Genomic DNA, 144,179 nt, shown 5'->3' on the forward strand with positions numbered 1-144,179 from the left:
GAGATGCTCCTAGAAGATCTTGGGTAATGCTAAAAGGAGTGAGAATATTTCTCAGCTAAAAATTCATCCACTTCCTTAATCTTATGGATAAGATTGATGTTTAAGAGCTCTAATGATGTAATTAGAAGTGCTAATGAGCTAGTGAAAGCTAGAGAGGATTACCTAGTCTTGCAAATGATGAGAGGCAATGGTATAGAGATTTGGCAATGCCAAGCTTGGAAATCTTCCACCACTAATGAAGTGAGTGGATAAGCCTTACTAATGAGGTGGGATTGGTGCTAATACAAAATGATTAAACCAATGCAAGCTAATGATAATGTCAAGATTGGAGAAGCTCATGGGAAGAGGGGTGGCCTTGATACCATGTTAAGAATCATGGTGCCATAAGAAATGGCTATGGTGATTAGTACTAATCCTACATTGATCTAGTGATTAATCTAATCTAAGGTGGGTAATGGCTAAGCATAGACATGATGATTAAATGCTAAACTAATTAAGCTTAGCCTCAAGCACAATTAGGTTACAAGATTAGACTTGTACTCATAAAGAGGCTTGAGAACTTGCTTTCTATTTCATTGCTTGAAATGACTCCCTTTTATATGAGGAGGTACACCCTTGGGCTTGTACATCAATGTGGGATAATTCATGCTTTCTCATGTGGTAGTTCACTGTACTTTGCTCTTGCTTGGGCTACTCAAACTTCCTCCCTACCTTCCTTGTGCTCCATGGCACCACATTTCTCAACAAGATGGATGGCTAAATTTTCTAATATTCTCTTCTCTTCTGTACAACCAACATGAAGAGCTAAGAGTTCTTACTATAAGGGAAAGTACTCTCCTACTACTATAACATACAAAGTTTGATCCATAGTGTGAACTTGGTCGACTACATGAGCTGGTGCTATAACTATGCCATAAGTCTAGTACATCAAAGTGAATGTTACACAACCAGTAAACCACTGGTAGCATATCCCCCATAATCTCACCAACCTAGCTACTGGAATAAGTATGAAAATTATCGCCCATGTAAGTCATGAATGTTAGTAGCACTAGTTGGGCTCAATGTCTCAACACTTCAACTCGAGCTCAACTCCACACACACTACACTCCAAGTAAAATCCTAAACTTGCAGAGCTTCTCTGCACGCACTACCCAATGCCTTCATGAAGATGTCAGCCACTTGATCCTCTATGCTGACATATACCAAATCCAAATCAATGTTAAAGCACCTCAATGTACTTTGTCCGCAACATGATAGTCTAGGTCCCTTTTTTCTCTATAAGGGGGTAGTGTAGACCCATCCACCACTAATAAGCCTCCTCCGTTTAAAACCTTTCATGATGTTCGTTTCATTAATGATGGTAGGAATGGTTTCTTGGGCTATTACACAAGGCTCAACCACCACGTGCATATTTCTCATTAACATTGAGCCCATGTTGAAATGATGATGGGAATATATAACCAAGCCATTCAAGGGCTTGGTAAGACAATTGATTTTCTACAAGAAAAAACCCACCACAAGAAGATGGATGCTCTATGTTCACTCTTTCAATCATCTCAAGAAGAGGTGAATCACTTGAGAGAAAAAAACAAGAAGTGGGAGAAGGAATATTCTTAAGAAAATTTAGCCACCTCAAAAGCACTCCCCTTGGGCTAAGGATGTGGTGTAAAAAATGAAGAATGTTGGCAACTTGGTAGAGAGAGGGGGTGCTAGGAAGAAAAGGATGGAGCTAGCTCGAGGTTATCTTGAAAAATTTATAGGGTTTGACGTTCAAGAACGTAGTGATAGAATCATCATGGTCAAGTACTCAATCAATAAGCATGATGTGATTGAGATGCTTAAGCTTCTAGAGTGTTTTGACCTTTGTAGAATGGTTACTAAAGAAGTCTTGCATGATCTTTATGATTCGGTGAAGCTAATAGAGGAAGTGGTGGAGGCTTGTGATTAAGTTGGAATAAGTAGGAAGGGATATCATCATGCTATCTCAAAGCTATGGTTCAAAGGTCTTAAACTAGGCTATCGTGTACACTGAGAAATAGAACTTTGGTGAACTTTGTTAGATAAGTTCAGTTTAGGTCCTAAATGAGAGCTATGAGACTCTCAAATGGTTATTCTCGCACACTGAAATCCCCTCGATTGCTCAAAATAATGGGGACCTTCTTTGTATGGAGGATGTTGGGGGAGCTTCACAGTAGTGTGGCATATGAGTGCATATTTGAAGGTATTGAAACGCACGTAGTATGGAATAAGTGGATCTATAAACACCACAAATCCATTCTTGTATTGTATGGCAAGCATGAACACAACCAATTGGTGCCGCTATGCAATGACTCTAGGTAGATCTCCAACTGGAGATAGAATGAAGCAAATGGAGTCATAGGAAAAGAAGCCCATATGCAAAGAGAAGTTGAGAAAGATGGAGCAACTTCCTCAATCACAAGCATAACTTGTCCCCAAGGATCCTAATTTAGATCCAATATTACCTATATGCCTAGAGAGATGCATATTTGTGCACTGCATGCAGAGATAAGGATACTTGATAAGGTATTGTGGCTTCATATTGATTACCCTTAATCTACTAGGCCACTATAACTATGAGATGCATGCATTGAATAATGTGAAAGTTTATACTCTAGAATGGGGTTTCCATAAAGGACATGTACATCTTAACAAGAATGAGAAGAAATCATGAAGCACACAGGGCATGTCCTAGTAGCAGATGTATCAATGGGATGAGGGAAATCTAGAAGGTCAACCCATGATGATGATAAGAAAGTGACAACAATGGGGGCACACAACCAATTAAGCAACCTATCCAAAGATGGTTAATCTATGCTTATGATAAGCAAGTGACAACAATGTGGGAATGTTGGAAAGCTGTATGCAAGCACACAACCAATCAAGCAAGCCATCCAAAGATGGTTTATCTATGATTGAAACCTCGTCAAACTCTTGAGACAAACAAGAGCTCAACGAAACTACGGATGATTACACGATGGCCCCATCAAGAAGCTTATAAAGGCTATTGTGGATGCATGGGGAGAAAAAGACATAACATATTATTTGGTATGGGTAAGAATGCCTTACAATAATTTGATTAAAATGATAAAAGGTCACTAATTCACCTTTTTTTTTGCATATGAAGCACATTTTCTATGTACATGGACCATATTTTGTTAGAGAACATGGACCATATTTCATCAGAGAACATTGACCCTTGTTTGTATGGAACACCCAAGGCATGGAGAAATCACACTATTAAGCACGAACTAACTACTTCCGAACTACATGCCGTGGGTGTGGAAAAACAAGAAGCAACTCTATTCGTGAACTATTCAATTGGTTTTCTAGACATGCCAACTATAAAGGATCAAGAGACATGCCAAGAAATTAAAGCACAAAGGTTTGAATAAGTGTTTTTTAATTTTTTTATTTGAATATTCAAATTTGAATATTTAGAAATTATGATTATTTGCTAAAAATAGTAATTTCTATTATTATAAAAGGGTTATCCATCCTCATTTTTTAACTTGTTAAATATCTAAGATAAAAGATACAACAAGGAACACCGGCAGGCATGGAGGCCTTGTGCATCTACAAGCTTTGCAGAGGGATAAGGTAGTCGAGAATTCTAGGTTCAAGGAGGAGGGGGTGGTAGAATTATAAAGGCATCAATCATGGCTGAAGAGCACACGGTGAGTGGGATAGGCCCAAACCCCCCACCAGAAGGTGGCCACATGGATTCCTCAAAACGAACCCATATAATAGGAGATCAAAGCCCATATACACTACTTGTGTCACAAGGGTATACCTTTGATGTTGAGATATCAAGCTCAACTAGTGCTGCAGACGTAGTGACCCACCTGGGTGTGATAGCTTCCCCACTTAAACCACTGGCTGGGTTCATGAGATTATGGCGAGTGGTTAATAGGCTGTGTGACATCTAATTTGGTGTACTAGAGTTATGGCATAGTTATAGCACCAACTCATGTAGCTGGGTTCACACTATGGCCTGACCTTTATATATTATAGTAGGAGAGTACTTTCCCTTGTAGTAAGTACTCTTATCTCTTTATGTTATTGTTGTATAGAAGAGAAGAGAATATGAAAAAATCTAGCCATCCATCACCCTTTTGTGCTTGTCTAGCAGTGCTTTTTCATGAGAACTCCTCCATGTGTAGCATATTCCTTGTCTAACATCAAGTTGATATGATGCCTCTTCTTTTGAGAGAGAGAGAGAGAGAGAGAGAGAGAGAGAGAGAGAAGAAAGCTATAAATTTATCAGGAAAGAGGGGAGAGAAAGAAATTTATGATGGTCTGCAACATTGTTGAGTCCTACAGAGAGAAAGCTATGAAGAAAGGAGAGGGAATGGTGTCGATGGTGTCGGGAATAAAAGAGGAGAGAGAGAGAGAGAGATCCATGGTGGTATGTACCACGGTTGAGTTCTAGAGAGAGAAAGCTAAGAAGGAGAGAGAGAGAGAGAGAGAGAGAGAGAGAGAGAGAGAGAGAGAGAGAGAGAGAAACCTATGAAGAAAGGAGAGAGGGAGGGAAACCTATGAAGAAAGGAGAGAGGGAGGGAAAGAGAAGATGGTGGGAGAGAGAGAGAGAGAGAGAGAGAGAGGGGGGCGGGGGGCGGGGGGCATAATTTGAATTTTCCCCCAAAAAAGGTTGTTTTTTAAAATGGCCCAATTTTAAAAAAGCAAAAAAAAGTCAAAAATTAGGGGGACTACCCTCTAACTATAGTAGGGGGGACACTTTTTATACACTAGCCCCCAATATAGGGGAGAAAGTGGCTAGCTACCTCCCTTTTCACCCTTGATTAATTAACTGTCACTTCCTAATCCTTACCTTACATGGCCCATTTTTCCTCCTTTTGTACCTAATGGAATGATAAACATGTATTGTGCTCGAAGTCAACTATTTGTTGCTTTATCTCTTTTATTATAATTTACTTACCACGCTTTATTTTACAAATTTCAAAATGCTCAAGTGTTTATATGTGTATTTGAGCATGCTTATGTAATCCATATTTGAATTGCAACTTGTGCAATGTGGTCAAAATGATCCTTATCCATGTGATATTTCCTTTACATATTTGACGCTTTTTTTGTATAGCCTTTGCTTTATTTGACCACACTACATCCTTCAAAGTGCACTCTTCAATGTATCGCTTTATGCCTCAATGCTTTTTATTGTGTTTTCACTGTATTAAATTTGTGTCTCAATGTTATTTATGTGTTTCATTGATATAAGTTTGTGAATTCTCAATGTTTGTGTATGTTTCATTGTGCTAACGAAGTCCACATTTGAGATAATACTTGTGCAATAATGTGGTCATGGTGGTCCTTATTCTTACGGTATTTCCTTTGAGCATGCTTATGTGATCCATATTTGAATTGCAACTTGTGCAATGTGGTCAAAATGATCCTTATCCATGTGATATTTCCTTTACATATTTGACGCTTTTTTTGTATAGCCTTTGCTAATTATTTGACCACACTACACCCTTCAAAGTGCACTCTTCAATGTATCACTTTATGTCTCAATGCTTTGTATTGTGTTTTCACTGTAGTAAATTTGTGTCTCAATGTTATTTATGTGTTTCATTGATGTAAGTTTGGGAACTCTCAAGTGTTTGTGTATGTTTCATTGTGCTAACAAAGTCCACATTTGATATAATACTTGTGCAATAATGTGGTCATGGTGTGGTCCTTATTCTTACAGTATTTCATTTGAATAATTGTTTACCACCCATGTTGTATCAAAAATTTGATATCACTTTGCAAAGTTTTTCATAATTATTTGATCATTCTACATCCTTCTCAATGTGCACTCTAACGTATTTCTTTGTGTCTTTATGCTTTATATATTGCGTTTCACTTAAGCAAGTTTGTGAATGCTCAAGTGTTTCCAACCTGTTCTTGGATGACTGTCATCATCCCACTTCATTCCCGAAGCCCCTCTGTCATCCATCCAACTCTGGCAAACCCTTTTCTCTGAAAACCTGGCCCGGTCTCCAAAACCACTCTATCTCAGAATAAGATCTATGCATCTGTTCCATCTAGTCCCAAATCCATTCCTGCCCTGACTCTGAACATTGTCTTGGTCTTCATTCCTGAGAAATGAGTCTGGTACTCTCACGTCACCCCTTGGAGAATACACCTCCCTTGGGACCGTTGCCCGAGAGCCTATCTGGCTCACAAGACTGCCATCCCCTTTGGCTTTGTGGAACACCACCAACAAACCTCCCGAGAGCTCTTCCCGATTCTGCGTTCCTTGCCTTGGGCTTTGTACTCGTCGTGTATTTTCATGTACCTTGGACCTGTACACCATCATATGGGACTAAATCAGTGTATAGCTTTGCTGAGCCTGATGCTACACGCAAAACCTCTGGGGTCTTCTTTCAGCCCTAAAAAAATGCAAACAGAAGAGAGAGAGAGAGAGAGAGAGAGAGAGAGAGAGAGAGAGAGAGAGAGAGAGAGAGAGAGAGAAATGCTCAAAATTCAATATATTAATATGGTACAAAAAGGTACCCCTAATCTACAGCCATAGGCTGCCTTCTTGGAAAACATGAACATCACCAAAATCTAGTCCTAAAGCTGGACCCTAAGGACCCAACTCCTAGAGAGTTGAATGATCTAACACAATGAGCACCTTGGCCTTTTATAGTCTCTTGGACTTCTTGGAGTGCTGGCCGACCAGCAATCGGCCAGCCTACTAGACACAATAATTCATAAAATCCATAACTATAAATGCGCCTGCAGGCAGCCGCCTCAACCGACAACTCCTGGATTCTTATCTGGCTCAACCGACAGCTCCTCCTGGATCCTTATATGGCTCAGCCCGACAGCATCCCATGCCTTCCATGCCCTTGCTCCAAGTCCAAACTAGTCACTTCTATATCTTGTGCTCCAACTTTGGTTCTTATGCTCTTTTTCTGGTTGCCTCTTTTGGATGAGCTTCTGAGAATGTCCATGGCATTTTCATGCACATGACACCATCGGGACGGTAGTCTATCTCTGCTTATCCTCACCATCAACACTTATCAGGTACGCAGCACCCTTGTCACCAAAGCTTGCACCACTCGAAACGGTAGCCCTCTTTGCTCCTCAGCACCCTTCATGTATGCAGCACCCTTGTCACCAAAGCCTGCACCCTTCAAGTACGCAGCACCCTTGTCACCAGAGCTTGCACCACTCCAGACGGCAACCCTCTCTGCTCCTCACCACCCTTCAGGTACGTAGCACCCTTGTCACCATAGCCTGCACCCTTCAGGTACGCACCACCCTTGTCACCAGAGCCTATGCCCTTCAGCTCTTGCAGCACCCTTGTCATCACACCTTGCACCACTACACCACTCGGGACAGCAATCTTCTCTACTCTTCATCTACCACCTCAGGTACCCGAGCACCCTGCATCACCTCATCTTCTGCTGCCACTACCACCTCGGAGTGCCTCTACATCCACCGACATGAGCCTTCAACACCGACCACCTTTCAGAGTGCTTTGCCTCAAATGGACGCAAGCCTTCCTCACCGAACGTGCTGCAACTCCAACATCATCTTTGCTTCTGCAATGGTCTTTCTACTCACAGTCACGTCACATGAGAGGGCTCTTGTACATATGTTCACTCACCATTATATATAGACTCACTCACATATTTCATGCTATGTTGTTTTGCTCTGATCTCTCGTACATATGGTCCTTTCGTCCTTTTGCCCTCACATCAAAGGGCTTTTGTACATATGATCACTCACCATTATATATACACTCACTCACATATTTCATCCGATGTTGTTTTGCTCTGATCTCTCGTACATATCCCGTACCATTTGCTGTTGTTGCTACTTCTACACCACATTGCTTCATCATAATCACTTGACAGGACAGCACCTTAACGTTTTTCATCTGGCCACATCCCGCGACAACAGCCCTCTCTGCTACAAGCCACACTATGTGACAACAGCTCTCTCTGCTACATTCAACGCTTACATCAGTGTTTACATCAGTGTTTAAATCAGCATATCATCAGCGCTTACATCAGCATTTATATCGCCGTTTACATAGCATTCACATCAGCATATCATCAGTGCTTACGGCAGCACTTCATCAGCTTTTACATCGGCGTTTACATCAGCATATCATTAGCGTTTTACTACAGCTCATGGGACAGCAGCCCTCTCTGCTACATGCAGCACTTCAGTATTTTTACTCAGCTCTCACCATCAGGACAGCAGCCCACTCTCTGCTACATCACACCATCGGGACGGCAGCCCACTCTTTGCTTATCTTCACCATCGACACCCCCATCACCAGAGCTTGCATCACTCAGGTGCTATACGTACGCAACACCCTTGTCACTAGAGCCTGCACCCTTGTCACCAGAGCCTGCACCCTTCAGGTTTTGCAGCACCCTTGTCATCAGAGCTTGCACCACTACACCACTCGGGACGGCAGCCCTCTCTGCTCTTCACCTACCACCTTAGGTACCGCAGCACCCTTGTCACCAGAGCCTGCATCCACCGACGCAAGCCTTGCACCTCAGCGTTTTACTATCTGGCCACATCTCAGGACAGCAGCCTACTCTCTGCTACAGGCCACACCGTGGGACAGCAGCCCTCTCTGCTACGTTGATTACATAAGCATACCATCAGCACTTACATCAGCGTTTACATCAGCATATCATCAGTGTTTACATCAGTGTTTACATCAGCATTTACATCAGCATATCATCAGCGCATCATATACCTCTTCACTGTAAAGTGCGTACAGCTCATTCAAAACCGTAATTACTCAAGTTGATCCAATAGGAAGTCCAGGACATGACAAGTAGTCAAATTTCAAGCGAACATTCTCAAGGAAAGCAGAATAATAAGCAAAGCGGCCGCAGTTAGATTTTAAATAACATTTGAGACTGCTGACCAACTTCATGAATCATTCACTGCCTTCCTGGTAAGAGTGTTTTGCTGCAAGGTAATGAAGAGCAGAACCTCATATACATGACCAGTGAAGGCAGAGAAGAACGCTTACCTTATGTAATTGAGAGTTGAGAAGTATTCCTCAAAAGCTGGAACTCTCAATAAAAGAAAAGCACAGGATGTGACATCATTATTATGACACATATTGAGGCCAGGCCAGTATACATCAACTTTTTTTATCCCAAATTGAAAGTCTTTACAGCTTTGGTTCTTGCCTTTGAAAGCTCGAGGGCGATTCAAGGCCCCACTAATCCTACAAAAATCCCCTTGATATGCCCTGAGAAGTTTCAAGCCAGTATCAGAAGAAGAAAACTCCGTCATGCATCAATATAGCTACTGCGAGAAGTCTCATACTTATTTCAAGATTTCCTGTTGTAAATGTCCAGCAATGTGTATGACCTGTTTCTCATGCAGCAGCCACACTTCTGCAGTTTCAAGTATGCTGATGCTGCTCTCTTCTCCACTATGCCTTTCAGAAAGCTCTTACAATATGGCAGCCTGCCACTTTTCACAACTCTTAAATAGCAGTTCTGACTTTAAGGCCATAAAACTCAGTTTCCCTGCTCCAAGGACAGATCTTGGGGATAAATCTGCGTATTACTGGTAAACTTTAAAAACAACACAAAAAAATTTTTAATATCCATCAAATTGTACAAGCTCTTTTAGACTTGAGAGCCCCAAAAACACTTCCACAAGTTGTAGCTTCCAGATCAAGTTTTCCAAAGAGCCTGTGTCAACATACATATTTTGAACATGTCTGCAAAGTAATCAAGTCTGTGCACTAAAGCCTGTGATCGAATCAAGTCCTTCAACAGCCTTCTTGCTGGCTTCACTGAGATGAACTACAACTTCACACGCATTCCTTTGTGTATGAATTCTCCTCTGAGAACTTAAGGAGCCTCATTTTGAACTGAATCGATGGACATGTTCATCCTAGTCCACAAATGAGCCCACACAAGAACACTTTTCATGGATACAAATCTGCACAGCAAGTAACAGGTAAGGGCTGTGCTTGCATAGCCTGCAATAGCCCAATCTATGCTCATTGCAGTCTATTTTTCAAGGAGCATGGTGCCCTGTAAAACAGTCTCTTGGAATCTCTTGAAATCTCATCTCGATACTTGCAGTTTTCAGTTGTCCTCAGCTTCTGAAATTCTTGAACTAGTTTGCTACGCTCATTCAGTTTCCTCTGCTTTGAAACATTGCACTAGTAATATCCAAAAAACAAAGCAAAACAAATATCTTCCAGAGTAGCTGTAGATAAAAATAGATCCATGGCTTGGCCTCCTGCACCATACTTGAATATAAATTTCCTCTTCATCAGGACTAGAATGAGTGATTCACCTAGATAAGGTTCACAAGTAATTACTTCAAAACACCCCACCATCACAGTAAGACCCATGAAGGCACAATACGTTTCCTCCCTTGCATTCTCCAAAAGCAGTTCAACAAGCAAATCCTTAGATTGCCTCCTAAACTACATCATCTGGGTATTACTGTATGTACAATCCACAAACCCCTCCACAACAACCTATATTTCAACAGGCATGTTCTTTGACTGCACGGTGCACCCAACAAACGCACACCATTAGGGTGATATTTTAGTATCAGAAAAAAAAAACATTCTAATGAAATCTTTGTACCCATCATGTTGACATGGTTCTTAACACTGAATTTTCATGGAAAACCTTTGAGCACTAAAACCCATTAAAAGGCATACTTCATCTGGGTATTACTGTATGTACAATCCACAAACCCCTCCACAACAACCTATATTTCAACAGGCATGTTCTTTGACTGCACGGTGCACCCAACAAACGCACACCATTAGGGTGATAAAAAAAACATTCTAATGAAATCTTTGTACCCATCATGTTAACATGGTTCTTAACACTGAATTTTCATGGAAAACCTTTGAGCACTAAAACCCATTAAAAGGCATACTTCAACCAAGCACCAAAAATGCATTACAGTCAGCTGGTTGCCCAAAAAGAACAAGATCCAAAATCTGGAACAAAATAACAATTATGAAACATCCTTTCAGACTTGATTACAACCTGTGATGTGCCAATGGAGATTGTAGGTAGAAATTTGAGGGGATTACTTTGAATCTAGATTTAACTTCTCCAAAACACCCGATGGGTCTATGAAACATGTGTTACAAAAGTTCCATGTGTAGACTGTGAACATGGAAACATAAAAGTATTGAAAATGAGATGTATAGAAAACTTGTGTACAACACGGGCCTCCCATATACATGTAGTACTGAAAATCTTGAATCAAGATGGCCAGAAATACTCCAGGAATGTGTCCCAGATCTCCTCATCCAAAGATAATTCCATCCTCCTCAATAATCAAGCGTAGAGCTGTGAAGGCATCCCCTGCCCATGGAGTGGCATCTCCATGGTGGCGAAGAATGTCCTGGTTCTACAACTGACAGGTGAAAGGCCTGTATCTTGGGATGCGAGGGCATCTGGCTCTCGGGAGGTATCGACTCTACTAGTGATGCCACAGATGCATGGACCAAAAGATCCTGTCAGTAGGTTGGGTATATTCTATGACCTGTACGATCCCTCGTACCCTGTAAAGCCTGGTACTGTCTGGCATAGGCAGAAAGAAGAGAGAGAGAGAGATGCTGAGGCAATGTCTACATAGATCACAATTTTAGGAGGAAGGGGAGGTTTTGATTGAAAAAAGAAGCTACCAAGACTACATGGGATAAAACTACAGAAGTGGCTAACTTACCATTGTTTAGGCACCTTAATGCCAAATAGTGAAGTCGGTCCTAAAACTATTATGAAGTTCCACTCTCGCATTGAAACCCAGATCAAGAGACATGTTCTGTTTATTCAAAAAAGCAAACATGACACTCGCCAAAATGTTGACACTTAAGGCATGCCATTAGCAAGGCATATCAAATAGACCAAAGAGAAGCACCAAAGCATACAAAAAGCAAAGCTGGCCAATGATCCAAAAAGTCCAGCCGCGATGAACTCCTCAGTAAGTGCCCAAAATAATGTTCGTATGTGCTTGTATATCACAAAAAGACACTTTTACTGTTGATTGTGGTCAAAAGCAACTGCTTTAACAACAGAGAAGATGACTGCACAGCGCATTGATATAGCCTTTTACATTATTAAAGGCACCATCCATGAATCAAAAAGGGGAGCCCGAATTGATGACTCAAAGCCTCTACTCTATGCTTAAAAGGCCAGTGCAGCATCATGACAAAATTGCTGCTCAGATCTGCCAAACAGAAGTGCCTACTTGCAAAAGTAAACAGTAGAAGAGGGGCACCTGTCTACCAAAAACCCCTGCGTTGAAGAAGGATCAAGCTACTATTTTGTCAAATCCTGACCCAAATACATGATTGCCTTTAACTTTTAGGATGGGTTACCTGCACATCACGTTATCAACTTGTTAAAAAAACATCACCTAAGAAAAACCTTTCATCCCTGGTAAAAATGCACCAACCATGCATGTATTTTGACATACTCCGTGTTCATTTCAGCCAAGAGAACTCATATGCATGTATATGACAAGATCCATATACATGCAACAGCCATTCGTTATGCATGGTTGCTGATGAAAGCAAAGGAAAACAAAGTAACACACCTCAGTTTCAGTTGACTCCGAAGGAGTATCATCATTCGTAGAAGTCTCACCAAACTGAAGCTCTCTATCACCTGAACTTGCATTCTGCTGATCTGCAGTTGAGTTACCAGAGCCACAGCCATCCATTTTTGTTTCATGTAGGGACTCCACCTCCTCGTCCTCCATGGGTGCCCCATATTGTTCTCCTCGCTTTGAGCCACGGCCACTTTTCTTAAAAACCCGACACAGCACGAAATTATTCTGCAGCCAAGAGCTCTTGTGAGTATGAATATTTACACTCCAGGAAAGCTCAGCTAACTTCCTGAACAGAAAGTATGATACTGAATTCATTAGTTCAATAACAAAGCCTCCACCAACCAACTCTGTAACTAATAGGGGTGCTTTTATTGGGGGCTTAAGAGCATAATCATGACCTAGTCGAGAACTAGATATAGGGCTTTAATGGTATAGTACTCTAGGGTCTGGCATAGTAACATCACTTGTTTATTAACGAGTTGAGTCTAGCCTCACGCTTGGAGCTTGGGGGTTGCTTTAGATGAGGCTATGGTTGGGTGGTGAGCTAGTTGGTTACTTGAATTTGTGGATAACATGTAGTACATTGCAATGGCTGATGTAAGAAAGTGGGACATGTGGAGGCATGAACCTATTTAAATCATCAATAATGACACAATAATCTCACTGCGTTCAAGCATTCCAAAGAGATAATGCTAAATTGTGCTAGACTAAGAATTTCTAGTTAATTACAATTATGCCACCACACAATTTATTCCTTCGTAAGAAAGTCATCACCCTCATAATATTGATATAATCAGCCAAATTTCATATGCCTAGGTTGCGATCAGTTCTTGCAAAAAGCAAAGATCCCTAGATTATGCACTGTAGCGGGAGCTGGAGTAAACTTAGTGACAGCTATGTCAGCAAGTCTCGACACAATTGAGTCTTGTCTAATTTTTCTGTGTACCTTTTGCAAAAAATATGACAAATCACTTATGATGGTCAACATGGCATGTGTGTTCAATGAGCACAAAGAGCACTAGCTTGTTTCATTCTACACAAATGGCATCCATATTAATTAGAATTAAATGTAAAATTTAATAGAAATATAATTGCAAGAGTTTGACCAAGACTAACAATGTGGGAACTACATGAGCTTGTGGAGATGTCATTCTATGAAAAGATTGAGCTTGTCATTAACAAAGACTCACAATATTTGCAAGCTCTCACAAGTTATACAGTAGGTCATGTACACAAGAGCAATATAATGAGGTTGCTATCAATTTAGTGTATTACATATCATCTGAAAGCAAGCACTAAAGAGCAAAGCCGACCAATTATTATGGAATTTTCACTCCGCTTAAGCAGCAGTAAGAATAAAAAAAGGCATCTTTGAAGGGAAGCTGCCCTTGTGTGGCTGGAATGGGGGTGGGCATTCAAGCTGTTGGAGGGTGGACAGTTGTGCTTGTCTAGGCCTCTCTAGAGAGAGAGAGAGAGAGAGAGAGAGATTAATGCCTACACAAACGCAAAGGGTCTATGAGTACAAAAGTAGTACATGAAACTCATGAGAGAGAGAGAGAGAGAGAGATGTACAAAAAGTTGTGACACCACATAGTCGAGGGGCTAACTAAGTACGGAGATCATCATCACCTGAACTTCCAAGTAAGAAAAGTAACCACCTGCTTTGCTTTTAATCTCTGACTTTCTTCATCGTTGAGCCGGAACTCATGCATAACCCAATCAGTCCTCTCTTCTTTCTTGGCCTGCCTATCGTAGTATATCAAGCATTTCCTTGTTCCCACAAAACGAGAGCCAGATGATACTGCCCTGTCTTTTCCGGAAGGTTTCCACCGTCCAATTGGGGTGGCCCTATTTTCACGATTGCCCTTCGGATACTTTCTCACTTTGGGGCAAAAGAAGTACCATTCCAAATCTTTTGTCTGGAGACAGGAGACCTCTGCAAGCCCAGAAAAATGAAGTGAATCATAGTACAAAAAGCTAAACCTCACAGAGATAAGCAAAGAACCCCCCCCCCCGCGGCCCAAAAAAAAAACAAAAACAAAAAAAAACCTTGGGTCCATGTATTAATTATCCTGACATTTCTGGCAGCACTCATGTCTTCATCTTATGTCAATTATATTCACACATGATGTCACGTATCTGTTTTGGACAAACTTTTCTTAGTATGTCAATCAATTTTGAAAATCAGGTTGAATAGTTTCTTTTTTGCCAAAAGACTGGCAGGTAATATACAGCTAGGATAATATTTAAATATTTTCTTGATTACTTAAAAAATTTCTTGATTTAAACATTTTATTGCTTACTTGAATATTTTATTAACTACTTACAAACGCATATGCAAATTGTAAACATATGTATACATGCATAGATACAATTAGACTTCTAATATATAATTTTTTTTAAGTGGAAAACCCATGTTGATGACCCACAGCCACACAAAGCATTACAGGTATGTAAATGTTTACATATACCTTTGACAAATGAGAATCCTATACCATAAATTACGAACTAATGTAATACAAGAACATAATAAAAAATTTGAGAGGAAAAAACAATATTATCTTATCTTCTACATTAAAGGAGATGACTGTTAGCTCCCTATGGGTGTGGCAGACATGACATGGCCTCTGTCTTTTCATGTTACCCCTAGGTACTACTCTCCCCTTTTATCCCCCTCCCTTTCCAGGTTCTCTTCCCTTCTTTGCTTTGTTTCATCTTGCAACTGAATTGCAAGTGACTGCTTTCCTCAGCCATGAGCACTTCAGTGCTGCTAATCTAGGTAATGACCCCCTGTTATGGAGGATCTTAGGTTGCAACCTGGGGAGGAAAATCCCTCTTCACCAAGGACTTGCTAACCTTGCCCTTATATTGAAGGTTGATGGCAGAAAGCCATACCAAAAAGATTGGACATGAGGTGGAAAGACAGAAGCAAAGCAAACCTTCACCAAGGACTTGCTAACTTTGCCCTCATATTGAAGGTTCGTGGCAGAAAGCCATCTCCAAAAGATTGGGCAACCTGAGGAGGCAAATCCCTCTTCACCAAGGACTTGCTAACCTTGCCCTCATATTAAAGGTTGATAAAGATTGGGCATGGGGTGCAAAGACAGATGCAAGCACACCCCCCCTGGAGAACGCTGAATGAGTGCTCTTCTTGCAGGGCTGTATTTTTATAACGATGCAAGTTAGGGTGATCCCTTGAATTCCCCACTTCAATCCTGTCCAGCCGCCTGCCTTTAGGCACTCTGTTATTGCTCAAAATGCTCATCTTTCCAAAAAATGTAGGACTCAGCAGACCTCGAGAAAACTGGGAAGAGTTTGGGCAATGTCCCTAAGGCCAGCTTGTTCTCATAGACAACCCAAAACTGTTAGAAATTGTGAATCTCAGTGTTATGGGGCTTTCTCTATTTTATGGGTTTTATCCTAGGTCATGAGGCTGTCCGCCTGTTCCTACGGGCAGTCGGACGGTTCCCTTCCTCACTATATAAGGCAGCTCCTCATAATCACTTTCTTCAATCCAATCCAAGCGCTTTGTACAGCTACCCTTACTGGCTATTGCCATATTATAAAGCTTCATGCTATTATAAAAGGTTATCTTGTCCACAAGCTCTCTATCTCCTTTGCTCTGTCAAATCCCCACGGATCCCCTCGTGATCGATCTTGGTTCGAAACTCGAATCCTGCAAACAAACGAACAACAAACAACAAAGGGGGTGCAGGCCTGACTCACCTCCCAACCATGACAGCCGTGGGCAAGCCCACAGTCTTGGCTGTCCCCACCGAGCCACGAGCTCAGCTAACTAGGTTGACGTACCGACCAATCTCCTCCTCGCGACGTCCCATACCGCCACGAAGCTGCCCTCGCGGGCCTCGAGATTGCTGTCGACCTCGGTTGCATAAAGCAGGTGCACGTCTACACTAGATCCAGGCTCTAAGACCATAGAGCTCTCACAAACTCGCGAGACTCTCTATGATCAATAACTAACCTTGGCCACCCTTTTATAGGCTCTTGGCCGGTCATCGGGCGTCCACACTTGGCCGCCCGCCCGTCCATACTTGGGTGCCCGCCCGTTAGTATTTCCCTAACTCAACTCGTCAATCAGCCTGCCTAGTTCCAAGCTTCCCCAAGCCTCGAAACTAGTCTTGCATGCGTATAGCACACGGTAGATACACACTCTGCACATGACATACTCTCCTTCCTCTAAGAGCTCACTCCTGAGCTCACTAAAAAGCCAGGGTAATCTATCTGAAGACAAGTCAATGTCTCCCATGTAGCGTCCTCCTCAACACGATCCTTCCACTTGATCTTGTATTCCGTGATAAGCGTATGACGCAATCTTCGTTCACGAAAGCCAAGAATCTTTTCAGGTTCGTGCGGAACAAATGTCATGTCCTGGACATCTATAATTTCTTGAGGAGTAACTAACTGATCTGCTCCACCCAGTACTTCCTTAAGTCTACTGACATGAAATACAGGATGAACTTTCACATTAGAAGGCAAATCCAATTCATATGCAACTGAACCAATCCGTCCTCGTGAAACACGAAATGGTCCACAGTATCTAGGGGATAATTTCGGAGATCTACCTGTCCGTAAAGTCTCGGAATCTTTCGGAACTCGCAAATACACCATCGTTCCTTCAGAGAACTCTCTAGGTGAACGATGTCTATTAGAATAAAACCTGTCTCGGTCTTGAGCACTTCTAATAGATTCCTTGGCAACTTGTAACATTTCCTGCATATCTTGCAAAAAATTACGTGCTGCATCATGCTGAAGTCCTGAGAATCCTACTGTAACAGGTGATCTTGGTTGAAAACCATACATAAGCATGAAAGGACTAAACCCTGTACTCGTATGCTTAGTACTGTTATATGCATATTCTAACATAGGAAGATAATCCTCCCATGAACTCTGTCTTTTGGATACATATGCTCGAAGCATATCTTCCAAAATCTGATTCACTCTTTCAGTCTGGCCATCAGATTGAGGATGATCAAAGGAACTCAAATTCAAAGTTATTTCCAACTTCTCAAAAACAAGTTTCCAAAAGTCACTCGTAAACTTAGAGTCCCTATCACTGACTATGTCCTGCGGTAACCCGTACAGTCTAAACAATTGCTCGATAAACTGCCGAGCTAATTGCGTAGCTGTAATAGTCTTCCGGGTTGGTAAAAATCTAGCCATTTTTGTCAAGCAATCTACCACAACCCAAATAGAATCGTGGCCTTGATGTGTTCTTGGCAATCCGGTAATAAAATCCATGGAGATACTTTCCCATTTATTACCTAGGATTTGCAAAGGATGCAACAACCCAGCCTGTCTAAAGCGTTCAGCTTTATTTGCCTGACAAATCTGACACTTGAGAACATAATCTTCTACATACCCTTTCATCTTCGGCCAATAAAAAGTGTGTTTCACTAATGATAGTGTCCTGTGTACCCCAGGGTGTCCAGCAAAAGGGGCGTTGTGACACTCCTAATGTCCGAGATCTGTGGTACACAAATTTTGTCATTACGGAATAGTAAACCATTCCGAATCATCCACTGACCTCCTGCAGCCTGAATAGTAGACTGCTCAGTCACCGAGTCTTGGTCAAGAGCTCCCGTCCTGGATCTTCTGCCAAAATGGACCAAAATAACTATCAGTCCTGCAAAGCCCTCTCAATGACTGAAATAAGTCAGTAGAAATCTCGGTGAACGACAAAGAATTCACCTCTCTAATCCGACTAAGCGCATCTGCAATACTATTCATGGACCCTTCCCGATAACGGATCTCAAAATCAAAATCTTGCATTAACTCTGCCCAACGAGCTTTCCTGCCTCTCAAATCATCCGCATCACACACATACTTGATTGACTGATGATCAGTCAATATCACAAACTTGGAGCCATATAAAAAATGTCTCCAAACCTTGAGAGCATGAATCATAGCATAAAGCTCCTTCTCAAGGGTTGGCCAACGAGATTGAGTGTCGTCTAGCTTTTTACTTTCAAAAGCAACCGGTCTACCATCTTGAAATAAAGCAGCCCCGATAGCATAGTCACTGGCATCAGTTTCAAGAACATAAGGCCGACTAGGATCAGGCAATGCTAAGATAGGTGCTTCCTTGACTTTATCTTTCAAAAGTCTGAAGGCCATATCCAAATCGTTATTCCAAGTGATAGGCTGATTGGACTTACGTCCGCGACCTTTCAATAAGTCGGTCATCGGTAGTGTGAGCTGAGAGTACTCCCGTACAGATTTCCGAAGAAATACAACAAAACCGAGAAAAGAACGAACTTGTTTCACTGTTCGTGGTATAGGCCAGTCTAAAACCTTCTGAACTCGGTCATAGTCAATGCTCAATCCATCTCTAGTGATCTTGTGTCCCAAGTAAATAATGTCGGTCATAAAGAACTCACATTTACTTAACTTAGCATATAGTCGATTCTGTCTTAAAATAGATAAGACAATCGTGAGATGTCTGACATGATCCTCGATAGTACGACTATAAATCAAAATATCATCCAGGAACACCACCACAAATTTTCCCAAATGTTCACGAAAAAGATCGTTCATCATTTGTTAAAAAGTGGCTGGAGCATTGGTTAACCCAAAAGGTAATACAAGAAACTCGTAATGGCCATACCTAGTCCGAAAGGCGGTTCTTTCGACATGCCTTTCATGAATACGTATCTGGTGATAGCCAATACGTAAATCTATCTTCGTGAAATATTTCGCTCCTGCTAACCGGTCAATCAGGTCATCGGATCTAGGGAGAGGATAACGGTTCTTAATTGTCAGCTTATTCAATCTCTTGTAATCTATACACATTCTCCAAGTATTGTCCTTCTTTCTCCTAAGCAACACAGGTGCACCCCAAGGTGATTTACTTGGACGGATCTGACCCATCCTCAAATAATCTGCGAGTTGTTTAGCCAACTCATCTTCCTCAGCTTGGCTCATTCTATAAGGTGGAATACTCACAGGATGAGCACCAGGGATCAAGTCAATACGATGATCTACTGCCCGTTCAGGAGGTAAACCCGATGGCAATTCCTTAGGAAATACGTCTTGAAACGAATCAAGTATCTTCTGTAATTCTTTGCTCTCAAACACACTTAATTCATTCACATCCAACGAAGGGATGAGAAAAGAAGAAAGTGGAATCAAGACACAATGGAAAGCGGTATACAAAGAAGAATCCATTATATTTCCAAAATCAATTGTATTTACAAGAGGTCCCTGGGAGGGATGAATATAATCACCTAAAATACTATACTTGGTGTCCCTATGCTGAAAAGAAAAAATATGACTAGACCAATCTATCTGGACTTCAAGAGTCTTAAACCACACAATCCTTAATAACAAGTCTACATTTTCCAGATGCATAACATAGCATTCCAGAGTATCTTTGTAGTCCTGAATCTGGATTGGAAGCATCTCCACCTTGTGATCCCAAACTTGTCTGCCCGCAGGTAGACGTACCTCATAGGTATGGTCACTGAGTGTCGTATCAAGACTCAATTTCAGCACAAGTTTGTAGTTAACAAAGTTATGCAAACTAACAGAATGTGAATTTTATGGCTATTCACTTCTCCATAAACTCAGGGAAGATCATGCATGCCAAATACTTTAGAATTGAACAGACAATCAGAACAAGTACTAGGGCGAGAAAGTACAGTAATTGACGTACCTAACAAAGACAACTGGTTAGCTGCCTTTGGCTTGGGTCCTGCGTTTGACTTGGTACCCTTTTGCTTCGGGCACTCATTACGCATGTGTCCTTTTTCTTCGCAGATAAAACAACGTCCTTCCTTCTTGAGCTTCAAAGCCCTAAGGAGTCGTTTCTTCTTCGCTGGTGTCGAACTTGAATTCTTCGAAGGTTGGTCCGAAGACTTGCCTTCAGTCGTGTTAGCCATAAGTGCGGAGAACTTTCTTATATGCTTGTTCCCCTGCTCGGTAACGGGTTTCGACTTGGAAGAGACCATCGTATCATCATAGATACGAGCTGAATGAATGGCCTCGTCCAATGTTTTACATTTGTTATTTTTAACCTGTAATCGGTACGAGTCTGGTAAACCAGCTACGAAAAACCCCAAAAGAGTAGTGGGATCCATCTTTGTAGCCTTTATCTGCAAGTCACGAAACTTCTGGAGGTAGACCTCATAAGTGAGGTGCTGCGAGGTCATGGTCAAAGCTGAGAACCGGGCAACAACATCATAATCATCCTCTTTCTTGAGGAATTCTTTCTTGAAGACTTCTTCAAATTGTGCCCAAGTCGTTGGCTTTGGGTTCAGTTCCTTCCACCAAAGCAAAGCTTTGCCGGACAGGAAACCTGCTGCTAACTGTATCTTCTTTCCATCATCATATGGATGAAACTGAAAGTGAACTTGCCACTTGTGTAGCCACGTGTCCACGATCTTCTTGGTTCGCTGCTTTTGCTCACTCCCGAACGGTTCCGGAGTAATGTTGGGACCTAAAGCTGAAGCCAAGGTATCCATACCCGAGAAAGTAGAGAGGGTAGTGGTCAAGAGAGCGATGGAGTTCTGCAAAGCTTGCATCTGGGCTGCGATTTGTGCCTGACGTTCCGTCGAAGAAGCTTCGAGAGCTACTTTGAACTCTTGGAAATCTGATTTTGACACAAAATCGTCAAAAAGATCGGCATCGGTACCTTCCGTAGCCGGCAAGCCTTCGCGTTCCACGAGGGGCTCCAACTCCGATTCTTGGGTCGACATCGTGAAGACGATACGTGGAGAGAAAATTCGATCTTTGCACAATGAAAGTGCGAGCGAACTTGAGAGCTTGAGAGCTTGAAAACTTGAGAACTTGAGAGATGTGTGGCAAGAAGCCCACTTCAGGGGATTTATAAAGGTTTCCCAAAAGCCAAAAATCTTCAAAAGCTAAGCTTAGCTTTTGCTTTAGCTTTTGTGTTTTTTTTTCTTGAATATATATATATATATATATATATATATATATATATATATATATATATATATATATATATATATATATATATGGATATATATATTCTTTTTCTTTAAAAAATAAAAATAAACACCTTTAAACTTTGGAGGAGGATCTTTTAAAACTTAGAAAATTTTAAACTCTTAAAAAAAACGAAAGCTAAAAAAGAACGTAAGCTTTTCTTGGTTTGTTTTTTTTTTTTCTCCTCCTGGATTAACCCGACGCTGTCTGCTGACGTGGAGGCTGCCGGCTGCTTTCTTGTCGTCGCCTGCACCTTCGCTCGAGTGCCTGCGCCAACTTGTCCGCCAGCGTTCTCACCAACCATCGCCTGCGCGACAGCCCCATGTAGGCATGGCCATATAGCCACGTGGGCCTGGGTGCTGCCTGCGTTGGCTGCGTAAGCCTGGCCTAGGCGCTGCCTGGCTGGCTGCGCTGCCTGGCTGCCTATACGGCCTAGGCCGCCTGGCTACACACCTGCTCGCCTGCAACACGTCAACAAGATTCCCGCCTACCAACCCACTCGTCAGCGATTAAGTGATCCAGCACTTCTCTTGCTCTCTCTCTCTCGTTCAATCAACGAAAAGCAAACTTGCTTTTTCGTTTTTCTGTTTCTCTCCCTGCAGTTTATGTGACTGCACACACAAACATGCTTCTTCTTTGCAAAAGCAATCAACCCTATTACACTACCATCTCCCATCAACATGGGGTTCTTTGATGAAGAAAAACCAAATCTGAAAACTGCAGTATGTACAGAAAAAAACAGCAAGTTTTTTAACACATACCGTACTTCGACCTCTTCTTCTCTACCTACCGACTTGCTCGTTCACGAGGTATGCTCTGATACCACTGTCAAATCCCCACGGATCCCCTCGTGATCGATCTTGGTTCGAAACTCGAATCCTACAAACAAACGAACAACAAACAACAAAGGGGGTGCAGGCCTGACTCACCTCCCAACCATGACAGCCGTGGGCAAGCCCACAGTCTTGGTTGTCCCCACCGAGCCACGAGCTGAGCTAACTAGGTTGACGTACCGACCAATCTTCTCCTCGCGACGTCCCATACCGCCACGAAGCTGCCCTCGCGGGCCTCGAGATTGCTGTCGGCCTCGGCTGCATAAAGCAGGTGCACGTCTGCACTAGATCCAGGCTCCAAGACCATAGAGCTCTCACAAACTCGCGAGACTCTCTATGATCAATAACTAACCTTGGCCACCCTTTTATAGGCTCTTGGCCGGTCATCGGGCGTCCACACTTGGCCGCCCGCCCGTCCATACTTGGGTGCCCGCCCGTTAGTATTTCCCTAACTCAGCTCGTCAATCAGCCTGCCTAGTTCCAAGCTTCCCCAAGCCTCGAAACTAGTCTTGCATGCGTATAGCACACGGTAGATACACAATGTGCACATGACATGCTCTCTCTCCCTTTTCTTGTCTATGCTTCCGCCTGTGCATACTCCAACATGGTATCAGTCACTTAAGTACGCCGCTGCCTTCTACATTGCGATTTTGATCCTTCCCTCTGCTGCGTTTTCTGGCAATCAGAACAGTGGCTGTGTTTTCTCATCATAGCTGCATTTTCTTTCTCCCGGAGGCTTCTCACATCTGCGTTTTCCTCTTCAGACTGCCCTGCTCCTGTGCTTGGTTACCAAGCATCAAGTTGCAAGCTTCTGTTGGCTGCGTTTTTGCTTCTAAATGCATTTACAGCAGTAGTGTGAGGTGTGGAGGCTGTTTCTTACAGTGTTGACTGCAGTGGAAGGTCTTTCTTCGCGTGTGGTGCATCCCGACAAGCGGCCCCGACATCTCTGCTTCTTCTCGGGCTTCCCCTCCCTCCGGTTGGGTGTTTCTAGTGTGTTTTGGTGGACTGTTTTGCTGTTGTCCACCTATTTCTCTCTCAGATTTGAGAGGGGGCTGATTGGTCTTGGTGCCTCGCTTCCTTGGAAAGTGCTCGAGAGGAGTCTTGAAGTGCTGAGATTCGTGTACTGTTGCTCTGGATATGGCTCCCCCCTGGACGAACAAGGATGACAAATTGGACGGAACCAACTATGCCCATTCGGAGCGTGAATATGCGGATCTGGTTCATCCATGAGGGTTTACGGGAGATGTTCAGGTCAATGAGAAGAAGCCTGAGCGTTCTCAAAACTCCACGAGGTGGAGTCTGGACCCAAGTTCAAGAGGATGAATTCCTTGCGGAATTACAAGACTGGGAGAATCGTGATTCGAAGGCGCATTCAGTGCTTGTGTGGACCATTATAAAGGAGGTCTCACCAACCGTTTAAACTCTTACTAGTGCACATCAAGTATGGTCCAAGTTGGAGGATCTCTTTGCTCTAGATTCTTCGAATGCGGGCAGTCACTTTGTAAGGGCAACTCTACGGTCTATTATTTCCTGCTGGCAGTTCTATGCAGTCGTTTCTCATGAAGGCCAAAGTTATCCATGACCAGTTAACTGGCTGTCACCATTTGGTCCATCTCCATGTCTAAAGCCACTCTTCTGGGATTGTTACTCCATAGGGCGGCCAGATTTGTGCCGTGTTCACATGGGGCTAGGCTAGTGTCCCATGTGAATGTCACATGCACTCTGCACTCAGTGCAAGGTGACAAACTGGCTCATCATCAGCAGTGCAACATTTGTATATTATTAGAACCTAGTAGGATGATATTTGTCATACGCCGTGACCCCATTGTATATCCTCAGTCCAAGATAAGTCAGGCACGAGCTACGTAGGTCATTCCTCAGCCTTAGCGGGTCAGTCAGTCAATCAAGTCCCTTAACCTACTTGGAGAGAATCATGCATGAGTGTCAGTAGAAGCCTTAGGGTTTGCATCAGAAAGCACTCTACATCCTATATAATATGCATTCATATGCCTGTGCATCATTTAGAACATCCCAGAAGCCTTAGTTACTAGGATTTATCTGGTATTTTCCCCATATTTTATGGTATTTATTTAGCATTTATTGTCATTTATAAACATAAACTTTATTAAATAAATGACCAGCCACCTTGACCAGCCCCTAGTTAGTATAAATAGGCTTGCATAGGGCTTAGACATTCATTCAGTCTACAGTGAGCTAGGCGCCTTCATCCTCAGCACTAGGAGCATTCCCCGCCTTCAGCCTAGACTAGTCGTGCCTTTGGGGCTTGTGTTTGTGCTTTCAGCCTTCCTTGCAGCTTAACGCGGCCCCTTCATGCAGTCCATTCAGTAGCCAGTTACACAGTCTCTAACGCAGCAGTTCAGTCCATCTGTACCCTAAACGCGGCAATTCAGACCATCAGCCCTTAGGCGCCTACATACAGTACCCTGCCAGGCCCCAGGACAGCAGTTTACCCTCTGCGTTTGAGCTTATATCACCACCAGTAGCCATTCCGTCCACTCCAGTCCTGCGTTTGCAGATCTACAGCAGTTTCCAGCATTGTGTTTCAATCCTACAGCAGTTAACCCGCCTTCTATGCATCATCCATACATGCAACAGTCATCTAGTGAAGGTAACATATCATTCATAAGCATTTACAGCATAGTTACATAGCTTAGAACAGTCCACCGCAGTCCTTTCTCAGCCTCAAGTGTGCAGCCCTTCCTCATGCCCTTGGGAAGAGTGCATAGGCTCGAGATCAGTTCATTGAGGTGTTTCTACAGCCGTGTACAGTTCAATCAGGCTTCCAATCCTCCGTGATCTTGCGTTTGGGCTTATCTACAGTCCACAGTCATTCTCTCTAAAGTAATAAAGCAAATACTATCTCGTTATCGGGATAGGGGGCCCTTCAGTGGGTAATTCGGGACCCAATCTGGTGTACAGTTTTCATATATCTCTCTCTCATCTCTTTAGAGTTTGAAGTATTAAAGTGGATTGCTAAACTCACGAAACACAAGATACAGAAGACGGTGTGAGCATTTGTGTGACAGGATCTTCCAATACAAAGACTTCCGCTGCATATTACAGAAAGGGCCACTCTTTTGGTGTCACATGGATGGGAGCCAGATTCGTGCCACCCGTGTGTGACCAGTACTGCGTCACATGGACGGGAACCAATTTTGTGCCACCCATGTGACCTGCTTCGTGCTGTATTATGGATGGAAGCCTGTTGGTGCCACCCGTGTATGGCCAGGATGGCATCTTACCTATGGGATTGTCACTCCATAGAAAGAGGAGGACATACATTCTTATTTCTATCGCGCCAGTTTTGTGCCCAACAGGAACTTTTTGTACAAGTTTCATGAAAGGGAGATTTCGTCCATTACATGTGCACATGCATTTATGACTGCATGCATAAACTTATTTTCGCATGATTTGTTTGCGTGTGTTTGCTTGTTTTGCCGTGTGCCAGTACACTGGACGGGGACGCCCCCAATGTACCGTGGAAGTGCTCCTTGTTAAGACATTGGTGTGGCGTGTAAACAGGTGGTAAGTATTACCATTTTGGCCCTCTAAAGTGTAAAATTCATATAAACATTAGTTAACTTAAATGTTTATAAGTAAATGTGTTCACACACATTTTTTTTAAAAAGGGCTGGACATTTATTTTCTAGTGTGGGTGCCCATGAGCTAAACTTTGATTAAAAGTTTAATAATATTTAAAACAACTATTGCATGGGCAGAGTTGATTTTTGGGGAGTTTGATTGCACCCGCCTGCTATACCTACCTGCAAACTGCACCCGACTGCATCTGTTGTACCCGTCTCTATCCAGCACCTTGTACCCTACCGCATCTACTGTACCCACCTCTGCCCATCACCTTGTACCCGACTGCACCAAGTTGTACCTGATGTACCAAATTGTACCCGGCTATACTTGTTGTACTAGCCTGTACCAGATTGTACCTTGCTGCACCTATTATAACTAGTGACTGCACGTGCTGAACCAGAAGATTGTACCTATTGTACCCGATTTGTACTTGTACCAAGCATGTACTTCTTGTACCAAAACATGTACTTGCTGTACCAAGACCTGTACCTGCTGCTGTTGCTCGTGTTGTACCTGCAGCACCCGTGGTTTTACTAGGTAGACTTGACTGCATGGTAAAAGGAATGCATCTCCATTGACTCCTGCTACAAGCTATACCAAGTGCCTTGTATTTCTTATTTGTGTAAAACTAAAATTTTCTAAATTGAGTTCAAAGATTTCTTTAAGTTTTGTGTAGAGCAAGAACAAAGCATGTTTATGCCATACTCAAGAAACTTTCCTAGTTTGGTTTGTTTTTTCCCTGAGTGGTAGTGCTAACCGCGCCCTCAGAATTCTGAGAGCCAGTGAAGGTTAGAAACACTAGGGAGTTCGGGAGCAAAGCTTATCTGGGAGAACCAGGTAATGTTCCCTCCGCGGTGTATCCCTTTGCCTATGCTAGTACGGGCGTGCCTGTTGGTGCACGGTCCCGGAAGAGCAGTGGAAGGCAGGTGTACACCCAATGAAAGTGGGAGTGTGCCTGTGACTTAGGACTTCTTCGACTGTCCATACTTCATCGACAAGTACCCAATTGTTTGAGTTGTATTCACTCCATGTGAGGAGAAATCTGGCCTATTGGCCCGTGACACTTGTACATATAAATACTCCAAGAAATACAAATGTATTGAGGGGGGGGGGGGGGGGGGCGGCCCTTTCCGGCCCCAGTGTTGGTGTCAAGTGTTCTTGGTCATTTTTTATTTTAATGTTGTTAATAATGTCCATTGTTGGAATTAGTTAAGTGATCTAAAAATGTGTATTGTCTTCCGATTTGTAGACCTCCTATAAGGAGCGGTACACTGGCAATGGGTGTTGCTTTGTCCTCTGCTAAGTTGGCTGCACTTATCCTCACCAACCTTTCCCCGGAGTATGATGTGGTTTCTCGAGCTTTGCGGTGCCAAGTTACAACCACTCAATCAGATTTTGATGACCTTAGCTTCCTTCTCTTGGAAGAAGAGTCTGTCCTCGTTTCTCAGGGTAAGATCAAGGTGTCTCTTAACAGTTTAGATCAAGCACTTACTTCAGTTCAGAAGAAAGGTTGGAGTCATTGCTTCTCATGTAGGAAGAAAGGACATCTATCTAAGGATTGTTTGTCTAAGAAGAAGACAAGACCAAGAGCAAGTCTTCATCTCAGAAGAAGGCCAAAGAAACAACACATGACACTGATACAGATACTTCTAGTAACACATCTAGGGCTCCCAGGGCGCTTCGGGCTCGAGAAGACCAAGATGGTGTACTTCTCTAGTATACATATGCAGTTTCCCCCATGTGCTTCCAGCTAGAGAAGGCTTGTGGGCGAGAGAGAGCTAGTAGCAGCTCCATTTTCTGGTACATGGGAACCAGGAGTCGGAGTTCCAAGCATTAAAAATCTAGCAAAACAAGGTCATCTTTGGTGTAGTAGAGATTATGGACTAGTTGAATTCCAAGTTCATTGTTCGAGGCTTTTGGGAAGTGATGTGTTCACAATCCACCGTTGGGGGATAATGGGCGTGGTGTGTGCAACAACTCATTATCTTATTCTTGGAGTTCACTGCACACTTGCATGGGAATTCGGAGCCAAGCAAAGTTCCTTGTTGTTCGTGGTGGCATTTTGTTTCGAGGAAACACGTTGGCGGGTGCTCTCTCCGATGTGATTACAATATCTGCAGTACTAGAGGGTCTATGGTTGCATCTTCATCAACTTATCTTCTTCAAACTCTTGCACACACTGAGCTGCAGAGGGGGTGTTAGAAATTGTCAAATCCCCACGGATCCCCTCGTGATCGATCTTGGTTCGAAACTCGAATCCTGCAACAAACGAACAAACAAACAACAAAGGGGGTGCAAGCCTGACTCACCTCCCAACCATGACAGCCATGGGCGAGCCCACAGTCTTGGCTGTCCCCACCGAGTCACGAGCTGAGCTAACTAGGATGACGTACCGACCAATCTCCTCCTCGAGACGTCCCATACCGCCACGAGACTGCTCTCGCGGGCCTCGAGATCGCTGCCGGCCTTGGCTGCATAAAGCAGGTGCACGTCTGCACTAGATCCACGCTCCAAGACCATAGAGCTCTCACAAACTCGCGAGACTCTCTATGTTCAATAACTAACCTTGGCCACCCTTTTATAGGCTCTTGGCCGGTCATCGGGCGTCCACACTTGGCCGCCCGCCCGTCCATACTTGGGTGCCCGCCCGTCCATACTTGCCTAACTCAGCTCGTCAATCAGCCTGCCTAGTTCCAAGCTTCCCCAAGCCTCGAAACTAGTCTTGCATGCATATAGCACACGGTAGATACCCACTGTGCACATGACATACTCCCCTTCCTCTAAGAGCTCACTCCTGAGCTCACTAAAAAGCCAGGGTAATCTCTATGAAGACAAGTCAATGTCTCCCATGTAGCGTCCTCCTCAACACGATCCTTCCACTTGATCTTGTATTCCGTGATAAGCGTATGACGCAATCTTCGTTCACGAAAGCCAAGAATCTTTTCAGGTTCGTGCGGAACAAATGTCATGTCTGGGACATCTATAATTTCTTGAGGAGTAGCTAACTGATCTGCTCCACCCAGTACTTCCTTAAGTCTACTGACATGAAATACAAGATGAACTTTCACATGAGAAGGCAAATCCAATTCATATGCAACTGAACCAATCCGTCGTGTAATACGAAATGGTCCACAGTATCTAGGGGACCGTTCCTTCAGAGAACTCTCTAGATAAACGATGTCTATTAGAATAAAACTTGTCTCGGTCTTGAGCACTTCTAATAGATTCCTTTGCAACTTGTAACATTTCCTGCATATCTTGCAAAAAATTACATGCTGCATCATGCTGAAGTCCTGAGAATCCTACTGTAACAGGTGATCTTGGTTGAAAACCATACATAAGCATGAAAGGACTAAACCCTGTACTCGTATGCTTAGTACTGTTATATACAAATTCTAACATAGGAAGATAATCCTCCCATGAACTCTGTCTTTTGGGGATACATATGCTCGAAGCATATCCTCCAAAATCTGATTCACTCTTTCAGTCTGGCCATCAGATTGAGGATGATCTGAGGAACTCAAATTCAAAGTTGTTTCCAACTTCTCAAAAACAAGTTTCCAAAATTCACTCGTAAACTTAGAGTCCCTATAACTGACTATGTCCTACGGTAACCCGTACAGTCTAAACAATTGCTCAATAAACTGCCGAGCTAATTGCGTAGCTATAATAGTCTTCCGGGTCGGTAAAAATCTAGCCATCTTTGTCAAGCGATCTACCACAATCCAAATAGAATCGTGGCCTTGATGTGTTCTTGGCAATCCGGTAATAAAATCCATGGAAATACTTTCCCATTTATTACCTGGGATTTGCAAAGGATGCAATAACCCAGCCTGTCTAAAGCGTTCAGCTTTATTTGCCTGACAAATCTGACGCTTGAGAACATAATCTTCTACATACCCTTTCATTTTCGGCCAATAAAAAGTGTGTTTCACTAATGATAGTGTCCTGTGTACCCCAGGGTGTCGATCAGAAGGGGCGTCGTGACACTCCCTCAGAATCTTGGACCTAATATCCGGGATCTGTGGTACACAAATTTTGTCATTACGGAATAGTAAACCATTCCGAATCATCCACTGACCTCCTGCAGCCTGAATGGTAGACTGCTCAGTCACCGAGTCTTGGTCAATCAATGAGCTCCCGTCCTGGATCTTCTGCCAAAATGGACCAAAATAACTATCAGTCCTGCAAAGCCCATCAATGACTGAAATAAGTCAGTAGAAATCTCGGTGAACGACAAAATATTCACCTCTCTAATCCGACTAAGCGCATCTGCAATATCATTCATGGACCCTTTCTGATAACGGATCTCAAAATCAAAATCTTGCATTAACTCTGCCCAACGAGCTTTCCTGCCTCTCAAATCATCCGCATCACACACATACTTGATTGACTGATGATCAGTCAATACCACAAACTTGGAGCCATATAAATAATGTCTCCAAACCTTGAGAGCATGAATCATAGCATAAAGCTCCTTCTCAAGGATTGGCCAACGAGATTGAGTGTCGTTTAGCTTTTTACTTTCAAAAGCAACCGGTCTACCATCTTGAAATAAAGCAGCCCCGATAGCATAGTCACTGGCAATACTAAGATAGGTGCTTCCTTGACTTTATCTTTCAAAAGTCTGAAGGCCATATCCAAATCGTTATTCCAAGTGATAGGCTGATTGGACTTACATCCACGACCTTTCAATAAGTCGGTCATCGGTAGTGTGAGCTGAGAGTACTCCCGTACAGATTTCCGAAGAAAAACAACAAAACCGAGAAAAGAACGAAATTGTTTCACTGTTCGCGGTATAGGCCAGTCCAAAACCTTCTGAACTCGGTCATAGTCAATGCTCAATCCATCTCTAGTGATCTTGTGTCCCAAGTAAATGATGTCGGTCATAAAGAACTCACATTTACTCAATTTAGCATATAGTCGATTCTGTCTTAAAATAGATAAGACAATCGTGAGGTGTTTACTCAATTTAGCATATAGTCGATTCTGTCTTAAAATAGATAAGACAATCGTGAGGTGTCTGACATGATCCTCAAGAGTACGACTATAAATCAAAATATCATCCAGGAACACCACCACAAATTTCCCCAAATGTTCACGAAAAAGATCGTTCATCATTTGCTAGAAAGTGGCTGGAGCATTGGTTAACCCAAAAGGTAATACAAGAAACTCGTAATGGCCATACCTAGTCCGAAAGGCGGTTCTTTCGACATGCCTTTCATGAATACGTATCTGGTGATAGCCAGTACGTAAATCGATCTTCGTGAAATATTTCGCTCCTGCTAACCGCTCAATTAGGTCATCTGATCTAGGGAGTCAGTTTGTTCAATCTCTTGTAATCTATACACATTCTCCAAGTATTGTCCTTCTTTCTCCTAAGCAACACAGGTGCACCCCAAGGTGATTTACTTGGACGGATCTGACCCATCCTCAAATAATCTGCGAGTTGTTTAGCCAACTCATCTTCCTCAACTTGGCTCATTCTATAAGGTGGAATACTCACAGGATGAGCACCAGGGATCAAGTCAATACGATGATCTACTGCCCGTTCAGGAGGTAAACCCGATGGCAATTCCTTAGGAAATACGTCTTGAAACGAATCAAGTATCTTCTGTAATTCTTTGCTCTCAAACACACTTAATTCATTCACATCCAACGAAGGGATGAGAAAAGAAGAAAGTGGAATCAAGACACAATGGAAAGCGGTATACAAAGAAGAATCCATTATATTTCCAAAATCAATTGTATTTACAAGAGGTCCCTGAGAGGGATGAATACAATCACCTAAAATACTATACTTGGTGTCCCTATGCTGAAAAGAAAAAATATGACTAGACCAATCTATCTGGACGTCAAGAGTCTTAAACCACTCAATCCCTAATAACAAGTCTACATTTTCCAGATGCATAACATAGCATTCCAGAGTATCTTTGTAGTCCTGAATCTGGATTGGAAGCATCTCCACCTTGCGATCCCAAACTTGTCTGCCCGCAGGTAGACGTACCTCATAGGTATGGTCGCTGAGTATCGTATCAAGACTCAATTTCTGCACAAGTTTGTAGTTAACAAAGTTATGCGAACTGCCAGGGTCTAACAGAATGTGAATTTTATGGCCATTCACTTCTCCATAAACTCGGAGAAGATCATGCATGCCAAATACCTTAGAATTGAACAGACAATCAGAACAAGTACTAGGGCGAGAAAGTACAGTAATTGACGTACCTAACAAAGACAACTGGTTAGCTGCCTTTGGCTTGGGTCCTACGTTTGACTTGGTACCCTTTTGCTTTGGGCACTCATTACGCATGTGTCATTTTTCTTCGCAGATAAAACAACGTCCTTCCTTCTTGAGCTTCAAAGCCCTAAGGAGTCGTTTCTTCTTCGCTGGTGTCGAACTTGTATTCTTCGAAGGTTGGTCCGAAGACTTGCCTTCTGTCTTGTTAGCCATAGGTGCGGAGAACTTTCTTTTATGCTTGTTTCCCTGCTCGGTAACGGGTTTCGACTTGGAAGAGACCATCGTATCATCATAGATACGAGCTGAATGAATGGCCTCGTCCAATGTTTTACATTTGTTATTTTTAACCTGTAATCGGTACGAGTCTGGTAAACCAGCTACGAAAAACCCCAAAAGAGTAGTGGGATCCATCTTTGTAGCCTTCATCTGCAAGTCACGAAACTTCTGGAGGTAGACCTCATAAGTGAGGTGCTGCGAGGTCATGGTCAAAGCTGAAAACCGGGCAACAACATCGTAGTCATCCTCTTTCTTGAGGAATTCTTTCTTGAAAATATCTTCAAATTGTGCCCAAGTCGTTGGCTTAGGGTTCAGTTCCTTCCACCAAAGCAAAGCTTTGCCGGACAGGAAACCTGCTGCTAACTGTATCTTCTTTCCATCATCATATGGATGAAACTGAAAGTGAACTTGCCACTTATGTAGCCAAGTGTCCACGATCTCCTTGGTTCGCTGCTTTTGCTCGCCCCCGAACGGTTCCGGAGTAATGTTAGGGCCTAAAGCTGAAGCCAAGGTATCCATACCCGAGAAAGTAGAGAGGGTAGTGGTCAAGAGAGCGATGGAGTTCTGCAAAGCCTGCATCTGGGCTGCAATTTGTGCCTGACGTTCCGACGAAGAAGCTTCGAGAGCTACTTTGAACTCTTGGAAATCTGATTTTGACACAAAATCGTCAAAAAGATCGGCATCGGTTCCTTCCGTAGCCGGCAAGCCTTCGCGTTCCACGAGGGGCTCCAACTCTGATTCTTGGGTCGACATCGTGAAGAGGGTACGTAGAGAGAAAATTCGATCTTTGCACAATGAAAGTGCGAGCGAACTTGAGAGCTTGAGAGCTTGAAAACTCGAGAACTTGAGAACTCGAGAGATGTGTGGCAAGAAGCCCACTTGAGGGGGTTTATAAAGGTTTCCCAAAAGCCAAAAAAAAAACTCGAAAAGCTAGGCTTAGCTTTTGCTTTAGCTTTTGTTTTTGTTTTTTTTCCTCTTGAATAAATATATATATATATATATATATATATATATATATATATATATATTAATATATATATATATATGGATATATATATTCTCGTCTTAAAAAAAATAAAAATCTTGGAAACCTTTTGAACCTTGGAGATTTCTTTTAAAACTTTGAAAGTTTTAAATTCTAAAAAAAACGAAAGCTAAGAAAAAAACGTGCTTTCCTTATGTTTTTTTTTTCCCTCTAGGACAAATCTGCCGGCGCTGCGCCTGGATTAGACCTCCGGTGAGCTGACGTCGCCATGCTGCTTTCTGGCCATCGCTGCACGCTTGCCCGTCGGCTGCTGGAAACCGGCGCCTGCACGCCTGCCCGTCGACTACTGGAACCCCGTCGGCTGCTGGAAACCTGCGCTGGTCGCCTACAAGGCATGGCTGGGCGCCTGCGTAGGCCTGGGCGTTGCCCGCCTGGCCTGTGCGCCGGCCTGGCCTGGGCACCAGCCCACCGTGCCTAGCCTGGGCGCCTACATGGCTTGGCTGCCTGGCTGCCTGGCTTGGCAGGCCTAGCCTGGTTGCTTGGCCGCCTAGCTTTAGGCGCCTTCAGCCGCCGGTAGCCAACGCCTACAACTTGCCAACGCACTAATCCGCCAGCCCGCCAGTGCCTCCGCCAGCCGCCAGTGCCACCGTCTCACAACCACTCTCGCTCTCTCTCTCTCATGCGCCAAAAAACAACGAAAAGCATTATGCTTTTTTTTCTGTTTCTCTCCCTGCAGATTATACAACTGCACAACAAACATGCCTCTTCTTTGCAAAAGCAATCAACCCTATTACACTACCACCTCCCATCAACATGGGATTCTTTGATGAAGAAAAAACACATACTAATCTGAAAACTGCAGTATGCACAGAAAAACAGCAAGTTTTTTTTTAACACATACCGTTCTTCGACCTCTTCTTCTCTACCTACCGACTTGCTTGTTCACGAGGTATGCTCTGATACCACTGTCAAATCCCCACGGATCCCCTCGTGATCGATCTTGGTTCGAAACTCGAATCCTGCAACAAACGAACAAACGAACAAGCAAGGGGGTGCAGGCCTGACTCACCTCCCAACCATGACAACCGTGGGCGAGCCCACAGTCTTGGCTGTCCCTACCGAGCCACGAGCTGAGCTAACCAGGATGACGTACCGACCAATCTCCTCCTCGAGACGTCCCATACCGCCACGAGGCTGCTCTCGCGGGCCTCGAGATCGCTCCCGGCCTCGGCTGCATAAGGCAGGTGCACGTCTGCACTAGATCCACGCTCCTAGACCATAGAGCTCTCACAAACTCGCGAGACTCTCTATGTTCAATAACTAACCTTGGCCACCGTTTTATAGGCTCTTGGCCGGTCATCGGGCGTCCACACTTGGGTGCCCGCCCGTTAGTATTTCCCTAACTCAGCTCATCAATCAGCCTGCCTAGTTCCAAGCTTCCCCAAGCCTCGAAACTAGTCTTGCATGCGTATAGCACACGGTAGATACCCACTGTGCACATGACAGAAATTGTGCAACTCAATGTTATGGGACTTTCTCTATTTTTTGGATTTTATCCTATTTTTTCCTTCTTTCGTAGATCGTGAGGTTGTCGGCCTGTTCCTATGGGCAATCGGCCAGTTTCCTTCCTCACTATATAAGACAACTCCTCATAATCACTTTCTTCAATCCAATCCAAGCACACAGCAGGTACAGTGGCTGGTACAGCAAGTACAATGGCTGGTGCAACATGTACGATGGTTGGTACAGCAAGTACAAATGTTGGTACAGCATGTGCAGAGACTAGTACAACAAGTACAGTGGCTGGTACAACAAGTACAGAAGCAGATACAACCGGTACAATGGGTGGTTCAGTAAGTATAACAAGTACAAGGACTAGTACAGCCAGTAAAATGGCTGGTACAACAAGTACAAAGGCTGATACAACAAGTACAATGGCTAGAAATCATAATAAATGATTAAATACCCTTGCCTTTAGTATTTCTTCGCGATGGAAGCCTCCAAAACAGTCCCCAACAGCCGGTATTCTTCATGGGCAGCCTTCAAGAAAGAGAGAAAGAGAGTAGCCATCATTAGGGCAGCCTGTAACGGTGGTAGAGGCTAGTGTGTAGCAAGAGCCTCTATTAATGAAGAGAGAGGGCTCCAATTTATAGATTTGAGCCTCCCATGAGCTAAAATGGCAAGAGAAGGCTACAATGACAAGTGGAGAGCCACACAATAGCTGAAGTGACAAGTGTGAGGCCACTTGTCTCACTTTGATCCACTTTCTAACAAGTGTCAAGCCACTTGTCTCACTTTGGTCCACTTTCTTGCCCCATGTCCCAATCTAAGAGATGGGTCGTCCTTCCATAAACTTTATCTCTAAAAATATCCCAACTAGTAGACATTCTGTCATAGGCACTTTGCCAACTCTTGATATCTGCTCAATTCCATATGTAATGACGCGAACAGAATTTCCATCGGAGTTGGGCCAAAAATAGCAACTCTCCTAGATTTTAGGAGTGTGGTCCTTTGTATTCTCCCCATTCCCAAAGCTTGTACTTTCCAAATATTTAGACATCCTAGAGTCCACCAGACCCCTTTCATACTGGGAAATGTCCAGGCTGGTGACAATTGCCATTGTAAAGCTTCATGTATTATAAAAGATGATCTTGTCCACACGCTCTCCATCCCCTTTGCTCTCTCTCTTTTTTTGTCTATGCTTCCGCCAGTGCATACTCCAACAAAAACGTCCCCCTGCCATCTCTATTAAGGTTCCCTCAATTAAAAGGAATACCTCATTCACTGCCAAATGCCATGGACTTGGCCTTGCTCGACAAAGCCCCTACCAATGCTAAGAACAGTAAACCCCTTATAACCTTGCGTCAACAACTAAAAATGGATGCCCTCGTTGCTCCCCAACCTAGTATGCTTCTTACTCATTTGAGCGAGTCGTTGATCATGGCACCTCCTCCACATTAAGTAGCATCTATTGTGCCAAAGACTATTGTCGAGGAACCGATGGGGTTGAATAAAGATTCATTTTCTAGAAACAGAAGAAACCCATGCTCAAGGTACCTACATCGACAGATGGGCGTCCACGCCTCTAGTCAACCCAGAAAACCTTCCCATCAAACCACCAAACCCTCAAGCCATGGCCAATCCAATGGGAGAACCTCCTAGCAACAAGCGCTAAAAGCCCTATCCTGCAATTAGCTTTATTGACATTGAGATAGAGACCCAAGGGAAGTGCAAGACGCAAAGCAATATGCCATCCCCCCATGAGGGCAAAAGGATGAAAGGACCAGATGTACGAGAGATCAAAGAAAATCAACCAGGGTTGTTTCCGTACGGCATACGACGCCTTGTCATACAGAATACCGTACGGATTTTAAAAAAAATATTTTTTCTCCAAAAAAAAAAATTTAGGGAGGTAATGGTCTTTTTTTAACTTATCTATGGCTGTTTGAGCTTCCTCTGTACTATGATGCTTCCCTCCTTTCTAAAATACTCCATATCTGGACTTGGAAATACCTAAGTTTATAAGTTTTTTTTTAAAACACCGTATTTTATCGTACGATAAGAAAAAAAATTATATCGTACCGTATTTTCTCGTACAGTATCGTACCTGACAACTATGAAATCAACACAACATGAAATGGGTGAACGAGTGTATGTATGATGGTGAATGAGTGTATGTATGTATGATGGTGGATGAAATCCAGTACAAGAGGCCTTCTAATGTGAGGTGACTCTGAGTAGAAAACCAACAAAGAAGCAAAGACCAAGTCGGAGCTGAAGCACGGTCGGTAATGAAGGCTCGCGTCGATGTGAGGCAAAGGCACTCCATAAGGTGGACAATGTCGAATGGCTCGCATCGGTGGATGCAGAGGCACTCCGAGGTGGTAGATATCTGTAGTGAGCAGTGGAAGGTGAGGTGGTGCAGGCTTTGGTGACAAGGGTGCTGCGGTACTTGAGGGGTGGAGAATAGCAGAGACGACCGCCATCCCGAGTGGCGCAGGCTCTCTGGTGACAAGGGTGCCCTGAGGAGTGGGAAAGATGAGCAGAGAGGGCTGCTGTCCCGATGTCGAATGAAGATCAACAGAGAGGGCTGTTGTCCCGACGATGTGAACTGATGAGCAGAAAGGGCTACTATCCCAACAATGTAATGTTGATGATGCGGAGAGAGCTGCTATCCCAACGATGTCGAATGAAGATAAGCACATAGGGCTGCTATCCCAAGGTGAGCTATAGGAGAAAAAACGCTGAAGTGATGGAGTAGAGAGTGGGCTAATTTCCCCGATATGCCGCAATAAGGAAACATTGATATGATGGAGCCCCAAGCTATTGCGGAGGAAGGCCGACAGCAGCTGTTGCCATATATATAGGCAGTGATATGTGTGAACACACTTAGGACTGCCGGGGCACTTTTTCCCTCTTTAGGAGGTTTTTTCCCCCGGCTTGTATATACACCCATCATTCTAGGGCTTACTCATCTTTTGTACATTGACACAAAATACTTTGTGTGTTGTGTGCATTCTTGCTTCTCTCCAAGCTTTGTGTGTGCTTTCCTGCAACCCTAATTCCAACAATTGGTATCACAGTAGGCATCGGCTCCCAGGGCTACGCCGCTAGCACCCTCCGACTCACGTTCTCCGATTGAGGTAAGCTTTCACGAGCGCTTGCAGGTCCCTATACTCTGCAGATAAGCCCGTGGGGCTTGGCATTCTTAGAAATTGCATCTGAGGTTGTTTCGGGCTCCGTTTTTGCATTTCAAGTTCTGCACAGATATTTTCGTCATTTTGTGCAAAAATTTCGACAGTGTAGTTTTCTGCAAAAACAGGCATACGTATTCTATTGTGGACCGTGCTACATAGCACGAGTTGTTTTCTATTCAGTCTTTGCTTCATTACAGGTAGCTTCTGCATCAGTTTCAGTCAGTGGCCATGGCTGATAACAGCAATGATGTATTTCGCATGTTGTCTGCTGATGACAAATTGGATGGAGACGGCAACTACCCACTTTGGGCATATATGATGCAGCATGTTTTGGATGCAAAAGGAGTGTGGAACATTGTGCAGGGTATGGATGTACGTCCAGGTTCTGTGGATGTAGGATCTGTTGAGGATGTTGCAAGTTCTAGCAGCTCTACTGTTACTGCTGTTTTACCCACTGCTGAACAAGCTCGTTGGGATGGTAAAGATGCGCAAGCTCATGCCTTGATTGCACTTTCTGTCAAACGTAACATCACCCCACATATTCGTTCAGCTAAAACAGCAAAACAGGCTTTGGGATACTCTAGCTGGTTTGTATGCAGGTCGTAACGAGGCAAAAATCTCTTATCTACGTAAAGAGCTAGAATCGAAGATTATGCAGGAAGATGATGACATGAATGTTTTTCTTGCTGAGATTAAAGATCTCAAGAAACAGTTGATTTCTGCAAGTGAGATTATTCCTGATCATTCTCTTGTGCAGACTGTTCTTGATGCTTTACCTGAGTCATATCAGACTTTTGCTTCTATGTGAAGACTTGTTACTGAGAACAGACCTGATGTTGTCAAGTATGATACTTTAGTCAACAAGCTCTTGCAAGAAGCGCAGTCCAGGCAAAACAGGGCTAGGCAGCGTGCAGTTGATCAAGCATTTGTTACTGCCCGGCAGAGAAGTGGTAAGGCAGCCCCTTCCACTGTTTCTTCTCCTATTAGTAGGTCTGCAACTTCTTCTCCTTCCACACGTAGCAACAATAGGTCTGAGAAGGCTCTTGATAAAGGCAAGAAAAAAATGAGGTGTAACTATTGTAAGGCAACTGATCATGTCATTAAGAATTGCCCTAAGCTAAAGGCTAAAGAGGCAAAGAAGAAAGAGTCAAATGCAGCCACAATAGCGGATGCTTCTACAAATGCAGATTCTGCAAATGTTGTGCAAGACACAGAATGGGCGTTTAGCGTGTATTGCCAGTATGATCCATCTGTACATGACGCATGTTTGGCAGGTTCTGTTGACTCTCATGTATGGTATTCTGACAGTGGTGCTACAAAGCACATTACCTCACATCGTGATATATTCACTTGTCTTGAGGCTGTCCCTAATGGGAATACTGTCACATGTGCCAATAATGCTTCTTACCCAGTGAAGGGCATTGGTAAAATTATACTTACTGCTGCAAATGGCAGCGCTTTCACACTTTCAAATGCTTTATATGTGCCAGGGATAAAGAAGAATCTATTGTCTGTCTCTGCGCTTGCTAGACTTGGACTTGTAGTCAAATTTGTGGATGACAGATGTACTGTTCATGATTTGACTTCTGGTGATACGATTATTGTATCTGGCACCTTGTTTCGTAGGCTGTATAGGCTCAATTCTTATGACAAGTGTGTGGAAGAGTCAACAAATGCAGTTTCTGATGAAAAGGCAGTTTCAGATGCAAAACTATGGCATGCTCGTTTTGGTCATCTGAACTTTGCTAGTTTGCTGCGTTTGCAAAAATTTGATATGGTTGCTTCTTTGCCCCCTCTTGAGGCACCATTGAAACATGTTTGTGAAGGCTGTATTTTGGACAAAATGCAGCGTTCTGCATTTCCAAAAGATGATTCTGTGCGGGCCAATCGCAAATTGCAACTTGTACATATAGTGATATATGTGGGCCTATGCAAACTCCGTCACTTGGTAAACACTTGTACTTCGTGACTTTCATTGATGATTACTCAAGGCATGCATGGGTATATCCACTGAAGGCAAAGTCCGAAGTGTTTTTGTGCTTCAAACAGTTTTTACTTATGGTTGAAAATGTATCCAAATGTACTGTGGACACCCTCCGTTCTGATCGAGGGGGAGAGTACATGTCTAAAGAGTTTAATGCATTTCTGACTGGTCGTGGAATAAAACACCAATGTACAGTGCCGTATACCTCTCAGCAAAATGGTGTTGCTGAGAGAAAAAACAGGTCACTTATGGAGATGGCACGATGTATGGTCAAGAGCCAAGCTTTGCCACATGCGTTTTGGCTTGAGGCTGTCGTGTGTGCTGCATATGTACTCAACAGGTGTCCCACTAAGGCCTTGCAGTCTGTTACTCCATACGAAGCTTGGCATGGCAGGAAGCCTTCTATTGGTCAATTGCGTGTCTTTGGTTGCTTGGCCTATGCTTTAATGCCTATGCAACAACGTAGAAAATTGGATGATAAGGCTGTCAAAGGCATTTTTATTGGTTACGGTGCTGAGAGCAAGGGTTACAGATTGTATCATCCGCAATCAAAGCGTATCTTGATTAGTCGAGATGTTTTTGTGGAAGATGTTGTGCAACCTTTGTTATCATGTACCAAAGAGACAGGTGTGAGCTCACGGAATGTATTTGATACGTTGTTGCCTCTGTTTACAGGTGGGAATTCAAATGTAAGTCCTAATGAGGTAAATATTCAACCTATGCAGATTTCAAACGACATCATAGATCAGCCTATTTCTGATGCAGATTTACAGGATGTAATTTATGAGGATAGAGCTGAAAATGAGCAAGCTAGAGGTATGCCTAAATGGCTGGTGCAAACCTTGCGTGATAGTAAAATTGATGCACCTATGTCTAGTCGTACTCGTTCAGGTTTTCAGCATGCCTCTTATGCATCAGATTGTTATGCTTTGGCTGTGTCTAGTATGTGTGAAGAGGAAGAATCTCTTTCATTTGATGAGACAAATCAGAAAATTGGTTGGCTGCAATGCAAAGTGAATATGATGCTATAATGAATGGTAAGCAGGTTTATGCATAGTCCAGGGTCTCAACATTGGAAGGCAGTTAAACGCATCTTTCGCTACTTGAGTGGCACCATACATCTTGGGTTGTTTTATTCCAAGGGGGGATCGTTGCCGCCAGATTTACATGCTTTTTCAGACTCAGATTGGGCTGGTTGACACAAGAGTGTCCACAAGTGGTTTTTGTTTCATGCTCGGTAGCTCATGCATATCTTGGTAGAGCAAGAAGCAACCTACTGTGGCCACTTCTAGTTGTGAAGCTGAGTACAGGGCAGCTTTCACAGCTACGGTTGAGTGTGTGTGGCTCAGACGGCTTATGGTGGCTGACTTGGGTGTTGGACAGAAGTCTGCCACCTCTATCTACACTGACAGTCAGAGCGCATTGACAGTTGTGAGAAACCCAGTTTTTCATGCTCGCACAAAGCACATTGAGGTGCATTATCACTATGTCAGGGAGAGACTCTCAGCAAGAGAGATCAGCTTGGCCTATGTGCCAACACAGAACAACCTCGCCGATCTTTTCACAAAGGCGCTTCCTCGTGAGACGTTCGAAGCTTTCCGCAAAGCTTTGGCTTGCTCCCCTTTGTGGACTGATCTACTTCGGGCATGGCATTTCCCTATACGTGAGTGCCAGCTCTCGTTCACACCATCACTCCCAGGAGAGATTTGTTGCCATATATATAAGCAGTGATGTGTCTGAACACACTTAGGACCGCCGGGACACTTTTTCCCTCTGAAACCGATCCCGTCAAGTGGGAAAGACTCCGTTGGACACCCACACGCTTAATAGCACAACTTTAAAACCACAAATTTGAAATGGACAACTTAAAACAACTTGAAATTAAATGAAATGAAATGGAAAGATGGACACCAGCACTGGGGCCGGAACGGGCCGACCCCCCCCTCAATATATGATATATTTATTAGGAGTATTTAATAAATACAATGCTCCATGGGTTCCAAGAACCAGATAATGTCCATGTACATATGAAAACAGTACCAAACAAATAGGCTCGAATTTCGATGTAGAAGCTCGAAGCAGAACGACCACTAGTGTGGTTCAATCGCTACGGTCCTGTGCTTTCACTGGACTCCGCGGAGAGCGCCTCACTGGTGTTCCGAGACCACGCACAAACAGGCGCTCTCGTACTAACGCCTGGCTCTCCCGATCTCAGCACCTTTGGACCGAGGTTTGCCAATATAGCTTGGACAACCCGGCACCGAACGGGTGTTGGCCGAGCGGGATGAATCCTTTATCAGATTTAAACATAAAATACTTTACTCAAATCTGAAAATCACTTACTTGAAGATGATTGATAGAAGACCAAAACTTGTGGTGTTTGTGTAGACTTTGATACCACCCAAGAGATGTGAAGACTTCTTGTAGCCGCCAATGGAAAAGAAGTACAACCTTTAACCAAAAAGAAGATGGAGCTGCCGCCTTAGGAGAGGTAAAGTCCTCTTGTAGGAACACACCTACCAACAGAAGCAGCTACGCATGAAGATACAGCCACCTGAGTAGCTGGAGCGTGGCCTGCTGGTGATGGAACAACAGCCCGGCTGCAGAGGGCAGCGTGTTGGAAAAGTATGTTCACGATCGGCTGGTGATGGTCACACAGCTGGTTGCTGTAGTATGCTGCTGAAGATGGCCTACGTCTGCCTGCAGAGGAACTAGGCAGCACAGCCTGTGGGTAGACAGCAGCCTAAAGCATAGGGGCCGCCTAGCTGATGTGCTCAACCACCTGGCTGCAGAGTCTGTTGAAGGTGGCCCCACGACTGTGTGTAGAAGAAGAAAACAGCGCAGCCTTCAAGTTTGCAGCCGCCTGTAGGAGCAGAAAGTACAGCCTGTGGGTAAACAGCAGCCTGCGCAGCCACCTGGATGAGAGTATGCGCAGCAGTATGGAGATAGATGGCGGCCACCTGCAGTGCAGATTGCAGCCAGCCGCCTGGGGACAGGTACGTGCAGTAATATAGGGAGCCGCCTGCAGCAAGCTAGTCGCCAGCAGAAAGAGATGGGAAGAGTCGCCGGTTGGTGAAATCAACGCCAGAGAGAAGCGATGGATGTTAACGCTTGAAGGAGAGAAAACGATTGATGCCTTTTTTAATAAAATTAAAGTGAAGATACAACTAGAGATTTCCCACGCATGCATGAAGGGGGACTAGTGGGGGTTGGTGACCATGCCCACCCCCACACTCACTTAAAAGTGGGGCTCCCCACCTTGGCCCCTAAGTGGGTGCCCAAAGGGGGTGCCCACTTTTAAATAAATGTGAACACCTAACCTTATAAAACAAAGGGGTTAGAATCAAATATTAAAAGCTACATGTGCAACATACTTACCACCTGTTCACATGCACTAAAACTCGTCAGAATACAGAGCAGACTTCACGACTCACTGGCAGGCGTCCCCGCTCAGTAAGTAACACGTCAAGCAGGCAAACACACAAATACATGTCATGCGAAAACAGTTTCAAGCATGCAAATCATGTGTGCATGTGCAAATAGTAACATGGACATATCTCCCGTTCATGGAACAAGTACAAAATATCTGTCGGCACAAAACTGGCACGACATTAAAACATAAAATCCTGGTCTTCCTATGGAGTGACAGTCCCATAGGTAAGACACAGTTCCAGGCACGAGTCTCCCTATGGTGTGACAGTCCCATAGGCAAAACACGGCACGAATACTAGCTCTTCCGTGGCGTGACAATCCCATGGATCGAACACAGTCCAGGTCATACACGGGTGGCACTGGTCTGGCTCCCGTCCATACGACACCATCCTGCTAACACACGGGTGGCACCAGTCTGGCTCCCGTCCATGTCAGCAAAATACTGGCCTCTTCACATGAGACACCGGCCTGGCCTCAAGTGAACGAGACGCAAAAACTGGAGATGGACCAAATGGTCGGCCAATTGGTGACATCCCCCCGGGCTTCTAAAGAGTTGACCTCAACTGAAAAGCCTCAAGATATGCCTGCAACAATTGCGGGTAATCTGCAAAATAATCCTCATTTACCCATTTGGCATCAATAGGCAAATAATTCTTAAACTTCACAAGGTATCTCCTGGAAAGCTTTCCTGCAGGTAGCTTTCTCTCCTTGTGAAAAACAATCTGTTCTGGCTGGAGGATCTCCTCAAGCTCTTCAATCTCTGGCGGATCTTCTGTGACAGGCTCATCAAGATCTGGCCCCACATATTTCCGAAATAGACTCACATGAAAAGCATTGTGAATCTTCCAATGACTAGGTAAAGCAAGCCTATATGACACTTCATTGATCTTGTGAATCACCTTGAAGGGTCCATAATAGCGAGGAGAAAGCTTAGGATATGATCCTTCTCGACCTGGCCTCTTTCGAAGCCTAGCCTTCTCAAATTTCAGCAATACCCAATCACCTTCTTTGACTTCCATGTCCCTTCTATGCTTGTCAGCAGCCATTTTATGCTTATCCTGAGATCTTGCAATGGCTGTCCGCACCTGACCAAAGGCAACATCCAAGTCACGAACATATTCATCAGCTGCAAATATCTCATCCTTTGTTCGAAGGATGGGTGGCAAGACCACTCTGCCATAAATAATCTCAAACGGAGCCTTTCCTGTGGAAGCATGGATTGTATTGTTGTAGGCAAACTCAACAAGTGGAAGATACTTCTCCCATGCACTCTTTTGATCTGCTACATAGCATTTCAATAAATCCAACACGGCTGAATTTGCAGCTTCACTTTGGCCATCCGTTTGGGGATGATAAGCTGATGAAAACTCAAGCTTAGTACCCATATTATCAAACAAAGCCCTCCAAAATAGGCTTGTAGTCCTGGGATCTCTATCCCCAACAATGGATTTAGGCATGCCATGATGCTTGAAAATATTAGCAAGAAAAAGCTTTACCATATGATCAGCTTTGATGGTTTTCTTGACGGGCAAGAAGTGAGCTTGCTTGCTAAATCTGTCCACAATAGTCCAAATAGCATCATTCCCATGCTGGGATCTAGGCAAATCCATAATAAAATCCATCGTGATACTTTCCCAAGGTTGCGAGGGAATAGGTAATGGCTGAAGCAAACCTGGAGGCTTTTGCCTGTCAAATTTCACCTTTTGGCAAGTAATACATGCACGCACATAAGCCTCAATGTCTTTACGCATGCTTGGCCAAAAGAAATATCTCTGAATCATGCGAGTAGTAGGCATAATACCTCGATGACCAGCATATGGTGGAGCGTGACATTCGTCCATAACCTTTGGACGCAAATCCTTCACCACACATAGGCAATTATCCTTCATTAGATAACCCTCGTTGATAACATAAGAGGCATGAGAATGACCAGCCATCAAATCAGTCCATATATGGCAAAAATCAGCATCCAAATGATACAAATCTCTCATAGCAGATAGATCTCCATGAGAGGCCACTGAAACTGCAGCAACATAAGGCCTCCTAGATAGTGCATCGGCCACCACATTTTTCTTTCCTGGAGTATGCACAATCTGAAAATGAAACATGGAAAGAAAATTTGCCATTCTCATCTGCTTCTCTGAAAGCTTAGTTTGAGATAGAAAGTATCTCAAGCTTTGATGATCTGTCTTGACTACAAATTCAGCCCCAAGAAGATAGTGTTTCCAAATCTTTAAGGCGTGAATTACAGCCAAGAACTCTTTCTCATAGATATCCATATGAAGCTCAGCATCATGCAAACGACGGCTCTCGTATGCAACTGCATGCCCTTCTTGATTTAGGACAGCTCCTATGCAATCGCCACAAGCATCACATTCAACCACGAATGACTTGTGCAAGTCAGGAACAATCAATACTGGACCACATATGATTGCATGCTTGAGCTGCAAGAAAGCATCCTGTTCCTTTGAAGTCCATTTGAAAGCAGTTTTCTTCTTCGTGAGATCATGTAGAGGAGTGGCAATCATAGCAAAATGCCTTATGAAACGCCTGTAGTACGAACATAATCCCAGAAAACTACGTACTTGATGTACGTTTTGCAATTCGGACCAATTCCGAATGGTCTCTATCTTTGCAGGATCCATTGTAACTCCATCCTTGGATACAATATGTCCCAGATAATGAATTTCAGAAAGGAAAAACTCACTTTTCTTGGCATTGACGAAAAGTTTATGCTTCCGCAACTCTTCGAACACTGTGACCAAATGAGTTCTGTGTTCCTGCTCATTCTTGGAGAAAACCAAGATATCATCAAAGAAGACTCCTGTAAACTTGCGATGGGGTCGGAATATCCTATCCATCATACGATTAAAAGTAGCAGGAGCATTGGTGAGACCAAAAGGCATTACCAAGAATTCATATAATCCGAAGGCTGTCCTGAATGCAGTCTTATGGACATCTTGTGGCACCACGCGTATCTGGTGATAACCACTCTTCAAATCAAGTCTGCTAAAGCAAGCTGAGCCATCAAGCTTATCCAAGATATCATCAATACGTGGAATTGGAAATCTATTCTTGATGGTAAGCTTGTTCAAAGCTCTATAGTCCACACACATACGGAATGATCCGTCCTTCTTTTGAACAAGAAGCACAGGAGAGCAGTAAGGTGAGGAACTGGGCTGAACCAAACCTTTTTCTAAAAGCTCGTTTACCTGCTTCATGATTTCTTCTTGTTGTGCAGCACTCACTCGGTATGCGGGTTTGTTAGGAGGAGAACTACCTGGCACAAGATCTATGCGGTGATCTTCAGGCCTTTGGGGAGGTAATTCACCTGGCAACGAGTCAGCAAAACAGTCGTTGAATGCATTAAGAAAATTCAGCCTATCATTAGACATAGCATCCATATTTTGATGATTTGGCACGAGACTATCACGCACAAAAACCAAGTACGCTGAAAGACTCTTTTTCATTGCTTTATTAATTTGGATGTGTGATACAACTGGGATGGAATCCCCTTCTTTGCCAGCATCAATAAAATGCATGCGGCCTTTATGCATAAAGGAAATCATATTAGACTTGTAGTCTTTGCGGGACTCAAGCCTATGGTGCCACGGCTTGCCCAACAATACATCACATCCATTCAGTGGAGCAACTAAGAAATGCTCATTATCAAGATAGCCCTGTATATGGATACGCAACTTCCCTATCAAAGGGGTAACCTGCACCTCTTTACCAATAAATGCAGCTTCGGCTTCAATCTGAGATCCCATATTTTCAACCTCAATACCCAATGCAGCTGCCATTTGCATAGAGATGAAATTGTCAGTTGCACAGTCATCAAACATGAAGAGTGCGGGCTGATCCTTGATTTGCCCCCAAGCCTTGCAAACCATACGCTCTTTTGCATCATGACCTGTATTACCTTACACATCAGGAACTGCATGAACATTTGCTTTGGTGTGCTTGTCCTCGTGCTTTGATTTGCGATCTGGGCATTGCCGAAACATGTGGTCTTTGCTACCACAAGAAAAGCATTTTCCATCCTTGGCATATTGCTCTCTTTGCTCCGGGGTTAATCCAAATTTGTTCTTCCTTGGGCCCTGTTCTTTAGATGTGTTATTTTCAGCTTTACCACCCTTGTAAGGCTCTCGGAAGTTCTTTTTAGGTGGTTGTCCACCCTTTTGCTGATTTGGGACAGCCTTGTCCTTCCCCTTGGAACCTCCTTGATCCTGCTTGATCTTGAGCACCAATTGCTCCATAGCAGAAGCTGTAAGTTGTTGCAACGTATGTTTTGGGTGCAATTCAATACCCGATCTATATGCAGGTTGCAATCCAGAACGAAACTTCCTCTTTCTTTCATCCTCTGTGATTTGCATGAAGGGTGTCACTTCCAACAACACTTTCCAAAATTTGTTAACATACTGTTGCACACTCTCATTATCTTTTTGTTCCAGCCTGTCCCACTTTTGAGTGAGAGTTTGCTCTGCATTGGGTGGCAAGAACTGAGAATAAAATCTGTCTTTGAATTCCTTCCAAGTAGAGATGGGATCCTTGGTGATCTTTTCGGTGATCCACCAATGGGCAGCAGTGCCTTTCAGAAACATGCTAGCATGGCGCACCTTCGACTTTTCTGTAAAGTCCCCATCACTAAAAGCAATGTCAAACTGTGCCACAAACGCTAACACCTTAGAAGCATCATGTTCACCATGAAAGACATCAAATTTGACAGATTTATCACCTGCTTTGAATTCCTTGAGCTTCCTGGCATGAGGCTCATGGTCTTCTCTTTTTCTTTTCCCCTTATCCAACAGGGTAGCCCTGTCTGCATGGGCTCCATGGGCCGTCATAGAAGCTTCATGGGACACGGTGGCATGTGCTCCACGAACTCGTAACTCAGATGCATGTGACTTACCTGCATATGGCATGGTCTCTCCATGAGACAACTCAGAAGGCAAAATTTTTCTGGAAGTAGACCTGTCACCATGAGATACATATCTTGCATGCATGTGACTTTCATGCTCTCCATGAGCACTGGCATACATATATCTATCAGGCTTTGTGCCTTGTGGAGAGGATGCATGACGAGAGGTGACAGTCACCTCTTCCTTTTGCATAAAAGATTTCAGCCTCTGGGATGCGGGATCTCCATGCTTCAAACGAGGTGGATTTCTGAATTTCAGCTCTCCGTCATCCCCCTCTTTGATATCACCTTTGCGAAGGAGATAGGCAAGTGCCAACTCCCTTGGTTTCTTGCCCACTTCACGAGCCATTGATTCAAAAGTTACATCAACCATAGCATCAGCCTTCCTGGCTTCAATAGCACTTTGTAGATGGGGATCTTCATGCAAAAACTTTAATTCTTGCTCTTGAGCCTGCAAAAGTTTTCTCATATGTTCCATTTCAGCCCTCATAGCATCAGGCTCTTGTTCAAGCATAACTGTCTTTCCTGGAGACAGTTGTCCCTTGGATTCACTATCCAGAACCCTTTCAAGGGGCTTGTGCCTTCCACGCAGGGCATCAGACCCACGAGAAGCACTAGATGGACCCCTCGAATTTGGTACTTCCAAAGGGTTGCCTTGGCTGTCCATTGTGTTTTAAGTTTGCTAAAAGCGGGATGCCCAGTACACAGGTTCGTTTCCCCACTAGGAAGAGGGAAACAACCGTGCTCTGATACCAATGAAACCGATCCCGTCAAGTGGGAAAGACTCCGTTGGACACCCACACGCTTAATAGCACAACTTTAAAACCACAAATTTGAAATGGACAACTTAAAACAACTTGAAATTAAATGAAATGAAATGAAAAGATGGACACCAGCACTGGGGCCGGAACGGGCCGACCCCTCCCTCAATATATGATATATTTATTGGGAGTATTTAATAAATACAATGCTCCATGGGTTCCAAGAACCAGATAATGTCCATGTACATATGAAAACAGTACCAAACAAATAGGCTCGAATTTCGATGTAGAAGCTCGAAGCAGAACGACCACTAGTGTGGTCCAATCGCTACGGTCCTGTGCTTTCACTGGACTCCGCGGAGAGAGCCTCACTGGTGTTCCGAGACCACGCACAAACAGGCGCTCTCGTACTAACGCTTGGCTCTCCCGATCTCAGCACCTTTGGACCGAGGTTTGCCAATATAGCTTGGACAACCCGGCACCGAACGGGTGTTGGCCGAGCGGGATGAATCCTTTATCAGATTTAAACATAAAATACTTTACTCAAATCTGAAAATCACTTACTTGAAGATGATTGATAGAAGACCAAAACTTGTGGTGTTTGTGTAGACTTTGATACCACCCAAGAGATGTGAAGACTTCTTGTAGCCGCCAATGGAAAAGAAGTACAACCTTTAACCAAAAAGAAGATGGAGCTGCCGCCTTAGGAGAGGTAAAGTCCTCTTGTAGGAACACACCTACCAACAGAAGCAGCTACGCATGAAGATACAGCCACCTGAGTAGCTGGAGCGTGGCCTGCTGGTGATGGAACAACAGCCCGGCTGCAGAGGGCAGCGTGTTGGAAAAGTATGTTCACGATCGGCTGGTGATGGTCACACAGCTGGTTGCTGTAGTATGCTGCTGAAGATGGCCTACGTCTGCCTGCAGAGGAACTAGGCAGCACAGCCTGTGGGTAGACAGCAGCCTAAAGCATAGGGGCCGCCTAGCTGATGTGCTCAACCACCTGGCTGCAGAGTCTGTTGAAGGTGGCCCCACGACTGTGTGTAGAAGAAGAAAACAGCGCAGCCTTCAAGTTTGCAGCCGCCTGTAGGAGCAGAAAGTACAGCCTGTGGGTAAACAGCAGCCTGCGCAGCCACCTGGATGAGAGTATGCGCAGCAGTATGGAGATAGATGGCGGCCACCTGCAGTGCAGATTGCAGCCAGCCGCCTGGGGACAGGTACGTGCAGTAATATAGGGAGCCGCCTGCAGCAAGCTAGTCGCCAGCAGAAAGAGATGGGAAGAGTCGCCGGTTGGTGAAATCAACGCCAGAGAGAAGCGATGGATGTTAACGCTTGAAGGAGAGAAAACGATTGATGCCTTTTTTAATAAAATTAAAGTGAAGATACAACTAGAGATTTCCCACGCATGCATGAAGGGGGACTAGTGGGGGTTGGTGACCATGCCCACCCCCACACTCACTTAAAAGTGGGGCTCCCCACCTTGGCCCCTAAGTGGGTGCCCAAAGGGGGTGCCCACTTTTAAATAAATGTGAACACCTAACCTTATAAAACAAAGGGGTTAGAATCAAATATTAAAAGCTACATGTGCAACATACTTACCACCTGTTCACATGCACTAAAACTCGTCAGAATACAGAGCAGACTTCACGACTCACTGGCAGGCGTCCCCGCTCAGTAAGTAACACGTCAAGCAGGCAAACACACAAATACATGTCATGCGAAAACAGTTTCAAGCATGCAAATCATGTGTGCATGTGCAAATAGTAACATGGACATATCTCCCGTTCATGGAACAAGTACAAAATATCTGTCGGCACAAAACTGGCACGACATTAAAACATAAAATCCTGGTCTTCCTATGGAGTGACAGTCCCATAGGTAAGACACAGTTCCAGGCACGAGTCTCCCTATGGTGTGACAGTCCCATAGGCAAAACACGGCACGAATACTAGCTCTTCCGTGGCGTGACAATCCCATGGATCGAACACAGTCCAGGTCATACACGGGTGGCACTGGTCTGGCTCCCGTCCATACGACACCATCCTGCTAACACACGGGTGGCACCAGTCTGGCTCCCGTCCATGTCAGCAAAATACTGGCCTCTTCACATGAGACACCGGCCTGGCCTCAAGTGAACGAGACGCAAAAACTGGAGATGGACCAAATGGTCGGCCAATTGGTGACATCCCCCCGGGCTTCTAAAGAGTTGACCTCAACTGAAAAGCCTCAAGATATGCCTGCAACAATTGCGGGTAATCTGCAAAATAATCCTCATTTACCCATTTGGCATCAATAGGCAAATAATTCTTAAACTTCACAAGGTATCTCCTGGAAAGCTTTCCTGCAGGTAGCTTTCTCTCCTTGTGAAAAACAATCTGTTCTGGCTGGAGGATCTCCTCAAGCTCTTCAATCTCTGGCGGATCTTCTGTGACAGGCTCATCAAGATCTGGCCCCACATATTTCCGAAATAGACTCACATGAAAAGCATTGTGAATCTTCCAATGACACTTCATTGATCTTGTGAATCACCTTGAAGGGTCCATAATAGCGAGGAGAAAGCTTAGGATATGATCCTTCTCGACCTGGCCTCTTTCGAAGCCTAGCCTTCTCAAATTTCAGCAATACCCAATCACCTTCTTTGACTTCCATGTCCCTTCTATGCTTGTCAGCAGCCATTTTATGCTTATCCTGAGATCTTGCAATGGCTGTCCGCACCTGACCAAAGGCAACATCCAAGTCACGAACATATTCATCAGCTGCAAATATCTCATCCTTTGTTCGAAGGATGGGTGGCAAGACCACTCTGCCATAAATAATCTCAAACGGAGCCTTTCCTGTGGAAGCATGGATTGTATTGTTGTAGGCAAACTCAACAAGTGGAAGATACTTCTCCCATGCACTCTTTTGATCTGCTACATAGCATTTCAATAAATCCAACACGGCTGAATTTGCAGCTTCACTTTGGCCATCCGTTTGGGGATGATAAGCTGATGAAAACTCAAGCTTAGTACCCATATTATCAAACAAAGCCCTCCAAAATAGGCTTGTAGTCCTGGGATCTCTATCCCCAACAATGGATTTAGGCATGCCATGATGCTTGAAAATATTAGCAAGAAAAAGCTTTACCATATGATCAGCTTTGATGGTTTTCTTGACGGGCAAGAAGTGAGGTTGCTTGCTAAATCTGTCCACAATAGTCCAAATAGCATCATTCCCATGCTGGGATCTAGGCAAATCCATAATAAAATCCATCGTGATACTTTCCCAAGGTTGCGAGGGAATAGGTAATGGCTGAAGCAAACCTGGAGGCTTTTGCCTGTCAAATTTCACCTTTTGGCAAGTAATACATGCACGCACATAAGCCTCAATGTCTTTACGCATGCTTGGCCAAAAGAAATATCTCTGAATCATGCGAGTAGTAGGCATAATACCTCGATGACCAGCATATGGTGGAGCGTGACATTCGTCCATAACCTTTGGACGCAAATCCTTCACCACACATAGGCAATTATCCTTCATTAGATAACCCTCGTTGATAACATAAGAGGCATGAGAATGACCAGCCATCAAATCAGTCCATATATGGCAAAAATCAGCATCCAAATGATACAAATCTCTCATAGCAGATAGATCTCCATGAGAGGCCACTGAAACTGCAGCAACATAAGGCCTCCTAGATAGTGCATCGGCCACCACATTTTTCTTTCCTGGAGTATGCACAATCTGAAAATGAAACATGGAAAGAAAATTTGCCATTCTCATCTGCTTCTCTGAAAGCTTAGTTTGAGATAGAAAGTATCTCAAGCTTTGATGATCTGTCTTGACTACAAATTCAGCCCCAAGAAGATAGTGTTTCCAAATCTTTAAGGCGTGAATTACAGCCAAGAACTCTTTCTCATAGATATCCATATGAAGCTCAGCATCATGCAAACGACGGCTCTCGTATGCAACTGCATGCCCTTCTTGATTTAGGACAGCTCCTATGCAATCGCCACAAGCATCACATTCAACCACGAATGACTTGTGCAAGTCAGGAACAATCAATACTGGACCACATATGATTGCATGCTTGAGCTGCAAGAAAGCATCCTGTTCCTTTGAAGTCCATTTGAAAGCAGTTTTCTTCTTCGTGAGATCATGTAGAGGAGTGGCAATCATAGCAAAATGCCTTATGAAACGCCTGTAGTACGAACATAATCCCAGAAAACTACGTACTTGATGTACGTTTTGCAATTCGGGCCAATTCCGAATGGTCTCTATCTTTGCAGGATCCATTGTAACTCCATCCTTGGATACAATATGTCCCAGATAATGAATTTCAGAAAGGAAAAACTCACTTTTCTTGGCATTGACGAAAAGTTTATGCTTCCGCAACTCTTCGAACACTGTGACCAAATGAGTTCTGTGTTCCTGCTCATTCTTGGAGAAAACCAAGATATCATCAAAGAAGACTCCTGTAAACTTGCGATGGGGTCGGAATATCCTATCCATCATACGATTAAAAGTAGCAGGAGCATTGGTGAGACCAAAAGGCATTACCAAGAATTCATATAATCCGAAGGCTGTCCTGAATGCAGTCTTATGGACATCTTGTGGCACCACGCGTATCTGGTGATAACCACTCTTCAAATCAAGTCTGCTAAAGCAAGCTGAGCCATCAAGCTTATCCAAGATATCATCAATACGTGGAATTGGAAATCTATTCTTGATGGTAAGCTTGTTCAAAGCTCTATAGTCCACACACATACGGAATGATCCGTCCTTCTTTTGAACAAGAAGCACAGGAGAGCAGTAAGGTGAGGAACTGGGCTGAACCAAACCTTTTTCTAAAAGCTCGTTTACCTGCTTCATGATTTCTTCTTGTTGTGCAGCACTCACTCGGTATGCGGGTTTGTTAGGAGGAGAACTACCTGGCACAAGATCTATGCGGTGATCTTCAGGCCTTTGGGGAGGTAATTCACCTGGCAACGAGTCAGCAAAACAGTCGTTGAATGCATTAAGAAAATTCAGCCTATCATTAGACATAGCATCCATATTTTGATGATTTGGCACGAGACTATCACGCACAAAAACCAAGTACGCTGAAAGACTCTTTTTCATTGCTTTATTAATTTGGATGTGTGATACAACTGGGATGGAATCCCCTTCTTTGCCAGCATCAATAAAATGCATGCGGCCTTTATGCATAAAGGAAATCATATTAGACTTGTAGTCTTTGCGGGACTCAAGCCTATGGTGCCACGGCTTGCCCAACAATACATCACATCCATTCAGTGGAGCAACTAAGAAATGCTCATTATCAAGATAGCCCTGTATATGGATACGCAACTTCCCTATCAAAGGGGTAACCTGCACCTCTTTACCAATAAATGCAGCTTCGGCTTCAATCTGAGGTTCCATATTTTCAACCTCAATACCCAATGCAGCTGCCATTTGCATAGAGATGAAATTGTCAGTTGCACAGTCATCAAACATGAAGAGTGCGGGCTGATCCTTGATTTGCCCCCAAGCCTTGCAAACCATACGCTCTTTTGCATCATGACCTGTATTACCTTACACATCAGGAACTGCATGAACATTTGCTTTGGTGTGCTTGTCCTCGTGCTTTGATTTGCGATCTGGGCATTGCCGAAACATGTGGTCTTTGCTACCACAAGAAAAGCATTTTCCATCCTTGGCATATTGCTCTCTTTGCTCCGGGGTTAATCCAAATTTGTTCTTCCTTGGGCCCTGTTCTTTAGATGTGTTATTTTCAGCTTTACCACCCTTGTAAGGCTCTCGGAAGTTCTTTTTAGGTGGTTGTCCACCCTTTTGCTGATTTGGGACAGCCTTGTCCTTCCCCTTGGAACCTCCTTGATCCTGCTTGATCTTGAGCACCAATTGCTCCGTAAGCAAGAGCAGAAGCTGTAAGTTGTTGCAACGTATGTTTTGGGTGCAATTCAATACCCGATCTATATGCAGGTTGCAATCCAGAACGAAACTTCCTCTTTCTTTCATCCTCTGTGATTTGCATGAAGGGTGTCACTTCCAACAACACTTTCCAAAATTTGTTAACATACTGTTGCACACTCTCATTATCTTTTTGTTCCAGCCTGTCCCACTTTTGAGTGAGAGTTTGCTCTGCATTGGGTGGCAAGAACTGAGCATAAAATCTGTCTTTGAATTCCTTCCAAGTAGAGATGGGATCCTTGGTGATCTTTTCGGTGATCCACCAATGGGCAGCAGTGCCTTTCAGAAACATGCTAGCATGGCGCACCTTCGACTTTTCTGTAAAGTCCTCATCACTAAAAGCAATGTCGAACTGTGCCACAAACGCTAACACCTTAGAAGCATCATGTTCACCATGAAAGACATCAAATTTGACAGATTTATCACCTGCTTTGAATTCCTTGAGCTTCCTGGCATGAGGCTCATGGTCTTCTCTTTTTCTTTTCCCCTTATCCAACAGGGTAGCCCTGTCTGCATGGGCTCCATGGGCCGTCATAGAAGCTTCATGGGGCACGGTGGCATGTGCTCCACGAACTCGAAACTCAGATGCATGTGACTTACTTGCATATGGCATGGTCTCTCCATGAGACAACTCAGAAGGCAAAATTTTTCTGGAAGTAGACCTGTCACCATGAGATACATATCTTGCATGCATGTGACTTTCATGCTCTCCATGAGCACTGGCATACATATATCTATCAGGCTTTGTGCCTTGTGGAGAGGATGCATGACGAGAGGTGACAGTCACCTCTTCCTTTCGCATAAAAGATTTCAGCCTCTGGGATGCGGGATCTCCATGCTTCAAACGAGGTGGATTTCTGAATTTCAGCTCTCCGTCATCCCCCTCTTTGATATCACCTTTGCGAAGGAGATAGGCAAGTGCCAACTCCCTTGGTTTCTTGCCCACTTCACGAGCCATTGATTCAAAAGTTACATCAACCATAGCATCAGCCTTCCTGGCTTCAATAGCACTTTGTAGATGGGGATCTTCATGCAAAAACTTTAATTCTTGCTCTTGAGCCTGCAAAAGTTTTCTCATATGTTCCATTTCAGCCCTCATAGCATCAGGCTCTTGTTCAAGCATAACTGTCTTTCCTGGAGACAGTTGTCCCTTGGACTCACTATCCAGAACCCTTTCAAGGGGCTTGTGCCTTCCACGCAGGGCATCAGACCCACGAGAAGCACTAGATGGACCCCTCGAATTTGGTACTTCCAAAGGGTTGCCTTGGCTGTCCATTGTGTTTTAAGTTTGCTAAAAGCGGGATGCCCAGTACACAGGTTCGTTTCCCCACTAGGAAGAGGGAAACAACCGTGCTCTGATACCAATGAAACCGATCCCGTCAAGTGGGAAAGACTCCGTTGGACACCCACACGCTTAATAGCACAACTTTAAAACCACAAATTTGAAATGGACAACTTAAAACAACTTGAAATTAAATGAAATGAAATGGAAAGATGGACACCAGCACTGGGGCCGGAACGGGCCGACCCCCCCCCTCAATATATGATATATTTATTGGGAGTATTTAATAAATACAATGCTCCATGGGTTCCAAGAACCAGATAATGTCCATGTACATATGAAAACAGTACCAAACAAATAGGCTCGAATTTCGATGTAGAAGCTCGAAGCAAAACGACCACTAGTGTGGTTCAATCGCTACGGTCCTGTGCTTTCACTGGACTCCGCGGAGAGCGCCTCACTGGTGTTCCGAGACCACGCACAAACAGGCGCTCTCGTACTAACGCCTGGCTCTCCCGATCTCAGCACCTTTGGACCGAGGTTTGCCAATATAGCTTGGACAACCCGGCACCGAACGGGTGTTGGCCGAGCGGGATGAATCCTTTATCAGATTTAAACATAAAATACTTTACTCAAATCTGAAAATCACTTACTTGAAGATGATTGATAGAAGACCAAAACTTGTGGTGTTTGTGTAGACTTTGATACCACCCAAGAGATGTGAAGACTTCTTGTAGCCGCCAATGGAAAAGAAGTACAACCTTTAACCAAAAAGAAGATGGAGCTGCCGCCTTAGGAGAGGTAAAGTCCTCTTGTAGGAACACACCTACCAACAGAAGCAGCTACGCATGAAGATACAGCCACCTGAGTAGCTGGAGCGTGGCCTGCTGGTGATGGAACAACAGCCCGGCTGCAGAGGGCAGCGTGTTGGAAAAGTATGTTCACGATCGGCTGGTGATGGTCACACAGCTGGTTGCTGTAGTATGCTGCTGAAGATGGCCTACGTCTGCCTGCAGAGGAACTAGGCAGCACAGCCTGTGGGTAGACAGCAGCCTAAAGCATAGGGGCCGCCTAGCTGATGTGCTCAACCACCTGGCTGCAGAGTCTGTTGAAGGTGGCCCCACGACTGTGTGTAGAAGAAGAAAACAGCGCAGCCTTCAAGTTTGCAGCCGCCTGTAGGAGCAGAAAGTACAGCCTGTGGGTAAACAGCAGCCTGCGCAGCCACCTGGATGAGAGTATGCGCAGCAGTATGGAGATAGATGGCGGCCACCTGCAGTGCAGATTGCAGCCAGCCGCCTGGGGACAGGTACGTGCAGTAATATAGGGAGCCGCCTGCAGCAAGCTAGTCGCCAGCAGAAAGAGATGGGAAGAGTCGCCGGTTGGTGAAATCAACGCCAGAGAGAAGCGATGGATGTTAACGCTTGAAGGAGAGAAAACGATTGATGCCTTTTTTAATAAAATTAAAGTGAAGATACAACTAGAGATTTCCCACGCATGCATGAAGGGGGACTAGTGGGGGTTGGTGACCATGCCCACCCCCACACTCACTTAAAAGTGGGGCTCCCCACCTTGGCCCCTAAGTGGGTGCCCAAAGGGGGTGCCCACTTTTAAATAAATGTGAACACCTAACCTTATAAAACAAAGGGGTTAGAATCAAATATTAAAAGCTACATGTGCAACATACTTACCACCTGTTCACATGCACTAAAACTCGTCAGAATACAGAGCAGACTTCACGACTCACTGGCAGGCGTCCCCGCTCAGTAAGTAACACGTCAAGCAGGCAAACACACAAATACATGTCATGCGAAAACAGTTTCAAGCATGCAAATCATGTGTGCATGTGCAAATAGTAACATGGACATATCTCCCGTTCATGGAACAAGTACAAAATATCTGTCGGCACAAAACTGGCACGACATTAAAACATAAAATCCTGGTCTTCCTATGGAGTGACAGTCCCATAGGTAAGACACAGTTCCAGGCACGAGTCTCCCTATGGTGTGACAGTCCCATAGGCAAAACACGGCACGAATACTAGCTCTTCCGTGGCGTGACAATCCCATGGATCGAACACAGTCCAGGTCATACACGGGTGGCACTGGTCTGGCTCCCGTCCATACGACACCATCCTGCTAACACACGGGTGGCACCAGTCTGGCTCCCGTCCATGTCAGCAAAATACTCGCCTCTTCACATGAGACACCGGCCTGGCCTCAAGTGAACGAGACGCAAAAACTGGAGATGGACCAAATGGTCGGCCAATTGGTGACATCCCCCCGGGCTTCTAAAGAGTTGACCTCAACTGAAAAGCCTCAAGATATGCCTGCAACAATTGCGGGTAATCTGCAAAATAATCCTCATTTACCCATTTGGCATCAATAGGCAAATAATTCTTAAACTTCACAAGGTATCTCCTGGAAAGCTTTCCTGCAGGTAGCTTTCTCTCCTTGTGAAAAACAATCTGTTCTGGCTGGAGGATCTCCTCAAGCTCTTCAATCTCTGGCGGATCTTCTGTGACAGGCTCATCAAGATCTGGCCCCACATATTTCCGAAATAGACTCACATGAAAAGCATTGTGAATCTTCCAATGACTAGGTAAAGCAAGCCTATATGACACTTCATTGATCTTGTGAATCACCTTGAAGGGTCCATAATAGCGAGGAGAAAGCTTAGGATATGATCCTTCTCGACCTGGCCTCTTTCGAAGCCTAGCCTTCTCAAATTTCAGCAATACCCAATCACCTTCTTTGACTTCCATGTCCCTTCTATGCTTGTCAGCAGCCATTTTATGCTTATCCTGAGATCTTGCAATGGCTGTCCGCACCTGACCAAAGGCAACATCCAAGTCACGAACATATTCATCAGCTGCAAATATCTCATCCTTTGTTCGAAGGATGGGTGGCAAGACCACTCTGCCATAAATAATCTCAAACGGAGCCTTTCCTGTGGAAGCATGGATTGTATTGTTGTAGGCAAACTCAACAAGTGGAAGATACTTCTCCCATGCACTCTTTTGATCTGCTACATAGCATTTCAATAAATCCAACACGGCTGAATTTGCAGCTTCACTTTGGCCATCCGTTTGGGGATGATAAGCTGATGAAAACTCAAGCTTAGTACCCATATTATCAAACAAAGCCCTCCAAAATAGGCTTGTAGTCCTGGGATCTCTATCCCCAACAATGGATTTAGGCATGCCATGATGCTTGAAAATATTAGCAAGAAAAAGCTTTACCATATGATCAGCTTTGATGGTTTTCTTGACGGGCAAGAAGTGAGCTTGCTTGCTAAATCTGTCCACAATAGTCCAAATAGCATCATTCCCATGCTGGGATCTAGGCAAATCCATAATAAAATCCATCGTGATACTTTCCCAAGGTTGCGAGGGAATAGGTAATGGCTGAAGCAAACCTGGAGGCTTTTGCCTGTCAAATTTCACCTTTTGGCAAGTAATACATGCACGCACATAAGCCTCAATGTCTTTACGCATGCTTGGCCAAAAGAAATATCTCTGAATCATGCGAGTAGTAGGCATAATACCTCGATGACCAGCATATGGTGGAGCGTGACATTCGTCCATAACCTTTGGACGCAAATCCTTCACCACACATAGGCAATTATCCTTCATTAGATAACCCTCGTTGATAACATAAGAGGCATGAGAATGACCAGCCATCAAATCAGTCCATATATGGCAAAAATCAGCATCCAAATGATACAAATCTCTCATAGCAGATAGATCTCCATGAGAGGCCACTGAAACTGCAGCAACATAAGGCCTCCTAGATAGTGCATCGGCCACCACATTTTTCTTTCCTGGAGTATGCACAATCTGAAAATGAAACATGGAAAGAAAATTTGCCATTCTCATCTGCTTCTCTGAAAGCTTAGTTTGAGATAGAAAGTATCTCAAGCTTTGATGATCTGTCTTGACTACAAATTCAGCCCCAAGAAGATAGTGTTTCCAAATCTTTAAGGCGTGAATTACAGCCAAGAACTCTTTCTCATAGATATCCATATGAAGCTCAGCATCATGCAAACGACGGCTCTCGTATGCAACTGCATGCCCTTCTTGATTTAGGACAGCTCCTATGCAATCGCCACAAGCATCACATTCAACCACGAATGACTTGTGCAAGTCAAGAACAATCAATACTGGACCACATATGATTGCATGCTTGAGCTGCAAGAAAGCATCCTGTTCCTTTGAAGTCCATTTGAAAGCAGTTTTCTTCTTCGTGAGATCATGTAGAGGAGTGGCAATCATAGCAAAATGCCTTATGAAACGCCTGTAGTACGAACATAATCCCAGAAAACTACGTACTTGATGTACGTTTTGCAATTCGGGCCAATTCCGAATGGTCTCTATCTTTGCAGGATCCATTGTAACTCCATCCTTGGATACAATATGTCCCAGATAATGAATTTCAGAAAGGAAAAACTCACTTTTCTTGGCATTGACGAAAAGTTTATGCTTCCGCAACTCTTCGAACACTGTGACCAAATGAGTTCTGTGTTCCTGCTCATTCTTGGAGAAAACCAAGATATCATCAAAGAAGACTCCTGTAAACTTGCGATGGGGTCGGAATATCCTATCCATCATACGATTAAAAGTAGCAGGAGCATTGGTGAGACCAAAAGGCATTACCAAGAATTCATATAATCCGAAGGCTGTCCTGAATGCAGTCTTATGGACATCTTGTGGCACCACGCGTATCTGGTGATAACCACTCTTCAAATCAAGTCTGCTAAAGCAAGCTGAGCCATCAAGCTTATCCAAGATATCATCAATACGTGGAATTGGAAATCTATTCTTGATGGTAAGCTTGTTCAAAGCTCTATAGTCCACACACATACGGAATGATCCGTCCTTCTTTTGAACAAGAAGCACAGGAGAGCAGTAAGGTGAGGAACTGGGCTGAACCAAACCTTTTTCTAAAAGCTCGTTTACCTGCTTCATGATTTCTTCTTGTTGTGCAGCACTCACTCGGTATGCGGGTTTGTTAGGAGGAGAACTACCTGGCACAAGATCTATGCGGTGATCTTCAGGCCTTTGGGGAGGTAATTCACCTGGCAACGAGTCAGCAAAACAGTCGTTGAATGCATTAAGAAAATTCAGCCTATCATTAGACATAGCATCCATATTTTGATGATTTGGCACGAGACTATCACGCACAAAAACCAAGTACGCTGAAAGACTCTTTTTCATTGCTTTATTAATTTGGATGTGTGATACAACTGGGATGGAATCCCCTTCTTTGCCAGCATCAATAAAATGCATGCGGCCTTTATGCATAAAGGAAATCATATTAGACTTGTAGTCTTTGCGGGACTCAAGCCTATGGTGCCACGGCTTGCCCAACAATACATCACATCCATTCAGTGGAGCAACTAAGAAATGCTCATTATCAAGATAGCCCTGTATATGGATACGCAACTTCCCTATCAAAGGGGTAACCTGCACCTCTTTACCAATAAATGCAGCTTCGGCTTCAATCTGAGGTCCCATATTTTCAACCTCAATACCCAATGCAGCTGCCATTTGCATAGAGATGAAATTGTCAGTTGCACAGTCATCAAACATGAAGAGTGCGGGCTGATCCTTGATTTGCCCCCAAGCCTTGCAAACCATACGCTCTTTTGCATCATGACCTGTATTACCTTACACATCAGGAACTGCATGAACATTTGCTTTGGTGTGCTTGTCCTCGTGCTTTGATTTGCGATCTGGGCATTGCCGAAACATGTGGTCTTTGCTACCACAAGAAAAGCATTTTCCATCCTTGGCATATTGCTCTCTTTGCTCCGGGGTTAATCCAAATTTGTTCTTCCTTGGGCCCTGTTCTTTAGATGTGTTATTTTCAGCTTTACCACCCTTGTAAGGCTCTCGGAAGTTCTTTTTAGGTGGTTGTCCACCCTTTTGCTGATTTGGGACAGCCTTGTCCTTCCCCTTGGAACCTCCTTGATCCTGCTTGATCTTGAGCACCAATTGCTCCGTAAGCAAGAGCAGAAGCTGTAAGTTGTTGCAACGTATGTTTTGGGTGCAATTCAATACCCGATCTATATGCAGGTTGCAATCCAGAACGAAACTTCCTCTTTCTTTCATCCTCTGTGATTTGCATGAAGGGTGTCACTTCCAACAACACTTTCCAAAATTTGTTAACATACTGTTGCACACTCTCATTATCTTTTTGTTCCAGCCTGTCCCACTTTTGAGTGAGAGTTTGCTCTGCATTGGGTGGCAAGAACTGAGCATAAAATCTGTCTTTGAATTCCTTCCAAGTAGAGATGGGATCCTTGGTGATCTTTTCGGTGATCCACCAATGGGCAGCAGTGCCTTTCAGAAACATGCTAGCATGGCGCACCTTCGACTTTTCTGTAAAGTCCTCATCACTAAAAGCAATGTCGAACTGTGCCACAAACGCTAACACCTTAGAAGCATCATGTTCACCATGAAAGACATCAAATTTGACAGATTTATCACCTGCTTTGAATTCCTTGAGCTTCCTGGCATGAGGCTCATGGTCTTCTCTTTTTCTTTTCCCCTTATCCAACAGGGTAGCCCTGTCTGCATGGGCTCCATGGGCCGTCATAGAAGCTTCATGGGGCACGGTGGCATGTGCTCCACGAACTCGAAACTCAGATGCATGTGACTTACTTGCATATGGCATGGTCTCTCCATGAGACAACTCAGAAGGCAAAATTTTTCTGGAAGTAGACCTGTCACCATGAGATACATATCTTGCATGCATGTGACTTTCATGCTCTCCATGAGCACTGGCATACATATATCTATCAGGCTTTGTGCCTTGTGGAGAGGATGCATGACGAGAGGTGACAGTCACCTCTTCCTTTCGCATAAAAGATTTCAGCCTCTGGGATGCGGGATCTCCATGCTTCAAACGAGGTGGATTTCTGAATTTCAGCTCTCCGTCATCCCCCTCTTTGATATCACCTTTGCGAAGGAGATAGGCAAGTGCCAACTCCCTTGGTTTCTTGCCCACTTCACGAGCCATTGATTCAAAAGTTACATCAACCATAGCATCAGCCTTCCTGGCTTCAATAGCACTTTGTAGATGGGGATCTTCATGCAAAAACTTTAATTCTTGCTCTTGAGCCTGCAAAAGTTTTCTCATATGTTCCATTTCAGCCCTCATAGCATCAGGCTCTTGTTCAAGCATAACTGTCTTTCCTGGAGACAGTTGTCCCTTGGACTCACTATCCAGAACCCTTTCAAGGGGCTTGTGCCTTCCACGCAGGGCATCAGACCCACGAGAAGCACTAGATGGACCCCTCGAATTTGGTACTTCCAAAGGGTTGCCTTGGCTGTCCATTGTGTTTTAAGTTTGCTAAAAGCGGGATGCCCAGTACACAGGTTCGTTTCCCCACTAGGAAGAGGGAAACAACCGTGCTCTGATACCAATGAAACCGATCCCGTCAAGTGGGAAAGACTCCGTTGGACACCCACACGCTTAATAGCACAACTTTAAAACCACAAATTTGAAATGGACAACTTAAAACAACTTGAAATTAAATGAAATGAAATGGAAAGATGGACACCAGCACTGGGGCCGGAACGGGCCGACCCCCCCCTCAATATATGATATATTTATTGGGAGTATTTAATAAATACAATGCTCCATGGGTTCCAAGAACCAGATAATGTCCATGTACATATGAAAACAGTACCAAACAAATAGGCTCGAATTTCGATGTAGAAGCTCGAAGCAAAACGACCACTAGTGTGGTTCAATCGCTACGGTCCTGTGCTTTCACTGGACTCCGCGGAGAGCGCCTCACTGGTGTTCCGAGACCACGCACAAACAGGCGCTCTCGTACTAACGCCTGGCTCTCCCGATCTCAGCACCTTTGGACCGAGGTTTGCCAATATAGCTTGGACAACCCGGCACCGAACGGGTGTTGGCCGAGCGGGATGAATCCTTTATCAGATTTAAACATAAAATACTTTACTCAAATCTGAAAATCACTTACTTGAAGATGATTGATAGAAGACCAAAACTTGTGGTGTTTGTGTAGACTTTGATACCACCCAAGAGATGTGAAGACTTCTTGTAGCCGCCAATGGAAAAGAAGTACAACCTTTAACCAAAAAGAAGATGGAGCTGCCGCCTTAGGAGAGGTAAAGTCCTCTTGTAGGAACACACCTACCAACAGAAGCAGCTACGCATGAAGATACAGCCACCTGAGTAGCTGGAGCGTGGCCTGCTGGTGATGGAACAACAGCCCGGCTGCAGAGGGCAGCGTGTTGGAAAAGTATGTTCACGATCGGCTGGTGATGGTCACACAGCTGGTTGCTATAGTATGCTGCTGAAGATGGCCTACGTCTGCCTGCAGAGGAACTAGGCAGCACAGCCTGTGGGTAGACAGCAGCCTAAAGCATAGGGGCCGCCTAGCTGATGTGCTCAACCACCTGGCTGCAGAGTCTGTTGAAGGTGGCCCCACGACTGTGTGTAGAAGAAGAAAACAGCGCAGCCTTCAAGTTTGCAGCCGCCTGTAGGAGCAGAAAGTACAGCCTGTGGGTAAACAGCAGCCTGCGCAGCCACCTGGATGAGAGTATGCGCAGCAGTATGGAGATAGATGGCGGCCACCTGCAGTGCAGATTGCAGCCAGCCGCCTGGGGACAGGTACGTGCAGTAATATAGGGAGCCGCCTGCAGCAAGCTAGTCGCCAGCAGAAAGAGATGGGAAGAGTCGCCGGTTGGTGAAATCAACGCCAGAGAGAAGCGATGGATGTTAACGCTTGAAGGAGAGAAAACGATTGATGCCTTTTTTAATAAAATTAAAGTGAAGATACAACTAGAGATTTCCCACGCATGCATGAAGGGGGACTAGTGGGGGTTGGTGACCATGCCCACCCCCACACTCACTTAAAAGTGGGGCTCCCCACCTTGGCCCCTAAGTGGGTGCCCAAAGGGGGTGCCCACTTTTAAATAAATGTGAACACCTAACCTTATAAAACAAAGGGGTTAGAATCAAATATTAAAAGCTACATGTGCAACATACTTACCACCTGTTCACATGCACTAAAACTCGTCAGAATACAGAGCAGACTTCACGACTCACTGGCAGGCGTCCCCGCTCAGTAAGTAACACGTCAAGCAGGCAAACACACAAATACATGTCATGCGAAAACAGTTTCAAGCATGCAAATCATGTGTGCATGTGCAAATAGTAACATGGACATATCTCCCGTTCATGGAACAAGTACAAAATATCTGTCGGCACAAAACTGGCACGACATTAAAACATAAAATCCTGGTCTTCCTATGGAGTGACAGTCCCATAGGTAAGACACAGTTCTAGGCACGAGTCTCCCTATGGTGTGACAGTCCCATAGGCAAAACACGGCACGAATACTAGCTCTTCCGTGGCGTGACAATCCCATGGATCGAACACAGTCCAGGTCATACACGGGTGGCACTGGTCTGGCTCCCGTCCATACGACACCATCCTGCTAACACACGGGTGGCACCAGTCTGGCTCCCGTCCATGTCAGCAAAATACTCGCCTCTTCACATGAGACACCGGCCTGGCCTCAAGTGAACGAGACGTAAAAACTGGAGATGGACCAAATGGTCGGCCAATTGGTGACATCCCCCCGGGCTTCTAAAGAGTTGACCTCAACTGAAAAGCCTCAAGATATGCCTGCAACAATTGCGGGTAATCTGCAAAATAATCCTCATTTACCCATTTGGCATCAATAGGCAAATAATTCTTAAACTTCACAAGGTATCTCCTGGAAAGCTTTCCTGCAGGTAGCTTTCTCTCCTTGTGAAAAACAATCTGTTCTGGCTGGAGGATCTCCTCAAGCTCTTCAATCTCTGGCGGATCTTCTGTGACAGGCTCATCAAGATCTGGCCCCACATATTTCCGAAATAGACTCACATGAAAAGCATTGTGAATCTTCCAATGACTAGGTAAAGCAAGCCTATATGACACTTCATTGATCTTGTGAATCACCTTGAAGGGTCCATAATAGCGAGGAGAAAGCTTAGGATATGATCCTTCTCGACCTGGCCTCTTTCGAAGCCTAGCCTTCTCAAATTTCAGCAATACCCAATCACCTTCTTTGACTTCCATGTCCCTTCTATGCTTGTCAGCAGCCATTTTATGCTTATCCTGAGATCTTGCAATGGCTGTCCGCACCTGACCAAAGGCAACATCCAAGTCACGAACATATTCATCAGCTGCAAATATCTCATCCTTTGTTCGAAGGATGGGTGGCAAGACCACTCTGCCATAAATAATCTCAAACGGAGCCTTTCCTGTGGAAGCATGGATTGTATTGTTGTAGGCAAACTCAACAAGTGGAAGATACTTCTCCCATGCACTCTTTTGATCTGCTACATAGCATTTCAATAAATCCAACACGGCTGAATTTGCAGCTTCACTTTGGCCATCCGTTTGGGGATGATAAGCTGATGAAAACTCAAGCTTAGTACCCATATTATCAAACAAAGCCCTCCAAAATAGGCTTGTAGTCCTGGGATCTCTATCCCCAACAATGGATTTAGGCATGCCATGATGCTTGAAAATATTAGCAAGAAAAAGCTTTACCATATGATCAGCTTTGATGGTTTTCTTGACGGGCAAGAAGTGAGCTTGCTTGCTAAATCTGTCCACAATAGTCCAAATAGCATCATTCCCATGCTGGGATCTAGGCAAATCCATAATAAAATCCATCGTGATACTTTCCCAAGGTTGCGAGGGAATAGGTAATGGCTGAAGCAAACCTGGAGGCTTTTGCCTGTCAAATTTCACCTTTTGGCAAGTAATACATGCACGCACATAAGCCTCAATGTCTTTACGCATGCTTGGCCAAAAGAAATATCTCTGAATCATGCGAGTAGTAGGCATAATACCTCGATGACCAGCATATGGTGGAGCGTGACATTCGTCCATAACCTTTGGACGCAAATCCTTCACCACACATAGGCAATTATCCTTCATTAGATAACCCTCGTTGATAACATAAGAGGCATGAGAATGACCAGCCATCAAATCAGTCCATATATGGCAAAAATCAGCATCCAAATGATACAAATCTCTCATAGCAGATAGATCTCCATGAGAGGCCACTGAAACTGCAGCAACATAAGGCCTCCTAGATAGTGCATCGGCCACCACATTTTTCTTTCCTGGAGTATGCACAATCTGAAAATGAAACATGGAAAGAAAATTTGCCATTCTCATCTGCTTCTCTGAAAGCTTAGTTTGAGATAGAAAGTATCTCAAGCTTTGATGATCTGTCTTGACTACAAATTCAGCCCCAAGAAGATAGTGTTTCCAAATCTTTAAGGCGTGAATTACAGCCAAGAACTCTTTCTCATAGATATCCATATGAAGCTCAGCATCATGCAAACGACGGCTCTCGTATGCAACTGCATGCCCTTCTTGATTTAGGACAGCTCCTATGCAATCGCCACAAGCATCACATTCAACCACGAATGACTTGTGCAAGTCAGGAACAATCAATACTGGACCACATATGATTGCATGCTTGAGCTGCAAGAAAGCATCCTGTTCCTTTGAAGTCCATTTGAAAGCAGTTTTCTTCTTCGTGAGATCATGTAGAGGAGTGGCAATCATAGCAAAATGCCTTATGAAACGCCTGTAGTACGAACATAATCCCAGAAAACTACGTACTTGATGTACGTTTTGCAATTCGGGCCAATTCCGAATGGTCTCTATCTTTGCAGGATCCATTGTAACTCCATCCTTGGATACAATATGTCCCAGATAATGAATATCAGAAAGGAAAAACTCACTTTTCTTGGCATTCACGAAAAGTTTATGCTTCCGCAACTCTTCGAACACTGTGACCAAATGAGTTCTGTGTTCCTGCTCATTCTTGGAGAAAACCAAGATATCATCAAAGAAGACTCCTGTAAACTTGCGATGGGGTCGGAATATCCTATCCATCATACGATTAAAAGTAACAGGAGCATTGGTGAGACCAAAAGGCATTACCAAGAATTCATATAATCCGAAGGCTGTCCTGAATGCAGTCTTATGGACATCTTGTGGCACCACGCGTATCTGGTGATAACCACTCTTCAAATCAAGTCTGCTAAAGCAAGCTGAGCCATCAAGCTTATCCAAGATATCATCAATACGTGGAATTGGAAATCTATTCTTGATGGTAAGCTTGTTCAAAGCTCTATAGTCCACACACATACGGAATGATCCGTCCTTCTTTTGAACAAGAAGCACAGGAGAGCAGTAAGGTGAGGAACTGGGCTGAACCAAACCTTTTTCTAAAAGCTCGTTTACCTGCTTCATGATTTCTTCTTGTTGTGCAGCACTCACTCGGTATGCGGGTTTGTTAGGAGGAGAACTACCTGGCACAAGATCTATGCAGTGATCTTCAGGCCTTTGGGGAGGTAATTCACCTGGCAACGAGTCAGCAAAACAGTCGTTGAATGCATTAAGAAAATTCAGCCTATCATTAGACATAGCATCCATATTTTGATGATTTGGCACGAGACTATCACGCACAAAAACCAAGTACGCTGAAAGACTCTTTTTCATTGCTTTATTAATTTGGATGTGTGATACAACTGGGATGGAATCCCCTTCTTTGCCAGCATCAATAAAATGCATGCGGCCTTTATGCATAAAGGAAATCATATTAGACTTGTAGTCTTTGCGGGACTCAAGCCTATGGTGCCACGGCTTGCCCAACAATACATCACATCCATTCAGTGGAGCAACTAAGAAATGCTCATTATCAAGATAGCCCTGTATATGGATACGCAACTTCCCTATCAAAGGGGTAACCTGCACCTCTTTACCAATAAATGCAGCTTCGGCTTCAATCTGAGATCCCATATTTTCAACCTCAATACCCAATGCAGCTGCCATTTGCATAGAGATGAAATTGTCAATTGCACAGTCATCAAACATGAAGAGTGCGGGCTGATCCTTGATTTGCCCCCAAGCCTTGCAAACCATACGCTCTTTTGCATCATGACCTGTATTACCTTACACATCAGGAACTGCATGAACATTTGCTTTGGTGTGCTTGTCCTCGTGCTTTGATTTGCGATCTGGGCATTGCCGAAACATGTGGTCTTTGCTACCACAAGAAAAGCATTTTCCATCCTTGGCATATTGCTCTCTTTGCTCCGGGGTTAATCCAAATTTGTTCTTCCTTGGGCCCTGTTCTTTAGATGTGTTATTTTCAGCTTTACCACCCTTGTAAGGCTCTCGGAAGTTCTTTTTAGGTGGTTGTCCACCCTTTTGCTGATTTGGGATAGCCTTGTCCTTCCCCTTGGAACCTCCTTGATCCTGCTTGATCTTGAGCACCAATTGCTCCATAGCAGAAGCTGTAAGTTGTTGCAACGTATGTTTTGGGTGCAATTCAATACCCGATCTATATGCAGGTTGCAATCCAGAACGAAACTTCCTCTTTCTTTCATCCTCTGTGATTTGCATGAAGGGTGTCACTTCCAACAACACTTTCCAAAATTTGTTAACATACTGTTGCACACTCTCATTATCTTTTTGTTCCAGCCTGTCCCACTTTTGAGTGAGAGTTTGCTCTGCATTGGGTGGCAAGAACTGAGCATAAAATCTGTCTTTGAATTCCTTCCAAGTAGAGATGGGATCCTTGGTGATCTTTTCGGTGATCCACCAATGGGCAGCAGTGCCTTTCAGAAACATGCTAGCATGGCGCACCTTCGACTTTTCTGTAAAGTCCTCATCACTAAAAGCAATGTCGAACTGTGCCACAAACGCTAACACCTTAGAAGCATCATGTTCACCATGAAAGACATCAAATTTGACAGATTTATCACCTGCTTTGAATTCCTTGAGCTTCCTGGCATGAGGCTCATGGTCTTCTCTTTTTCTTTTCCCCTTATCCAACAGGGTAGCCCTGTCTGCATGGGCTCCATGGGCCGTCATAGAAGCTTCATGGGGCACGGTGGCATGTGCTCCACGAACTCGAAACTCAGATGCATGTGACTTACCTGCATATGGCATGGTCTCTCCATGAGACAACTCAGAAGGCAAAATTTTTCTGGAAGTAGACCTGTCACCATGAGATACATATCTTGCATGCATGTGACTTTCATGCTCTCCATGAGCACTGGCATACATATATCTATCAGGCTTTGTGCCTTGTGGAGAGGATGCATGACGAGAGGTGACAGTCACCTCTTCCTTTCGCATAAAAGATTTCAGCCTCTGGGATGCGGGATCTCCATGCTTCAAACGAGGTGGATTTCTGAATTTCAGCTCTCCGTCATCCCTCTTTGATATCACCTTTGCGAAGGAGATAGGCAAGTGCCAACTCCCTTGGTTTCTTGCCCACTTCACGAGCCATTGATTCAAAAGTTACATCAACCATAGCATCAGCCTTCCTGGCTTCAATAGCACTTTGTAGATGGGGATCTTCATGCAAAAACTTTAATTCTTGCTCTTGAGCCTGCAAAAGTTTTCTCATATGTTCCATTTCAGCCCTCATAGCATCAGGCTCTTGTTCAAGCATAACTGTCTTTCCTGGAGACAGTTATCCCTTGGATTCACTATCCAGAACCCTTTCAAGGGGCTTGTGCCTTCCACGCAGGGCATCAGACCCACGAGAAGCACTAGATGGACCCCTCGAATTTGGTACTTCCAAAGGGTTGCCTTGGCTGTCCATTGTGTTTTAAGTTTGCTAAAAGCGGGATGCCCAGTACACAGGTTCGTTTCCCCACTAGGAAGAGGGAAACAACCGTGCTCTGATACCAATGAAACCGATCCCGTCAAGTGGGAAAGACTCCGTTGGACACCCACACGCTTAATAGCACAACTTTAAAACCACAAATTTGAAATGGACAACTTAAAACAACTTGAAATTAAATGAAATGAAATGGAAAGATGGACACCAGCACTGGGGCCGGAACGGGCCGACCCCCCCCCTCAATATATGATATATTTATTGGGAGTATTTAATAAATACAATGCTCCATGGGTTCCAAGAACCAGATAATGTCCATGTACATGTGAAAACAGTACCAAACAAATAGGCTCGAATTTCGATGTAGAAGCTCGAAGCAGAACGACCACTAGTGTGGTCCAATCGCTACGGTCCTGTGCTTTCACTGGACTCCGCGGAGAGAGCCTCACTGGTGTTCCGAGACCACGCACAAACAGGCGCTCTCGTACTAACGCCTGGCTCTCCCGATCTCAGCACCTTTGGACCGAGGTTTGCCAATATAGCTTGAACAACCCGGCACCGAACGGGTGTTGGCCGAGCGGGATGAATCCTTTATCAGATTTAAACATAAAATACTTTACTCAAATCTGAAAATCACTTACTTGAAGATGATTGATAGAAGACCAAAACTTGTGGTGTTTGTGTAGACTTTGATACCACCCAAGAGATGTGAAGACTTCTTGTAGCCGCCAATGGAAAAGAAGTACAACCTTTAACCAAAAAGAAGATGGAGCTGCCGCCTTAGGAGAGGTAAAGTCCTCTTGTAGGAACACACCTACCAACAGAAGCAGCTACGCATGAAGATACAGCCACCTGAGTAGCTGGAGCGTGGCCTGCTGGTGATGGAACAACAGCCCGGCTGCAGAGGGCAGCGTGTTGGAAAAGTATGTTCACGATCGGCTGGTGATGGTCACCCAGCTAGTTGCTGTAGTATGCTGCTGAAGATGGCCTACGTCTGCCTGCAGAGGAACTAGGCAGCACAGCCTGTGGGTAGACAGCAGCCTAAAGCATAGGGGCCGCCTAGCTGATGTGCTCAACCACCTGGCTGCAGAGTCTGTTGAAGGTGGCCCCACGACTGTGTGTAGAAGAAGAAAACAGCGCAGCCTTCAAGTTTGCAGCCGCCTGTAGGAGCAGAAAGTACAGCCTGTGGGTAAACAGCAGCCTGCGCAGCCACCTGGATGAGAGTATGCGCAGCAGTATGGAGATAGATGGCGGCCACCTGCAGTGCAGATTGCAGCCAGCCGCCTGGGGACAGGTACGTGCAGTAATATAGGGAGCCGCCTGCAGCAAGCTAGTCGCCAGCAGAAAGAGATGGGAAGAGTCGCCGGTTGGTGAAATCAACGCCAGAGAGAAGCGATGGATGTTAACGCTTGAAGGAGAGAAAACGATTGATGCCTTTTTTAATAAAATTAAAGTGAAGATACAACTAGAGATTTCCCACGCATGCATGAAGGGGGACTAGTGGGGGTTGGTGACCATGCCCACCCCCACACTCACTTAAAAGTGGGGCTCCCCACCTTGGCCCCTAAGTGGGTGCCCAAAGGGGGTGCCCACTTTTAAATAAATGTGAACACCTAACCTTATAAAACAAAGGGGTTAGAATAAAATATTAAAAGCTACATGTGCAACATACTTACCACCTGTTCACATGCACTAAAACTCGTCAGAATACAGAGCAGACTTCACGACTCACTGGCAGGCGTCCCCGCTCAGTAAGTAACACGTCAAGCAGGCAAACACACAAATACATGTCATGCGAAAACAGTTTCAAGCATGCAAATCATGTGTGCATGTGCAAATAGTAACATGGACATATCTCCCGTTCATGGAACAAGTACAAAATATCTGTCGGCACAAAACTGGCACGACATTAAAACATAAAATCCTGGTCTTCCTATGGAGTGACAGTCCCATAGGTAAGACACAGTTCCAGGCACGAGTCTCCCTATGGTGTGACAGTCCCATAGGCAAAACACGGCACGAATACTAGCTCTTCCGTGGCGTGACAATCCCATGGATCGAACACAGTCCAGGTCATACACGGGTGGCACTGGTCTGGCTCCCGTCCATACGACACCATCCTGCTAACACACGGGTGGCACCAGTCTGGCTCCCGTCCATGTCAGCAAAATACTCGCCTCTTCACATGAGACACCGGCCTGGCCTCAAGTGAACGAGACGCAAAAACTGGAGATGGACCAAATGGTCGGCCAATTGGTGACATCCCCCCGGGCTTCTAAAGAGTTGACCTCAACTGAAAAGCCTCAAGATATGCCTGCAACAATTGCGGGTAATCTGCAAAATAATCCTCATTTACCCATTTGGCATCAATAGGCAAATAATTCTTAAACTTCACAAGGTATCTCCTGGAAAGCTTTCCTGCAGGTAGCTTTCTCTCCTTGTGAAAAACAATCTGTTCTGGCTGGAGGATCTCCTCAAGCTCTTCAATCTCTGGCGGATCTTCTGTGACAGGCTCATCAGGATCTGGCCCCACATATTTCCGAAATAGACTCACATGAAAAGCATTGTGAATCTTCCAATGACTAGGTAAAGCAAGCCTATATGACACTTCATTGATCTTGTGAATCACCTTGAAGGGTCCATAATAGCGAGGAGAAAGCTTAGGATATGATCCTTCTCGACCTGGCCTCTTTCGAAGCCTAGCCTTCTCAAATTTCAGCAATACCCAATCACCTTCTTTGACTTCCATGTCCCTTCTATGCTTGTCAGCAGCCATTTTATGCTTATCCTGAGATCTTGCAATGGCTGTCCGCACCTGACCAAAGGCAACATCCAAGTCACGAACATATTCATCAGCTGCAAATATCTCATCCTTTGTTCGAAGGATGGGTGGCAAGACCACTCTGCCATAAATAATCTCAAACGGAGCCTTTCCTGTGGAAGCATGGATTGTATTGTTGTAGGCAAACTCAACAAGTGGAAGATACTTCTCCCATGCACTCTTTTGATCTGCTACATAGCATTTCAATAAATCCAACACGGCTGAATTTGCAGCTTCACTTTGGCCATCCGTTTGGGGATGATAAGCTGATGAAAACTCAAGCTTAGTACCCATATTATCAAACAAAGCCCTCCAAAATAGGCTTGTAGTCCTGGGATCTCTATCCCCAACAATGGATTTAGGCATGCCATGATGCTTGAAAATATTAGCAAGAAAAAGCTTTACCATATGATCAGCTTTGATGGTTTTCTTGACGGGCAAGAAGTGAGCTTGCTTGCTAAATCTGTCCACAATAGTCCAAATAGCATCATTCCCATGCTGGGATCTAGGCAAATCCATAATAAAATCCATCGTGATACTTTCCCAAGGTTGCGAGGGAATAGGTAATGGCTGAAGCAAACCTGGAGGCTTTTGCCTGTCAAATTTCACCTTTTGGCAAGTAATACATGCACGCACATAAGCCTCAATGTCTTTACGCATGCTTGGCCAAAAGAAATATCTCTGAATCATGCGAGTAGTAGGCATAATACCTCGATGACCAGCATATGGTGGAGCGTGACATTCGTCCATAACCTTTGGACGCAAATCCTTCACCACACATAGGCAATTATCCTTCATTAGATCACCCTCGTTGATAACATAAGAGGCATGAGAATGACCAGCCATCAAATCAGTCCATATATGGCAAAAATCAGCATCCAAATGATACAAATCTCTCATAGCAGATAGATCTCCATGAGAGGCCACTGAAACTGCAGCAACATAAGGCCTCCTAGATAGTGCATCGGCCACCACATTTTTCTTTCCTGGAGTATGCACAATCTGAAAATGAAACATGGAAAGAAAATTTGCCATTCTCATCTGCTTCTCTGAAAGCTTAGTTTGAGATAGAAAGTATCTCAAGCTTTGATGATCTGTCTTGACTACAAATTCAGCCCCAAGAAGATAGTGTTTCCAAATCTTTAAGGCGTGAATTACAGCCAAGAGCTCTTTCTCATAGATATCCATATGAAGCTCAGCATCATGCAAACGACGGCTCTCGTATGCAACTGCATGCCCTTCTTGATTTAGGACAGCTCCTATGCAATCGCCACAAGCATCACATTCAACCACGAATGACTTGTGCAAGTCAGGAACAATCAATACTGGACCACATATGATTGCATGCTTGAGCTGCAAGAAAGCATCCTGTTCCTTTGAAGTCCATTTGAAAGCAGTTTTCTTCTTCGTGAGATCATGTAGAGGAGTGGCAATCATAGCAAAATGCCTTATGAAACGCCTGTAGTACGAACATAATCCCAGAAAACTACGTACTTGATGTACGTTTTGCAATTCGGGCCAATTCCGAATGGTCTCTATCTTTGCAGGATCCATTGTAACTCCATCCTTGGATACAATATGTCCCAGATAATGAATTTCAGAAAGGAAAAACTCATTTTTCTTGGCATTCACGAAAAGTTTATGCTTCCGCAACTCTTCGAACACTGTGACCAAATGAGTTCTGTGTTCCTGCTCATTCTTGGAGAAAACCAAGATATCATCAAAGAAGACTCCTGTAAACTTGCGATGGGATCGGAATATCCTATCCATCATACGATTAAAAGTAGCAGGAGCATTGGTGAGACCAAAAGGCATTACCAAGAATTCATATAATCCGAAGGCTGTCCTGAATGCAGTCTTATGGACATCTTGTGGCACCACGCGTATCTGGTGATAACCACTCTTCAAATCAAGTCTGCTAAAGCAAGCTGAGCCATCAAGCTTATCCAAGATATCATCAATACGTGGAATTGGAAATCTATTCTTGATGGTAAGCTTGTTCAAAGCTCTATAGTCCACACACATACGGAATGATCCGTCCTTCTTTTGAACAAGAAGCACAGGAGAGCAGTAAGGTGAGGAACTGGGCTGAACCAAACCTTTTTCTAAAAGCTCGTTTACCTGCTTCATGATTTCTTCTTGTTGTGCAGCACTCACTCGGTATGCGGGTTTGTTAGGAGGAGAACTACCTGGCACAAGATCTATGCGGTGATCTTCAGGCCTTTGGGGAGGTAATTCACCTGGCAACGAGTCAGCAAAACAGTCGTTGAATGCATTAAGAAAATTCAGCCTATCATTAGACATAGCATCCATATTTTGATGATTTGGCACGAGACTATCACGCACAAAAACCAAGTACGCTGAAAGACTCTTTTTCATTGCTTTATTAATTTGGATGTGTGATACAACTGGGATGGAATCCCCTTCTTTGCCAGCATCAATAAAATGCATGCGGCCTTTATGCATAAAGGAAATCATATTAGACTTGTAGTCTTTGCGGGACTCAAGCCTATGGTGCCACGGCTTGCCCAACAATACATCACATCCATTCAGTGGAGCAACTAAGAAATGCTCATTATCAAGATAGCCCTGTATATGGATACGCAACTTCCCTATCAAAGGGGTAACCTGCACCTCTTTACCAATAAATGCAGCTTCGGCTTAAATCTGAGGTCCCATATTTTCAACCTCAATACCCAATGCAGCTGCCATTTGCATAGAGATGAAATTGTCAGTTGCACAGTCATCAAACATGAAGAGTGCGGGCTGATCCTTGATTTGCCCCCAAGCCTTGCAAACCATACGCTCTTTTGCATCATGACCTGTATTACCTTGCACATCAGGAACTGCATGAACATTTGCTTTGGTGTGCTTGTCCTCGTGCTTTGATTTGCGATCTGGGCATTGCCGAAACATGTGGTCTTTGCTACCACAAGAAAAGCATTTTCCATCCTTGGCATATTGCTCTCTTTGCTCCGGGGTTAATCCAAATTTGTTCTTCCTTGGGCCCTGTTCTTTAGATGTGTTATTTTCAGCTTTACCACCCTTGTAAGGCTCTCGGAAGTTCTTTTTAGGTGGTTGTCCACCCTTTTGCTGATTTGGGACAGCCTTGTCCTTCCCCTTGGAACCTCCTTGATCCTGCTTGATCTTGAGCACCAATTGCTCCGTAGCAAGAGCAGAAGCTGTAAAGTTGTTGCAACGTATGTTTTGGGTGCAATTCAATACCCGATCTATATGCAGGTTGCAATCCAGAACGAAACTTCCTCTTTCTTTCATCCTCTGTGATTTGCATGAAGGGTGTCACTTCCAGCAACACTTTCCAAAATTTGTTAACATACTGTTGCACACTCTCATTATCTTTTTGTTCCAGCCTGTCCCACTTTTGAGTGAGAGCTTGCTCTGCATTGGGTGGCAAGAACTGAGCATAAAATCTGTCTTTGAATTCCTTCCAAGTAGAGATGGGACCCTTGGTGATCTTTTCGGTGATCCACCAATGGGCAGCAGTGCCTTTCAGAAACATGCTAGCATGGCGCACCTTCGACTTTTCTGTAAAGTCCTCATCGCTAAAAGCAATGTCGAACTGTGCCACAAACGCTAACACCTTAGAAGCATCATGTTCACCATGAAAGACATCAAATTTGACAGATTTATCACCTGCTTTGAATTCCTTGAGCTTCCTGGCATGAGGCTCATGGTCTTCTCTTTTCTTTTCCCCTTATCCAACAGGGTAGCCCTGTCTGCATGGGCTCCATGGGCCGTCATAGAAGCTTCATGGGGCACGGTGGCATGTGCTCCACGAACTCGAAACTCAGATGCATGTGACTTACCTGCATATGGCATGGTCTCTCCATGAGACAACTCAGAAGGCAAAATTTTTCTAGAAGTAGACCTGTCACCATGAGATACATATCTTGCATGCATGTGACTTTCATGCCCTCCATCAGCACTGGCATACATATATCTATCAGGCTTTGTGCCTTGTGGAGAGGATGCATGACGAGAGGTGACAGTCACCTCTTCCTTTTGCATAAAAGATTTCAGCCTCTGGGATGCGGGATCTCCATGCTTCAAACGAGGTGGATTTCTGAATTTCAGCTCTCCGTCATCCCCCTCTTTGATATCACCTTTGCGAAGGAGATAGGCAAGTGCCAACTCCCTTGGTTTCTTGCCCACTTCACGAGCCATTGATTCAAAAGTTACATCAACCATAGCATCAGCCTTCCTGGCTTCAATAGCACTTTGTAGATGGGGATCTTCATGCAAAAACTTTAATTCTTGCTCTTGAGCCTGCAAAAGTTTTCTCATATGTTCCATTTCAGCCCTCATAGCATCAGGCTCTTGTTCAAGCATAACTGTCTTTCCTGGAGACAGTTGTCCCTTGGATTCACTATCCAGAACCCTTTCAAGGGGCTTGTGCCTTCCACGCAGGGCATCAGACCCACGAGAAGCACTAGATGGACCCCTCGAATTTGGTACTTCCAAAGGGTTGCCTTGGCTGTCCATTGTGTTTTAAGTTTGCTAAAAGCGGGATGCCCAGTACACAGGTTCGTTTCCCCACTAGGAAGAGGGAAACAACCGTGCTCTGATACCAATGAAACCGATCCCGTCAAGTGGGAAAGACTCCGTTGGACACCCACACGCTTAATAGCACAACTTTAAAACCACAAATTTGAAATGGACAACTTAAAACAACTTGAAATTAAATGAAATGAAATGGAAAGATGGACACCAGCACTGGGGCCGGAACGGGCCGACCCCCCCCTCAATATATGATATATTTATTGGGAGTATTTAATAAATACAATGCTCCATGGGTTCCAAGAACCAGATAATGTCCATGTACATATGAAAACAGTACCAAACAAATAGGCTCGAATTTCGATGTAGAAGCTCGAAGCAGAACGACCACTAGTGTGGTTCAATCGCTACGGTCCTGTGCTTTCACTGGACTCCGCGGAGAGCGCCTCACTGGTGTTCCGAGACCACGCACAAACAGGCGCTCTCGTACTAACGCCTGGCTCTCCCGATCTCAGCACCTTTGGACCGAGGTTTGCCAATATAGCTTGGACAACCCGGCACCGAACGGGTGTTGGCCGAGCGGGATGAATCCTTTATCAGATTTAAACATAAAATACTTTACTCAAATCTGAAAATCACTTACTTGAAGATGATTGATAGAAGACCAAAACTTGTGGTGTTTGTGTAGACTTTGATACCACCCAAGAGATGTGAAGACTTCTTGTAGCCGCCAATGGAAAAGAAGTACAACCTTTAACCAAAAAGAAGATGGAGCTGCCGCCTTAGGAGAGGTAAAGTCCTCTTGTAGGAACACACCTACCAACAGAAGCAGCTACGCATGAAGATACAGCCACCTGAGTAGCTGGAGCGTGGCCTGCTGGTGATGGAACAACAGCCCGGCTGCAGAGGGCAGCGTGTTGGAAAAGTATGTTCACGATCGGCTGGTGATGGTCACCCAGCTAGTTGCTGTAGTATGCTGCTGAAGATGGCCTACGTCTGCCTGCAGAGGAACTAGGCAGCACAGCCTGTGGGTAGACAGCAGCCTAAAGCATAGGGGCCGCCTAGCTGATGTGCTCAACCACCTGGCTGCAGAGTCTGTTGAAGGTGGCCCCACGACTGTGTGTAGAAGAAGAAAACAGCGCAGCCTTCAAGTTTGCAGCCGCCTGTAGGAGCAGAAAGTACAGCCTGTGGGTAAACAGCAGCCTGCGCAGCCACCTGGATGAGAGTATGCGCAGCAGTATGGAGATAGATGGCGGCCACCTGCAGTGCAGATTGCAGCCAGCCGCTTGGGGACAGGTACGTGCAGTAATATAGGGAGCCGCCTGCAGCAAGCTAGTCGCCAGCAGAAAGAGATGGGAAGAGTCGCCGGTTGGTGAAATCAACGCCAGAGAGAAGCGATGGATATTAACGCTTGAAGGAGAGAAAAAGATTGATGCCTTTTTTAATAAAATTAAAGTGAAGATACAACTAGAGATTTCCCACGCATGCATGAAGGGGGACTAGTGGGGGTTGGTGACCATGCCCACCCCCACACTCACTTAAAAGTGGGGCTCCCCACCTTGGCCTCTAAGTGGGTGCCCAAAGGGGGTGCCCACTTTTAAATAAATGTGAACACCTAACCTTATAAAACAAAGGGGTTAGAATAAAATATTAAAAGCTACATGTGCAACATACTTACTACCTGTTCACATGCACTAAAACTCGTCAGAATACAGAGCAGACTTCACGACTCACTGGCAGGCGTCCCCGCTCAGTAAGTAACACGTCAAGCAGGCAAACACACAAATACATGTCATGCGAAAACAGTTTCAAGCATGCAAATCATGTGTGCATGTGCAAATAGTAACATGGACATATCTCCCGTTCATGGAACAAGTACAAAATATCTGTCGGCACAAAACTGGCACGACATAAAAACATAAAATCATGGTCTTCCTATGGAGTGACAGTCCCATAGGTAAGACACAGTTCCAGGCACGAGTCTCCCTATGGTGTGACAGTCCCATAGGCAAAACACGGCACGAATACTGGCTCTTCCATGGCGTGACAGTCCCATGGATCGAACACAGTCCAGGTCATACACGGGTGGCACTGGTCTGGCTCCCGTCCATACGACACCATCCTGCTAACACACGGGTGGCACCAGTCTGGCTCCCGTCCATGTCAGCAAAATACTGGCCTCTTCACATGAGACACCGGCCTGGCCTCAAGTGAACGAGACGCAAAAACTGGAGATGGACCAAATGGTCGGCCAATTGGTGACACCCTCTTTAGGAGGTTTTTTTCCCCAGCTTGTATATATGCCCATCATTCTAGGGCTTACTCATCTTTTGTACATTGACACAAAATACTTTGTGTGTTGTGTGCATTGTTGCTTCTTCTTCTCCAAGCTTTGTGTGCTTTCTTGCAACCCTAATTCCAACAGTAGCAACACAGGATCTATATGATGTGGTGTATGTTGAATAGGAAACGATGTGTATAAATATGAGGTGGGCTGTTGGTCGGCCCAAAACAAGGATTGTCGGCCAGCAACAAGAGACAAAAAACCAAATAAAATCACATAAAATCCAACACTGGCACACTGGAAAAAGGAATGTACCCCCTCTGGAAGTGAAGTTTGATAAGTTCAGAGAGGAGAATCATGATGGCAAAGGTATAGAGGGTGAATAGATGTAGATGGGTTGATCGTCTCCCAATGTAAGACCTTGAACAAGGAAGGATCTCCATTGAGTAAGAAGTCCCATTCCCTCTGTGGTCCAAATCAGAGTAAGGAGAATCAAATTCACGTGAGAAAAATCAGTCCTCCGGGAATGCGAGTAGGTGATCCATGCGGTGTGCTCTCGAGGTCTTCAATCCCTTTGCTCACGATAGCTCTGATACCACGTGAGGGCAAAATGACAAAAGGACCAGATGTACGAGAGATCAGAGCAAATCAACATAGCATGAAATGGATGAATGAGTGTATGTATGATGGTGAATGAAATCCAATACAAGAGGCTCTCTAATGTGAGGTGACTCCGAGTAGAAGACCGGCGAAGAAGCAAAGACGACGGCAAAGGCACTCCGTGAGGTGGTCAGTGTCAAACGGCACGCGTCCGTGGACGCAGACGCACTCCAAGGTGGTAGATATCTGTAATGGGCAGCGGAAAGTGAAGTGGTGCAGGCTTTGGTGACAAGGGTGCTGCGGTACCTGAGGGGTGGAGAATAGCAGAGAGGGCTGCCGTCCCGAGTGGTGCAGGCTCTAGTGACGAGGGTGCTGCAATACCTGAGGGGTGGTGGAGATGAGCAAAGAGGGCTTTTGTCCCGATGTCGATGAAGATGATAAGCAAAGAGGGCTGCTGTCCCGATGTCGAATGAAGATAAGCAGAGAGGGCTGCTGTCCCAACAATGTGAACTGATGAGCAGAAAGGGCTGCTATCCCAACGATGTGATGTTGATGAAGCGGAAAGGGCTGCTGTCCCAACGATGTCGAATGAAGATGAGCAGAGAGGGCTACTGTCCCAAGGTGAGCTGCAGGAGAAAAAACGCTGCTGAAGTGATGGAGCAGAGAGTGGGCTGCTGTCCCAAGATATGCCGCAGTAAAGAAACGCTGATATGAGGGAGCCCCAGGCTGCTGCAGAGGAAGGCCAGCAGCTGTAACAGAGGATCTGATGTGGAATGTCAAATATGATGTGGTGTATGCTGAATAGGAAACAATGTGTATAAATATGGGGTGGGCTGCTGGTCGGCCCAGAACAGGGGCTGTCAGCCAGCAGCCAGAGACAAAAAACCAAATAAAATCACATGAATTCCCCTTTTAGGGCTGGGAAAAATGCCACTTTCACACAGCCCCACTTACAGTAGTTGCACAATGTGTATAAATATGGGGTGGGCTGCTGGTCGGCCCAGAACAGGGGCTGTCAGCCAGCAGCTAGAGACAAAAAACCAAATAAAATCACATAAATTCCCCTTTTAGGCCTGGGAAAAATACCATTTTCACACAGCCCCACTTACAGTAGTTGCACAATGATTCTCACTGCCTAAAAGTCACACCATAGGCAGCTAGAACATCTTTCTTAATCATCTAAGTCCTAACAAGAGCTGGCAAACCAGAGATGGTTTCACACTCTTAAGCTTGATCTCTTGCCATTCAAGAGATCAAGCTAACATGTCCTCTGCTATTGAAACTAGACATCTAGAGGTGGTGTTAAGATGCCTTGGTGAGCAAAGTCACCGAAAGACCTCGGTTTTTTTAACTCCAGAATGCTAGGGTGAAGAAAAGGGTGCTGGCTTTCTAATAACATGTGTTGCTGGCATGTCAAGAACACGTATTCTTAGCTTGCTCTCCAAATAATTTAGAATGCCTTTTTAAGAAGAAAAACTCCACTGTCGCTTTGAGAACCCTATTACCAGAACGTTATCACAATTCATAGTAGCATGGCTATCACAGCAATGCCACCACAAGTACATAATGTACATGCGACGTGCGTCCGTGCGTTTTGCATGAGTGCGTGTACACATACAGATGCATGGGTTGCTTACATACGCACAAACGGACATACAAGCATAAATGCTTACTTACACAAATACAAACATACAGTAATACTTAAGAAAGGGGAGAGAGAGAGAGAGAGAGAGAGAGAGAGAGAGAGAGGATGAAAAATTGAACATACCATGAAGGTCCCATGGCTCAAACTCATAGAGATCAATCTCAGCAATTACATCAAGCTCCATTTTGAGGCCACAGATCTTGCGCTTGAGATAGTACAGAACGAGCTCCTGGTCGGTGGGATGAAACCTAAAGCCAGGGGGGAGGAAATATTTCCCTGCGAGTAAAACTCCTTCCTCATCTTGTTCACAGCTGTCTGCAGGTATGCAATGCGGGTGAAAAAACTCTGTACCTAGGCCAAGCTCAAGCTCCATGCAGAGCTCTTCTGCATGTGCAGGGGAAGACTTTGTAACCAAGGGAAGTTCCTTAGCAGGTAAAGAGCACGACTCTGCAGCCATGGCGGCAGACATGAGCTTCTGAAGACCTTCTGTGCAATGGAATTGCTAATACAGAATGAAAAAGGCTTGTCCTTAAGCCAGCAGAGCAGTGCTTCTCTCTCTTCTTTATATGCTGAACAAAAAAGTTTCTTTCAGATGAAATCCAAATATACTGCAAAACTTCTCAGATGAAACCCTGATTATTAGACGAAAACCCTAGTATGCTGAGAGAGAGAAACACTGCTTCTGCTTCTTCTAAGCCTTCATGGTCTGCTACTCATATCAGACTCTAACATCCTTAAATAAAGCACTAACTCTGCTTCTCCGTCTTCGTGTCAAATGAAACCCTAAATACTGCAGAAAGAAAGCACGGCTTCTGTTTTTTCTAAGCCTGCCTATCAGATGAAACCCTTATGTGCAGCTCTGTTAGTTTTTAGTCTGCTTGTCGGATGAAACCATAATACGCTGGAAGAACAAAAGAACGCTGCCTCTGCTCCTGCCTAATCGGCTTGTAAGATTAAACCCTGGCATACTGCAGGAAGAAAAGAAACTGCTCCCCTTAGTCAGCTTCCACCTCTTCTTGGTCTGCTTGTCTATAAAACCCTAATATGCTCCTCCTTCAGCTTTTGCGTCTCCTTGGTGCTTGTCTGTGAAACCCTACTATGCAGCAGCAAGAGAAGCTATTCTTCTTGATGCGGTTGACGTCTGAAACCCTAAAAATCTGCGGAGAGAGAACGGGCCTGCTGACTGATTTTGCTTATGATGCTGGCCTCTCGCTCTACTAAACCCTAAGGAGCACAGGAGGCTTGGCGCACTACTCGCAGCTGCTTCTTTTAGCTTCTGCGAGTTGAAACATTTCTGATGAGGGTGTCGTCAAAAAAAATGGGTTTTCAAGGATCGAAACACACTTGTCGCCAGCACAGGCACAACGGTCCCAAAAATCATAAATTTTCATCTCCGCTTAACCCTAGTGCCTACTTATGTAAAATTTTCTGGCGCCCTCTTTTAGGGTTTGTCTGAGGCCGGTTCACACGAATGGACGGCCGCCTCTTCTTCTCCCCAGGAGCAAACCATCCCTGCCCAGCCCATCATTCTAGCAGTGAATGACCTTTTCTATATTATCTTAAGAGTTTCACAAAGCTGCCACGTGGCAAGAATTTGGAGGTTCGGGAAAGCGAGGATGAGGTTTGAGGAGGTTTGGGAAGGGGAGGAGGAGGTTTGGGTAGAATTTGATTTTGGAAGCCTCAAAAGACATGCGAAGCACGAAACAACTAGTTTTAAGAAAATGGCATACATATAGTGCATCTGCAACGCAGATTTTGTGATTTGTAGATGACTAGTCTATTATGGGAGATTCCATTGTCTCTTCAAAGAGGTGTCTAACCCACTATCTAGGATCGATAGCCCACTAACCTCTAGGATTGGTAACTTCCCAAGTCAAATTTGTTTAGGGCTCTACTTGATGGAGCTACATAGACATAAAAATCTTCTTCTCTATAAGAGGACCACGGTCAAGTCCACAACCACCAATCACAGGTTTCTTTCATGTGACATTATAAAAAGTAGCACTAGATAATGACATCAAGAGGCCAATTGAATCCCGAGGAGCCTCCCAAGAGGACCAAATAGCACACACAGTCAACACTTGCACCACCAAACTTCTAAGAGTCACCTCAGATAAAGCGCATCAGTTGCAATGTACTAGATGCCCATGGCCTTTTTTTAGAGGTGGTTCTATATGCAAAAGCTCTAGATCTAGGAGATTCTTCAAAGATACAAGGAATCATGCCCCTACACAGGTAGTGTGTATATAGTGTGTATATAGAGAGCTTTTATAGGTTATAGGATCACCTATTTTAAATTGATGGGCAAGGGCATGTCTCTCTTAATATCTCGTTGGCTAGAGGCACTATGACCCTAAACCAGCTATACCATGTTCATGTACATGCATTATGGGAGGCTTGTTGGATATGGTGCTCAAAACTATGCCCATGTGCCAAACCAATTGTCTGTTTATGTGAAAGCTTGAGTTAAAAAACCAAGCACCACTTACTCGTGTATGGAACAATCAATTCAAACATTTTGTTTGTCTCTCTCGTGTATAGTTCCCCTGCTTTAGTCAATTTTGTGTGCTCTCTCATGGTGATGTTGAGTGAAATCAAATACGCAATGTCAAAATTTTCCAAAATGGTATCAAAGCTTAGGCTTAGCTTTCGCTTAAAACATTGGTTGGTAATATTGTTTGAGGGTTTAAGTCTTGTGTGGCAAGAGATTAAGATTAAATTCCCATCTCTTGGCTTCCCAATTAGTTTAAAAAATGAACATTGAAGAGGCTGAGGAAAATTCTTCCACTTGATTATTTTCCCCCACTAGCCTCGATGTAAAAAATCAACAATTCATCTCCCAAGAAATACGCACCAGAATCATTTTTCTATGTCTATGTTTCTTCATGAGCAACATTAGGATTAAGGTTTAGGTTACGCCTTGTACCTTTTGTCTTATTCAAAAAGGCCTTTCATAAGAGCATTCAAAGCCCAACAAAGAGTCCTCTTTTCACAATAATCATCTTTCTAAAGCATGTAAAGTCTCTTTTTTCATAAACAAGAGGCCAAGCTTAAGATTTGGCTCCTGTGTAGAGTTTCGGAAGCATATATTACAAAGAAAATAGCTCTGATTTTCTATAATTTTTGCCTTGATTCTCCATAGAGTTTGAAAGCTGATAATTCTTCACTCTGTCTACAAGTGCTACTAGATTATCACTCAGGTTATTTAACTTGGAGTATGTTGAGACACGTCTTGTTCATTGACCTTGTGTGAATAACTACTTACAATAGGTTTTTTAACTCAAGTTAAGGCATCAAATTTCTATCGCTTCGAGTGGCGGATAAGTAAAAGTTTCTCTTTCTGCATTTATTTTTCCACACTTCTATTTCTCTTTTTCTCTCTTAAATTATTGTCACCAACCACCCACTTTTCAAGACCAACTTAATGCATTTCATAGATAGGGAGTGGAGAATTAGAGCGGCACCACCATCTTACCCATAGAAAGAGGAGTAGAAGGGAGTCAAGATGGAGTTGAGAAGGGAACTAGAGCACCATCTTACCCATATAAAGAGGAGTTGAGAAGGGAATTAGAGCACCCATAGAAAGCGGAGTAGAAGACATGCTAACTTAGAATCATCTAATTTTGAAGAAGACCACATCTGTTGAACCGTCAAAGAAACTTTTCAAGCACAAGCTTCCAAGAAGGAGAGTAAAATCAATCGTAAAGCTTTCAGTTTCCAAGACTATGATGTGAAGAAAGCTGCATGAGTTGTACTTTGATGGCTTAGGTAGCTTGGTGATTAATTCTTTTGAAAGAGATAAGATCAAATGCGCTAGCAAACACTTAGTGGAGAGTGCCACTTTATGGTGCAAAGTTACTAAGAATGGTAGACACAAACTCAACACTTGGTGAGCTTTAAGAAGACATTCTTACCACCACATTACAAAGCTGGAGCTAGCACTGAGATATACTTCACCAATTAGAGAAAGAGACTATCTTTGCTTATGTTTGATAAATATTGGCAAACTATTTTTTAGCTTCAAACCTTAGAGAAGGTTCATGAGAAGGAGCAGAAGAGAAAATTCTAGTTGGTTTGAGATATATCATTAGAGCGGAGGTTAATATATTTCATCTTCATTCCCTCAGTGTTTTTATCTCTCTAGCCATGAATTATGGGAAGAATGGTATTCCAAAGTATCACAACTACTTGATTATCACTAAACCTCAAAGGTCTAGATTCGTTTATAGACATTTAGTCTAAGAACAACATTGTTAACAACAATAGCAATAATACCAAGAAGATTGACATTAATAACCAGTCTAACAAGGAGAGTTTCAAACCTCATGTGACTAGGTGCTACAAATGTAATAAAGAAGACCACATTGCTACAAGTTGCCAATTTCAGATAGGAGTGCCTATGATGTAATACCAACTCGGTAAAGAAAATGCAGTCATTGATGCTCTAAGACAAACCATCAATCACATCTTGGGTACACCCTTTGAGACTATGAAGGAATCATATGAGCAATTGTTTTAACATTTGTTGTTTGCGAGATAATAAATAGATTCCTATTAATGATTATTCATAACATGAGGGATATCTTTTCTTTCAAAAAAGATTATGCACCACAAGACCTTTTAGACACGAAGAGATGCACCAACCTTAATGTATGGGACATAGTAGGAGTATCTAGTGGGAGTACACTCTACATTATAAGTATTAGGCCAAGAATTTTACTGGCCTATAAATCCCATGTGCATCTATCTCGTGATCCATAGCATCTTCCCTATATTCATGTCTCATAGCCTCTTCTATGCAAGTAGGCTTAACATCTTACATAACATGTGTCGTTATGTGTACATAGTGCATGGCTCCAAGAGCATCATATGTAGGCCTATGCATTGGATATCTCACTCTCAACAAAGGTCTCCTCACAAGTATTTGATCACTCTATGGAGTGTGAGTGGCCCTCACTGGTATCCCAAATTCTTCATCTAAATTATGATTAGAGCCACTACAGATGTGAGATGTACATCTTGGCTTATTATGAACTTCTTTGGATTATAGCATCTATAACCCTTATACTCCAAATAATATTCAATAAAGACACATTTTTCAGCTTTGGGGTCAAGCTTTGGCCTCTTTTCATAATGGAATATGAACATAAGCTATACATCCAAACACTCACATCCACCTGTGAACTTTTCATATGGAATATGAACATAAGCTATACATCCAAACACCCACATCCACATGTGAACTTTTCATATGGAATATGAACATAAGCTATACATCCAAACACCCACATTCACCTGTGAACTTTTCCTCGGGTGTCATATCATGCATCATAGCTATGGGTGTCATGTTCATTATGTAAAGTATTGTATGCACAGCTTCAGCCCACTACATAGCTCGTGCTACCTCTGTAATATGTCTATTCTTCCTCTCAATAGCCCCATTTTGTCAAGGAGTGTACTTGCAAGTAAGTTTCCTAGTGATCCTATGAGCTCTTAAGAAGGCACATAACTCATTAGATATGTACTCACACCACCACCATCGGACCTTAAGACCTTTCTTTTCTACTTCTCTAAAAGAGATTTGAATTGCTGAAAGTACTTAAACACTTCCCTCTTCTCTTTCGTAAAATAGACCCATACGTTTCTAGTATTGTCATCAATGAAGGACATATATAGTAATGGTAACCTTAGAGAAGTTGTGAAGTTGTTTTTGTAGGCCCCCATACATCTATATGCACTATCTCTAGAGGTGTCATTCTGACATTTCCATATTTGGGAAATGGATTCCTAGCTTCCTTGCCAAATTGACAAGCATCACACACACCATGAGTTCCATCAACTCACAACTTAGGCAACCTTGTTTCAAGCTCCTTTTCTTGCGTAGTCTTTAACCTTTCCACATTTACATGGCCAATCCTCTTATGCCATATATCTTTGTCAAAGGTAACATGTGCCATTAGATAACAAGATAGCCTTGATTTTAGGCATACTCGCATCCAAGGTGAATAACCTACCATTCTTTTTGCCTCTTGCAAATAAGCTTATAATCATTCCTCAAATCTTTTATATAAAGTAGCCATTCTCATCATTAAAATAAACCTGCAAACCTTGATCCACGATTTTGCCCATTGACACTCAGTTCTTAGTTATTATAGGTGCATGTAATATATTGCTCAATTTAATTTTCCATCATGCAACCTCAAGGGTATGTTCCCATCAATCAACATATCAATTTACTTTGCCATCACACAACCTCAAGGGTATGTTCCCATTAGTCTACACATCAATTTACTTTACCATCAGGAAACTTCAAGGGTATGTTCCCACCATCAGTCAACATATAACTTGCATTTTCCATAGGTTTCACCTCAAGGGTATGTTCCCATTAGTTGACATGTAACTTGCATTTTCCATAGGTTTCACCTCAAGGGTATGTTCCCATTAGCCGGCATATAACTTGCATTCTCCCAACCATTCACCATCTCCCATCATGTGGTTTGAGGCTTAAGAGTACACCATATGACAAAGAATCCATGATTGCATCTCCCAAGCTATGTGTCATAGTGAACAAAAACTCATGCTGCTCCTCTTTGCCACTGGTATATGCATAGTTATCCTACATTTTACCATTTTTCACATCCTCTTACTTCTTCCAATAATCTTTCAGCATATGGATTTGCTAAAACATCCAAAATTTTGACTCTTGGTTGGTTATGCCAAAATAGTCTCTTCATCTAGAGGTATTCCTGCCTCTAGATGCATACCCTTACCACCTCTACCACCATGTTGTTATGGGCTACCACACCTCCCAAGAAGGAACTCTAAACATTCACCATTGGAAGGAGTAATAGATCACAACCATCTAGGGTATTTACCAATGCTTCGAGCTTGTGTCCCTTTAGGTCTCCAAGCTCACTTCGAGAAGCTCCAATCCTTCAAGCTCCACCTCCACATTGTCACCGTAGAGTCGCTCGCGCCACCACACAAGGCAATCTCTCTCTCACACTCCTCTATACATGCATACAAGCATAGAGAAGGCACATGCACTAGATTACACTCTCACACTCTCTCTCAAGACAAGGCAAGAGCTCTCATAGCACAAAGGGGGATTGTATCCATTCATTATGAGAAAATACCTTATATACAACTGGCACTTATTCACACTTGGGTGCCTAAAACTTACTAACTAAGGCCTTGGGTGGCCAATATCTCATAATGTACAACTTTTATAGTGCCTTTTCATGACACTTATTAATGCCCTCAAATGGAGGAGCATATCTGTTAATCTAACATGGGATTAACATCCACCCCTACGTGATGTAGGTTATGTCCTCAGAACCTGTTACCAAGGTCTAAAGACCTAGTCGCTGAACTCATGTCGATAGAAGTTTTGGTGGGATTGAAGCTTTGTTAGGGTTCTTCGAAATGCAGAGTGGGAAGTCCAGAACCCAGTGTCTACCATGTCTTCAAATGTGACATGCATGTAAGATGGTAGACACCTGAGGCAATGGTAATACAACATCATGTCGCTCATTGGTCCTTTGTTCATGTCGAAGAGGAGTTGAGATGCTTCAAAGCCATCATATCTTTCTTTTGGCTGGTCAATGAGCACCACGATCAGCATTAGGAATCTGAGACTCATCACGATAGCTGGATTTGGGATACAGCGCCAAGTACGTATCCATGTCAGCATGTGATGTCTTTTTGCGATATACATGAAAAATCTATTGGAAAAAATAATGGAAAGCTATAGCAAACATGTGAATCCCGCTACTTTGCATCATGGAATTCAAGTGGCGTCATCCTTCTTTTGATGGGCATATACAATGGATCCACTCTCTAGGTGGGTGATGCACACTGGTATTGTTGACTATATTCTGGAATGGTTAAGTACTCCCTCCGCCATTCTTGTTGTACAGCAAAATCTTCTATTGTGGGATTTACATCATCCGTGACAATTATGGTATAGCCCCCTCATGTATGTATAGGATGTGCTTTCCGCCACCGAACGGAAACAATAGCTGATCATAAAGGTAACAATTTTGATCTCTAGTAGATCCACCAAATGAGGGTTGGCCAGTTTGGTATGCTTTGCCACATTCTCCCATAAAGTTCCTTCCTTCTCCTGCCCCACTAGCAATAATTCCTCCAGCGACTGCCGTGTAGATATGACTTCATAGTAAGCTTCCGGCATTATGCATCTTGTGGGTTCAAATGGTGTGATTTGCATCAACACCATGAACATCATCTTCGGTTTTAGCAATAGATTTCCAGTTCTGATTAATTCTTCATACTCTGCACCAGATAAAGACTCAAGAACACGGTCATAAGTAAACGGCTGTATATCATCTTTAGGTGGAATTGGACATACCTCTTGAATTGGTCGTGGTGGAGACGGGTGGGGTGCTGACAATTCCTCGAGGGCGAGAGTGTCAGTGGGAAATTGTAAAGGGATAGAAGGAAGACGAGAGAATATACAATCCACCTTAGACTTGTTAGTAGGAGCAACACTAGGGTATGGATGTATTAGTTTACTTACTATAGAGGAAAACATAGGATAAGTGGTAAGATTTGAAGAACTTGGTGTCGCCTTCTTCCTGAGCTTGCTTGATTTTTTCCTTGGCTAGCTCTTTCTTTTGTTTTAGTAGATGCTCTTGCATGAGCATCTCTTGGGTTAGTGGTTCGTAATACTTTTTAAGCTTGCTTCTATTGATGTAACCCTCCATTTGCACACCCTCAATAGTTTCAATTTAGACCGACCCTTGAGGTGTGATTTCAAAAACTCAAAATGGTCCTAATCCTCTGTACTTCAATTTCTTTTTTTTGATGCTTCCAACACTATACATGAGGATAAGATCCCCTATTTCTAATTCTTTTTGTTTCAAGTTATGGTCAAACCAACGCTTTCTTCTGCAATTTCTCGACCATAAGTCCATGTGATGCCATTAACTAGGTTTCATTAAGTTTCTCTAAATCAACCAACCTTTCGACTAATGCATTTTCAGTTAATCTCTCTTGCACTACAATTCGTAGGGCTTGGAACTAAGTACTCCGTACGCATGATCGCCTCAACACCATAAGCTATACGAAAGGGAGCATATCTCGTCCCTACCCTATACGATGTCGATGTTCAATATGTCCATAAAGCTGCAGTTAGCTTGTGTTCCCAATCCATGCGACTTGCTTCTAATGTTTTTGTCAAGATAGTACACAAAATCTTATTTGTACTTTTCACTTGACCATTTGCTTGTGTGGATAATAAGGTAATGACTTTCGGTGGACTATAAGGAATCCAGCAAGTAAGTGATCAATCACCTCATTAATGAAATATGAACCCCGATCACTGACTAATTCTAATGGGTAGCCGAATCTTGAAATATGAACCCTGATCACTGACTAATTCCAATGGGTAGCCGAGTCTTGAAATGATTTGTTCATATAAGAACTTAGCCGTTGTTCATGTATCAGCTCGCTATATTGGGCTTGTGAGTGACGGATGTGCAGCTGGACTTATAGGTCCAACAAAATCAATACCCCACTTCTTAAAAGGTTATCTTATAATCATAGGGGTAAGCGGCATCCTATCTCTTTGTTATGGAATAGTAAATCTTTGACACTCTTCGCACCTTTTTACAAACTCCATGGCATCCCCGAATAACGTGGGCCACCATAGTCCTGCTTAAAGCACCTTGTGTGTTGTAATCTCCCTAGCGAAGTGTCCTCCAACTATTCCCGAGTGTGGTTCTAATATAGTGACAAATTCATCTTCCTGCGCACACAACTTCTTAAGACATTGTCCTTACCTAGCTTATACAATTCTTTATTGTAATCTCCTTAGGGAAGTGTCCAACTATTCCCGAGTGTGCTTCATCTAATATAGTGACAAATTCGTCTTCCCGCACACATAGCTTCTTAAGACATTGTCCTTACCTAGCTTATACAATTCTTTAGCAGTTAATTGATAAGGTGAGGCGAGCTTTATGAGCGATGTATTTTATCCTTGTTCAAAGGTCGTTCTTGCGGAAAACCATAAGCTAGATAGTTTGATATTTCTTCACTTCATTCCGGCACCATGTCCAGTTTGAACAAATAAGCATCTAGGAAATCATCGTCAACACTAGTTGTAGGCTCCCCATTCGGAATTCTAGACATGTGATCGGCCAACACATGTGTTCCTTTTCTTACTGTGATCACCGTGAAGTCAAATTCCAAGAGTAAGAGCAACCAGTGGGTGATATTCTCATGTTGCAAGGCTTATTCACCAAATATAATAGGTTCTGATGGTCTACAAAGAGTACAAATTTGTTGGCCAATAGGTAATGTTGATACTTCTTGACAGCATAAACCATGGCCAACAAACCCTCTCATTCTGTGGTGGTGTAATTTACCTCTTCATCAATTCAATTGGCAACTAGCAAAGTAGACTGGGTAGTCCAATTTAAACTCACCAGGTTGTGCCAATACACATCCTATTGTGCAATTTGATGCATCGATGTGCACATGGAATATAAGATCCTAGTTGGGTGGTCTCAGAATTGGTGTACTGGCTAGTGCTTGATTCAATTTATCATATGCTTCTTGGCATTCTTCAGTCCATTCAAAGACAATGAGTAGTCTATATAATGGTCTGGCAATTTTAGCATAGAATACTATGAAGCGACGATAATACCCAACATGGCGCATAAACCTTTGTACACCTTTGTAATTGGTGGGTGGGGGCAATTCCAAGATTAGTTTGACCTTACTTTTGTCTGTGGAAATGCCGTTCTTAGAGACAATATATCCCAAGAGCACACCATGTTTGACCCAAAATTGCCATTTCAAAGGGTTTAAGGATATTCTCGATACATCAACATGGCTCAAACACCTTTCTCAAACAAGCCAGATATTTTGACCATTGTGAGTGCGCACAAAAATCATCAACAATGAATACCTCCAACCACTTTTGCAAGTAGTCTTTGAAGGTTGTGCACATCAATTATTGGAAGGTTGCAGGGGCATTGGTGAGGCCAAAAGGCATAACCTTGTAAGCATATGTCCCCACATTGTATAGAAAGCGGTTTTATGCTGGTCTTTGGTGGGTGCTATAGACAACTGATTGTAACCTGAAAATCCGTCTAAGAAGCTGTAAGCTTCTTAACCAACTACCCGTTCCAATATGTGTTCAGTATAAGGCAATATGGGTAATGGTCTTTCCTTGATGGTGCATTGACCTTTTTGAGATCGACACAGACCCTAAGTTTCCCGTTCTTCTTTGACACTATCATGATTGGTGATAGCCAATCGGTATGCTCAATTTCGTAGATGAAATCTGTAGTGATGGGTTTGTCAATTTCATCCTTTACAATTGCTGCATATTTTAGATTCATCTGGTAGGGTTTCTGCCTGGTAGGTCTTGATCCTTCCATGATTGGGATTTTGTGTTGTACCACTTCAGGTGGTACGCCCTTCATCTCTTTGTAGTTCCAGACAAAACAATCTTTAAATTCTTTGAGGAGAGCAATAAGTTCCTTTTCCTTAGTTGGAGTCAAGTCCTTAGCGATATAGACAGGTTTGGTTTCCTCCCTTGGCTTTGCAATATTAATTTCCTTGACCTTAGTTGGGACCATTGTATGATTTGGACAAACCATCTTCCTTAACTCTTTTGGCGGTCAATTGGACCACTTTTCATTTGTTAATCGTGTATGTCTTGAAATGGTCTGGTAGCACTGAGAGGGTCTGGTTTATCTTCATCATCTCTTTTTGTTTGAGCCTAAGCCATCACCTTCTTGGCCTTGCTCTCGGCTTTCGCTAGAGCCGTGTTTCGTTTTTGCGCCCTGCCTTTGTAAGCTTAGGCGTTTCTGGCTCTTAAGGGATGACCTTGTCCTTATGTTTCCCTTCTAAGGATATCTTGCTCAACTCATAACCCCAATTCTAGAAAACTCATCGTGCACCTTAGTAGCTTTGAGATATCTCAGCCAATGGGGATCCATGGGTTTACTTCGTAGAATGGCATTTTGTTGAGCGATATACCTTTTTTGCTTTTGCCATCTTCTGAGGCATTGGGCACTAGTGCGGCCTTGTGATCTAGTCCCTTCTATGCTGAAGGCTTCCTTCTCCAACTCCTCTTCACTTGGTTATACATTGACCATATAGATAGAGGTGGTAGGAACATTCCTAGATTCAACATATTGGGTTCCTCGGGGCTGCATAACATCTATGGTGGCTAGCACATGCGTCCAGTTTTCATTGAAATCTACAAGGGGAAGCGATGCATACATTTTAGCTTCTTCTTCCTCCTTTGAAAATTCTACCATTGGCTGGCATACTTGTATTATGGATGTGGTTTGCTCAATGGTAACTGAGTCATTACTAAATAGTTTCCCTTTCATTGGGTGTGCTTTCCATGTTCACAGATCTATCTTTAGCATTTGTGAGTCCCTTCGAATATACACGTGGTCTAATTCCCAATCATGCACTAATTTGGATTCCCTCATGAAGGGTCTCCCCAAGATTATGTCGTATGAGTCCGGTTGGCACAGAAAGTCCATTACCACAAATGTATGACGGTAGTGGAATGTAAAGAGTTTAACTCGTATATTCTTCAAAAGCCCCATAGGTCTTGAAGATGTTCTGTCTTCTGTCATTTTTACGAGATAAGATCAACTCTTTCCAGATCTAGTTTTCCCAAATTCTCCGAACATCATTCGCATTCTTACAGACAGCGAGAGTGCCTTGGCATTGGAGATCCAAGAAGCAGACTAAAGTTTCTCTTTCTTTTGTGATGATGCTGACTCTCGCTTCTCCATCCACCCTTGTGGCTGCATTAAGATTTAAATTTGGATCCACCATTAGTCTTTGAGGAGCTACTCCCCTCCTACCTAGACCTCGTCCTCTTCCTACATTGGCTCTTCTAGGCATTTCAAGTCTATGGGTAGGTCCGACCACCTCATTTTGGCCTGACTCATTATTAGCAGCCTCCGCCTGTCTTTGTGGAATTAAGAGCTCCATGTCTTGTAAGATCATGGGATGATTGATCATTTGCTCTATGTCTTTCTTTGTGTACAGGCGGTCCTCAACCTCAACTGTTTCCCTAGGTAGGTTGTCCCCTTCATTTTAGGTATCAAATCTTTCCTCCGCTCTTGGCTCTTCATTAATGGGTTCTAAATTTGGGATGGCTCCTTCAGCCCTACCCATTTCCATACTATCGGTGGCATTCCTGAACATTTATGGTTCCTTACCACGTGATTAAAATGGATTTACCTTTTCCATTTCCTTTTGTTTAGCCCTTGTTCGTCGAGTATCGAGTTCTTGTTTCCTTAAGCTCAATGCTCGTAGTTGTCACTCTACGTCAGCCCTCTTCAAGTCTAATTCTAATTCCTCTGAGGTTGGGAAGAAGACTTGACCGGTCTTGGCTGCACTTTCCATGTCCCTCCTCATCCTAGGAGTTCCAGTGTTAGACAGCCTAGAACTTGAAGGTTGGGTTGGTACTTTTGGTCTTACACCTTGTCCAGTGTTGGTTGATGGGCCTGCACTCACAGATTGTGCTTCGTCTTCTATGTTGGTTTGGAGACTAAAAAATCTTATGGCTATGTCAAAGATACCACTGGATCTTGTAGGGGAAGATGGTTTTTCTTCCTCTCTAATCCCATGGAATCGTAGCCCTTCTTCCATGGACTCTTCACTACTTGTATCAATGGTGGTTAGATTTCTATGAGCCGAAACACTCAATCGAGTGCTCGCAAAATGGCCTGAACCAACACGCATGTGAATATGATTTGATAGGCTAAATCACTACCCCAAATGAAATTTTATCGGGTTCTGTCGATCTGAATTTTTTTTGGCCGTGAGAGTGCAGATAGCAGTTCACGCTGTGAGATAGCAAAGAAATGGTTCACGTTGTGAGATTGGAAATGGTTCATGTTGTGAACTATTTTCTGCACTTTCATGTGTTCAACAGTTACTTCGAATTTTGGGTCCGCATTCCCAGATCCAAGTTGGTTGGTCTCAATTTGCAAATTTTAAAGCACTTTCCTAACTTTAATATGACAGTCCTTGGTTCGTGAACTAGATCAGTTATTGATAGTTCATGCCATGAAATCGCAAAAAATAGATCACGTCATGAAGTAGTAAGCAATGCTTCACGCATGAAACAAGGGGTGCTTCATGTCATGCAGTATTTAATGGTTCACGTCATGAAAAGGTATACAGTTCACATCGTGAAATTTGAAATGGTTCACACTGTGAAATAGGGGGTGTTTCACGTCGTGAAGTATCTTCCGTGCTAGTTCACGGGATAAGATTTCATAAGACCCGTTGTATTAAGGGTGTCAAGATAAGGCACCCTATATTTAGCAAGGTAATCTCGTAATCCACGGCGTTGATTGCGAAAGCGGCTCATGCCATGAGATAGCACGAAATGGTTCATGTCGTGAACCGTTTTCTTGCACTTTCACGTGTTAACTCTCACATCGACAGAGTGAAAATTGGGTATAAATTACCTATCCAGATGCTTCAAAATGGTTGTGCTTGTAATAAGGAGTGTAATTCAAGTTCAAAGCACAACCAATGGCTCCTTATTTTTGTGATTTTTTTGAAAAAACAAAAAACAGAGTATCACCCTGCTCGTTCATGCCAACAAGTTTGGTGATACAAACATCAAAATTTAAAAGAAAAAACGGTGTAGTTTTCCTATAGGGTCACCCAAGTAATCACCCACACAACAAAAACAAACAATTTCTCACAAATCTTTACTTCTACTCAAACCTTATCCATTCATTCTTTACACAATGCACTACTTGAATGCAAAGGCAAGGATGAAACATGTATAGTGGGAGCTAAAACTTAAGGAGGATGGAAGAACCAATGGTGTTTCCCCGACAGCAGTACCAAAAATGTTATGGGCTACCACACCTCCCAAGAAGGAACTCTAAACATTCACCATCGGAAGGATCAATAGATCACAACCGTTGTAGGGTACTTACGAATGCTTTGAGCTCGTGTCCCTTGAGGTCTCCAAGCTCACTTTGAGAAACTCCAATCCTCCAAGCTCCACCTCCACGCTGTCACCGTAGAGTCGCTCGCACCACCACACAAGGCAATCCCTCTCTCTCACTCGTCTACACAAGCATACAGCATAGAGAAGGCACATGCACTAGAGTACACTCTCACACTCTCTCTCAAGAACAAGGAAAGAGCTCTCATAGCACAAAGGGGGATTGTATCCATTCATTATGAGAAAATACCTTATATACACAACTGGCCCTTATTCAAACTTGGGCACCCAAAACTTACTAAGGCCTTGGGTGGCTAGTATCTCATTTTATAGTGCCTTTGCATGGCACTTATTAATGTTCTCGGATGGAGGAGCATATTTGTTAATCCAAAATGGGATTAACACATGAGAAAACTCTTCATTTTGAGATTATTGTTGTTTTGCTGAGATTGGCCTTGCCATTGGTCACCACCTCTACCATCTATGAGGGGAGGATCTTCCCCTACCTCCTCTACCCCTACTAGAGTAGAAGGCTTGCTCATCTCCTTGAGTGTTTCCACCTAGCCTCACTTATTCACATAAGAGAAGAGGCACTAGCCTCCAGAATCTAGGTAGTTCTCTTGCACAGTAATAGAGGTTTTGAAGTGCTTGTATTCCCTATCAGGACAACTCAAGGTAATAGCCACAAGATAATATCAAGACGACTCAAGGTAATAGCCACAAGGCTCTCATCACTGAAGGGAGGACACTCAAAGCATCTGCCAAGTTTTTTACCTTTTGGACATAATCTTTAATGGATAAGGAATTCTTCTTCATACTTTGTATTTGTCTCATAGTAGATACCCATAAGTACATCACATGCCTCCTTGGGATTCTTTGCATCCTATATATGAACAATCATGTGATCACTTATGCTTACTGAGATCCAATGTAAGACTTTTCCTGCCCTCTTCTTGCCATGATTTATAGTCTACCATAGTTGCCATATTACATGGCTCTTTGTCCTCACTATTGAACATGCCTTTACTGATAATAAATTTTGCATGCGAATTTTCCAAGCTTGTGATTTTCCAAGTTGACTACCACATTTGCCTTATCAGCGAGCTTTTTCTCCTCACCAATGACCGATTCCCACATTTTCCTTATCACACTGAGCTCTTTTTCCTCACCAATAACCAATTCCCACATGCCTTTACCCATTAAGAAATTTTGCATATGGAATTTGTGAGCATAAAATTTATTTTTACATTAAGCTTCTTACGTGATAAACTTGCCGATAAAAGCAATACACTTCACAGTGAAAAGCTGTTTATTACAGCAATACAATTTTGAAAATAGAGAATAGCATGCATGTGCTAAGTTTTGATCTTTTCTTGTAGAGGGCTTTGTGCCGATCATTTCCAGCTCCCAAATCCGACACTACAGCAAAAGGTCATGGCCAAAATGATGGACATTTTTTCAAAAACAACTTTTCTTGCGTACATGTAGCATCATGTGACCACATCCACAATGTCCCCTCTTCTTGAAATAATTCACATATATATGAACCATACATGGGTATCAATATCCTCTCCACTCAATGATCCAATGCTAAGCACATATACATGCACACATAGACAACTCTTTGTTCTCAAACAAAACACTATCATTCATCGGTTTGCTAGAAACAAGTCAACCACCACCACACAAGAGCTGAAGTGTTAGATTAATTCACTTTGTACATAGCCATATATTGCCATTCCAATGGTGTACTCATTTACCATTAACTCACTTATACATAGCCATGCATTACCATTCCAATTGTGTACACATTCACCATTAACTCACTCATACATAGCCATACATTGCCATTCCAATGGTTACACATTCACCATTTAGGTTACACACATACAAGCTTCAAATTTCAAAACAGCCTTGTTTTCCACATAGAAATTTCTCAACAATTTATAGTTTTGGACTAGCTAAGCTCACCTCCATTTAAGAGCTCTAATACATCATCCAAATGCATCCATACATGCCCAAGGACATACTCTACCAATACCCCAACTCAATTTGACAAGATCTTAAGCAACCTTAACCTTCTCTCTAGCTCAATCTCAAAGCTTTCTAATAGCTTGTAGGGCTGAAATTTCACTGCCAAGTGCTACCTTACTTTGTGATGTTTAATCAAAGCACTTTATCACCTACAAATTAGTGACTAATTGAAGTAAATTGAAAGGGGGATCGTGTATTTTACCTTCTAAGGTCCTCTTCTTGCTTGGATCTACCAACAAATATGTGCTCTGATACTAAGATCAACAAAGAGTGGAAGTGCAGTCCTGTAGCTTGATTGTTCTCCAATTTATGATGTGAAACCTCACTCAAAATCACTTGGGAACACACGCACAAATGGCTAACATATGATAGGGGATTAACTATAGGACTTAATTCTTGCTTAATTAGTGGATAATGATAATTAGTGGCTACCATATGATAGGTTTTCCTTAGGGGACTTAATTCTTGCTTAATTAGCAACAGATAATCATAAAATGGCAAGGTTGCAAATAGCTCACTAAAGAGATCCACAACTTTCACACATCCTTTGTATATTCTTGGATCTTTCCTTTGTGTCTTCGCGAGTTCATGAATTTTGGTCATCATTGGATATTTTGTTACACTCAAAATGTTGATTGTAACCATTACGATATGCTTCTTGTGATTATCATAAATCCCAAATGGATTGGTTTTAACACCTAGCACATTTGTAAACAATTTACTACCTTTTGCAAGACATGTAATTGTTTACATTTAGATTTCTCAAAGCCAGGCTTAGGAAGTGGTGTATACACAATATATTGGTTTTGACACACCTAGCACATTTGTAGACAAGTTCCTATCTTGGGCATGATATGCAATTGTTTGCATTCATATTTCTCAAAAGTCAGGCTTAGGAAGTGGTGTAAACATAACATATTCATTAATGATCTCTTTTCTTTCATGACATGATTGACAAACTTGAGCAAAAATTTCTCAAAATCCTTCTATATTTACTACCACCTTCGAATCAAGGAGGATTTTGATCCTTACATCTACTTAATTCACTACCATCACCTTGAATCCCTTTAATCTTCAACTCGAGGGTTCCATCCACAACTCCAAAAAGTGAAGAAGCCCTTTCTTGTTTAATCTCTTAACCACCTTATAGTCCAAAGAGGTTGAACACATGTGACCACCAAATATGACAAGAAAGAAATGAATTGCTAGTTATTCTTATAGATCCATTCCATTGTATAATGCCTAAGATGGACTTCCAACTACCTGATTAGGAAAGTTACGAATGAGGCAGCAATGATTTTCAAGGGGGCATAAGAGAATAGTTTGTCTATCCTAACTAGATCCCATTCCTATATCGACAAAGGCCTTACACATTGTCTTTTATCATGATGGTCCATAATTCCTCCTGATGTGGATGGATTTGGCTAGCATGGTAGATACCCTAGCTACAACACGATTTTTTAAAAAATATGTGTTACCCCCCCCAACCCCTTGATTGCTTTAGGTAGGCACACTTTGTCTCAAGTTAACCAACTACAAGCTTTGTGGCTGAATTTGTTCCTCCACAAATGGGTACCCTTGTCTAACAGATCTATGAATTGCAAACCCTCCCACTAACACACCATTTAGGAGAAGATTAGACTTGTCCCCCATGCTAAGCATAAAAGTGTATGTCTCCCAAACCCCAACTTTCACATCACCTTGCTGATAAAAGACCGGCGAATCTTGTCATAAATGGCATGTTTAGGTATTGAAAAGTGAAGAAGGTCTGTACCCCTATCTAAGCACACCACTCTCAGATAATTTCCAACCATCCACCAATCCACACGTTTAGGTATTGAAAAGTGAAGAAGGTGTGTCCCCCTATCTAAGCACCACTCTCTTGTAATTTCTAACCATCTCATTCCACTTTCTTTTCTCTAAGCCCATTAAGATAATTGAGCTCCCTCCTTGCCTATCTACATGTTCTTCTACCATATTCAAACCTCCCATGAGAATCCAAGGGTAAGAGGTGCTCAACTTCTCAAGAAAGGTCCATGACTCTACCCTCTACTTAGTTGTACACCACCCCCATAGATGTTTATCATCCACACTCTTTTCTCTTCCTGTTGAATTTCAATGACTAGGGCTCTGCCATTAGGGTGGTTAGCAAGTTGCCGATAGAACACTAGCCACTATTGAGCTTATTCTTCCTCTCTTTTCCCCTTTCCAATGCAATTTATGCTCTTGTACGGCCCATAAAGCATTATTATTTTCCACTACATGCCCTCAAAGAGAACTAGCCTTACTTTTGTCACTAATCCCTCACATTCTAAGATATACCACCCAAATTTTTATCATTATAGAGAATTGTTGGGTACCATTTCCACTTCCTTCTCCTACGTGGTCTAAATATCAATGGGACTATCAGAAGTAATGTGGGTATGAATACTCCTTGCATGTAGTGTGGGTATTGACTACTCCTTACAAGAAGTAGTGTGGGCCTAAGGGATTCACAAGTTATACTATCAGAAGTAATGTGGGTATGAATACTCCTTGCATGTAGTGTGGGTATTGACTACTCCTTACAAGAAGTAGTGTGGGCTTAAGGGATTCACAAGTTATACTTATGGTATCATGTGAGTGTAAGGGAGGGGGGGGGGGGCTTTAGCTTATAAGTTAGGCGATGAGGGGGATTTATGGTGGTGGGGGGTGGGGGACAAGGGAGCAGGGGAGAATTAAAGCCCGGTTTTGTTTCTTCTTACAGTTTACAATATGTGATCTAGTAGTGTAGTTTAAAAACTTGATTAGTTTACTACACTTTTAAGCTAACCACACATGGAACTATTTTGGGAGAGTACATGTAGGTCTTTGTGATTCTAGCACTTACATCCATGCTATTTACATGGACTGCAACTTGTCACATGTATAACATCAATATCTGCTATTTGATTTTTAAACCTTAAATAGGGGGTGCTTGAATTTCGTAATTGGGACTTATATGCTTAGAAAGGGGTATAGTTTATTTTTTAGAGAAACTTAAATAGGGTGTTTTTATGAGTTTCATGCACGCAAGTGACATCCCCTTTCTATGGAAAGTGAATTCCTCGGGAGTTTGGGTATGACCACTTCTTGCAAAAAGAAGTAGTGTGGATATGCTCACTCCTTATGAGACCACTCTTTGCAAGAATGTCCTCTTGTAGTTACCCAAGCATTTAAAATATTCTAATTAGTTGAGTTGAGGAGTCGCTATCATCCTCTTGCATCACATCAAATGAGTTCTTAGAGAATGTGATAGGAGATAAGGGGGGTAACCCTTCGTGCTTTTCACTCTGAATTGTCCAAACACCTGCCCCCATTTATCAATTAACCATCTTCTATTTGAGATGACCTTTTTCTATTTTACTTTGTTGGACCATCCCTTGACTGAGTCACTCCTCCCCCTGCCTCCTCCTTGGCTATAGCTTTCCCTCTCTTTTTTATTTCATTCTCTCTTTTTGAATGACCTTTGTCCCATTGTTACCCTTTGCTTTTGTTGTTGTTACCCTTTGCATTTGTTGTTGATTCTACTTGTTTGGAGTAACATGCCCTTCCCATTCCCCTCTTTTTCCTTTCCCTGTTTGCCCAAGAAATTTGCATTACCTAGCATAATGATCAAATCTGCCACATTAGAAATAGGCACCATGGAAAGAACCAAAGTTTCAACTCTAATTTCCCCAAGACACCCTATTCAATCATTACAGATAACCTTGTTAGATACCCTGACCAGAGAAGAACCTATGGGAACATACAAAGTGGGCTCAATTCATTTTGCTTTATCTCTCCTAATGCAAAGGCGGAAGATCCAGGAACTCTATGGAGACTAGACATGCCTTAAGTAGGCTTTGGTTTACATCAAATAGGCGGTCCCATGGGATTATGTCCAAAAAATAGAGGGGTTTCCCCTAACAGCTCAGATACGTTACATAAAGATGATGCTATAAGAAGTAAAAAAACCCTAATTAATGATCCACAATATTGATAGATGTACCTGCTTACTATTGATAGATGTACCTGATAGATGTACCTGCTTACTATTGATAGATGTGCCTGGATTAGAAGAAGAAACATCTAGTGAGGAACTAGCACCACTTGATATCTTACTTACTCAAGAAGGGACTCAACAAGTCTTTGCTTTGTCCACATAATCTATTACATGCCCATGGTGCCCACTTCCACAACCTTCACAAAAGAGCTCATCTTCTTCCCTTGCTCCACTCCCTCATCCTCCTCAATAGGCCACTTTATATCTTCATCATCAAGGTTCCCCCAAACAGGCGAGGGGAAGAAGAAAGATCTCATCTTCTTCCCCTACTCCACTCCCTCATCCTCTTCAATAGGCCACTTCATATCTTCATCATCAAGGTTGCCCCAAATATGCCAATGTTAATCCCATTTTGGATTAACAAACATGCTCCTCCAATTGAGGACATTAATAAGTGTCATGAAACGGCACTATAAAAGTTGTACATTATGAGACATTGGCCACCCAAGGCCTAGTTAAGTGAGTTTTGGGCGCCCAAGTGTGAATAAGGACCAAAAGGTATATAAGGGATTTTCTTATAAAAAAAAACACAATCCCCTTTTGTGCTATAGAGAGCTCTTCTTTGTGTCTTGAGAGAGATTGAGAGAGAGAGCATTCTAGCATTGTGCCTCTTTTATGCTTGTATGATTCATGCTTGTGTGTAGGGGAGTGAGAGAGAGTGATTTCCTTATGCGATGGTGTGAGCGACTCTACGGTGACAGCGTGGAGGTGGAGCTTGGAGGTTTGGAGCTTAACAAGTGAGCTTGGAGGCCTCAAGGGACTCAAGTTCGAAGCATCGACGGTTGTCATCTATTGCTCATCCTTTAGGTGAATGCATTGAGTTCCCTCTTGGAGGTGTGGTAGCCCATAACATTTTTGGTGCCGTCTGCAGGGAAACACCTTTGTTTCTTCCTTCCTCTTGGAGTTTCAGCTCACATTGCATAAGATTCATGATTGCCCTTGCATTCTGGTAGTGCATTGTGTAGAAAATGAATGGATAAGATTTGTGTAGAAGTAAGAAATCGTGTGAAATTGGTTGTGTTTGTTGTGTATGTGTGTAGTGGAGTGGTCTTAGAATAGAGCTTGAGCTTCACTGTTTTTTCTAGTTAATTTTGATATTTGCATCATTGGAAGCATCAACATGAATAAGCAGGTTGGTGTTTTATTTTCTTCTTTTCTAAAAAATCACAAAAATAAAAAAATAAGGAGCCATTGACTGTGCCTTGAACTTGTATTCCACTCCTTAGATGTGGCACAATCGTTTTGGGAATGGTTGGATAAGTATTTTTGCACCCAAAATCATAATAGTCGACGGGGGAAGTTTCCATGTGAAACTGCAGAAAAATGTTCACATCGTGAATTGTTCTCTGCAACTTCACGCCACGAACCGCTCTCAACGTATCAGCCGCAATTAACATTGCAAATCACGGGATTGCCTTGCCAAAAATAGGTAACCTTATCTTGACACCTCTGACGCCACGAGGTCTGACAAGATTAAGAATCGTGAAAGTGCAGAAATTCATTCATGCCATGAACTTTTTCAGAACTCTTCATGGCGTGAACCAATTCATTCACGACGTGAGCCATTTTAGAAGACCTTCACGGCATGAACCCTTTTTTGTTCACGACGTGAACTTTTTCTTGCAAACTCATGGTTTAGTCCAATCCAACGCATGAGTTTGGTATAGTCAGGTTAAGGCTACGAAGGTCGGGAAAGGAGGTGTGCCTACAACAAGGACGAGGGATTTTGACCCCAAGAGCAAAAATTTTTGAACACGTGAAAGTGCAAAAAAATGTTCACGACATGAACTGTTTTTTGACACTTCACGCTGTGAAATGTTCTCTGCAATCTCATGGCCTCAGGAACAAATCGATAGAATCTGATCAAAACTAAATTGGGCCACCAAACTAGCTTATCAAATCATACATACATGTACTTAAGATTTGGGAAGCTCGTTGTTGGAGACGATCTTACACTTGATGATAGTGCATCGAATCACCTAGGATCTTCCTATAAAAAAAGTGTGGGTTTAGGTCACTCAGCAAGCACTCACTTGAGTGTCTCAAGGAACTTGATCATCGTTGAAACTAGTAGTGAAGAGTCCATGAAAGAAGGGCTGAGGTACTCTGTGTTTCGGGAAGAGGAGAAACCACCCTCCCCAACCAGGTTCAGTGGTATCCGTGATATCGCCTGGGGATTTTTTGGTCTCCAAACTAGTCATGATGAAGAAGTGCAATCTGTGGGCATGGGTCTGTCAACTAGTGCTGGACTTGGTCCAAGACAAGAAGTGCCCATCCAAATGTCAAATTCAAGGTTGTTAATGAGACAAGACATGGAAAGTGCGGCCAAGACGGGTCAAGTATTCTTTTCCACCTCTCAGAGGAAGTAGAGTTAGATCTCAGAAGGAGTGAGGTGGAACGACAGCTATGAAAGTTGAGCTTAAGGAAACAAGAGCTCGATCCTCGAAGGGCGAGAGTTGAACAAAAGGAGCTGGGAAGTTTAAACCTGCTCCAATCATGGGGTAAGGAGCCAAAATTAGTAATGGGAAAAAGTGAGGGAGAAATTCCAAACTTAGAACCCATAAATGAGGAGCCCATAGAGCCGAGGAAGGGTTTGTAACCCTAGAAGAAGGGGATAATCTAGCAAGAGTGGCGGGTGAAGTGCAGGACTGTCTGTACACCAAAATAGATATTGAGCGGAACTTACCTACCTAATGATCCTACCTACAAGACATGGAACTTTTAATTCTGTAAAGGCGCACAGAGGCAACTAATGAGATGAGCCACTCCAAGGTATAGTGGTAGGACCATCCCATGGACTGGAGATACCTAGAAGAGCCAACACATGGACTGGAGATACTTAGAAGAGCCAACACAGGAAGAGGACGAGGAACAATCCCTCAAAGATCAAGAATGGATCCAATCATTGACCTTAATGCAGCCATAAGGACAGATTTGTTAAATATGGTGGCAGAGATGGGCCGAGGAATGGTTAGAGAACTAGGCATTGCTCTAGAATCCCGACCCTCCCAGATGAAGCCACATATCATTCCAAACTCATCCAAAAATTCTCTAGGGATAGAGATCCTCTCCAACATGTAGAGATTTTTGAATCCACATGTGAAACCTACGGGCCTGTCTCAGTGATGTGACAATGATTCAAGCTCTCACTGACCTTGGAAGGGGAAGCACATCAGTGGTTCCGATACCCTCAAACCCGAGGATAAGGTTAACTTCACTCGACTTAAGAACGTGTTTGTGTCAGCTTTGCTAGAAGTGGTGACATATGGAGCCCTGTGGCAGCGTAGCTGCATAATATCAAACAAAAGGAAATGGAGTCGATGAGAGACCAGGTGTCTCGACTTAAGCACTTACATTCAAGGTGCAAACTACGGGAGAGGTTAACTGATGATCAGTTATTGCCTTGCTTCCGTCGGAGAGGGGTTAGAGACCATAAGATGCATGATTATCTGGTACTAGCTCGACCAGCTACTCTTGATGCATGTTGCAAATCGGCAATTGAATATGAAGATAATATGCTGGAATTGCCGCAACCGAAAGATGTCAAAACATCTTCAGCAACTATGACTTCTCGTGTCTCAAGTCACCAAGAAATTGGAACTCGGAGCAAGCAAGTCGGAAACATGACTGTGGAACGAGCTCAATAACGCAATACAAGAGAAATTGAAGGTAAAGGAGGGAAGAGAAACATCTGGGCATGGGCATAACCATCTTTACCCCTGCAGGGAGTTGGTGTGGTGCTCTATGTGCAGATTGAATCACACTACCACCGAATGTCCACAATTAAGAGCAAGGCCATTACTCTATTGTGCACACTGTGTAAAATTAGGGAATCATGACACTTCAATGTGTGCAGATATCCAAGATTCCAAAATGTTGCACAGCTACCAGCTCTTAGAGCTCCATTGGCTTTATTAGCGCCACCTAAACAAATCACTCCTATAGCGCATGACAACCCAACTCTTCCTATTTACCTAGGGGGATGTTCCGGTTACAAGATGCTTCACCTTTGCCACCACCAGTTCTACCACCACAACCACCGCAAGCTAAAATCAACCAAGTATTGATTGAAGAGCCGTAGAAGATGTTGATGTGGTACGTGAAGTAGAACTTAGAGGAGAGTACTATAAGGAAACTACAGAGGTCACACCTCAATTCTACGTCCTACAGAGAATAACACGCCAGTACACGCGTTTCAAACCACGGTACAGTGGAAGGGCAAGGACATGAACTTGAAAATGAGGAGAGGACTGCTAATGTTTTGGATGTGGAGGGCGGAATCGAATCACTGAGTGCCAAACAAGAATATGGTTCATATGCGCACCAACCCCAACAAGTGACTGCTACACCCAATGACATGCCAGTACTCACTTGCACTAAATGTGGTATTGATCATTTAAAAGGATTGTCCATACCGCGCAAGTGGTTCGACTTCCATTGCTAATCAGGCCACCATCCGAACCATTAGTGTGCAGCCTGGAAATATCACACCACTCAATGTCCTGACACAAACCCAAGCTCAATTAGGAGACAAGGGAAAGAACTGAGTAGATGCGACTATTTCCAGAACTGGCCATAGGAGAAGAGTGAAAAAAGTGGGTACGGGTGACACAAGGGTCACAATCCAAGATGGATCCGAAGAAGATACGATCGACACCGGATCCACCCAATCGAAAGAAGAGGGGGATCAAAGGATCAACCACAAAGGGCCGGACCTAGAGGAGCAAAGGGAGAAACCAACAATTCCTAAAGGAGTGAGTACCCAATGCTGATGAGGAAATAAGAAAGCTCAAAGGTGCCAGGGCCTTAGTAGAAGAATATTAACGGCTTCTTCCTCCCCTAGATTGACCTCCTATAACTTGTCCGGGCTGACTTTTTCTGCATTGTTTTCTTGGTTCTCCTTTTCCTTTTGCACCCTCTCCCTGATTTCCTAGATTTCTTCTGCTTGCTCTAGATTTTGGGCCCACTTAATTTCTTTACGAGGCCTTCTCCTGCAATGTTTTGCTTAGTTTGAGTTTTCTTGTTTCCCAGAATCTGCTTCCGCATTCTTTATTTGATTATTTGCCACTTCCGTGTTTCCACCCTTTGTTTCTTCATGATGCTTTATTGCTTCCCCCACATTTATCATGTATAAGGACACTAGATCTAGATGTTCGTAGAGTATTTTGGCCTCTTCACATCGTCATCAAAGCCTTCTTCCATGTTGAAAGTTTCGGCATGGACTGGCCTTTGAGCAGGTTTCACTGGTTTCTTTTCATCCATGAGATCCACATGTTCCTTCCACTTTCCCCTTCTGATGGTGATTATGTTCCTGCCCCAGTCTTGTTTTACCTTTCCATGTCTCAGCCAGGGCCTTCCTAATAATACCTGGTAGGACCCAGTGTGGTTTTCTGTGGTGATAACTACTAAGTTGACCTTGAATGTTTGATCCTCATTGAGACATTTTTTATGATTGCTTTTGGTACCACCACCCTGTTGTCCAGCCATTTTTATGTTGAATTGAATGGGCTCCCACTTGAAGCCCAATCCTAATGCAGTTTCTTTAGTGACAACATTCGCTCCAAACCCTCCATCCAGCACTGTATTATTAATGAGAACATAGTTGAGTTGAATTGTGACTTTGGCCACTTCATCATCTCTGGATGCTAATGGTTCTTTTGCTTGCATATTGCCACATTCCAAGGTTTCTTCCTCTACCATCTGCTTCAGTTCTTTACTCATTCCTTCAACGCCTGCCATGAGAATTTTGGCCTTGAACCTTGGACATAAGTCCAATACTTGTTTTAGCCAAACTTGTCTATCCAACAGCATTGACATCACATTTGTTTGTAGCCAGTCAGCATTTTTTTGGTTTTCTTCCAAGCATTCTTTGTCAAAGTGCTCCGCATGCTTGCTTCCACTTGCTTCCAAAAAATCTTCAGTGATTTCACTTGAGTCATCCTTCTTTTGCTTGCCTTGACTTCTTTCTATTTCCCTAGTGGTTTGAATTCTCACCTTCTCCTATTGTCCCCAGTCCATAGCTGGCTTTTTGGGGCCTTTGGGTGAGTTTTGATCACCAAGCAAAGTTATCACCACACCCGATTCACTTTCCTTAGCCCTTGTAACACTGTTAGGATATCATGAACCTCTAACTACGTGTCCTTTGCCTGCATCATGTTGGCACTTGGCGGATTCTCCTTGAGCTACATCAATTCTGCTTGCCTTTCTTCATCATATTTTTTCTTCATGGCACATCCTGCTTTAGTATGTCCAGGCTATTAACAATAGTACCATGTGAAGTTGGTGGTTCCTCCAGAACTTCCTTGGCCTCTTCTCCCTGAAAAATTTTTGCGACCTCTATTTCCATACCTTCCCATTCCAGGGGGTCTTCTTTCCGCCCCCTCTATGTTGTTCACCATAGGAGCTATATTCTTCATGTTGTATCTACAGTTCCACGTATTGTGGTTGTCCATGTTACAAATAGAGCAAGTTGGAGGTACAGTGCATTCCTCCTTGATGTGACCTTCCTTCTTGCATTGGGAACATAACACATTCTTCCGAAAATATGTGCCTTTGCCTTTTTTCATTTCTTGCACCAGCTGCTTCATCTGCTGCATCACTTCTCCGAAACTTGCTGGTACCTTCCCAATTTTCTTCTTATTGTCTTTCTTTTTTGCAACTGGAGTGTTCTGTGAAGAGTCTCTTGATCTTTTTCTTCAGTGGTGACACTCTTCTTGGGCTTCCTTTTTTGTCTCCTTTCCTGACTTCTTTTTTCCACCCTTTTGGCTAGCTCCACCAACTCCTCGAATTCTTCTTCAATTTTTGCTTGCTTCGTGTTGTGACTGTTGCATGGATGTCCGGCTTAAGCCCTTGGAGAAACCAATCGGTAAAAATTTGTATCAAGGGTCGGGTTTGTTCTGCCACTCTCTGCCTCAAGGTTAACAATTCTGTTGCATAAGCTACCACGTCCATGTCCTCTTGTCGGAGTTCTCTCATTTGATCACAGAGTTTATCTTGCGCAATCTCCCCAAAAAGGCAATCATGACTTCTTCATAGGTCTAGAAATGGTTGTCCTAATATCTTGACACCCACTCCGTGGCTTTGTCCTTGAAGGTATTCATGAAGGCATCTTTGCAGATTTCACTCAGGTCTGGTTCTTCTAAATCCCGAGGTCTAGCCACTTTCCAGTATTGCTCAAACCTCTTCACATGCAAATCTACATCTTCCCCTTTATCACCTAATACACCTGGATTTTGGCTAATGACACCATGTCTCCCTTGAACCGTTTCCAGGGGTTTTCCTGTGGTCGTTTTTCTTGGTTTGGTTGCTCCACCCTTTCTAAACCTTTCAGACCTGGATTCTGCATTGCTTCTCACTCTTGGCACTCCTTTTCTTGGTCCAATTTGTACTTAAGTTCTGATGCTACCTCTTGATCGTGCGGGTTAGTGGATGTTTCCGCACTCTCTTCTTGGTTATGACGGTGCGAAGTACTCCTTGCTGTGCTGCAAGCTTCCTAGAGGGTCTCTTGGTAGGCATCACTTTTTACCCTCTTAAGGTTCATGAACACACGTGAAACATTGCTTGAATTTGGTCAGGTCATGTCGTGAAAAGCTCTTCATGTTGACTTTTCTAAAAGAATTCCTTTCATGTTGCATTTTCATCGTGATTTTACTTGAAATGGATTTACACTCTCCCTTGCTTACTGGTGTAGGATGCTACCCAGCACAGGTTTTGGTCCCCAACAGAGGTTTTGTTCCAGTAGGATTGTCAGGTGTTTCTTGCTATTTTCACTAACAACGGAATGGCAGGACAGGAGTCCGGTGTATCACGCAATGCCATGGGAGACACATATACTTCCACCAAAAATTCTGGATTCAAAACACCAACCCTTATGTGGTCATGAGGAACATTACAGATTCTACTCAATTGGACACGCTCATGCACAGTGTTTTCCAGCTCACACTCTCTCTCTTACACAACAGCATGTACCATTAAGAAAAAACACAACACACTTAGACACACTAGAATACCATGTGACACAAAAGAGAGAGGCAATGGCAAGTGTGTTCTTGATTTCATTTCAAAAGAATTACATAGTCACACAAAACTGATACCTAGTACAGATGAACACTTGCCAAATTCAACATGCTACAAGCTTCATGAAATAAGCATCAACTATAACGAGTGTTTGCAAAGCTATACTTCATTACACATCACACCGATAGTAAGTCGGCACACACTACTCTCAGCATTATCCTTCTCTGCAGTAGTTGATCACTCTTTTTAAATAGTGCCTTCTTGATCTTGGCAACGGCTCTACGGCGATTATAGTTCGCCTACTGAGGTGGTGCTCACATCATGCGTCATGGGTTCTGCTCTGCCTCTACTGCACTGATCCTTTAGTCGCCGCTACTACACTATCAAAGCGCAACACCATTGAAGGCTAAATACGGGCAAGAAACTGAATAAATATTGCGAGGGAAAGATGAAAAGGACTTTAAAAAGAGAGTTAAAAAGTGCTTGAAATTACTTGGAGGGAAGGGAATGGAGGTTGTGGGTACACCCCAGTCAGACGCAAAATGGTACGAGTTAGTCTGCCGCCGCTCGACACGAGGTGTTGTCAGCATGGGTTGGTGTGGGCGGCACAAGAGCGAGCTCTAGTCGGCTTTCCAATGCTATCACATTGGTCGAGGAATGAAATGTGTGCCGCTTGTGGTAGGTAGCCTTTTACACGTGCAACTTTCCATCCAACCCGTCTTGAAACACAGACCAAGGAGTCTAACATGTACACGAGTTGGTGGGTGGAAAACCCACAAAGGTGCTAGTAACCTGACAGGTAGGATCCCCCTCAGAGAGGGTGCACCATCGATCGACCATGATCTTCAGTGAAAGGTTTGAGTGGGAGCGTACCTGCTTGGACCTAAAAGATGGTGAACTATGCATGAGCAAGGTGAAGCTAGAGGAAACTCTAGTAGAGGCTCGTAGCGATACTGACATGCAAATCATACATCAAACTTAGGTATAAGGGTGAAAGACTAATAAAACCATCTATTAGATGGCTCCCTCCTAAGTTTCCTGGAGGATGGCTGGAGCTCGTCAAAGTTTATCAGGTAAAGCAAATGATTAGAAGCATTGGGGGTGAAACACCCTCGACCTAGTCTCAAACTTTAAATAGGTATACGGTTGAGGTTGCTCTGTTGAAACCCAGTGTAGAATGGGAGCTCCAAGTGGGCCATTTTTGGTAAGTGGAACTTGCGATGTGGGATGAACCCAAAGCCGGCTACGGTGATAAAGTGCATGCTAACCTATATCCCACACAGGGTCTTGATTGATTAAGATAGCAGGACGATGGTCATGAAAGTCAAAATCTACTGAGTGTGTAACCACTCACCTACCAAATCAATTAGCCCCGAAAATGGATGGCACTAAAGCACATGACTTATATCTAGCCACCATCAAGGCAAATGCGAGGTCTCGATGAGTAGGAGGGCATGGAGGTCATGGCATAGCTTTGGGTGTGAGCCCGAGTGAAATGGTCCCTAGTGTAGATCTTGGTGGTACTAGAAACTATTCAAATAACTTTGAAGACCGAAGTGGAGAAAGGTTTCATGTGAACAACAATTGGACATGGGTTAGTCGATCCTAAGAGATGGGGCAGTTTTGTGTTAAGGGTGCAATGCAGCTTGTGCATCAAAAGGGAATCAAGTTAGTATTCTTGAATCGGGACGTGGCAGTGTGGATAGCAACATGATCGGAAGCTAGAGATGTCTCCTATCATTGCAAAGTAGAATTCACCAAGTGTTGGATTGTTCACCCATGAATAGGGAACATGAGCTGGGTTTAGACCTCTTTGAGATAGGTTGGTTTTACCCTACTGATGTGAGCGGTACCACAATAGTAATTCAACTTAGTACAAGAGGAACCATTGATTCACATAATTGGTCATTGTGCTTGATTGAAAAGCCAGTGGCACGAAGCTACCATGTGTAGGATTATGACTGAATGCCTCTAAGTCAGAATCCATAATAGACAAAGTGCTCTCTACCTCTCTCGATTATTACCCAACTTATAGTAGGGGTGCTCGTGCATCTTCGAGAGCATGTATCGAGAGCCTCCCCCAAGGTGGTGGAAGCGGCCACCCCGAGGGCTCTGAAGAATGGAAATTCCAAACAATTGGGGAGATGAATCCTTTGTAGATGACTTAAATATGTGACCGGTTTTGTTTATGGTAGATTAGCCTTACTGCTACACTCCTTTGCAGACAACTTAAATATGTGGCCAGGTATTGTATGCGGCAGAGTAGCCTTGCTGCTACGATCCATTAAGATTCAGCCTATCTCACCGCACCAATTTGTCCCCTCTTTGCATGTGCCTGTGGGGTTTTGTAGGCCCGCTGCCTGTGGGGTTTTGTAGGCCTGCTGCCTGTGCAAATCCTTCAAGTGTCTTTTTGCTCAAGGTTCCCCTTCTACATTGATGAATGAGGGACTTGCGATGTAGAATTATTGCCTCATGTTAGGGTTTTTTTAGCAAGTCACGTGGGATGTGCCATTGCCTTGAGAGTGTGCCATGTATACGCATGATGATGCCTTGTGAAGAGTATGGTGCAGTCATACCGGTGTTAATACACCAGATCCCATTAGAACTCCGCGGTTAAATGGACTTGGGCTAGAACAGTACTAGGATGGGTGACCTCTCCGATGCACCCTTTCTTTTATGGATGGAGGGGATTGCAATCATCTCTTTGGTCTGCTCTCGAGCACACCTTGATCCCCTCCCCCCTTTCACCCACCCAACCATGGGACTGTGTGTTATCCCCCCCCCCCTTGGTGCCCCCCCCGCAAAGCACTTGCACACACAGAGACACCGTGCCATTGGATTACTCTAAAGGGCCTCTCAATTGTTTCTCTCCATTCACCCATTCTACAACAATGAACCCCACCCCCTTACACACATCGCCCCCCACGCCAAACATACACAAATTTATGTCTCCCACCCACATCACACCTCGTATCATCCACACCTTTGACCTACATGACCCTGACCCACCCGGTTCTCATGGAGTGCCTTTCAGGTGCTGCCTTTCAGGAGAAAACCTTAAACTATTTTTTGAAATCTGCGAACGCACTCAAAATTGAAACCAATTTTTTTTGTGTGTGTGTGTGTGTGTAGTCACATCTAGCATATAGATTAGATTGATTAGGCATTTTGAACACCATACATAAATACCCTTATATAGGCATGGATATAAAGTCAGTGCAGAATGGAAGGCCAAGAGTATTTTGATTTGATACACTTTCATCCTTGTAACCCTCAGGTGTAGAAAGGGTAGATCTACAAGCTCATAAGCAGAAGGTCACATAGAAGGGAGGGTCTCACAAGAGAAAGCTCACACGGCACACATTTGGTGAAGCCACACCTGCACTTCTAGCAAGTAAGGAACGAAACTCTCTATGGTGGGCTTCTTAAATATCCAGCAAAAAAAAAAAGATTTATTACATGCAAATTATAAACTGCAAATTATAAACAAGATTTGAGTCAAGGATACGATTCTAGCATGGACACCTACATGGTTTAGATGAGTTTACATCCATCTCAAATTTCTTTGGTGTTGCCACACCACTTGTAATTGGTTTTCTCCCCCCATTAGCTCCACTCTCTCTTTTGTAAACTATATTAGTATATTTGTGCTAGAATTTTTATCCTTTTTTCCTACCAACTCTAAGCTTGTTTACACTCAGCATGTAACAAATCCTTTGCATGCTACATGCTTGCTAATTAGATCCAAAGCATCCATGCAATAATGCGAGAGCACTTACATCAAACCAGCAAGCAAATTAGATGGAAAGTGCTCATGTAGTGCATATGCACTTCTTGCATAGGCACTACATAGCACTTTTATACAAATTGGCAAAAGCGAATTGGATGCAAAGCACCTATGTAGTGCCTATGTGTTTCTTGCATAGTGCTTTCATGCAAATTGGATGTAAAGCACCCATGTAGCACCTATGTGCTTCTTCATAGAAAATTAAATCCCCCATGAAGCACCTATGTACCATACAAGAACTGCGTATGCAACTATGTAGCACGGTGCCAAATGCATAGTCACTACATTAACGTTTTACATCCAATTGGGGAGTGAAAACATGCCAATAAAGATTTCCATTACTGCACAAGAAACACTCCTGAGGTTTTCTCTCCTATTCCTTTGCTTAAATAAGTTATTTTTCTTCTTTGATCACTCCCTTATGTACTATGCTAGGAGCGCATAGGCGCTATATGGCATAAATCATCTAATTGCCAAGCTAAAAATGCTCGCTGATTGGTTGCTACGCATCCATGTAGCACATATGCACTGGTGCTATACATCCAATCGATGGACCAAAACACTTGCCAATTCTACCTGCAAGACATTAGGAAACTTCAGAGGTCATTTGGAGGGCCTTTTTTAGAGGAGAGAGAAAATAGAGCACAACCAATGGGGAAGAAGCAAATGTAACGTTGAAAAATAGATTAATTCATTGAAAAATTTCAAAGAATAGTCACGTTTACATTCAATGAGGGTATCTTTTTAAAAAACAATTGAGTACACATTCAATGCGGGTATCTTTTTCAAATAAGGTAGAGTTACTTTATTAAATAAGGCTTACGTCATCATTGGATAAGAAAAAGCACTTCGAAGCTAAACTTTGTAGACACTTGAGTCTATACATTTCTTTTGATGGTATTTTGATGTAGAATTTGGTGCTTTTGACATCACCATTGCATCCAGAGCTGCCAAAAACCCCCCAGAAAGACTTTTGAATCACTTAAATCGGACACCTGGCGAGGCAGAAACGACCAAAAGAAGAGGAGAAGAGGCTTATGCAATTTGGCGCGCATTAAGTGATTAAAAAGTCCTTATGGGGGGTTTTAGACACTCTGGACGCAATGGTAATGTCAAAAGCACCAAATTCTACGCCAAATTGCCCAGTAAGTGTAGACTGTTAGGAGAGTAGCATCAAATTTTTGGAAAAGGTGTCATATGATGACGTAAGTGCCTTTTGCAAACCCAGAAAGTTGAGAGCGACTTGTAGCTAGTGCACATATTTCAATACCTTGTCAGATCCATTTTTTTATAACTTACGCAACAATTTCTTGTCAAGTATACATTTAATGAGGGTATCTTTTTTTTAGAGAGAAAATACGAGTTTGTGAATTTCTTACAAAGCCTTAGAAATGACCTCCAAAATTTTCTAATGACTAATGGGAGAACACTATATGGGCAATTTGTGTCCAATTGATGAGCTAAACTCTGATGATCAAATGGACACAAAGCTATTGTAAGTAAATAATGCTCGTGTCCACTCAGATATGAAAGGACACAGAGTATTCTATATATGTAAGCCCAATTAACATAATCGATTGACGTCTCTGCATGCGTATTCTGTGTGAAAGGACACAGAGTATTCTATATATGTAAGCCCAATTAACATAATCGATTGACGTCTCTGCATGCGTATTCTGTGTGTGTGTGTGTCTCTCTCTCTAAGGGAAAGAGAGCCCGTGAGGCATGCACCAGTTCTAGATGGCGTCAGACGGGCCTTCCTGCTGGCCTTTGAGGGCTCACCATTTTCTTGTTTACCCCTCTTCGATCTGTTCATTACCCAGCGAGATGACGACGGCCTCGATGGAGAAGACCCCTGCGAAGAAACAACCCCGATGGAGAAGACCCATGCGAAGAAACAGGCAGGGCATCCAACGATCAAATAGAAGCAGTAAACAAGCAAGCAAATGAGGACAGCATCCTCCCGTCTATGAAGATGATGAACCTCTACGCGTGCAAGAAAGGCGCAAAGGCACACATGTGGCAGATAATGTGGAACCGCCAAACACAATACCAGCAGCACATACAGAATTTGTGCAAGTTCTCGAAGAGAAACAGTCGGCGGGCCAAGGCGATGAAGTTGACCAACAAATCAATGCTCAGAAGAAAATTGTGGCCGTGACGGGCATCCGTGGAGCAGATTATGTCCTGCACTCTGAAGAATCGGCTCATCAAATCGTGCCTGTGCAAGAGAGCCTGGGCACACGTGTGATATCATCTTCGCTTCAACATCTCACGCATGCGTGTACTCTCCACCAGTCCGCCCATCAACGCACCAATCCAATCCACCCACACATGGAATGTGCACTCTTGGAAAATTCAGTGAGACCATTTAGCAAATTGGTGAGTGTCAATGCTAGCAAATTTGCCTAAGAGCACCGGTGCTTTACATCCATCAGCAAGCTAAAACGCTCGTCAAATCGATGCAAAGCCCCCATGTAGCACATATATAGTGCCTATGTGCTTCTCACATAGCCACTATGCACAAAATGTCCATGTAGCACATATATAGCGCCTATGTACTTCTCGCATAAGTGCTACATACATGCTACATGGGCACTTTACATTCAATCGAGGATCAAAAATGTTGGCGGATTGCACGCAATGGGCCCACTTACCATGTAAGTAGCAGCTATATGCTTCTCGCATAGCTCGTGGGTGCCTATAAACTTCTCACATAACCACTAGGCACAAAGCACCCGTGTAGCATGTATGTAGTGCCTATGTGCTTTTTTCTTGGCGCATACGTGCTATATAGCTGCATACACACTACATGTACAGTGTCGCATAGTGCATAGGTGCTACATGGGACACACACACGCATGTAGCACCTATGCAACCCCCATGTAGCACCTATGCACTATGCGACACTGTACATGTAGTGTCTATGCAACTATATAGCACGTCTGCGTTAGGAAAAAAGCGTTTAGGCACTACATACATGCTACATGTGTGCTTTGTGCCTAGTGGCTATGCGAGAAATGTATAGGCACCTAGTGGCTATGCAAGAAGTGTATAGGCACCTAGTGGCTATGCAAGAAGCATATAGGTGGAACTTACACGGTACATGGGCGCATTGCATGCAATCCACCAACATTTTTTATCATCGATTGAATGTTAAGTGCTCATGTAGCATGTATATAGTGCTTATGCGAGAAGCACTATAAGCGTTATATATGTACTACATGGACACTTTGTGCATAGTGGCTATGTGGAAAGCACACAGGCGCTACCAATTGGACGTAAAGCACCCATGTAGTACAAAGGCATGGGTGCTCTTAGGCAAATTTGCGAGCATTTATACTTGCCAATTGGCTAAACGGTCTCACTAAATTTTCCAAGAACCGAGTGAAGATGGAGAATTTACACTCGTCGATTTGCCCAAGAGCGCAAATGCCACATGTGCGTGCTTCTTGAATAGCACCCATGCAAGGCGTGGGCACTCTTTGGTGAACTGGCAAGCGTTCATGCTCGCGGATTTGCCCAAGAGCGCACATGCCTTGTGTGGGTGCTTCTTGAATAGTGCTCATGCAAGGCGTGAGCTCACTGATTCATACAAGACTGCACATGCCATGTGTGGGCGTAAGCATGTTAAGGTACTACAAAATAGCACTATCTAGACATGGCTATTCCTAGCGCTAACTAGCACCTTTTATCATGAGGACCGTAGTTTGTTTGAACTTTGAAAAAGTGATGGGATGCATAAAATTTTTTTAGAAAAGAAACAAAAGTGATGCGGGTGCATTTAAAAAGTTAGAAAAGAATCAAAAGACCCCTCATTCTTAATGTTGTGTGTGTGTATGTGTGTCTATGGCTACGTATAGTGCGATACATGCTCTCTTATGGTTTACACATGAAGAGAATTTCTCCGGTGCAGTGACCAAATCCGATGCTTTTGGGGCACGTGTAGGCAGCCCCCTCATCGCCAAAGTGCACCATCTGTGCTGCACAATCATCAATATGGTTTCTTGAAAGGCACTCCGATGTCTTCAGTGCTGCCCCCGGCTCTGCAAATAGAATGTTGCCATGTGAACTGGGCTCCTGGAGCTTTACTTTATAGTGCTCGGTTTTGGAAGTGTGAGCTTGCAATAACTTGAGAGTGCTAAAGATTATTGATTCTACATATGCCTCTACAGCTTTTGGCTCTGAAGTGGAGGGGGTTGTTGTGGCTTTCTTTGGCTCTGAAGTGGAGGGGTTGTTGTGGCTTTCTTTACCTATTCTCTTAGGACTTTATTTGCCTCGTTGGAGAGCCTCTTAAATTGGCCTAACCATTGAAGTGGGATCATAGCCTTGTTCTTTTCTTGGCTGTCTTCTTGCTTCTTCTCCTTGGCCTCTAAGGTATTCAGTTTATCTATGGTCTTTTATGGTCTAGCTTCCTCTTTTTTGTGTCCTCCCCCTTCTTATTTGTTTTGGCCTCTTTCGTGTCTCTGTCTGTGTCTATCTCTAAGCCTGATTGTCTGTGTCTGTGTCTATCTCTAAGCCTGATTGTCCTAACACTTGGCCCTATTCATTGAGAGTGACAAACACTTTTCTTCTCCTTTTCTTTGATCTCGTTGATTCTTGTTAGCTCTTAAGTTCTCCCTTTCTGGGTAGACTTTCTACTCATCAATGGGGTATTGTGGAGGTTTTTATTATTTCCTTGGAGTCGAGGCGGTCAGCCTTTGCAATGGAAGGAGCAGCCTCATTGTGGCCTTCATGCCATGATAGAGAATTCGGGTTAACAGAGGTGCAATTCCAAGGTATGGCTCTTTTGGATTCTTCAACTTGCACACCCTCACTACCTCATATGAATGAGCCCCGCAAAGTTTTCCTTTGTTTGGGGTTCCTAGCATTTCAGAGCTTTGTTGAATCTAGTCAATATGCTTATATTAGACTGAGTTGTTCTATACAAATGACAGATATGCATAGTATATTCTTTGGGCATCACCAGTTGTGGTAAGATGATCTCTCTCTAGTAGGGCTTCTGTTGAGTGGCCTCGAAGCACTCACTCTTTTTGGCTGTGGGATGCTTAGGTCTTGTGTGATCTTGATAATGTGTTTCTCTGCTTCATTCTCAAAAGAGCTGATGCCACACATTCTATTTTCTGATTGTAAGTGACAATGGCCTCGTAGCACCTTCAGAGGTCCATACAACTCTATGATAGGAAGCATTCCAATCTTGTCCAAAGCCCACTTTGTCTTAGTGCTAGTTTCTTGCACTCTGGTGTAGGCACGCAACATAACTAAGCTAGGTGTGAGGGGATCCCAGAAGTGGAATCCAAGGATACTGCCCCCACCACTCTTGTAAGTTTTGTTTATCTATATCGCTCTCTTTGGTCTCACTGAGGTCCATGACGGTGTAGGGCTCTAAATTGGGTTTCTAGGCCTTCTTTTTTCCTTTGGGATATGGGTTAAACCTTGAGGACATAGTTCTATTAAGAAATCTTCTGCTTCCAGAGGGATTGGCAACCCTTGATCAATACAATGTAATCATGCCTGATACACTTGCAAAGCAATGGCAGCACTGCACAATCTTTCAAGGTATGCATCTGGCAACCACCTTGCTGGCCCAATGCATCCACACCTTTTCCAACCGTGTGTACTCTATTATTGTTATGGAAACAAGCAGTTTACTTGCAAATCAATCATTGCCATAGGTATACAATCGAGGCAATTCAATGCACTATGATGACTCCAATGCAGAAATTTTGATATATTCGCCTTTCACTTTGACGCAAATTTTACTGCACTCTGCACAGTAGTGGCCAGGTCATGTTATACGGCCAACGAAAAGAATATGAAAAGCTTCTCTCCTCAATCACGCATCAACTGAACTATACAGTCCCACCACAGAGGGCAAGCTGTCTCTCTGTGCATCCACTACCTGCAACAATTAACCTACTACACCACCAAACACGAGTAGTGCTATGCTGCTTCATGCAAGCATAGCAGACAATTGATTGCTTAATTGAGAAGACTGTGAAATACCTGAGTTGGGCAAGGTAGAAGGCTTAGGAGGTCAATGATGGTGCTAGATCAATCGGTGATGGCATTGCTTTGTGTAGCTTGAGTCGCTCTGATTATAAATGGATGTGCAATTGGTGAGTCAAATTGTCCGATTGGACCGTTCATTAAACGATCGGACTTTTTACCAATGAGTTTTCTGGACTTTTTTTTTAGTGCTCTTTCTTAGCGCATAGATTATTCAAAGGCACCCTGTTGTATCTATCTCATGAGTGACATGGCCTTGCATGCTTTCTATGTAGCCTCATCCCGGATATTCTCATACTACTTTGTCCCACTGGAGTTATAATAATTCTTTAGCATTGCATCCAGAGGTATTTTGTGGAATGCATGGGCGTGGACTTTGACTGCTGGCAGAAACTACTGGCGGGACGTATAAGTTCTTTCGTTGATCAGGAGCTGCTCTATAGTGCCGTCAGCCTTTGTGATAGTGCCCCGTTTGGTGCCTTTGTCATAGGTCTTTATGTATTCGACGCAGAGCTTTGTGTCGATGTTTCTTGGGAGTATTTGCGCCATTCTCCCCAAGCCTACTTTCTCAAGCTTCGCCTTGACTTCTACCTCTTCCAGAACTTGGAGGCACTTTGGGCTGTGGTAATGTAGTGCGACCTTTCCATGGGCCATAAGGGCTTCTTTAGTGATGATGGCCCCATGGAAGGCTTGGGCATATGAGCCCAAGAAATTCAGCTTAGGTACCCGCACACTGGTTTCTTTTTCTAACTGGCTGGGAAGCTTGTAGCACTGCCTTGAGTGGCAACTAGGGTCTCTACAGCTTCTAATTCTGAGGCTGACATCTATACATGAAAAGCACATCAGTCTCTCGCTTGGTGGTACCATTTTTCCTTTTTTTTGTAATTTGATTAATGGGTAACTGGTTAGTTTAAATGAGAAGTGTGTTAGTGTAGGAGTAATCACAAGGTGCGTTAAGTGACAAGTGAAAGCTGTGGCGTGAAGGTGCAAGGTATGGTGAGTTTCGTGAACCTGCAGGTCATGAGAATTTATCCTGTGAAAAGAGGTAACGTGAACTAAGGTTTCGTGAAATCAGGTTCTATGAAACATGTTTACGTGAATTGAGGTTCCGTGAAATCAGGTTCCGTGAAAAGTGAGGTTCTGTGAAACGTGTTTATGTGAGATCGCGTGCTGTGAAATCAGGTTCCGTGAGATCAGGTTTCGTGAACTGTGGCTTTGTGAACTCAGGTTCCATGAAATGTGGTTACGTGAACTGAGATTCCGTGAAGTGAGGTTCCGTGAACCGTGTTTACGTGAACTGAGGTTCCGTGAAATCAAGTTACGTGAACTAAGGTTCCATGAACTGTGTTTACGTGAAGTGAGGTTCCCTGAAACTTCAGTTACGTGAAGTGAGGTTCCGTGAAATCAATTTTCGTAAGACTGAGGTTCCGTGAAATGAGTTTCCGTGAACTCAAGTTTTGTGAGACTAAGGTTCTGTGAACTATAGTTTTGTGAACCGTGGTTCCGTAAAACTACAGTTTCTTGAAACTGAGGTTCTATGAAACTACAGGTGTGATAGTCCAGTGATACTTTTAGTGAAGGTGCATATTTCTGTTATTGTATTGATTTTCCTTATCAAAGACTCTGCTTCATGCAAGTGATGATATAGTAAAGAAATTTTCAGAATAACCATTGAATCGGGTGTTATTAATGTACAACAATTGTCATCGAGAAGATATTGATCATACACATGAAAATTAAAATTAAAAAAGGAAAAAGAATACGAAAAGGAAATGGACCAAGTTCCCACCTCGATAGATGACAATTGATTATAGCTAGAAAATTTGGGAAGGACGATACACGATGAATAGAAGCGGGAGCGCAAGCGAGAAGTGATGGACACGCGATGCAAAATGACGAGAAAGGAAAGAATTTTGATTTTATAATGTAGCCGTCGGACAGTGTGACTACCTTAATGAAGAAAACCACGTGGCGTCTTTCGATTAGATCGTGAGAAATGACCGTTTCACGGCGTGAACCTTTGTGAACCAGTTCACGGTGTGAACTTTTTTGGGTTGGCTCACGACGTGAACTTTTTTGAACCAGTTCACGACGTGAATATTTTTGAATCAGTTCACAATGTGAACATGTTTGAATCAGTTCACGGCATGAACATTTTTGGATTATGGATGCGCAAGGTTGATACCTTCTATTTTTTGTTTTTCTTTATGCTCAGTCATTCAAACATGCACATAATGAGTGAATGATACCTAGCTTACCTTGAACCCATTGTGCAACAATTGGATACCTTCATTTTTTTTGCCACGAAAACCAAGGTGACACTTTGAAACTTTTGGGTAGTTGTTGATGATGCAGTTGTTTTAGCTCCATGTAGGAGTTTTTTATTCTTCCTTCCACCCAACTGAACAATGTTGTTACTGGGTCCGGTGGTTGAGGGATATTATCCGTGTCCCTTTGCTGAACTTCTTTGTTTCTACCTTTACGTTCCCTGTTCAGTTCTGTGATGGGTACCCATATTGCCGTATTGCCTTGGTAGTATCCTTGTGCTTGCAGTATGTCTTTTCGGACCCATTGCTTATGGAAACCTTGTGGGCTATTGGTATGCCTAGAGTCCTACTAATCTGTTTGTGTAAGCCAGGTCTGACTTTTGATTTCTTTGTGGATTTTTCTTGTTGTCCCTATATCATTCTTCTTCTCCTTCTTGTGGGGTTGGTTTTTGAGTTGAACCTTGGGTACCCACTCTTGTGTACACTGAGACTTTGGGTATCGTTTGTGTAAGTTTTGTGGGACTGGTACTTGTTATGTTTTATGAGTTGATATTACTGTATTCGATGTCATTTTCTCGTCAATCATGATCTGTTTCCCTCTGTTTGTCATGCTCCATAAGGGTATGGGCATGACCTTGTTGCTCTCGTTTAACAACGCTGTCCTCTTTTCCCATTGGATATTGCATTTGTTGGCGTAGATCCAGGATCGTCCTAGAATCATTTCCTTTGCCATGGAATCTAGAGGCATGACAAACACCTTCCCAGCCAAGGAATTATTTCTGATGGAAATGTTAACACTTAAAATCCCTCAGCTCTCGTAGTTACACTGTGTACTTGTGCATCAGTGGGTTCAAGGCTTGGTCTATCTAATGTTACCCATGTTTCATACGAGATCAAGATATGACTTGATCTTGTCACATCGATTAGTGCAATGCTCGTTGTATGGCCTTTAGCTGTAGTAAGTTCCACCTTGAGTCTTGCTGGCTCAATGTTCAGTTCCTCTTAATCCAAGGGAGAGTCAAGGAGGCCATGTTGACTTGTAACAGTCTCTTCTGGAGTAATTGTTTATCTTTGGCCTCCCTTGCCTTAGCCTCCTCTTGAGCTTGCTAGATTTTTTCCTTTGTGAGCTATTTTTGTTGTTTTAAGAGATGTTCTTACAAGAGCATCTCTTGGGTTAGTGGTCTAAAATATTTTTTGAGTTTGCTTCCATTGACGTAACCCTCCATGTGTATGTCGTCAATCGTCTCAATTCTAACTGACCCCTGAGGTGTGATCTCACACACTCAGAAGGGTCCTAGGCCTTTGTATTTGAGTTTCTTTTTCCTGGTGCTTCCTACACCATACATGAGGACAAGGTCCCCCGTTTCCAGTTCTTTTTATTTTGATTTTTTGTGGAACCAATGCTTCCTACGTAATTTCTTGAGCATGAGTCCATGTGATGCTATTAGCCTAGTCTCATCAAGCTTCTCTAAGTCAATTAGCCTTTCAGCTAATGCATTCTCTGTTAGACGTTCTTGCACTGCAATCCTTAAGCTTGGAACTAGGTATTCCATAGGCATTACTGTCTCAACACTATAAGCTATATGGAAGGGAGTGTATCCCGTTGCTACCTTATATGATGTTTAATATGCCCATAGGGTTACTGTCAGCTTATGTTCCCAGTCTATTTGACTTGCTTCCAAGGTTTTTGTCAAGATAGTACACAAAATTTTGTTTGTACTCTCTACTTGACCATTAGCCTGTGGATAATAAGGTGATGATTTCCGATGGACCACTAAGAGTGCCGCAAGTAAATAATCAATCACCTCATTAATAAAATGTGAGCCGCAATCACTAACTAATTCTAATGGGCAGCCGAACCTCGAGATAATTTGCTCATATAAGAATTTTGCTGTTGTTCGTGCATTAGCTCACTTTGAGGCTCTGGCTTCTGCTTACACGCTTACAAGCCAAGGCACAAGAAATGGTCAAAAAGAATGCAAAAGATAACACTTTGAAATGGTGCCACGGGACTAATAGGTCCAACAAAATCTACTTCCCATTTTTCGAAGGGTTGTCTTACAATAATAGGGGTGAGTGGCATCTTGTCCTTTTGTTGTAGGATAGAGAAACGCTGACATTCTTCGCACCTTTTGACAAATTCTATGGTGTCTCCGAATAACATAGGCCATCATAATCCTGCTTGAGGTACCTTCTTGTGTTGCGAGCCATGATCTCTCCAGTAAAATGCCCACCTGCTATCCCTGAATGAGCTTCATCCGATATCGTGTGACGAACTCATCTTCTCTCACACATCTTCTTGCACATTATCTTTTCCTATCTTATAGTTCTCCTACAATTAGTTTTGATAAGGTGCAGCAAACTTGATAAGCCACCGCATTTTATCTTTGTTCAAAGGTATTTCCTGTGAAAAACCATGAGCTAGATAACCCGATATTTCCTCGCTCTATTCAGGTACCATGTCCAGTTTGAACAAAAAATCATCAAGGAGATCATCTTCGACACCAGTTGTTGTTGGTTCCCCATTTGGAATTCTCGACATATGATCGGCTAACACATGCTATGTTCCTTTTCTTATCGTGTCTATAAAGTCGAATTATTCCAACAATAATAGCAACCATCGTGTGATTCTTCCCGTGGTGCAAGGCTTATTCACTAAATACAATAAGGCTTGATGGTCCATGAAGAATACGAATTTGTTGGCCAATAGGTAATGTCGATACTTCTTGACAGTGTAAACCATGGCCAATCCTTCCCTCTCTGTGGTGGTGTAGTTCACCTCTGCATCATTTAACTGACGACTAGCGAAGCAGATTGGATAGTCCAATTTGAACTCATCAAGCGAGGCTAGTACACATCCAATAGCAAAGTTTGATGCATCAATATGCAAATGAAATATGAGATCCCAATTGGGGGGTCATAGAATTGGTGCGCTAGCCAATGCCTGCTCTTTAGACGATCATATGCTTCCTGGCATTTTTCATTCCATTCAAAGACAATGAGTAGCTTGTATAATGGCATGGCGATTTCAGCATAGAAAATTATGAAGCGACGGTAATACCCCACGAGGCCCATAAATATTTGCACACCTTTGTAATTAGTAGGCGGTGGCAGCTCCAATATCAACTTGAGCTTACTATTATTCATGGATATATCGTTCTTTGAGACAATGTGTCCCAATATCACACTATGTTTGACCCAAAATTGACACTTTAAAGGGTTCAGGGATATACGATAAAATCGATATCGCTCGAACGCTTTCCTTAAGCAAGCCAGATGGTCCGCCCATCGAGAGTGTGCACACATATCATCAATGAATACCTCCAACCACTTCTGTAAGTAGTCTTTGAAGGCTGTGCACATCAATCGTTGGAATGTTGTTGGGGAATTGGTAAAACCGAAGGGCATAACCTTGTATGCAAATGTCTCCCACATTGTATTGAAAGCTGTCTTATGCTGGTCTTCTGGTGCTATGGACACTTGATTATAACCGGAGAATCCATCCAAGAAGCTGTAAGCTTCTTCACCAGCCACTCTCTCCAAAACATGTTCCGTATAGGGTAGTGGATAATGGTATTTCCTAGTAGCGGCGTTGACCTTTTTAAGATCGACACATACCCTAAGTTTTCCATTCTTTTTTGGCACTATTACGATTGGTGAAAACCAATCCATATGTTCTATCTCATAGATGAAATCCAAAGCAATGAGCTTGTCTATTTCCTCCTTTATAATTCCTGCATACTTAGGATTCATCTAGTATGGTTTCTACCTGGTTGGCCTTGACCCTTCCATGATTGGAATCGTATGTTGCACTACCTTAGGTGTTACCCCCTTCATCTCTTTATAATTCTAGGTGAAATAGTCCTTAAATTCTTTAAGGAGGGCAACGAGCTCATCTTCTTCTGCCAAAGTCAAGTCCTTAGCAATGTATACGGGTCTGGCTTCCTCCCCTGCGGTCCCGCAATATCAACTTCCTTAACTTCCACACTGGGCCATCGTATGATGTGGATAGCCCATCCCCCTTAACCCTTGTTGCCATCAGTCAAACCACTTTCTGTTCGTCACAACAGTGTAGGTTTTGAAGTGGTCGGGTACTGAGAGCTTGTCCTCATTTTCACTTTTTGTTTTAGTCATGATCTTTCTAGCCTCACATTCTGCTTCTGCCAAAGCTTTATTGCGTTTTTGGCGCCTAGTTTTTGTAAGCTTAGGTGTTTCTAGCTCTTGAAGGCTGATTCGCTCCTTGTGTCCTCCTTCCAGTGATATCTTACTCAACTCCTCACCCCAATCCTTAGAAAACTCATCGTGTACCTTAGTGGCCTCAAGGTATCTCAGCCAACTGGGCATCCGTGGGTTTTCTTTGGAATAGGGCATTTCGTCGAGCAATATATTGTTTTTGTTTTTGCCATCTTCTGAGGCATTAAGTGTTGTACGGCCTTGTGTTATGGTCCCTTCTATGCTAGAGGTCTCCTGTTCTGATGCTTCATCAATGGTTTGCTAATTAACCATACAGACAGAGGTCATGGGGACAGTTCTAGATTCCACATACTGGGTCCCCCTAGGTTGCATCACATCTATGGTAGCTAGCACATGCATCCAGTTTTCACTGAAGTCCGGAGGAGGAAGTGATGCATACATTTCCGTTTCCTCTTCTTCCTTAGAATTTTCCACCGAGGGTTGGCATATTTTTACAGATGTGGTCCGTTCCGTTGTGACTGAATCATTACCGAACAACTGCTCTTCCATGAGATGTGCTTTCCATGTTCTCAGATCTATCTTTAAAATTTGTGAATCCCTACGCACATACACGTGATCTAATGCCCAATCATGCACCAATTTGGATTCCCTCATGAAGCGTCTTCCCAATATTATGTCATATGAGTCTGGTTGGCGTAGGAAGTCCATTACCACAAATGTATGATGGTAGCAAAACGTAAAGAGTTTGAGTTTCACATTCTCCAGAAGTCCAATGGTCCTTGAAGATGTTTTGTCAGCCATTTTAACGACTAGATCTGACTTTTTTAGATCGGGTTTTCCCAGTTCTCCCAGCAACATTTTGTGATGATGCTAACCTCCGCCCCACCATCCAAGATAGCTAGTGCCTGCTGGTACCCACTATGATGAATCGGGATTATGGCATTTGTGTTGTCGCTTTTGTAATAACCCCCAGGTTGATTAACTGGTATCTTAACAACTCGGGTTTTCCTTGTGTGTCTTAAGGTTCGTTCAGCCAGAGGTGGCAGAACCTCCTCTATTGTATCAACTGGCTTTAGTCTGGCCTTCTACCCATTCTTTTATGTCCGTCCATAGGGTTGGTAAATTGCGCAATAGTTGCCCTAATGGCATTTGTATAGGCATGGACAGTATAGCTGCAAGACTTCCTATGTCTCTGGGTTCTTTGGAGATTAAGGGTTCCCCCCCAGGTGTGTGTCTCGCATTCATCCATAAGGAAGGAATGGATGGACTCACCCAGTGCATTTTCCTCAAACATTACGGACATTGTGTTTGCTTGAGATCCCTCTTTTGTTTCTTCTAGAATTGGAGTAGGTACGTCCAATTCCCTTTCCCTTGTTGGCTCGTTTCATGGATACATTATATCCCTGACCCGGTTAGCCCTTAGCTTGTGGCTTCATGAAGCCGTTAACATTCTTCTACTAAGGCCCTGGCACCTTTGAGCTTTCTTATTTCCTCATCGGCATTGGGGAGTTGTTGGTTTCTCCCTTTGCTCCTCTAGGTCCGGCCCTTTGTGGTTGATCCTTTGATCCCCCTCTTCTCGATTGGGTGGATCCGGTGTGGATCTCGTATCTTCTTCGGATCCATCTTGGATTGTGACCCTTGTGTCACCCGTACCCACTTTTTTCACTCTTCTCCTATGGCCAGTTCTGGAAATAGTTGCATCTGCTCAGTTCTTTCCCTTGTCTCCTAATTGAGCTTGGGCTTGTGTCAGGACATTGAGTGGTGTGATATTTCCAGGCTGCACACTAATGGTTCGGATGGTGGCCTGATTAGCAAAGGAAGTCGAACCACTTGCGCGGTATGGACAATCCTTGATCAAATGATCAATACCACATTCAGTGCAAGTGAGTACTGGCATGTCATTGGGTGTAGCAGTCACTTGTTGGGGTTGGTGCGCGTATGAACCATATTCTTGTTTGGGCACTCTCAGCGATTCGATTCCGCCCTCCACAGTCAAAACATTAGCAGTCCTCTCCTCATTTTTGAGTTCATGTCCTTGCCCTTCCACTGTACCGTGGTTTGAAACACAGGTGTACTGGCGTGTTATTCTCTGTAGGATGTAGAATTGAGGCGTGACCTCTATAGTTTCCTTATAGTACTCTCCTCTAAGTTCTACTTCACGTACCATATCAACATCTTCTACGGCTCTTCAATCAATACTTGGTTTTAGCCTACGGTGGTTGTGGTGGTAGAACTAGTGGTGGCAGAGGTGAAGCATCTTGTAACCGGAACATCCCCCTAGGTAAATAGGAAGAGTTGGGTTGTCATGCACTGTAGGAGTGATTTGTTTTGGTGGCACTGGTAAAGCCAGTGGAGCTCTAAGTGTTGGTAGCTATGCAACATTTTGGAATCTTGGATATCTGCACATTGAAGTGTCATGATTCCCTAATTTTACACAGTGTGCACAATAGAGTAATGGCCTTGCTCTTAATTGTGGACATTCAGTGGTAGTGTGATTCAATCTGCACATAGAGCACCACACCAATTCCCTGCAGGGGTAAAGATGGTTATGCCCATGCCCAGATGTTTCTCTTCCCTCCTTTACCTTCAATTTCTCTAGTATTGCGTTATTGAGCTCGTCCACAGTCATGTTTCCGACTTGCTTGCTCCGAGTTCCAATTTCTTGGTGACTCGAGATGACACGAGAAGTCGTAGTTTGCTGAAGATGTTTTGACATCTTTCGGTTGCGGCAATTCTAGCATATTATCTTCATATTCAATTGCCAATTTGCAACATGCATCAAGAGTAGGTGGTTAAGCTAGTACCAGATAATCATGCATCTTATGGTCTCTAATCCCTCTCCGATGGAAGCAAGGCAATAACTGATCATATCAGTTAACCTCTCCCGTAGTTTGCACCTTGAATTTAAGTGCTTAAGTTGAGACACATAGTCTCTCATCGACCCCATTTCCTTTTGTTTGATATTATGTAGCTGTGCCGCCCACAGGGCTCCATATGTCACCACTTCTGGCAAAGCTGACACAAACACATTCTTAAGTCGAGTGAAGTTAACCTTATCCTCGGGTTTGAGGGTTCGGAACCACTGATGTGCTTCCCCTTCCAGGGTCAGTGAGAGCTTGAATCATTGTCACATCACTGATAGGCCCGCAGGTTTCACATGTGGATTCAAAAATCTCTACATGTTGGAGAGGATCTCCGTCCCCAGAGAATTTTTGGACGAGTTTGGAATGATATGTGGCTTCATCTGGGAGGGTCGGGATTCTAGAGCAATGCCTAGTTCTCTAACCATTCCTCGGCCCATCTCTGCCACCATATTTAACAAATCTGTCCTTATGGGGGCTGCATTAAGGTCAATGATTGGATCCATTCTTTATCTTTGAGGGATTGTCCCCCCCCTTCCTAGACCTCGTCCTCTTCCCGTGTTGGCTCTTCTAGGTATCTCCAGTCCATGGGATGGTCCTACCACTATACCTTGGAGTGGCTCATCATTAGTTGCCTCTGTGCACCTTTACAGAATTAAAAGTTCCATGTCTTGTAGGTAGAATGATTGATCATCCGCTTAATATCTGTTTTGGTGTACAGACAGTCCTCCACTTCACCCGCCACTCTTTCTAGATTATCCCCTTCTTCTAGGGCTACAAACCCTTCCTCGGCTCTATGGGCTCCTCATTTATGAAAAGATGCAGGGGGGAAGAGAGCTTGAGCTCTTGCAAGCACACACACACACACACAAAACCCTAATAGAGAACACACAAGGTGAGAGGCTGAAAATCTTCTTCTTCTTCTCTACTCAACACTCAACACACCATATACAAGAATAAGAGTACACACAATATGAAAGGTACTCAACCAAATACATACACGGGTTCTCTATAGTGTGAACCCGACTAAATGAGCTGGCGCTATAACTATGCCAGTCTCTAGAGTGGCTGTCACACAGCCTGTCATCCCACTGGCCGCATATCACCCAAGATCTCACCAACCATGCCAGTGGTGTAAGTGCGGGGCCTATCCCCCAGGCGGGTCATCAGTGGCCACCGCCACACTAGACGAGCTCGATATCTCAACACTCCCCCTCGAGCTCAACTCCATCTCATGTACACCAAGTGAAGCCCTGAATCTGCGGAGCTTCTCTGTACCCAATGCTTTGGTGAAGATGTCAGCTACCTGATCCTCTGTGCTGACATAAACAAGGTCAAGGTCTCCTGCCAAGACCCTCTCTCTGACGAAGTGGTAGTGGACCTCTATGTGCTTCGTACGAGCATGAAAGACTGGGTTCCTGGCCAACTGTATACTACTAATGTTGTCACAGAAAATGACAACTTGTCTAATCACTGATAGACCCAAATCTGCAAGTAGCTTTCTCAACCAAGCTACCTCACATGCTGCCATAGCAGCTCCTCTTTACTCGGCCTCTGTACTCGATAGAGCAACCGTAGGCTGCTTCTTGCTGCTCCAAGTCACAGCAGCACTCCCCAAAGAAAACATGAATCCACTGGTAGATCTTCTGTCTGAGATACTACCAGCCCAATCAGCATCTGTGTACCCATGTACACATATCTCTGTCCCAGTCTCATAGAATAGTCCACAATGCAAAGTAGACCTCACATACCTCAGTATGCGTCTCACAGCATCCAAATGCGGTTTTCGTGGAACCTGCATAAACTGACTCACCAACCCAACAGCATAGCTCAAATCTGGTCTGGTGATCGTCATGTAGATCAAACTTCCTACTATGCTCCTGTACATAGTAGGATCCTCCAAGATCTCTCCTGAATCTGCACTCAACTTGCCATTCTAATCCAATGGCACAGCAATAGGCTTACAGCCTGTCATACCATACTTGGACAACATGTCCAAGCCATACTGTCTCTGCAGTAATCCAATACCATGTGGTGACCTAATCACCTCAATGCCCAAGAAATATCTGAGCTCCCCCAGATCCTTCATCTCAAACTTCTGTCTTAGCAAGATCTTTACATCAAAGATCTCTGCATCATGGTCCCCCGTAATGATCAAGTCATCTACATAGATGACAACAAGCACAACCCCTCTATCACCATGTCTCACATACAATGAGAAATCTGCATTGGCTACATGAAAACCAATAGTGACAAGATATTCAGAAATCTTGTCAGACCATGCTCTTGGTGCTTGCTTTAAGCCATACAAGGCTTTCTTCAACCTGCAAACATGCTCGGGGTGACCCTCATCCTCATAACCAGGTGGCTGCAACATATACACCTCTTCTTGCAAATCCCCATGCAAGAATGCATTCTTTACATCCATCTGATGTAAAGACCATTGCTTTGACGCAGCCACTGCTATCACAACTCTCACCGTTGCCATCTTGGCAACTGGGCTGAAAGTTTCCTCATAATCAATCCCATATGTCTGCGCATATCCTTTGGCTACCAATCTAGCCTTGTACCTGTTTATGCTTCCATCACTGTTATGTTTAACTTTGTACACCCACTTGCATCCAATGGCTTTCTTGCCTTCTGGCAATTGCACTAAATCCCAAGTTTCATTTCCATATAGTGCATCCATCTCCTCATCCATAGCTTTCTCCCAACACACATTTCCAACAGCCTCATCAATGCATGTGGGCTCAACAACCTGCACAACCTTTGCCATATATGCATAGTGATGTGCCACATAACCATCATATGTAAATCTCTGCACAGGGTTCTTCACTCTCCCTGATCTTCGCAGCTTTTCATTCATGGCTTCCATAGCCTTCTTTACACCAGGTGTTCTCATAGCTGGGATCCCAAGCTCCTCATCAAGGCTCATATCTGAGCCACTAGAGAATGCCCTGCAGAAATGTCAGGCATACCAAGGGGCTCAACCACTTTCTCTTTTCCTTTACGTGATGTACTAATCACATTTGCAGGGCTGGTATTATGACGCAGCCTGCCACTCCATGGTCTATCAATAGACCCACTAGATGAGGACTCTCCTGGTCCACTCAAAGACTGTGATTGCTGACCTACATTCTGTGCAACCACACTTCCACTCACATCAGCCCCAATAGCTTCTTTTTCAGCAGCATACCAGCTGCTCATCTCATCAAAGACAACATCCCTGCTTACCCTCAACTCACGTGTAGCAGGGTTATAACACCTGTATCCCTTTTGCTCAAGGGAATATCCAATAAACACACATTTTTCAGCTTTCGGATCCAGCTTAGTTCTCAGCTCATCTGGCACATGCACATATGCAATGCATCCAAAGACTTTCAGATGAGACAAATCTGGTTTTCTGCCAGTAAACCTCTCCTCTGGAGTTACATCATGTATGGCTGCAGTTGGAGTCCTGTTCATGATGTATACTGCTGTAGAAACAGCCTCAGCCCAATACCAATGCGGCATATTCTTCTCTTCCATCAATGCTCGCGCAATCTCAGCAATGTGCCTGTTTTTCCGCTCAGCAACTCCATTTTGCTGCGGAGTATATCTGCATGTGAATTGTCTCCGAATACCATTCTTCTTCAAAAAATCAGAGAACTCATTGGAGAAGTATTCTCCCCCTCCATCTGACCTTAGGCACTTAACATATTTCCCTGTTTGCTTTTCAACCAAAACTCTGAAATTCTGAAAGTGAGTGAACACCTCACTCTTCTCCTTCATGAAATATACCCACACTTTCCTTGTGTGGTCATCAATGAAAGTGACACAGTACCTGCAGCCTCCCATAGACACGGTCTTCGTAGGACCCCATACATCTGAATGCACAACATCTAGTGCATTTCTGCTCACATATCTGTTACGTGGAAACACATGCTTTGTTTGCTTCCCAAATTGGCATGCTTCACAGATTTTCTGCATACCTTCCACTTTAAATTTTGGCAGCCCTGTCACAATTCCTTTTGTCTGCATAGACTTCAATCTCTGCACATTCACATGACCAATCCTTTTATGCCATATGTCTGTGTCTGCAACAACTCCTGAACCATTTGCAAACATTGCAGCACTCATTTCAGGCATGTCTACATCCAATGTAAACATTCTGCCCACTCTGTTGCCTTTTGCAACCAACCTGCACTTGTCTTTGAAATCTTCAACATAACACCCATCAGGGTTAAACCGAACCTGCAACCCCTGCTCAATCATCTGGCCAACTGAAACCAGATTCTTTGTTATGTTCGGTACATGAAGTACATCTGCAAGGTACTTCACTTTGCCATCCTGCATAGATAATGGCACATCTCCAACGTGGGCAATTGGATGAGCAGTGTCATCCCCTGTTTCCACAAAACCTGGTCTTTCCGGGTTCTTCATCTCCTTGAACCACTCCCCATGACTCGTCATGTGGTTCGAAGCGCCTGAATCCACATACCATACATTATCTTTTTGTGCTGCATCAACATTTTCAGACATGGCATTCACGACATGCTGCATGACAAACAACCTCTCATTATCCTCATTATTTCTGCTTGAGGATGCATAGTTGTTTTGCTGCACTTTCCCATTTTGCATGTCAGCCTGCTTCTTATAACATTCTGACTGCACATGTCCTGGCTTACCACAATAGTAGCATTCACGTGCATCATTATATTGCCTTTGCCAATTTCCACGGCCTCTTTGACTCCCCCTGCCTCTGAATTTGCCTCTTCCACCTGCGTGTTGTTGTTGTTGTTGATTTTGGGACTGTTGCTGCTGGCCATAATTCTGATTTCCTGTTCGGCCACCTCCTTGACCGCGTCCACGGCCTCCTCTACCTCGTCCTCTTCCTGAACTCGTGTAGAAGGCCTGTTGCTCTGAACTGTTTTTGCTTTGTGAAGACTGTTGGTCTTCACCCAAGTTCTTCTCTTCGATAATCAGCATAGACACCAAATCTGTAAAGTTGGGAATGTTTTCCCGAGTCTGAATAGACGTCTTAAACGCCTTGTATTGTGGCCCGAGACCACGTAGACAGACTTCCACCTTGTCATCATCATCTACTGACACACCAATAGATGCAAGGGATTCCACAATGCCCTTTATCTTCAACGCATAGTCATTCACAGACATGCTCTTTTTCTCCACAGTATGAAGTTCATTCTTCAACTGTATCTTACGTGCCTTGGTATTTGTTTCATAAAGCTTTACCAAGGTGTCCCACGCCTCCTTGGGGGACTTGGCATCCTGAATATGCCCAATCATGGTGTCCTGTATACTAATGGAAAGCCAATACATAACCTTCCTGGCTCCTTGGTTCCAGTCTTTAAACTCTTTTACATCTGCAGCAGTCGGATTTATATCCGGTATCTCCGGTGCCTCTTCATGCTCACCTTCTATGTAGTCCCAATAGCCTTTTCCCATCAGGAAATTAGTCAACCTGAACCTCCACGCATGGAAGTTATTCTTGTCCAGCTTCTCAGCCACAATCTGTGTTATGCCATCATTAGACATCTTGCCAAACACACAATTTTACCAGAAACTGCACTCTGGTTTTTCCTGCACAACTGCTGTATTTTCTGCACAGCGGTACTATAGTACTCTCAAATGTCACCAACAGTGACTTCAATGTGCATACATACACCCAATGGCAACTGTAGACCTCTTTGCAGCACCCACAGTGTCTGCACAGTCAATCTGTCTTCCTGCAGTTCTTAAAACAGAGTTCTGCAGAGAATCGATGACTTACCCGCAGTGCTCGAAATCGCCTGCTTTCTGAAAAACGGAGGTCCAGACGCGCCCGAAACGCGTTTTCGGCCTGAAAATTGTAGTCCGTAGGACTGTATAGTTGCCCTATAGCTTCACTCCCGCGAAGAAAGCTCCTCAATCGGAGATCGTTTGCCGGTGCCTCCCGTAGAGCTCCCGACAAGGATGTAGTCACCAACACAATAGGGAAGAGTAGTTGAAGCTCTTACCCTCGTACCGCTTCTTGTGGTTCTCTTGCTTGCAGCTCAGCCCTTAGCACGAACCAGGCTCTGATACCATGAAAAGATGCAGGGGGGAAGAGAGCTTGAGCTCTTGCAAGCACACACACACACACACAAAACCCTAATAGAGAACACACAAGGTGAGAGGCTGAAAATCTTCTTCTTCTTCTCTACTCAACACTCAACACACCATATACAAGAATAAGAGTACACACAATATGAAAGGTACTCAACCAAATACATACACGGGTTCTCTATAGTGTGAACCCGACTAAATGAGCTGGCGCTATAACTATGCCAGTCTCTAGAGTGGCTGTCACACAGCCTGTCATCCCACTGGCCGCATATCACCCAAGATCTCACCAACCATGCCAGTGGTGTAAGTGCGGGGCCTATCCCCCAGGCGGGTCATCAGTGGCCACCGCCACACTAGACGAGCTCGATATCTCAACAATTTATGGGTCCTAAGTTTGGAATTTCTCCCTCACTTTTTCCCATGACTAATTCTGGCTCCTTACCCCATGATTGGAGCAGGTTTAAACTTCCCAGCTCCTTTTGTTTAGCTCTCGCCCTTCGAGGATCGAGCTGTTGTTTCCTTAAGCTCAACTTTCATAGTTGTCGTTCCACCTCGCTCCTTCTGAGATCTAACTCTACTTCCTCTGAGAGGTGGAAAAGAATACTTGACCCGTCCTGGCCGCACTTTCCATGTCTTGTCTCATTGACAACCTTGAATTTGACATTTGGATGGGCACTTCTTGTCTTGGACCAAGTCCAGCGCTGGTTGACAGACCCATGCCCACAGATTGCGCTTCTTCATCACATGACTGGTTTGGAGACCAAAAAATCCCCCGGTAATATCACGGATACCACTGAACTTGGTTGGGGAGGGCGGTTTCTCCTCTTCCCCAAACCCAGAGTACCTCAGCCCTTCTTTCATGGACTCTTCACTACTAGTTTCAACGATGATCAAGTTCCTTGAGACACTCAGGTGAGTGCTTTGCTGAGTGACCTAAACCCACACTTTTTTTATAGGAAGATCCTAGGAGATTCGATGCACTATCGTCAAGTGTAAGATCGTCTCCAACGAGCTTCAAAATCTTAAGTGCATGTATGTATGATTTGATAAGCTAGATTGGTGGCCAATTTAGTTTTGATCAGATTCTGTCGATTTGTTCCTGAGGCCATGAGATTGTAGAGAATAGTTCACGGCGTGAAGTGTCAAAAAATAGTTAACGTCGTGAACATTTTTTGCACTTTCACGTGTTCAAAAAATTTTGCTCTTGGGGTCAGAATCCCTCGACCTTGTTGTAGGCACACCTCCTTTCCCGACCTTCGTAGCCTTAACCTGACTATACCAAACTCGTGCGTTGGATTGGAATAAACCATGAGTTTGCAGGAAAAATTTCACGTCATGAACAAAAAAGGGTTCATGCCGTGAAGGTCTTCTAAAATGGCTCACGTCGTGAATGAATTGGTTCACGCCATGAAGAGTTCTATAAAAGTTCACGGCATGAACGAATTTCTGCACTTTCATGATTCTTAATCTTGTCAGACCTCGTGGTGTCATAGGTGTCAAGATAAGGTTACCTATTTTTGGCAAGAAGCCAATGCAATGATTTGCGACGTAAATTACGGCGCTGATGTCGAGAGCGGTTCGCAGCATGAAGTTGCAGAGAACAATTCACGATGTGAACACTTTTCTATAGTTTCACGTGGAAATTTCCCGCGTCCACTATTATGATTTTGAGTGCAAAAATACTTATCCAACCGTTCCCAAAATGATTGTGCCACATCTAAGGAGTGGAATACAAGTTCAAGGCACAGTCAATGGCTCCTTATTTTTTTATTTTTGTGATTTTTTGGAAAAGAAGAAAACAAAACACCAACCTGCTTATTCACGTTGATGCTTCCAATGATGCAAATATCAAAATTAACTAGAAAAAACAGTGAAGCTCTATTCTAAGACCACTCCACCACACACATACACAACAAACACAACCAATTTCACACGATTTCTTACTTCTACACAAATCTTATCCATTCATTTTCTACACAATGCACTACCAGAATGCAAGGACAATCGTGAATCTTATGCAATGTGAGCTAAAACTCCAAGAGGAAGGAAGAAACAAAGGTGTTTCCCTGTAGAGGCGGCGCCAAAAATGTTATGGGCTACCACACCTCCAAGAGGGAACTCAATGCATTCACCTAAAGGATGAGCAATAGATCACAACCGTCATAGGGAACTTACCAATGCTTTGAACTTGAGTCCCTTGAGGCCTCCAAGCTCACTTGTTAAGCTCCAAACCTCCAAGCTCCACCTCCACGCTATCATCGTAGAGTCGCTCACACCATCGCATAAGGAAATCACTCTCTCTCACTCCCCTACACAAGCATGAATCATACAAGCATAGAAGAGGCACAATGCTAGAATGCTCTCTCTCTCAATCTCTCTCAAGACACAAAGAAGAGCTCTCTATAGCACAAAAGGGGATTGTGTTTTTTCATTATATAAGAAAATCCCTTATATACCTTTTGGTCCTTATTCACACTTGGGCGCCCAAAACTCACTTAACCAGGCCTTGGGTGGCCAATGTCTCATAATGTACAACTTTTATAGTGCCGTTTCATGACACTTATTAATGTCCTCAATTGGAGGAGCATGTTTGTTAATCCAAAATGGGATTAACATTGGCATATTTGGGGGAACCTTGATGATGAAGATATGAAGTGGCCTATTGAAGAGGATGAGGGAGTGGAGTAGGGGAAGAAGATGAGATCTTTCTTCTTCCCCTCGCCTATTTGGGGGAACCTTGATGATGAAGATATAAAGTGGCCTATTGAGGAGGATGAGGGAGTGGAGCAAGGGAAGAAGATGAGCTCTTTTGTGAAGGTTGTGGAAGTGGGCACCATGGGCATGTAATAGATTATGTGGACAAAGCAAAGACTTGTTGAGTCCCTTCTTGAAATGATTAACAAAAAGATTAATTAAACTTTTCTTTTTGTTTATTCTCTTGGAAATTGAAAAATTATGTAGATTAGAGTCCTATACATCTAATTGGGGTTAATTTAAGTCGAAAATAGAATGATAAAAAATGAGAAATGGTCAACCATACAAAGGACGTTATGGTAAAATTTCCTAGAACTTTGTGGAAAAGAAAGTTTATTTTTATGTTGTTCCAAAAGAGTAATTCCCACCGTCTGTGCATTTTAAAAGAAATATTCAAATTTACTCCATGTACATATTCACCTACGAATATGCATGGATATCACTGATATTAATTATTAAAATTGATTTTATGCATAGAAAGATGCATAAAGGATTTATTTTATTTTAAAAGTGTTATTCTCATTAAAATTGAATTTATGCATAGAAAGATGCATAAAGGATTTATTTTTATTTCAAAAGTGTTACTCATTAAAATTGATTTTATGTATAGAAAGATGCATAAAGGATTTATTTTTATTTCAAAAGTGTTATTCTCATTAAAATTGAATTTATGCATAGAAAGATGCATAAAGGATTTATTTTTACTTCAAAAGTGTTACTCATTAAAATTGATTTTATGTATAGAAAGATGCAGAAAGGATTTTTTTTTAATTTCAAAAGTGTTATTCTCATTAAAATTGATTTTATGCATAGAAAGATGCATAAAGGATTTATTTTTATTTCAAAAGTGTTATTCTCATTAAAGTTGATTTTTATGCATAAATAGATCCATAAAAGGATTTTTATAAAAGTGTTATTCCCACGGAAGTTGATTTTTATGCATAAATAGATGCATAAATAGATGCGTAAAGAATCTTTATATCAAAATTAGAATTCTCTTAAATTCTATGTTTAAGTTCTATGTTTAAATTCTATGAATAGATATGATGTGAATTAGATAGATGGGAATGAATGGATGGATGGATGTGATGTGAATAGAGGTGATGAGATGTGAGGTGAATAGACGTGATGAGATGTGATGTGAATCAGATAGATGTGAATGAATGGATGGATGGATGGATGTGATGTGAATAGAGGTGATGAGATGTGGGTGAATGATGTGATGTGAATCAGATAGATGTGAATGAATGGATGGATGGATGTGATGTGAATAGAGGTGATGAGATGTGAGGTGAATAGACATGATTAGATGTGATGTGAATCAGATAGATGTGAATGAATGGATGGATGGATGTGATGTGAATAGAGGTGATGAGATGTGAGGTGAATAGATGTGATGAGATGTGATGTTAATCACATAGATGTGAATGAATGGATGGATGGATGTGATGTGAATAGAGGTAATGAGATGTGAGGTGAATAGACGTGATGAGATGTGATGTGAATTAGATAGATGTGAATGAATGGATGGATGGATGTGATGTGAATAGAGGTGGTGAGATGTGAGGTGAATAGACGTGATGAGATGTGATGTGAATCAGATAGATGTGAATGAATGGATGGATGGATGTGATGTGAATAGAGGTGATGAGATGTGAGGTGAATAGATGTGATGTGAATCAGATAGATGTGAATGAATGGATGGATGGATGTGATGTGAATAGAGGTGATGAGATGTGAGGTGAATAGATGTGATGAGATGTGATGTGAATAAGATAGATGTGAATGAATGGATGAGATGTGATGTCATGTGAATCAGGATGTAAATGAATGATATGGGATATGAGTGGAGGATATGTGATGAAAATGGATGTGAATGTATAAGTGAAGAATGGATGTGGATGTATGTGAAAGAATGGATGTGGATGTATATGAAAGAATGGATGTGGATGTATGTGAATAATAGATATGGATGTGTATGTGAAGAATAGATATGGATGTGTATGTGAAGAATGGATGGAATGTGTATGTGAAGAATGGATGTGAATGAGTATGTGAAAGAATGGATGTGGATGTATGTGAAAGAATGGATATAGACGTGTATGTGAAAGCATGTAATGTGATGTAAAGAGATGTGATGTGACATGAATATATGTGGATGTGAAGTGATAGATATGAATGTATGGATAGATGTGAGAAGTCGTACATGTGAATGATTGGATGGATGATGTGGATGAATGAGATGAGATGTGTATGAATGAGATATGATGTGGATAGAAGTGATGTGATATAATGTGGATATAGTATTTGAGTTATATAGCTCCATCTCATAGCATACCTAAGGTGAGAATTGAAAAGAATCTTTTATTTTAAATAATCTTTTAAGACTTAAAATATATTCAAATTTGGGGACTGGTAAAATTATTTCTAGGAGTGGTGTCTTTTGCGCACAAACAACTCTCCCCTTTCCCTCGCCAGAGTTTCCCTCTCTTCTGCCTCATTCTCCCTGTCCTCCATAAAGAGAGAGAGAGAGAGAGAGAGAGAGAGAGAGAGAGAGAGAGAGAGAGAGAGAGAGAGAGAGCCAAGCCGCCATTCCTTCTCAACAGCGCTGTAATTCCCTGTCTTGCTCAGCTTCATGCTTGACGTCCAGGGCTCCAAGTTGTCATGAAACTTACATGCATGTCCACAGAGGGCACTTTCATGGGCAGAGAGAGAGAGAGAGAGAGAGAGAGAGAGAGAGAGGGAGAGAGAGAGAGAGAGAGAGAGAGAGAGAGAGAGAAATAGAGAGAGAGAGAGAGAGAGAGAGAGAGAGAGAGAGAGAGAGAGAGAGAGAGAGAGAGAGAGAGCCAAGCTACCATTCTTTCTCAACAACAGCGCTGTAATTCCCTATCCTGCTCAGCTTCACGCTTGACGTCCAAGGCTCCAAGTTGTCAGGTAACTTACATGCATGTCCACAGAGGGCACTTTCATGGGCAGAGAGAGAGAGAGAAGCATTTCTAGCTCTTCAACATCAAGGTGCATAGAGAGAGAGAGAGAGAGAGAGAGAGAGAGAGAGAGAGAGAGAGAGAGAGAGAGCGTTTGGAACTACTTCAATGTGGAGGTCATGGTTGCTTTGTGTAGGATGGTGAAAGCTTCTTCATCAAGGCTGGTGTCTGACAACTCCATCATTAAGAAAGTGGTGCCTCCTAAACAAATGAAGTTTTGTCACTATGCTGGCGAGTTCCATTAGGAGCACGGGCTGTCACTCATTGTCTGGAAACAAAGGCATTCTGGAGAAGGAGTGGGATGCAGTGTTTACGTGTGCCCAATGCCACTTTCAAGGAGTAATAAGAAGGTTAAGGCTTACCACGTTAGACCAGAGTTTGCATCATTCATTGGGATGTCTATCAAGAGGGTCCATTTATGTATGAAGTGGGCCAACTATTTGCAAAGGCCTTTGTGGTGGAGAATTGCCTCGTTGCCAGGATAGGTCCAACAAAGGAGATTTACACTATTGCATGGGCTCCATTTACAGAACATGCCATGAAGTTCTTAGATGAAAGGTACAATATTGAGAACAAGCGTAAGAGATGGGAAGATCAGATGAGTGGGAGAACAAGACAATCTCAATTGGAAGATGTAAGTACACGCTCCACCAAAATAGACGATGTAAGTACAAGTGTACAATCAGTATATGTGACACTATTTGAAGCCAGGCCCATGTCATTGGAGAGGTTACTATGCAGGATGATATCTCAAAGGTTAGTGACCAGTTCGATGAGCAAGAGCATGTCGAGGCTACTCTGCAAGATGATATGTCACATGTTGGTGATCAGGTGGATGAGCAAGAGCATGTAGAGGGCTACTGTGAAGGACACCCCTGACTTGAATGAGGAGTGCCATATGGAGCTTGCTGACTCTAATGTTCAGATGCTAGCACATGCTACGACTTCCCTGCGGGCCCATGTCATTGGAGAGGCTACTGTGCAGGATGATATCTCAAAGGTTAGTGACTAGTTTGATGAGCAAGAGCATGTCGAGGCTACTGTGCAAGATGATATGTC

General features: G+C 43.4%; 1 protein-coding gene and 1 pseudogene across 4 annotated transcripts; one reads left to right on the forward strand and one right to left on the reverse strand.

Annotated features, from left to right (window-relative positions):
• Positions 1–6,500: 6,500 nt before the first annotated feature.
• Positions 6,501–84,452, reverse strand: LOC147624311 (NAC domain-containing protein 78-like). Of its 4 annotated transcripts, XR_015269082.1 has the most exons (6): positions 83,217–84,451; positions 14,268–14,545; positions 12,595–12,834; positions 12,277–12,376; positions 9,379–10,537; positions 9,145–9,256 (listed from the first exon to the last, which is right to left on the reverse strand). XR_015269082.1 is itself a non-coding variant. In XM_086819299.1 (4 exons), the coding sequence occupies exons 1-4, from the start codon at positions 83,560–83,562 to the stop codon at positions 12,356–12,358; spliced, it is 885 nt and encodes a 294-aa protein (XP_086675425.1). In that variant the 5' UTR covers positions 83,563–84,451; the 3' UTR covers positions 11,080–12,355. The 4 variants fall into 4 exon arrangements, 1 of the variants encoding a protein (XP_086675425.1); XR_015269083.1 differs by having other exon boundaries at positions 6,501–10,537; positions 83,217–84,452; XR_015269081.1 differs by lacking the exons at positions 9,145–9,256; positions 9,379–10,537 and adding an exon at positions 10,704–10,776.
• A 27,884-nt stretch (positions 84,453–112,336) lies between these two features.
• On the forward strand, positions 112,337–114,498 carry LOC147624312 (25S ribosomal RNA; annotated as a pseudogene).
• Positions 114,499–144,179: the final 29,681 nt, after the last annotated feature.

This window comes from Cibotium barometz, chromosome 25 (assembly GCF_041138505.1).
Source record: "Cibotium barometz isolate CiBa-2024 chromosome 25, ASM4113850v1, whole genome shotgun sequence".
NCBI classification, from domain to species: domain Eukaryota; kingdom Viridiplantae; phylum Streptophyta; class Polypodiopsida; order Cyatheales; family Cibotiaceae; genus Cibotium; species Cibotium barometz.

Coding starts and splice junctions, on each gene's coding strand:
- LOC147624311 (XM_086819299.1), bottom strand. CDS start 83,562: ATGTCTGCCGCCATGGCTGCAGAGTCGTGCTCTTTACCTGCTAAGGAA. Junction 12,835..14,267: donor AGAGATTAAAAGCAAAGCAG/GTGGTTACTTTT, acceptor TCTTGGCTGCAG/AATAATTTCGTGCTGTGTCG. Junction 12,377..12,594: donor CGGAGTCAACTGAAACTGAG/GTGTGTTACTTT, acceptor CGTGATGTGCAG/GTAACCCATCCTAAAAGTTA.